The sequence below is a fragment of the Bos indicus genome, chromosome 6 (genome assembly GCF_029378745.1).
Source record: "Bos indicus isolate NIAB-ARS_2022 breed Sahiwal x Tharparkar chromosome 6, NIAB-ARS_B.indTharparkar_mat_pri_1.0, whole genome shotgun sequence".
In the NCBI taxonomy this organism is placed as follows: domain Eukaryota; kingdom Metazoa; phylum Chordata; class Mammalia; order Artiodactyla; family Bovidae; genus Bos; species Bos indicus.
Genome location: NC_091765.1, coordinates 112,960,595 through 113,104,773, shown reverse-complemented (window position 1 = coordinate 113,104,773; position 144,179 = coordinate 112,960,595). Strand labels below are relative to the sequence as shown.

Below are 144,179 nucleotides of genomic sequence, written 5' to 3'. Positions count from 1 at the left end.
ATCCAACCATCTCAACCTCTGTTCCCTTCTCCTTATGCCCTCAATTTCCCAGCATCAGGATCTTTTCTAATGAGCTGGCTCTTTGCATAAGGTAGCCAAAGTATTGGAGCTTCAGCTTCAGCATCAGTCCTTCCAATGAATATTCAGGATTTATTTCCTTTAGGATTGACTGGTTTGATCTCCTTTCAGTCCAAGGGACTCTCGAGTTCTCTCCAACACCACAGTTCAAAACATCAATTCTTCGGCACTCAGCCTTCTTTATGGTCCAACTCTCAAATCCATACATGACTACTGGAAAAATCATAGCTTTGATAATATGGACCTTTGTGGGCAAAGGAATGTCTCTGCTTTTTAATATGTTGTTTAGGTTTGTCATAGCTTTCCTTCCCAGGAGTAAGCGTCTTTTTATTTCATAGCTGCAGTCACCATCTGCAGTGATTTTGGATCCCAAGAAAATAAAGTCTGTCACTGTTTCTACTGTTTCCCCATCTATCTGCCATGAAATGATGGGATCAGATGCCATGATCTCAGTTTTCTGAATGCTGAGTTTAAGCCAGCTTTTTCACTCTCCTCTTTCAGCTTCATCAAGAGGCTCTTTAGTTCCTCTTTGCTTTCTGCCATAAGGGTGGTGTCATCTGCGTATCTGAGGTTATTGATATTTCTCCCAGAAATCTTGATTCCATCTTGTGCTTCATCCAGCCCAGCATTTCACATGATGTACTCTTCATTTAAGGTAAATAAGCAGGGTGACAATACATAGCCTTGATGTACTCCTTTCCCAATTTGGAACCATGTCCAGTTCTAACTGTTGTTTCCTGACCTGCATACAGATTTCTCGGGAGGCAAGTAAGGTGGTCTGGTAATCCCATCTCTTTAAGTATTTTCCAGTTTGTTGTGATTTACTTAGTCATAGGCTTTAGCATAGTCCATGAAGCAGAAGTAGATGTTTTTCTGGAATTCTCTTGCTTTTTCTATGATCCAATGGATGTTGGCAATTACATAGATACTGCATCATACTACAATATTAATTCTATTCTATGTATATGCATGTGTTACAAAGTCGGGGGCTTCCCTGGTGGTTCAGTGATAAAGAACCTGCCTGCCAATGCAGGAGGCTCAGGTTCCAATCCCTAGGTCAGGAAGATCCCCTGAAGGAGAAAATGGCAACCCACTCCAGTATTTGTGTCTGGGAAATCCCATGGAAAAAGGAGCCTGGTGGGCTACAATCCATGAGGTGGCAAGAGAACTGGAAGCAATTTAGAGACTAAACAACAACAGTTACAATTGCTTTAAGACTTTTTCTAAAGAAACCACAACCAATCTTCCTCATGATCTATGCCATTTAGGAACGCATGTATGATCTGGTGGTAAATCTATGTCACTGGCACTACAGAGAATGCATCTGAGTTCAGAAAAATGCTGTGAAAAAATTGCCACTTGGCTTCACGTAACTTACTGAATATCTGGCAGTTGTTTTAAAAAAGTTTCTGAATTGAGCCGTCTAGGGACTTACGGAGTGATTCTAAACCAAAATAAGAGAAAACAGTGTAGAGAAGCAGAAGTGTGGGAAATTATCTACTCATTTTCAGTTTTCCTTCTGAATTAGCCCACAGCTCATTGGGCCTGTTGTCACCAGGCGTTATAAACCTTCAATATGTGGTTAAGGTGTTTTTTTTTTTTTTTTTTTTTCCCTCAGAGAAATGTGGGGAGAGTTAAGGAGAACTGGCGAGTCAAGACTTTAAACATTCTGATCAGGTTTCCTCCAGGGTCTAGCTGCTGAAAGAATGTCTTATGGAAAAATTTCCACTCTCTCGGTGGGGAGCATTTTGCATGAACCGACTCCCAGGAGAAAATGTTATTCCATAGAACAAAGCCCAGGCAGTGACTTATATTAAACTGACCGGGGTGGGGGAGGGGAAGCCTTGACCTGGAGGGAGTGGAATGGAAGGGACACAATTTACTTTCTAAAAACTGACTATGGCTCCCTGGGAAATGAAAAAACCTCTGAAGTCTCTGTGTTTCCCTGGGATGCTTTTATATAAAAAGTATTTGCAATGTGTCATAAGGATTTTCTAGGATGAAATGAAGATTCTTAGTCAAGGGAAGAAAAACCAAGACTGTCTTGTAAAAAAGAGTAACGGAACTGTTTTTCTCATCTAGTTATAATATCAACCGTAATTGATAGGCTGGACATGGCTAATTTCATCATGCTATTTATTGCTCGCCACTAGAAACAAGACTTAAAAACGATGCTGACTTTAAAGGGGAGCCGTTTCTTGCTTGGATTTGCATGATTTCAATATAACACAACCTAAAATGGATTCTTTTCACATTTGCTGAAACAACTTGAATCTCAAACGCCTTTCTTTTCCACCAAAGTTAGAGACGCACAGACCATCACTGCCCTGATGTCTCCTATTGTTGAGAGGCAGCTTTCTCGATGAAATGATACAGCTCTGCCATTCGATCCTTTTAATTATCTTTTTTATTACTGCAACATGTACGGGGTCCTAAACTTCCGAGGATTTATTGATAAGGGCATCTTCCACTTGTACTGTCTCATTTTCTTGCTGTTTTTGTAATGGTTTCCAACTAATAAAATGTTATCTCATTCATTTTGTTTATGTATAATAAATCAGAAGCTCTTCCTCTTCTTCTGCTATGCAGATATGGGTGTGTGCGAGCAGGGGAGATTGTCTCCATGTGTTAAACCGATGACGTCTTTTGCATACAAATAGAAATTAGTACAAGAGCATTTCATTAAGGAGAGTATCGCTGTTTTTGTATGACCTAGGGAAAATTAATAGTCTAAATACAAGGTCATGTGACTTGGGGTTTTTGCCTCTTTCCAGCAACTGAAGCTGTGAAAAGATGTCTGGAATGAAGCCTAGATTTCTTCTCTGTTCCTGTGAGCCATATTTTTTGACGAAGGAAATAGATATGATGAAGAAAAAAAAAACCAGTGCGTGTAGATTTTAGGCAGCTTTAAATCCTTGGCTGTTGTATTCATTCAACAGATATTTATTAAACCCACAGAATGTATCAGACGCGTGTGTTAGGTGCCAGTGAACAAGAGACACGGTCTCTGCCCCCACAGAGCTTATATTTTTATGGGGCCATAGATCCCACGAAAATGATTGCATCACTGGATATGTAATTTGAACAGTGATAAGGGTTGGGGAGGAAATGCCTGGGAGCTGAGACAGTATATCACATTAGGATTCATTCACTGTTCATTTTATTTTTAAAAAATTAAAAAAAAATTATTGAGGTATAATTGATCTATAATCTTTATCTTTTTTTTTTTTTTTTTTTAGAGTCACACTACCTGCTTTCCGAACACTGGCTCTGTTTCTCCTCCCGGGGGTGGGGGTAGGGTCGGGGATGGGATCTGGGAGGCTCCAGGACCGGGATGGAGGAGGATCTGTGCGTACCCTTCATAGCGCCCCCGATGGAGATACTGGAGAACTGCAGCTCTGGCCGCAGGTTGGCTGGTGGAGCGAGATGGAAGGTGCAGAGAAACCGGTTCCTGCCTGAGTCGCCATTCTTACTAGCTTTCCAGGCACAGGATGGGACAGGCAAAAAGCAAGGGAGTGGATTAGCAAAGCCACACCCTTGGAGAAGAGTGAATAGTTCTAAGAGGCGAGGACCTAGGACAGAGAGTGGCTGGAGGTGAGCCTGGAAAGGCACGTCAAAGGCGAATGGTGATGGCCTTTGTATCGCCAAGGCATTTGGACTTTGTTCGGCGAGCTGTGGGGAGCTGTCCGAGAAAAGGAGGAGACACAGTGGACACAGTCAGTTGCCTGCGGAGCATCCACCCTGCCCATTACCCCTTCCTGAGTGTCCACCAGTTTACTTTCAGGGGAAGTCGAACCTACCTCCAGATGCAGGGCTTTTCGCTGTTAAGGTTACCTGCCACCCCCTTATACTTCCTCAGACCTGGTTTGACCTGCAACTTTGACTGGAGCCAATCAACTTACATCTTCACATTGGTGGCAGGGCTCCATTAGGAATGGGCAGGACCAATAATAGGCGTCCCTGGTGGCTCAGATATTAAAGAATCTGCCTGCAATGACGGAGGCCCAGATAGGATCCCTGGGTCAGGAAGAGCCCCCAGAGTAGGGCATGGCAGCCCACTCCAGTAATCTTGCCTGGAGAATTCCCTGAACAGAGGAGACTGGTGGGCTACATTCCATGGGGTCGCAAAGAGTCGGACATGACTGAGGGGCTAACATTTTCATTTTCTTTGACCAGTTCCTGCAGATGCTAAGAGGGGGTCCATGGCAGGAGGAGGCGGAGATTCTGGGAAAGACATTATGTCTCTCTTAAGACACAGAGGTATCGAAAGGGATGACCTCTCTTCCCTAGGGAAGCCGTGAGGTGCAAATGTGAAGCCCTGATTGCTGTACCCTGCATGATCTCCAGAGGGAAGTCAACCTTGAGTTGAACCCCCACCATAAGTAAGGCGCAGGCTGCAGAATTTGTATTCTGCCTCTGCCTCCTCACCTGCCTGTGATCCTTGGCAAAGACCCAGGGTAAGCTGCAGCATCCACAGTGGAGATCTTTATCCTACTTCCCTCTTGAGGGCTTGACAGAGTGCTTGGCTCGTGGTAAGGGCTTAATGAATACTAGTTATTTTTATCCATCTATTAAATATTTACTGAGAGCTCTCTAGGGGCCAAGCACTGTGAGGCACTGAGAGATAAGTTGAGCAAGAAAGACCCAGTCTTTGCCCTTGAGGAATTTTTATCACGTGACTTAGCTAGTATTTGTCTCTTGCAAGTATTTTATTACCCTCCATATTGTAGTTAGAGGTGGACATGGGCTTTGCTACATGAAATGTACCCTCTGATGCCTACGATAATGGTTTATATGTAGTGAGAACTCAAGGTGGCCCTGATCCAGGTCCCTTGCAATGGTCACAGAGAAGCAGAATGGTGTGGTAGTGAGGGGCGTGTGAACAGACTGCCGCTGAATTCTGGCTCTGGTGTTGACAACCTGTGTGACCCTGAATGGATGACTCATTCCTTGCCCTAACCATGAGGATGCTAATATTTGTCTCATTAAGGTTGTTATGTAAATGTGATAAGGAGGGTTATATCTAGTACCTAGTGCATTTTTTGCTTGTGTGCATGCTCAGCTATGTCTGACTCTTTGTCTGGAAGAAAGCAGCTGCTCAATAAATTATAGTTATTGGTTATTGGGATATTTCACTGACAGGAAATTCATTTTTTATTCTTTCTGGGCATTTGATTTTAGCAGATGCTATGGGCTATAGTCATTTAGGCTGCCCAGCTTCTGAACACTTTCTTGTTGGAGCAGAAGCCCAAAGACAGGCAGATGTTTTCTATCCTAATTGGCTAATTGGTAGAGACTGGACCAAGATATAAGTGTGACTAGTCAGAAACTGCTGGACTTTTATTTTGGAGGAGATGACAGAAGAGACAAGAACAGTTAGACTTTAGTAATGGCAGCTATGCTAGACTCAGGAGGTTGATGCAAAGGTGCACATCCAGGGCAACTAAGTCTAGCAGCGTGGGGGGTTGGGGGCACGTGGTTTGTGGTGATGGGACAGGATCCTGGTTATTCTTAGTCCCCATCAGTATCTCCTGTGCCTTTTTTTCCAACATGTATATCCAGTCCTTGAATATCTCAATGCCCTCCTATAAATTCCCTTCCTGTTTACATTGACTGGAGCTGATTTCTGTTGTCTGCAACCAATGACCACATAGAACAACAAATGTTAGCATTTTTAAATAAGAAATTTAAGTTTTATATTTTTATGGCATTGGCGGAATACTTCATGAACTATTGAAGGTTGTTTGTGTTATTAAAAAGTACACTTGGAAAAAAAATCAATATGAAATCTTGTGTCTTACTCTTCCTAACCATTAAAAGCCAGATACCCAGCCATGAGGCTACCATAAAAAACAGCTTTTTATATTGCTTGAGCTTGGCTAAAATCCAGACATGATACTACTCACATAATGTTATTTTCAGTGTGTCATTTTATTTCATGGCAATCTTTACTGTATATGTAACTCAAGAAAATGTTTGACTATAAGCCAGTCCATGAGGCCAAATCGAAAATCTGTCCCAACTTTTCACTTTAGCTTGCCTTGGGAATACAGTCTTGGTCATAGGTACTGTCTTAATCTTAGAGAAGGGGATCTTTTTATTGACAATATTTAGATGACTTGTAGTTAAAACTTTATTTTCCATCTGGAAGATAGTCCAGGATAACCCCAGAGTCTGGAGGCTTCCTGGTTCGTTCTTATACTTCTGCTTTCAGATGAGACTGGAAACTTTCCTTGCTCATGGTGTCTTAGTGTGCCAGCCTATATACACAGCAGGATAGACACAGTGATGGAATGTTAGAGCTCACTCAGTCTGGAGAAGGCAGAGAGCCTTTCCCATGCACACTAACTTTTTAAAGATTTTATTTTTAATTGAAGGATAATTGATTTACAATATTGTGTTGGTTTCTGCCATGAAAGTGAAAGTTGCTCAGTTGTGTCCAGCTCCTTGCGACCCCATGGACTATACAGTCCGTAGAATTCTCCAGGCCAGAATATTGGAGTGGGTAGCTGTTCCCTTCTCCAGCAGATCTTCCCGACCCAGGGATTGAACCCAGGTCTCCCACATTGCAGGCGGATTCTTTACCAGCTGAGCCACCAGGGGAGCCCAGGCACCAACATGAAGCAGCCATAAGTACCCATCTGTCCCCCTCTTGAACTTCTCTCCCACTTCCCACCCCACTTCACCCCTCTAGGTCATTACGGAGCTTTGTTTTGAGTTCTCTGAGTCATACAGCAAATTCCCACTGGCTATCTATTTCACATATGGTAGTGTATATGTTCGGAGAAGGCAATGGCAACCCACTCCAGTACTCTTGCCTGGAAAATCCCATGGACGGAGGAACCTGGTAGGCTGCAGTCCATGGGGTCTCGAAGAGTCAGACACGACTGAGAGACTTCACTTTCACTTTTCACTTTCATAAATTGGAGAAGGAAATGGCAACCCACTCCAGTGTTCTTGCCTGGAGAATCCCAGGGATGGTGGAGCCCGATGGGCTGCCGTCTATGGGGTCGCACAGAGTTGGACACGACTGAATGGATTTAGCAGCAGCAGCAGCAGTGTACATGTTTCCATGCTATGCTCTCCACTCCCTTTCTTTCCTCCCTGCTTCCCCGTGTCTGTAAGTCTGTTCTCTGTCTGCATCTCCATTGCTGCCCTGCAAATAAGTTCATCGATGCCATCTTTCTAGATTCCAAATGTGCATTAATAGACAGGATTTGCTTGTCTCTTTCTGACTTACTTCACGCTGTATAATAGGCTCTAGGTTTAACTAATGGGTGAGGCTGCATGGAGTGCTGTTGAGAATATTTATGAAACTGCATCCAAGTTCCATGGGAAAGAATGCTGTGACCAATGAGTAATGTGTGTCATAGGAGTTGAAGTGGGGATCGGTGGCCCACGTGCCAATTATTTGCCCAATCCCTTCATCTCACTGAGGAAGGAAGACAAAAGCCCAGGAAGCGGAGGAGGTTCTCCATGGCTTATTAGCTTGGGGTGCTCCTTTTCTCAGATAAAAGCCTCATTTGCTCAGTGATTCTTTGTAGAACATGATTTCAAGTTCCCTGACCTCACCTTCTCCGCATACACCCTGCTTTGCTGTCAGAGGACAGCCTGCGATCCTGAAAGATGTCAAAGATGTGGCGTCAAGACACACCTGGATTTGAATCCCAGCTTGTCTGCTCCTTAACATCCTCTGAAACATTGCTTCTCCAGATTAAAACAAGATCAATGCTTATTCCACTACCTTTGAGTTCTAAAGATTCATTTCCTCATTTCTCGAATATCTCTGGTAAACTTGCTATGTGTAAGGCATCGGGAATAGAATAGTGAACAAAACAGGCAAATATCTTGGCCCCCATGGAACTTTCTAATGTACTGGATGAGATTTTGTGTGTGTGTGTGTGTGCACACGTGTGCGTACAAGTGTCTGATATGTAGTCATACCTAATAATCAGTACTTTCCTTCTACGTCTTACTGGCCCTTGACTATCTACTGCTCTGGAGTGGACTGAGGAGGCCAGAGCAGCTGAACCATCTTCATCAGGGACATGATCTAAACTTAGTCAAGAGCAGCCTCAGTTTCAGAAGAGCTTGGGGGGCATTTTTCCTCTGCTCTGGGCATCCTACCACCTTGATTGGGGTATCACTGGCATCCAGGGATGGCCACAAACCACTGCTGCCCTCTCTTCAAATGATGAATCTCGGCAAAGTCCTCTACTGCAATGATCGGGCATGGATTTATTTTTCTCCTTTTTCTAATATTCATTTTTATTTTATTTTATTTGACTGTGCCTGGTCTTACTTGTGTCACACAGGATCTATGATCTTCACTGTGGCACACAGGATCTAGTTCCCAGACCAGGGATCTAACTTGGGCTCCCTGCACTGGGAGAGCATGGATTCTTAGCCACCGAACCACCAGGGATGTCCTGGGCATGGGTTTCTTTGTCTCTCCTTTTCCTAATTCTCCCCCTCTTCACCTCCTTCCCCTCAACACAGCAAGGAAGGGATGAAACTCATGATGGATAAAGCTCATCAGCTCTTTGAAAACCTCTCCTTCTCTCTTTTTTCTTATTTGCAGGAAGAAGGACTCCAGCTGCCCACCTCTCCTGCTTGAGCTCTAAAGGGATTCCATTGGGAGCAAAGGGCAGGGCAGCACCTCCCTCCCTCACCAGCCCATCTTGAAGCTGCAATGTGCATGTATGCTCAGTTGTGTCTCTTTGCAACCCCATGGACATAGCATACCAGGCTCCTGTTTCCATGGGATTCTCCAGGCAAGAATACTGGAGTGGCTTGCCAAACCCTTATCCAAGGGACTGTGCATATCTCCTTCCAATCCTGTCCAGCAAACTTGGGAATATCAAAGGTAGCCAAACATCAAGAAAATCTAGGTAGTTTCAGTTCTTGTTGGGAAATACGAACCTAAATACAATAAATTAAACTGACAAAAGGTCTCAGTGGATGATTCCTAGAGTCTAGAAAAATATATACATACAGAAACAGTTCAGGTAATATGACCCAGAATAGATGTGTCTCCTTCTCTTCTGTATTTGACTGTTTCCCCCAGGTGGCCCCTGCTCTCAAGTGGTGAAGAGCTAGACGCCAGAGGAAATTTTTGGCCCCGTCTCTTTCCTGCTGGTTTTGGGTGTGCCGTGGAAACAGTGCCTGTGCAAAATTGTGTCGTGTTCCGTTACCTGTGGTGGACAGCCCAAGAGAAGCCAGTTGGAAATTAGATTTCTGTTCACCAACCGTACAGATTTTTTTTCTTCCTCCAGTGCAAAGATAATGATGCTCTTGGTAGAGGGAAGTTTCCTGGAAACAAGAATTTGGGGGCAGGCGTGACGTCTGAGAGCAGCTTCCACAGTTGGTTTTCTCTTCTCAGTTGTGAAAGCAAAGAAAGCAGCAGGGCAGATACCTTTCACACCCACGATGTCTTGCGTGTGTGAAGACTTTATAAGCTTTCCATATGTTTCACTGCCATCAGCTTATTTTGAACCGTGTAATGGCCTTTGGATGCAAGTGGGCAGACACTATTTTCCCGACCCCGGAATCTGAGAAAATCAAGAGACAGCAGAGCAAAGTACAGTGTTCATTCTCATGGAGTAAGATAGAGCAGGGCCAGGACTGGAACTCACAGCTCTTGCACTTAGAGCAGGTCTCGTGTGATCTTTTTCTGCTGCCACTGGCTGCACAGGTTCAGGACTGCGAGGCTCCAAACTTCTTGACTGAGCTGTTGGTCTTAGCCTTGGGTGGTTTGCCATCCAGTCAAAGGCCTGAAAATTGGAAAGAGTTGCCAGTACTTTAAGCTGGACTAAACATGAACTTCTCTCCATCCAGCCAAGCCCCCACAAATAAAAGAGGTAATCTGGACTTTAAGTCACACACTGATCACAGGGTCGTAAGACCTGGGTCTTCCATTCACTAACTTGTCAAAGTTCCAGTTCTATTATGTATGAAGTAGGGACAAGAACTGTTTGCTTCATGGGGCTGTCCCGATAACTAAGGGAGAAAATTAATGTGAAAATGCTTTGCAAAGGATAAAGTGCTGCATGAATGTAATTTATTCATGTATTACATAGCCATTACTGTGAGCCAAGCCCTGTTTCAAAATCTTTACAAATATTAGCTCAAGTAATCTTCACACTAACCCTATGAGGTAAGTTTTATCATAATAATAATCCTCATTTTACAGATGTGGAATCTGCTTGTCCAAGTCATACATTTGGCAAAGGTAGAGCTGGGACATGACCCAGGCAATTGGCAGCAGACCCAAGTCTCCATGTTTGTCATGACCCCTGCCTGCGATGATTAATATCATGATTACAGATGCAGCTAGACTGGTGTTAGCTATGAAAGGCACAGACAGATACCACTTTTTTCTCTTTTAAAAGCCTGTGAAAATTAAATTAGCAAAGAACAAAGAGAGGAATCCTGAAGATAAAAGCAGAAATGAATACATTAGAAAAGAAAAAATGCAGAAATGATAGATACTTCAAGAACTGGTTTTTTTGGGGGAAAAAAAAACACATAAAAGAAGGAAACTTCTTGAAGTCTAATGAAGAAAAAGAATAAGTAAAAGCACAATGACAAACACGAGGAATGATCAAAGATAGGATCACAGATAGGGAGAAGGCAGTATATGTATGAGTATATCATCTGCAATTCTATAGCAAAGCGTGTGACAACAATGTTCCTAGATCAACTTCTTAAGTTAATTTTGGCAATTTAGATCAATCGATCTAAGAATTGTTTTTTTCACATTTTCTTGGAATAGAACATCCAGTATAATCCTTAATGATAAAACTTAAAGGGATTCTCATGAACATGAATATTTTCATTACCCTCACTATATTTCAATTTTGATTTGGCAATAAGGAAAAGAAATAAAACAGAATTTTCAGAAGAGATAAAAATGTTTGGATGCCATTCTTAATAATGTAAGAATCACAGCCTAAGAACCGAATTTTAATAGGAATTCGGCAAGGTGGTATGTTATGTCATTGCTGTTCAGTCGCTCAGTCATGTCCAACTCTGTGACCCCATGGACTGCAGCACGCCAGGCTTCCCTGTCCTTCACCATTGCTCAGAGCTTGCTCAAACTCATGTCCATTGAATTGCTGATCCCATCCAGCCATCTTGTCCTCTGTTGTCCCCTTCTCCTCCTACCTTCAATCTTTCCTAACATCATGGTCTTTTCCAATGAGTCAGTTCTTCACTTCAGGTGGCCAAAATATTGGAGTTTCAGCTTCAGCATCAGTCCTTCCAATGAATATTCAGGATTGATTTCCTTTAGGATTGACTTGTTTGCTCTCCTTGCGGTCCAAGGGCCTCTCAAGAGTCTTCTCCGACACCAGGGTTCAAAAGCATCAATTCTTTGGTGCTCAGCCTTCTTTATGGTCCACTCTCACATTCATACATGACTACTAGAAAAACCATAGCTTTGACTAGAAGGACCTTTGTCAGCAAAGTAAATATCCAAAGTTTAAGTTTCTTGCATACTGTTGTTTAGTTGCTAAGTCGTGTCTGCCTCTTTGTGACCCCATGAACTGCAGCTCCTGCAGGTTCCTCTGTCCATGGAATTTCCCAGGCACGAATACTGGAAACCCCAGTGGAGTGGGTTGCCATTTCATTCTCCAGGGGATTGAACCCGGGTCTCCTGCAATGCAGGCGGATTTTTTACCACTGAGCCACCTGGGAAACCAGCAACAAATAATTGTAAATGACACAGAAAAAGCAGCCCATTAATATCAGCCCAAATTTTAGAACAGTTATGAATAAGAATGAAATAAAGAAGATGTGTGCACTACAAGACTAACCTATCAAAGACGCTAACACTTTCCTCCATCGTGGTGGCCATGGAGAGTCTGCTCTCGGCGCTCCCTCTGCCCCTTAGAACTCGATGCCTGTATGTGCCACGCCTCCGGCTGGATAACTATCCGCCCAGTGGAGGCCACGCCCCGGGCTGCTCCAAGCAAACGAGCGAGCCGGACGGGGTGTCTATCCCCTTGAAAACAGCTCAAGGCTAATTCTGCCAGACGCTGGTGGCTTCTAAAGCTCAGTCCTTGCACTGAGGCTCCCTATCAGCTCGACTGAGACTTTCTGAAAGCTCCCCGGCACTCAGAGGGTCTTTTTACTCATTTCCTCCTCCCTCTCTGTTCCTTCTTCTCTTTTTTTTTAAATGGGTATCAGATTTTCATTGTTGTCTGAAGCTGTTTCTGCCTTTTCCAGCTACTTCATTCTTCACGGGCTCACCTCTACCTCCCCAATCTCTTAACCTTGATTCTCTTAGCATCTGCTTCAAAGAAAAGCTAAATGAACCATCGACAATAATATTTCATATTTCCTTTTTCAACTTTATTTTTTTCTCTTTAATTCTTCAGTTCAGTTCAGTTCAGTCGCTCATTCGTGTCCAACTCTTTGCGACCCCATGAATCGCAGCACGCCAGGCCTCCCTGTCCATCACCAACTCCCGGAGTTCACTCAGACTCACGACCATGGAGTCGGTGATGCCATCCGACCATCTCATCCTCTGTCGTACCCTTCTCCTCCTGCCCCCAATCCATCCCAGCATCAGAGTCTTTTCCAATGAGTCAGCTCTTCGCATGAGGTGGCCAAAGTACTGGAGTTTCAGCTTCAGCATCTTTAATTCTTACTACTATTTAATAAGCTCTATTGTACTTGTTCATCTTGTTTATTTTTCTCCTTAGAATATAAGCTCCCTGAGAACAAGGAATTCCGTTTTTTGTTCTTTATTATATCCTCAATATCTAGAAGGATTATTGGCTCATAGAAAATAATAAATACTTCTAAGTGAATTAATGAAGGAAAGACATAAAATAAGACTTGAATTCTATTACTTGGAAAAATGAAAATCCTAATGGAATTTAAAAATTCAATTTGAAAAATAAATACTAAAAATAAGCAAGAAAATGTCTCAAAGAATAGCAGAATATTACATTTATACGTTACATCAATATGATATAAGATATTGAAGGGTATAAAGATACAATAATAAAGGCACCCTGATACCAATTTTGACATTGACAGACTGGTCACTAAGATAGAAGTCCAGTCTCAAAAATTCTTCAGAACTTGGTGTATGGATAAACGTGGCATTTAAAACTTGTATGGAAAGGAAGGATTTTTCAATAAACAGTGTTAGAAAAACCAGCCATCTGGAGAAAAAATAGATCTGAACTTTATTCCATATTCAACTTATATACCATATGGATCAGAGATTTAAATATAAAAACAAAATCATAAAGTACTAGAAAAAAATGTGACTATTTATATTTGGGAGATAAAGAAGATATTTATAACATGCTACTAGAGGCAAAACCTTAAAGAAAAACAGTAATAAATCTAATAACCTGAAAAACAACACAATCAACACATCTGTATATTAAAAAACATAAATAACAGTAGAATTTTTCCAACCAAATTAGTGGTTGGAAAATGTGTACAGACCGCATGTGGCAAAGGTTAATTTTTAATGAATGTATCATTGTTTCACTAATATCTATAATTATATACTTAACAAGTGGGAAGATAACAAGAAATCAGTAAGAAAATTATTTTTAAAAAGTTCACAAAGAGAAAATACAAATAACCTATGCAATTATGAAAATGTATGTAACTCATTGAATTGCGATCAGAAACCATAGGGCACCATTTTCATCTTTAAAAGAAAGATGACTAGATAGATAGAATATTTATGTCAAATAAATAAGCCATCTACTCTTTATGCCATTGATGATTCTGCCAATAGTCTTTTTTTAATAGGATGACTTGGCACTCTATTTTTAAAAACCATGTGGTCTTCCTTGGTGGCTCGGGTGGTAAATAACCTCCCTGCAATGCAGGAGACCTGGGTTCGATCGATCCCTGAGTCAGGAAGGTCCCCTGGAGAAGGGAATAGCAACCCTCTCCAGTATTCTTGCCTGGAGAATCCCCATGGACAGGGGAGCGTGGTGGGCTACAGTCCATGGGGGGATCACAAAGAGTCAGACAGAGCTGAGTGACTAACACTTTCACTTTCATGGTTATGTTTTCTGAACTATGGCTTTCTTTTCTATAGTTGCAACATAAGGAAATGATCATAAATATAAGCAAAATATGACTAAAAATGTGTTCCTTACAAAATTGGTTATAATTTGGAAATAATTTAAATATTCAACTATAAGTGTCTAGTTGAATTAATCATGATAAAATATAATTCCACCTTTTAAGGATCTTTTAGTATAATGTTTAATGTCAGGACACTGCTAAAGATTGTTTTGGTGGGGATAAACTCAATTATGCTGCAGTAACAACCCCTAAGTTTTTAATGTCTTACAACAAAGACCATATTGAGCTGGTCGCTCTCAAGGGAAGCTCTTCTCCATGTGTTGACTTAGCATTTCAGGATATTTCTGCCTCCAGGTGGCACGTGAAGCTTCAGCTTTCATTTCGTTTGCCAAAGTCAATGGCTGCATCCTATGTCAAAGGACAGAGAAGGAAGTCATCTAGAGAGTCAGAAAGTAGAGGATAACTGGATATTGATGAGTACTAGAATTGCTTACCATAAAGATGTATTGTTGAGAGTCTAAAATGACAATACAGTTTGTAAAAATTGGGTATTTGTATGTGAATGTGTAGATAGACGTGTATGTCTATACAGATAGATATGGATAGATAGACAGATATATAGATAGATAGAGACAAATGCAAATGTGCATCTATGGAGTCCACAGGGAATCTCTCAGCGTGGCAAGACTATGAATAATTTAAATTTGCCTGCTTTTCCTTATCTGTATTTTCTGAATTTTCTACAATGAGTAAATGTTATTCCAACAGCATCAAGCATTGACCTTGAAAAGAAAAAGCATCAAAGAACTTGTTGGATATATTTTCTTTCCCTCAGTAAATGTACACAATGCTCTATGGATGGAAGCTCAGATATTACAGGTCTTTGAGAGAGTCGAGTTCTTTAAATTTTACCCTCTGCCATTTTTGCCTATCCCTCTCTTTCTGTACTGCTTTGCTTGGGTCCTTAAGCAGAAGAAATTGTTAAGCTTCGGTTGGAGATGATTGTCTTTAATTTCCATCCCATTCCAATAAGATGGTGCTCCACTGGTGAGATGGAACCGTGATGACGGTAGCCTCACTCCTCTTAAGGAGACACACGGAAAGAACAGATGGAGTTAAGTGTACTCTTATGGCATGTGTGTAATTGCCACTAAAGACACTGAAGATAATGACCTTTTCTCTTTTATTCTCAGCCACTGAGTGTTATTACAGGGGAAAAAAGAAAAAAAAAAAGAAAGACAAGGAAGAACTGTGTGCATCTGGACGATCATAGCTCCTGACCTCATTGTGCTTAGCAGGGATTGAACCTGCGTCTCCTGCCATCTCCTGCCTTGGCATGTGGATTCTTTACTACCGTGCCACCTCTTCCCCCCTTAGAATTCAAATGTCTGCATTTCGTGAAGGTGAAAACCCTGACTGACTTAGATCCACCTGCAGTGTAGGAGACTCAGACTGGATCCCTAGCTCGGGAAGATCCCCTGAAGAAGGTAACGGCAACCCACTTCAGTATTTTTGCTTGGGAAATTTCATGGATGGAGGAGCCTAGTAGGCTACAATTCACAGGGTCGCCAAGAGTCAGACGTGACTGAATACACAGCAATGGCAAAAGAAATGGCCCTAGGACTCTAGCTGAGCAGGGCCCCTTCAGAGGCTGCTGGTCATTTCTCTGAGCTTCCAGAACTGCTCTGCGGGCTGTAAGGGTGGTGCCTATCGTAAAACATTAAGAATAACTTGTTGAATCTGCCTTTGACGACAGGGTCTTCAGCATGCTTCCAGACCAGCCTACACACAGGACTGCTTATGTGTGTAAAGCGAACTCCTCACAGAGATATATTTGGACTTTCACACATTCTGATAAGATCCTCGCTCTCTTTTGGATTTGGGGTTCCAGAAGGAGGAATTTTTGGTATACAAGCTTGCATTTCAGTTGCTCCTGGAGAATGTTGCTAATCTGTCTATTTTGAATCCTGACTTTATGAACTTTTCTTTGGAATTTTTAAAGTAAACAGATCCTATTCAATTTACCCAAGCAATGCCTCTGCTGTCAGCCCTTCAATCCAAGCTAACTATTTACATTCATCGATAAGGAGGTCATGGAGGAACAGAACTCATCTCGAACTCCGGTGCACATAAAGAGATTTCCTAAAAGGATATACACAGTTTTTATTGTTTGTTGTTTAGTCGCTAAGGCGTGTCTGATTCTTTTACCACCCCATGGACTTTGGCCTGCCAGGCACCTCTGTCCATGGGATTTCCCAGGCAAGAATATTGGAGTGAGTAGCCATTCCCCTTCACCTGGAGATCTTCCTGACCCAGGGATCGAACCCACATCTTCTGCATTGGCAGGCAGGTTTTTTGTCACTGAACCTCCAGAGAAGCCTGGATATACACAGAGACACCCAAAATGTGTGTTCCAGTTCTGGAAGAGAGTCGGAATGGTGTTTCTAGACTCAGAGGACTTTGGCCTCAGTGGCTAATAAGCCAAAGCTTTGGGGCAGTGTAATGAATACAGTTGTGTCAGCTGATACTCCCAGTGGAGGATGGGAGGCACCTGAAATTGTGGATTTCTGTGTAGTGAGTGTGTTATGCAAACTGAAATGGACTGGAATGGGTGAATTTAATTCAGATGACCATTATATCTACTACTGCGGGCAGGAATCCCTCAGAAGAAATGGAGTGGCCATTATGGTCAACAAAAGAGTCCAAAATGCAGTACTTGGATGCAATCTCAAAAACGACAGAATCATCTCTGTTTGTTTCCAAGGCAAACCATTCAATATCACAGTAATCCAAGTCTATGCCCCAACCAGTAACACTGAAGAAGCTGAAGTTGAACGGTTCTATGAAGACCTACAAGACCTTTTAGAACTAACACCCAAAAAAGATGTCCTTTTCATTATAGGGGACTGGAATGCAAAAGTAGGAAGTCAAGAAACATCTGGCTAACAGGCAAATTTGGCCTTGGAATATGGAATGAAGCAGGGCAAAGACTAATAGAGTTTTGCCAAGAAAATGCACTGGTCATAACAAACACCATCTTCCAACAACACAAGAGAAGACTCTACACATGGACATCACCAGATGGTCAACACCGAAATCAGACTGATTATATTCTTTGCAGCCAAAGATGGAGAAGCTCTATACAGTGAGCAAAAACAAGACCAGGATCTGACTGTGGCTCAGATCATGAGCTCCTTATTGCCAAATTCAGACTTAAATTGAAGAAAGTAGGGAAAACCACTAGACCATTCAAGTATGACCTAAATCAAATCCCTTATGATTATACAGTGGAAGTGAGAAATAGATTTAAGGGCCTAGATCTGATAGATAGAGTGCCTGATGAATTATGGAATGAGGTTCATGACATTGTACAGGAGACAGGGATCAAGACCATTCCCATAGAAAAGAAATGCAAAAAAGCAAAATGGCTGTCTGGGGAGGCCTTATAAATAGCTGTGAAAGAAGAGAAGCGAAAAGCAAAGGAGAAAAGCAAAGATATAAACATCTGAATGCAGAGTTCCAAAGAATAGCAAGAAGAGATAAGAAAGCCTTCTTCAGCGATCAATGCAAAGAAATAGAGGAAAACAACAGAATGGGAAAGACTAGGGATCACTTCAAGAAAATCAGAGATACCAAAGGAACATTTCATGCAAAGATGAGCTCGATAAAGGACAGAAATGGTATGGACCTAACAGAATCAGAAGATATTAAGAAGAGATGGCAAGAATACACAGAAGAACTGTACAAAAAAGATCTTCACGACCCAGATAATCATGATGGTGTGATCAGTGACCTAGAGCCAGACATCCTGGAATGTGAAGTCAAGTGGGCCTTAGAAAGCATCACTACGAACAAAGCTAGTGGAGGTGATGGAATTCCAGTCGAGCTGTTTCAAATCCTGAAAGATGATGCTGTCAAAGTGCTGCACTCAATATGCCAGCAAATTTGGAAAACTCAGCAGTGGCCACAGGACTGGAAAAGGTCAGTTTTCATTCCAATTCAAAAGATTGCTCAAACTACCGCACAATGGCACTCATCTCACATGCTAGTAAAGTAATGCTCAAAATTCTCCAAGCCAGGCTTCAGCAATATGTGAATCGTGAACTTCCTGATGTTCAAGCTGGTTTTAGAAAAGACAGAGGAACCAGAGATCAAATTGCCAATATCCGCTGGATCATGGAAAAAGCAAGAGAGTTCCATAAAAACATCTATTTCTGCTTTATTGACTGTGCCAAAGCCTTTGACTGTGTGGATCATAATAAACTGTGGAAAATTCTTCAAGAGATGGGAATACCAGATCACCTGATCTGCCTCTTGAGAAATCTGTATGCAGGTCAGGAAGCAACAGTTAGAATTGGACATGGAACAACAGACTGGTTCCAAATAGGAAAAGGAGTTCGTCAAGGCTGTATATTGTCACTCAGTTTATTTAACTTCTATGCAGAGTACATCATGAGAAATGCTGGACTGGAAGAAACACAAACTGGAATCAAGATTTCCAGGAGAAATATCAATAATGTCAGATATGCAGATGACACCACCCTTATGGCAGAAAGTGAAGAGGGACTAAAAAGCCTCTTGATGAAAGTCAAAGTGGAGAGGAAAAAGGTGGCTTAAAGCTCAACATTCAGAAAACGAAGATGATGGCATCCGGTCCCACCACTTCATGGGAAATAGATGTGGAAACAGTGGAAACAGTGTCAGACTTTATTTTTCTGGGCTCCAAAATCACTACAGATGGTGACTGCAGCCATGAAATTAAAAGATGCTTACTCCTTGGAAGGAAAGTTATGACTAACCTAGATAGCATATTGAAAAGCAGAAACATTACTTTGCCAACAAAGGTTCGTCTAGTCAAGGCTATGGTTTTTCCTGTGGTCATGTATGGATGCGAGAGTTGGACTGTGAAGAAGGCTGAGTGCCGAAGAATTGATGCTTTTGAACTGTGGTGTTGGAGAAGACTCTTGAGAGTCCCTTGGACTGCAAGGAGATCCAACCAGTCCATTCTGAAGGAGATCAGCCCTGGGATTTCTTTGGAAGAATGATGCTAAAGCTGAAACTCCAGTACTTTGGCCACCTCATGCGAAGAGTTGACTCATTGGAAAAGACTCTGATGCTGGGAGGGACTGGGGGCAGGAGGAGAAGGGGACGACAGAGGATGAGATGGCTGGATGGCATCACTGACTCGATGGACGTCAGTCTCAGTGAACTCAGGGAGTTGGTGATGGTAGGGAGACCTGGTGTGCTGCGATTCATGGTGTCGCAGAGAGTCGGACACGACTGAGCGACTGATCTGATCTGATCTGAGAGGTTCTTGTGGAAGGGATACCAGTGGCCACCAATGTTCAGTCCTAGCTCACTCCTGGTGTACGGACTACTGTCCTCAGCTCCTTTGCAACTAAGTGAGGCCATGTGATGTGGTCTCTGTGGATGGAAGTCAAGTGTCACTTCTTGGTGGAGGTAATAAAAGGACCAGGTGTCATTACCCAGTTTTGCGCTTCCCTACTGAATTACCCAAGGGGGTTGCACAGAATGCTAGCATTTCAACAGCCTGGAATTTGAGGTCATCCAGTGGAGAATGGTTGCCCTAAAAAAGATACCTGGGCCAGAGGCTGAATTTTTTTTTTTTAATCAGTGAGAAATGCAGCTTTGTGGTCTCTGTCCACTCAGATTTTGGGATTGTTACTGCAGCAAAGCTAATGACCTGGATATACTCCTTCTGATCCATGGGAATATCATAGGAATCACAGAGAGTGAGGTCCTGCGTGGGCGTGAGGTACAGGCCAGGGATCTTTGTGTTTTACATTTTCATTTATTTACTTTTGGCCTCACTGGGTCCGCACTGCTGTGTGGGCTTTCTCGAGCTGTGGCACGGGGAAGCTGCTCTTTAGTTGTGGCTCTCATTGCAGTGGCTTCTCTCTGTGTGGAGCATGGCCTGTCGCGCACGCAGGCTTCAGTAGCTGTGGAGTGTGGGTTTAGCAGTTGTGGCTCCCAGGCTCTAGAGCACAGGCTCAGTAGTTGAGGCACACGGGCTTAATTGCTCCACGGCATGTGGGACGTTCCTGGATCAAGGATCGAACCCATATCTCCTGCATCAGCAGGCAGATACCTTACCGCTGAGCCACCAGGGAAGTCCCAGCAAGTCATCTTTGAAGCTCTGTCACCACGCTTTCTAAGGCTCGGCACTGAATAATCAGCTAAAGATCCACGCTATCTCCTCCAGGAAGGACATCTGAGAGGGGCCGGGCTCCTTGGTGGTGGCCTGGAGCCGTCTCCTCCGCTTCCTCCCCTGCCTTCTCACAGAACAGGAAAAGCTTGTTTCATCTTATTAGATTTCAGAGACATGGACAGTACAACATTCCCGATTCAAAACTGTCAGCTAAAAAGAGAGGACTGAACTCCTGGGTTAGTAATTTGAAAAGATATTAAGTGAAAAGAGAAGAAAATAGTTGCAAGGCCAAGGGAAAGATTCTCCAACCAGGAAGGCCTCCGTGTTTCTCACCCATTAGCCTTATTAAAAAAGAAATTGATTATGCCTCAGTACTCTCCTTGACAAGGTCACTGATGTGACTGGTTTGAATGGAACCGGCTCGGGGTTTTTCTCTGAGCAAAGAGCAAAAGGCAGATGGGGATTTTTTTTTTTTTTTCATTTGGATATGAAAATCATGTAAAACCTTGATATGTGAATGGACAAAGGAAACATGAAAAATTCACATCCGAGGAAATTTAAATCATAAACATGCTAGAGCAGGTTCATCTTGCCTCGCGTAGGCCACCCAGCAGTAGATATGGGATGGTTAAACTGTCAGCCCCTAAGCTGTGCAGGTGGGGAGGGTTTTTAATAAAGTTTCTGGGGAAATGCCCCTGGGATCCCCATTCCTACCCAGTTCAGCTTCATCTATGACTTCCCTCTCCTGCCTTCCTCCTTTGAAGCTAGGATCACCTTCTCTGGCAAGCCCCTCTGTTTCGAACCAGCTTGTCCTTGGAGCTCTCCTTTCGTTGCAAGTAAACTACGGTAGTGCCAGCTCTCTCCTGGGGCCACATTCCATATTCTAAGCATTCCCTTTTCATTTAATTGCCACCACCACCTACTCTATAAGTCTCCTCCTCCTCTTCCTCTAAACCCTCTTCCTCATCTTCGTCTTCTGTAAGTTAGAAACCGAGGCATAGAGAGCAAGCCATTTGCCCAAATTTATAAAACTGGGAAATGCTTGAGCTGGGATTGGAAATCAGGCAGGTTTTCCCAGGCAGAAAGAATCTGCCTGCCAATGCAGGAGACGCGAGAGATGTGGGTTCGATCCTTGGGTCGGGATGACCCCCTGGATTAGGAAATGACAACCCACTCTAGTATTCTTATCTCGGAATCCCATGGACAGAGGAGCCCAGTGGGCTGCAGTCCATGGGGTTGCAAAGAGTCAGACATGACTGAGCACACACCCACAGCAAAAGCAAGGCTGACTGTGCCGCCCACACTGTACTTCCCTATTTTTAGCCTTTTCCTAGAAATCTCTCTCTTCCTTCTTACACTAGTTCTTCTTTCTCCACTTGCCACAGGACACCTATCTTGTGAGGCTGAATTGTTATCTCCCCAGGACCATGATTTGGTGGTCAAATTAACAGGAAAACATTACAACAAAAGATGTTTTGACTTTTTTCCTGAATATTTTAGTTCGAGCATGCTTCTCCTAGAAGGTCAATCATGCAATATATCTCATACTTATTGGATCATGAGCTCTTTCATTTATTTGGTTGTACGTCTCTAACACCTGCAGGATCTTCTGCTGTGCAGGGCGGGACTAAGGACCCCAAGGTACCCCATAGCAGATGGACCCGAGAGGACACGTACTTCCTCTTTGACTGGAGGCTGAGTTATGTCCCACACCTCGTGCCTCGTGGGGGCACAGGTTTGGGGGAAGTTCTCCTTGCTGCTTCCAGACCACTACTCTTTGATCTGCATGGAAATAAAAGCCTCTTCCTTTGAAGCGAATGGCATCCATCCACACCGCTCTCCACCACTCCTCATTGCCTTTGTTCGCTTCACTTCTGACCTCTTTTCTTCTTCATGGAGACTTTGGCAATTACATAGCCACTTTCTTCTCCACCCTAATTCCTCCAATTGTCTTGGGCAACATCGTTGTAGATGAGCCACCCAACAACAGCCAGACAATGGGGCTCCTTTTTCTCAGAGACTCTCCATGACCTTGCTTTATTGCCAGGAGTCCTACACTGATAAAAATGTAAATTCTGGCAGCCCACAATGACCAAAATTCCCCCTCCTTCCACTTACTCCCTTCTTCGCAATGCTTCTTGTTCTTCCCACCATGACACTCACAACCTCCCTTTGTCACATGGTCCATCACCCCTCCTCCCAATGTTCCCTCTCGTTCCCCTCGGTTTAGATCACGTGGTTCACAACTGCAGCTCCACCGCTGGGATCTTCAATTTTCTTTATCTCTTTTGTTAGACCTTTGGAGTTCTGCTTGGTCATTCTTTCAGTCCTGGTACTAAAGGTCTTCTTCTCAGTTTAGCAAAGTTTGCTGCTCAGAAGGACAAAGGAAGATGATACTTATTACTCTTTCTGTCCAAAGTGGGATACTCTGCTCCTTTTCTTCCAATCTATTCTAGTCACAGTAGTTATGGCTAGCTTTCCCTCCTCTTCTATATCCTCCCAAGGTTATCAGAGATCATCACCAATGGTTGTACCTTCTGATGCCAGCAGTTTTTGGCATGAATGTTTATAATAAACTTCTTTCTGTAATCGGAATATCACAGGTTAGCACTGTCTGACTCTCTGCCTTCTTCAACAAGGCTTCATATTTTCAACATGACTTTTCATTACAGTTGGCAATGGGTTGAGCTTGTCCCTTCCGCAAGCATCTATATTGCAGAATAATCTCTGTTCCTAACACCTTTTGTTGCAAGCCAATTTAGGCCAAATTAGATTTCTTCTAATTTAATTAAAATCCCTGCTGTTCAGGAGACATTTTGTGATGTGCACCCAACCTACACAGCAGAAATCCATGTGTGTGAGTGTGTGTATGGGGGCGGGGCGGGGGGGGGTGGCGATGCTCTTGTGGGTTACAGCTTCTGGGTGCTTCCACTTAACAAAAATCACACAGGATCCTCCCAGACTTGGTATCCAAACACAGGAATACCTTGATAGCTCTTTATTTTAGAATTTTACAAAGATGATAAAAAGAATACTTGAATAGGACTAATCCTTTATTATGGAAAAAGAACCAAATACAGATGATACAACAGGCATGAGTACCAGGATGCTCTGATATCAATACATGGGTCCTCCTTTGTAATGCTCTATGAGGAAGCCTGATCCAACTGGATCAATGAAGCATCTCTTGTACTGGACTCGCTTGGATTCCTTTCTCTGCTTTTCTGTCTCCTCTGGTTGATTCCTCCTGTGTGTGTCCTATATAATCTTGTCCCCATGATTTTGTTCTCAGCCATTACTTCTGTGATTCATTGCTGTTCACTTTAAGCAAAGTCTTTTTCCATTTATTTTAATTTTAGTTTTGTTTGCCTTTGACATGCTCTCTAGAATTTTGGGTGCCTGCTCTTTCTCTAACTCCAAAGAAGGATTTTGTTGGCTTGCTTGGTGCTGCAACCCTCTCTGTAACCTGAGTCTTGGGTCCTACCCAAGTTCACTCTCCTGGGGGCTTCCAGAGGGTGGGCATTTATTCTCATTGGCTGGGTAAGAGAGTTGTTTGAGATGGGAGCTTAGAATAGACCCTTGAATTGTTCAGAGCCAGGAGAGACACTTGCTGAGCATAGCACTGCTCTGAATACTGTTGATATTCTGCTTGCATCCGTCTCCAGTATCTGCATCTCTGTCCCTGGGAACTTTGCCTGTCTTACTCCAACTGCAAAGTCAGGGTGAGAGGTAAGCATGAAATGTCCAGAAATTAACAACCTCCAAGTTATCCCCACAAGTCAATGACACTTGTGTTTGTAGTATAAATACCCCAGCTTCCTCTCCCCTTGAGCTAGATTGTGTGTGTGGTGCATGCATGGCTCCTCTTTTCTGACTTTGCAATCCCATGGACCGTAGCCTGCTAGGCTCCTCTGTTCATTGGATTTCCCAGGCAGGAATACTGGAGTGGGTTGCCAGTTCCTCCTCCAGAGGATCTTCCCAGCCTAGGAATCAAACCCACATCTACTGAGTCTTCTACACTGAGAGCGGATTATTACCACTGAGCCATCGGCGAAGCCAGGTACTTGTGAGGAGTATGTTTTGCATCATTTCTCAGAGTTTCTCCTGAGATGAAGCTCCAGGCACCCTCCAGGGTAGCTGGCTTAACTGCCTGCTCTCTGTTGACCATCTTCTCTTCTCTCTGTTATTTCCCCTGGGCCCCTACTGGGATGCCCAGCACACCCCAAATAAGCTATCTCACTCAAATGCTTGTCTCGGGGTCTTTTTCTGAAATATCCAAAATTGTAACAAGAATTACACGTCTTTAGAGCAGCAGCAACTTTGGGGGCCTTGTATTTAACCACTTAATATCCTCTATTGTGAGATACACTGGCAAAGGATTTTGAATTTCACTATTTTCCCCAATGTTTTTTTATTATGATGAAACAGACATAACATAAAATGTACAATCCTAACATTTTAGGTGTACAGAACAGTGGTATTAAGTACATTCATATTATGGTGCAGCTATCACCACATCTATCTCCAGAACTCCTTTCCTCATAAAACTGAAAGTCTGTGCCCATTACACAATAACTCCCTATAACCATGTCCTCACCCCCTGGAAACCAATATTCTACATTTTTTCATCACCCCCTTCCCTCATGCTCTAGCCTCTGGTAACCAACATTCTACTTTATGTTACTATGAGTTCAGCTTTTTAAAAAAATTCCACATGTAAGTGAGATCATAGACGTCAAAGATTTAAGTTTTCTGCCAAATAGCCCAAGAACCTTTCTACCTAAGGAAGGCTTCTATTTCTCTAGGGGGGTCTCAGAGTCTGCTCACCCCTCTTAAGTGGGTTTCCCAGGCTATGAAATACACAGCCATTCCTGGAATAACAAATAGTGGGTTTAATTCTTAGGAGGAAAAGGGAATCAAGAAGATTATATCCAATGATTCTGAAATTATTAAAGGAGAGTAGTGGTGTGAAATGTTTGAAATGTGGTTGATTAATGCATTATAGATTTAAAACAATTCTGTTGAATTATATTCTGAGCAGCCTAAAAGTAAATGTATTCAGTATAATGAGAGCAGCTTAGTGGTCCGGAAGAAGGTATTCAAATGCTTCCTGTTAATGGGGAAATTCTTCAAATGTAATCTATTCATGCATTCATTCATTTATCTATTCTGCCAAAAATATTATCAGGCACATCCGATGAAAAGCATTAAGAAGAGGAAACATAGAAATGAAATTCAAGATTCTCTCCCCTCAAGAAGCTCAGCATCAAATGTAACGCACACAAGAAAGCAATTGCAGTTGGGAATAGAAAGATGTAGGAGGAAAGCAAAGACAGATCAGGGATTCCTCCCCAGATTGGGTATTTAGGTGGGGTTTCCTTGAACTGTGACATCCCAGCTGACGCTTGAAGGATGCATGTGAGACAGCAGATTGATGAGAAAGAAAAGACACTCCAGAAAGAAGTATCATCAAAAGGACAATCCTGCTTGGTGCCTTCTTGTAGGGACTTCAAGGACTTAGTTAAGGCTGGATCCTGTGGTATAAAGATGGTACCACATGAAAAAGGTAAGGTTGGAGAACAGGCCAAATGGGTTTGGATGAGCTGCCCACCTGTTTGTATTTAAATCGCTTAATAAGAATTCAAGAGAGAAGCGATGCAAAGTTCTAAGCATGGGAATAAGATAAAGGTTTTTTAATCTTTAATTTTTTATCAAAGTATAGTTGATTTACAATGTCATGTAAGCTTCCGGCGTACAGCACAGCAGTTCAGTTACAGTCAGTCCACTACATGTGAACCTTCAAGCTGTGAACTTTCGAAGGGGAGAACGTGGGTTTGCACATCCAGTCACGTGTTAGCTCACATGTCTGATGTACCCTGTCATGTCTATGCATCCTCTACAAGTGGGTGTGTTTTGTACTTTACTTTTGTGTGAAAAATATTATAAACCTATTATAGTACAGTACTATATAGCTGATAGTGTGGGTTAGATACCTAGGTTAGCTGTTGGAATTACGAACAAAATGGACTTATAAACATGCTTTCTGAATGGGATTCCTTTGTATGTAACAGTCTTACTATATAATATACATGTATATATATATAACTGAATACATATGTAAAACCAAATATATATATAGCTTAATTATTCTTTTTCAAATTCATTTCCTTATAAGTTATTACATAATATTGAGTATAAATAAAGTTCCATGAAGCTATCTTAAGCTGCAGTGTGACAGTTTGTATTTCTTAAGGATGAATACATTGACAAAGGAAAAATGTCTTCTCTCTATGGAGAAGAGCTCAGATTTTCCACATGCTATAAAGCCTGTTGCTGCAGAGAAAAGCAAAGCATTATCTTCAACCACCTCTATCTTTCTTCTTCCACTCTAGCTCCTTTAATCTTGGTTTTCTCAAGAAGACTGCATGTGCTATTCCTTCTTTATGAGATATTCCTCCTTCAGATCCTGGCATGGCAAGCATTTTCCATGTATGCAAATCTCCTTTTAGCAAGCCCGGGCTTCCCCTGTGGTTCAGTTGGTAAAGAATCCACCTAAATTGTGGGAGACCTGGGTTGTGAAGATCCTCTGGAGAAGGGATAGGCTACCCACTCCAGAATTCTTGGGCTTCCCTTATGGCTCAGCTGGTAAATAATCTGTCTGCAATATGGGATACCTGGGTTTGATCCCTGGGTTGGGAAGATTCCCTGGAGGAGGAAAAGGCTGCCCACTCCAGCATTCTGGCCTGGAGATTTCCATGGACTGTATAGACCGTGGGGTCGCAAAGAGTCTGACACAACTGAGCAACTCACTTTTACTTTGCTCAGTCAGCACCCTCCTCCCCGGCTATCCATCCCCTTGTCCTGCTTCCTTTCCTCCACTGCCCTTACCTCCACCTCCACCTGATGTTGTTCATCTGTCTAGTTACCAGTTGGTCTTCCACCTTCCCCACTAGGATGGGAGCTCCATGTAGGTGCACAGGAGTTTAGTGTTTTTCATCACTTTACCTTCAGAACCTCTCACAGTGCTTGATACTTCTTAGTATCAGTTGAATAAATAAGTGAATAAAACCCAAGTTCTCCTCAAGCCAGAGACAAATAACTGACTAAATGGACCTGAAAAGTCTAGCAGAACATGCTGTTATAATTTCACAACTGTTAGTAGGACTAAGCTGGCTTGATACTGTTACAGTCACACACACTCAAAAAAATCACTAGCAATTTCCATAATAAACCCATTTTTCAGACATGTGCCCTTTGCTTGGTCTTGTGGGCTGGTTACAATAGGCATAATTAAAGCAATAAATAAAAATGTCACCAACCACACGGGACCTGGAGTCCATTCCTCAGGGGATTCTGTGGGTTTTGACCCCTGTTTCACTAAATATAGACTTCAGTAGAGGAAGGAAAGGGCTCATAAATAAGGATGGAACGGGCATGTGTCCACTGGCTGCCGTCCTCCATAATTCAAGGCCACAGCTTGTTTGAGGTCCGGGTTCTTCTACTCCAGGCCCCTGAAAACCATGTCCGCAGTCATTGTTTCTAGAGACCAGAGCTACGTCTAACTTGTCTCTTTTGTATGGTTCACTCATAGCCATAGAACTGGTTCATCTCTTGAATTCTGATGCAACAGCGGGTTTTGGTAAACAGTTTTCCACAGAGATTTTGCATTTCTGCACAGCTTGCAAACAGAGGTAGTAACAATCATCTGTTCTGAGCTCTTTTTCTGAGAAAATTTGGGTAACAAAAGACCTTGGAAGAGAAAGACAGCATCACCCCTTGGAGCAAAGTTAGGTTTGTTTGCACTCAATTACAGAAAGGATAGGGCTTCCTAATTGTATGGTTCTTCTTCTAGAGTACAGCCCACCATGATTTCACATGTTACCTGCTCCCCTTCATACCTCTCTGGGGCAACTGGAGCTCGGAGAACTGGTGCAGTAAAATCCTGCTACTCTGGCCATTGCTCTTGCTGTTTGCATCCCAAACCCAGAAGTCTCCTATCTTCTGCCAGCATCCACGAAACAGTGGCAGGTTACCTTATTGACTTGCAAAGAGTATAAAATCTCACACCTTTACAGTCTTGACAGTTGATACTTGGCACATTCTTGTTGACTAAGCAGGACCTGTAATGATGATATTTACAAAAGCTGGTAATCAGGATGAAGTACCAGAAAACCACCTTTCATGAAAAGCACTTGAATGGGCCCAGAGTTCAGCCCAGAGAACAAAAGGCCAAGAACGGGCATGAAGATGGTCTTATACTCTGTGAAGAGCAATGGGAAAGAAAGAAATCTCTTTGGCTGGACTGTTACAGAAGACTCAGTTCAAATCAATATAGGGAAGGTACATTGAAGCAAATTTCAGCCACTGAGTAAGGAGACGCACTCTTGCCTGCAAGGAGCTACAACTAATGCACAAGAATGAATTGGATTTAATTATAATGGCTCAGAGCTGGAATTGCTGTTGTTTAGTTGCTGTTTCTTTTTCTTTTGCAACCACATGGTCTGTAGCCCACCAGGCTCCTCTGTCCATGGGATTCTCCAGGCACTAATACTAGTGTGGGTTGCTGTGCCCTTCTCCAGGGGATCTTCCTGATTCAGGACTTGAACTCACATCTCCTGCACTGGCAGGTGGATTCTTTACCACTGTGCCACCAGGGAAGCCCAGACTCTAATGAGGCATGCTCAAAAATGCAATGGGTTTCTTTAATGGGTCCTGTGCTCATAGAAATGGAAGGTTTTAAACACATCTCTGGGACCATCTTCTAATGGAAGAACCCTCTCTTCCATTAGATGACAGATGACTTCAGATGGCATCTTAGGTTTCTTGAACAAGCTCTGATTGTTGAAATTCTTGGTTCTTTTCCTGCTCATGAATGCTTTCTAGACCACAGACCCAGAGAAGTTAGATTGCAATATTCTGTGTGAACGTGCCTGGAGCTTGAAGCCATAATATAGACTTTCCCTCCATACTGTTCTGACATCTCATAAAAGTAGAACTCCACTGTAGAAAGGAACAATAAACAGAGATAGGAAACCTGGATCGGTTGCCAAGTCATACTGTTGACGTCGGCCTGAGCTCATTCACCCACTGGGCAGTTATCTAGCATCCACTGCATCCTAACCTTGCACTGGGTATAGAGACAACAAAACACAGCTCCTTGTCCTCGACGATTTCAGATCTAGGTGGGGACACAGATAAGTAAATGGACAACTAGAGTATATTTTCCTGAGTGCTAAGACAGGGGTAAATCCAGACTCCTGTAGGAGCAGAGACAGGGAGCACAGGAGACAGACTTCAGGAGAAAAAGAGGGTTCTGAACAGTTTCCAAGGAGAGACTGTGAGTGAGCTGAATTTTGGATGACAAAAAGGGATTGAGCAAATTCAAGGATGAGGTTGAGGTGTAACCTCCATAAGAAAGGCAGGTTATGGGAGTCTCTAGAAGACAGACAATTCTGTTTCACCAACAAATTGATTTCAAGGGAAGGAGAAAAAAGAAGAGACAATGAAGTATTAGAAAATTGCAATTTTATGTGGGTATTATTTGGATCTTGAGTTAAACTTTAAAAAACAAATTCATGAGACCATTAAAAAAAAAGAAAAGAAAAGCAGGTTGTAAGGCACAGTAGAAGGTGTGAAACATCCTGGTGAGTTCAAGAAACGACAGTAGTATGGTCTATCCAAAGCCAGGGGCACGTGAACAAGTGAGCAGGCTGGAGAATAAAGCAAGGGCCAGATCACAAAAGTCCTCGTGGGACAGACATAAGTCATGACACCTAGTCACAGCTAGACTGTCCCTCCACAAAGATGACTCTGCCTGCAATGAGCAGAGGAGGGAAGGACCTGGTGTTGGGAGAGAAACCATGAGGAGGTGGTTCCCCAGAGACATGTTGAACTTGAACAACTGTGATGAGCTGCCCTCTCAATTACAGGCACAGAGACCTCCTGGGTTTGCCTTCGACATTCCTTATGTGCCATGAGTAGTTCTAAACCCTCAATCTTGGACTCTGCACCCTGCTCAGGTCCGGACTCCAAGACAAAACAGGCAGGGCTGGTCTATCACCTGCAATAGGTAAATCATGCTGGGAGGGCAAGGGCCATCCCCACCCATCCTCATTCAGTTCAGTTCAGTTCAGTCACTCAGTCATGTCCGACTCTTTGTGACCCCATGAATCACAGCATGCCAGGCCTCCCTGTCCATCACCAACTCCCGGAGTTCACTCAAACTCAAGTCCATCGACTCAGTGATGCCATCCAGCCATCTCATCTTCTGTCATCCCCTCCTCCTCGTGCCCCCAATCCCTCCCAGCATCAGGGTCTTTTCCAATGAGTCAACTCTTCGCATGAGGTGGCCAAAGTATTGGAGTTTCAGCTTTAGCATCAGTCCTTCCAATGAACACCCAGGACTGATCTCCTTTAGGATGGACTGGTTGGATCTCCTTGCAGTCCAAGGGACTCTCAAGAGTCTTCTCCAACACCACAGTTCAAAAGCATCATTTCTTCGGCGCTCAGCCTTCTTCACAGTCCAACTCTCACACCCATACATGACCACTGGAAAAAACCATAGCCTTGACTAGACAGACCTTTGTTGGCAAAGTAATACCTCTGCTTTTCAATATCCATCCTCATTACTCTGGGCTTTTCCAGTTGCTCTAAAGGCATTATGGGCGCTGGATGCATCCTTCAATGTCTATGCAGAACATTGCTAGACCCTGCGAGAGGGAAAGGGCTTGGTTGCTAGGAAACCGATGACCCATTATTAACCACACCTACAGGGCAGCTCCAGCTGAAGTCCTTTCTCTTTAAAAAGGAATGTCTAATTCCTCCCTTCAGTTGCCATTGCCTACATATTAATTTCCTTTTGGGGTTCAACAGCCATCTGGCCCATTAACAAAGGGTTTCTAACTGATTATGCAAAGTGTTCAGAGCTAAAACCTGGCCAGATGGGAGTCTTTCTTTTCTGCACTCCTCCTTTGAAATCAGGGAAAAAAAATTAGGCAGTTTTTTTTTTTTTAATTTCTTTCTTTGGGGTTAAGAATAAATGACATTGTGACAGTACCGTTTAAAGTTTTTACCTGCATTTCTTTTCCTAAGTGATTTCTGCTGAATATCCATCACTCCAAGCAAAGAACTGGGCTCATTATGGAGGCGGATAAGAGGGAGACATGGACATTTCCTCCCGATAAGTCATGATCTTCCGGAGAGAGAAGGTGCCAGGCAGGAAATGTGAGTCAGGCGGTGCTGACTCTAACGCTGTGACCAAGCCCTGGCATCACTGCACAGTGCCCGGTCCTTGGTGGGCACTAAATACAGATTTGGAGCAGAAAATAAATCTCAAATCAGAACTGACAATGCCTACTCCCCCTCAGCACACGCTATGGGTTCCAAACAAAATGAACAAAAAGTCAAAGAGTTCCACCACAGTCCAACAACGTCAGCCCCAGAAAGAAACAGGTGCTCCTAAGGGCAGCCACATGCAGGGAGCACAGCGGTGACTGCCTGACCCGGCTCTCACCCCAAGAGTGTAGCCAGGAGGTCAGCTAATCTCTCTAAGGGCTCTGGCCTGCATTGTGTCCCCTCCTCCTCCAACTGATGTGCAAAGCTCTAACCCCCAGTACCTCGGGATGTGACCTTATTTCAAGATCGTATCTTAAAAGAAGTGATTAAGTTAAAATTACAGTATTAGGGTGAGGCCATAATTCAGTCTCATTGTTGTTGTTTGATTAGTTGTGTCCAACTCTTTGCAAGCCCATGGACCGCAGCACGCCAGGCTTCCCTGTCCTTCACCATCTCCCAGAGTTTGCCCAGATTCATGTCCATTGAGTCAGTGATGCCATCCCACCATCTCATCCTCTGTCACCCTCTTCTCCTCCTGCCCTCAGTCTCTCCCAGCATCAGGGTCTTTTCCAAAGAGTTGGTGGTTCAAATCTGGTAGCTGAAGTATTGGAGCTTCAGCGTCAGTCCTTCCAATGAATATTCAGAGTTGGTTTCCTGTAGAATGGACTGGTTTGATCTCCTTGCTGTCCAAGGGACTCTCAAGAGTCTTCATCAGCACCACCATTCAAAATCATCAATTTTGTGTGACCTTCATAAGAGGAGGAAGATACCCCAGGAAAGCTTGTGCACAGGGAAAAGACACAGCAGGAAAACAGCCTTCTGCAAGTCAATGAGAGAAGCTTCACATGACACTAACCCTGCTGGTACTTCGATCTTGGACTTCTAGCCTCCAGAATGGTGAGAAAATAAACATTTGCTGTTTATGCCACCTATTCTGTGGCTATAGCCATACTGTACTGTGCTATTATGGCAGCCCCAGCAAACGAGTATAACAATTACTACACAGACAATGCAAATCTAGGGAGATGCAAGCTGAATATTCTCCTTTCCCTCTTCTAATTGAGAATGAATGGTGGAAACTTTTAAGGAAAGATGATGCTGTGAAAGTGCTGCACTCAATATGCCAGCAAATTTGGAAAACTCAGCAGTGGCCACAGGACTGGAAAAGGTCAGTTTTCATTCCAATCCCAAAGAAAGGCAATGCCAAAGAATGCTCAAACGACCACACAATTGCACTCATCTCACACCCTAGTAAAGTAATGCTCAAAATTCTCAAAGCCAGGCTTCAGCAATATGTGAACCGTGAACTTCCTGATGTGCAAGCTGGTTTTAGAAAAGGCAGAGGAACCAGAGATCAAATTGCCAACATCTGCTGGATCATGGAAAAAGCAAGAGAGTTCCAGAAAAACATCTATTTCTGCTTTATTGACTATGCCAAAGCCTTTGACTGTGTGGATCACAATAAACTGTGGAGAATTCTGAAAGAGATGGGAATACCAGACCACCTGATCTGCCTCATGAGAAATTTGTATGCAGATCAGGAAGCAACAGTTAGAACTGGACATGGAACAACAGACTGGTTCCAAATAGGAAAAGGAGTTTGTCAAGGCTGTATATTGTCACCCTGTTTATTTAACTTATATGCAGAGTACATCATGAGAAACGCTGGACTGGAAGAAACACAAACTGGAATCAAGATTGCCAGGAGAAATATCAATAACCTCAGATATGCAGATGACACCACCCTTATGGCAGAAAGTGAAGAGGAACTAAAAAGCCTCTTGATGAAAGTGAAAGTGGAGAGTAAAAAAGTTGGCTTAGAGCTCAACATTCAGAAAACAAAGATCATGGCATCCGGTCCCATCATTTCATGGGAAATAGATGGGGAAACAGTGGAAACAGTGTCAGACTTTATTTTTCTGGGCTCCAAAATCACTACAGATGGTGACTGCAACCATGAAATTAAAAGACACTTACTCCTTGGAAGGAAAGTTATGACCAACCTAGATAGCATATTCAAAAGCAGAAACATTACTTTGCCAACAAAGGTTTGTCTAGTCAAGGCTATGGTTTTTCCTGTGGTCATGTATGGATATGAGAGTTGGACTGTGAAGAAGGCTGAGCACCGAAGAATTGATGCTTTTGAACTGTGGTGTTGGAGAAGACTCTTGAGAGTCCCTTGGACTGCAAGGAGATCCAACCAGTCCATTCTGAAGGAGGTCAGTCCTGGGATTTCTTTGGAAGGAGTGATGCTAAAGCTGAAACTCCAGTACTTTGGCCACCTCATGCGAAGAGTTGACTCATTGGAAAAGACTCTGATGCTGGGAGGGATTGGGGGCAAGAGGAGAAGGGGACGACAGAGGATGAGATGGCTGGATGGCATCACTGACTCGATGGACGTGAGTCTGAGTGAACTCCGGGAATTGGTGATGGACAGGGAGGCCTGGCATGCTGTGATTCATGGGGTGGCAAAGAGTCGGACATGACTGAGTGACTGATCTGATCTGAGTGAGACACAGAAATAAAGGCATTAGAAGCCGATCTGCTCTGATGAAATACAGCTCCAGGGCTGACTCAAGAATGAAGCTAAAGGTATGTCTTTCCCAATATAGAATAGCTCACTTTCATCCACCTTCCAAGTAAGTGGGCACCAGAAGAGGATGTTCAGCACAAGCTCAGAAGTGGGAGCAACTGCTCCAGGTTCTGACAGATTCTGTCTGACTGACAGAAATTTCCACACTAGTTGGCTGATCTCCTTTCCTCTGTATCCCTTCCCCTTCTCCTTGCCCATCACCATCCTCAACCTCAGGTTCCTGAAAGTGAAAGTCACTCAGTCATGTCCGACTCTTTGCAACCCGATGGACTGTAGTCCACGGGACTCTCCAGGCCAGAATACGGGAGTGGGTAGCCTTTCCCTTCTCCAGGGGATCTTTCCAACCCAGGGATTGAACCCAGGTCTCCCTCATTGCAGGTGAATTCTTTACTAGCTGAGTTACAAGGAAAACCCAAGAATACTGGAATAGGCAGCCTGTCTCTCCTCTAACGGATCTTCCCAACCCAGAAATTGAACCTGGGTCTCCTGCATTTGCAGGCAGATTCTTTACCAACTGAGCTATAAGGGAAGCCTGAAAAGATACACCAAAAGGAAACTCAAGAGCTATTCTCAAAGGATGCCTTTGAGGAAGAAAATGAAAAGTCACTAGTAAAATACCAGAGCAAAAGAAGTTCTGTCCAGAGCCATTTTGTTTAAAAAAAAATTTTTTTTTTTCTGTCAATGCAGGAGACATAGGAGACTTGGGTTCAATCTCTGGGTTGGGAAGATCCCCTGGAGGAGGGCACAGCAACCCACTCTAGTATTATTGCTTGGAGAAATCCCATGGACAGAGGAGCCTGGTGGACACCAGTGCATGGAGTCACAAAGAGTCAGACATGACTGAAGCGACCTAGCAGGCACATAGCAACTATACTGAGGTCGCCCAGTCGTGTCTGACTCTTCGTGACCCCATGGACTGTAGCCTACCAGGCTCCTCTGACCATGGGATTTTCCAGGCAACAGTACTGGAGTGGATTGCCATTTCCTTCTCCAACTATATGAACCACATAAAAAAGCAGAAAGAAAAATGCATGCAAAGGGTAACTGAGAACCCAGTCTCGAAGAAAACATAACCCAAGAAACAGAAGGCAATTGCCCACCAGTGTTCCTAGTTATTGAGGAGTCTAATGAGAGTGCGAATTCAATACAAACAAGTGTTCAAAGATGACATAATAAAGCAATAGAACATGATGAAAAGGGATGTTGTGGCCTCAAGGAAGAAAAATAGTCAAATAAAATATACTTTCATTACAGAACCAAAAAAAATAAAATTAAAAAAGGAAGAAAGGGAACAGACATCGTTGAAAATTCAATTACCGAAAATGTGAAAAGACTTAAAACTAACACAAGGAAGGCAGATTAAAAAGAGCAAAAAAAAAAAAAAAAAAAATCAGATAGCTGCTAACAGATAGGGAGAGTGAAAAGGATAAATCCAATGTTCATTCATATTCACTTTACAAACATGGAGCCTGTCCATGTGGACAGTCTCTGTCTTCAACGCATCTACAAACAATAAACAAACAAGTCAACGTGTCAGATGGTGATAGATGCTAAAGAAAGGCAGAAAACAAGGCACAAGGGATGGAGGGTGTGGTGGTGGAGGTGTCGCTATTATGCACAGATGATCAGAGAAGACCCCTGGGGTAAGCTGACTCTGCAGGTGAGGCCTGACTGAAGGCAGGAGCCAGTCCAGAGTTCTGGGGGCAGAGAACACGAGGGTAAAGACCACAGGGTGGTTGAGAATGTGCCCAATCAGTTCGGAAGCACAAGATGGCCTCTGCGACTGCAATGGACTCATCGATGGGGGTGATGCTAGGACATGAGGCTGGAGAAGAGGTAGGAGCCAGGTATGTATTGCTTTGTTGGCCATCATGGGTATTTGCGTACAGAATCCATAGATGGGTTTGAGCGGAGGAAAACAGCATCACTCTGACTGATGTGTTGCAAACAGATTGTTGTGGAGCAAGGGTAGAAGCAGGACACCAGTTCAGTGGTGACCACCAGATCTGCAGCAAAAGGTAATGGGTTAGACCTGGGTAAAGGGAGGCTTGTAGGAGGTGGTCAGAATCTAATATATTGAAGGAGAAGATAACAGGATTTGCAGAAGGATCAGATATGGGGAAGTTCCATTCTGCAAGAGAGGAACCAAGGGTAACTCCAAGACTTTTGACTTGAACCTCTGGAAGGATAAATTTCCCATTTATGAGACTGGGGAAACTGTGGCAGGAGCAGGCTTGCAATGGGAACTCGAATTTGATTTTGGGTGTCTCTTAATTCAAGGGGACATACAAGCAGGTGGTTGGATATCTAATTCTGGAATGCCAAGGAGAGGTCTGGCTTTAAATATATGAATGTGTGAGTTGTCTGTACGTAGTTCTTGAGGTGGAACACACACCAAATAGAACAGAAAAAATATTCAAGGACATAATTTTAAAAATCCATGACTCTGCAGATTAAGAGAACTTGCTCTGTTTCAAGGAAATTTGATGCAGGACATTTAAGCACAGAGTGTGCAATTGCAGAGACATATCCTGATTCAGTTGCTGAGATTCAAGGATAAAGAGTGAGCTTTTCGGGCACCCAGGAAGGAGAAGGAAGTCCCAGAGGAAGGAGACAGAGGCTAATCACAGCATTATTCAATAGTCAAAGGTAACAGACCAGTGTCTGTATTTTCTGGAGGCAAGTGTGGTCAAGAATACCAGGCATAACCAAGACATGGCTCAAGGACAGGGCAACAGTAGTTATTCTTAGCTAACTCACACAGCTCAGGAAATATTGCACCCCTGAGTTCTTACTGGAAAAAAAATTACTTAAAAATGAAATCAAGTCACTTAAGAGATGAATCAAAGTATATAGAACTCAGGAATGGAGGATGTGGTAACAGTGAGCATTGAGTCCAGTTATATATAGACCTGATACTAAATAGTGAGGAAATGATTCTTACAAAGCAGAATGCAAATACTACAAACATTGACAGTGTGAAAACGAGCATCTAACTAACAAAAATCAGGAGGTGGTAGGAGAGATGGTGGGAGGAAGCCTGTGAGTGCTAATGGCTTCATCATTTATGTGAATCAATCAATGCTGCTGAAAATTGCAACTTGTTGTTTAAAATCACCTAATGTCTCTAATTATGATTTTCATAATTTTAATTCTTAATACTAGAGTATTTTAAAATATCTATTATGGTAAAGATTCAAGACTAGCAAATCCTTCCATTTTGTTTTCATTTCTTTATTTTGGTAAATTTGAAAAAAAAAAACAAGTACTTTGAATGAAAAATGGTACTTTATAGTATATTTTTAGGAAAACATCTTATCGTTCTATCATCTATTTATATTTCTATATAGAAAAAATATAGAATTACATTCACCTAAAAATACTGATGGTTAGTTTTGAGTGGGCTAATTTGATGTGACATTTTGTTTTGTGTACTTTTCTATATTGCTTGAATTCACAATAAGCATATATATTTTTTTCAAAAGCATACTATATTTCTTTTTAAAAAAAGTCACCATGAGAAATGGCTTGCAAGAAGCTACAGCAAGCCAGAAAAATGACGATGGGAGGCTTTCTTGGGGGAGGGGCTTGAAACAGAACATTTACCAACCGGAAAGAGCTGGTTTGACTAAGGAAAAGAAAATGTTTAAAGCTGTGGAATCATACAGAAAAGGCGCAGACACAGGTATTTTTTTATTCAGGGAATAATAAAGGCTTCCTTACATTCATTGCATGCTGTGTGTTAGAACACAAATACTGGTCTCCTGCAAGGTGAAGGTTATTATCCCCATGTGTGGTAAAGGGTTAACTCAGCAGACTCAGGATGCTCAAGTCCTGCACCTACCAAAGAGAGGAACAACCCTTCACCTGCTTCCGGAACATAATGTCTGAATCCTTGGACTATCCTACCTAGTAAGAGTGACTTTGTGTACCTGACCATGACTCACACCAGCTCATTTAGACAGCTTATGTTAATGGTGTGACACGTGATGGACCCCAGCTTTCGTTCTCCAGGACCTATTCTGTATGAGTACAACCTCTGGGGAGCCTGAGGGCCTGGTGAAGGTCAGTCATGTGGGTGCACCATGACAAATATTAGCCTACGTGATGGAACACCAATAAAAACCCTGGACGCCAAGACTCAGGTGAATTTCTCTGGTTAGCAATAGTTTGTCCCTGTGGTCACATATCATTGCTGGGATAGTTAAGTGCTGCTTGCATGACCCCACTGCTTCCACTTTTTCCCCTTCTATTTGCCATGAAGTGATGGAACTGGTTGCCATGTAGGGATGTGAGAGTTGGACCATCAAGAAGGCTAAGTGCTGCAGATTGATGCTTTTAAAATATTGTTCTGGAGAAGACTCTTGAGAGTCCCTTGGACTACAAGGAGATCAAACCAATCAATCAATTCTAAAGGAAATCAACCCTGAATATTCATTGGAAGGACTGTTGCTGAATGTGAGGAGCTGAGTCTTTGGAAAAGACCCTGATGCTGAGAAGGATTGTAAGCAGGAGGAGAATAGGGGACAGAGGATGAGATGGTTGGATGGTATCACTGACTCAATGGACATAAGTTTGAGCAAACTCCTGGAGATGGTGAAAGACAGAGGAGCCTAGCATTGTGCAGTTCATGGGGTCACAAAGAGTCAGACACGACTTAGCAACTAAACACCATAAATATGATGCCACTGCTGGGAGGGCAATAGGAACCTGTCATTGTCTCTCCTGGATTTTGTCCTAAGTACCTTTTTCCTTTGGAGACTTTAATCTGTATCCTTTCACTTGAATAAACCATAACCACAAGTATAACAGCTTTCCTGGGTTCCGTGAGTGCTTTTGGTGAACCATCAAACCTGAGGGTCATTTGTGGATTTCAATAGGACCCCACTTTACAGATGAGCAACTGAAATTCAGAAGATTTTATGTGACTTACACACTTACACAGCCAGTAATCCAAAGAGCTGAGATTTAAGCCCAGGTCTTCCTGGCTATAAAGCCTTACTTTTCTCCCTGCAACAGAAGTTTTCAAGCCATTTTTCTTTTTAGCACTTTTTAATACTTTGGGAGATATATAATGAAAATTTAACAGAACCCTCAATATGCAAATCAACTACTAAAAATAGGGTAACTTCACTGAAGTGTGGGTGGAAGGTTTTGGATTGTTTCATCTGGTCCCACACACCCAAGCCCCTGAGGCATCTGATGCTAAGCTAGACCTCTGGGGATAAGGCTATATACCTTCACCAAGCACATTTGTTGCTTTAAGACTGACTGCCCACCTTACCCTTCTCTACCCACCTGACTTCTCTATGGTCATCTCAGGCTTCATGTCTTCCTAAAAATTTCTCCTTATCCCTTAGGTCATAGTTCAGTGGCTTAGGATGACTACCTGCTCTGGTTTGCCTGAATCCATCTTGGTTTTAGCTATGCATGACCTAACCATCGTGAATGTTGATAATCTCCTTCAGTCTTCTGCTGCGGTGCCCCTCAAACTTGACTGTAGACATAAATCACCTGAATCTTATTAAAATGCAGACTCTGATTCATTAGGTCTGATGGGACCTGAGAGTCTGCATTTCTAACAAGCTCCCAGGTGCTAGTGCTGCTGGTGGTGACCCCTCTGGAGCCAGGACCACCCTTTGAGTGGCAGAGGATGGGAGCATGCTTTGTTTTCTGGATCTCAGTAATTTTTGCAATGGATGGTCATTTCCTGTTTGTTGGTTTTCTCCACTAACCTGCAAGTTCTCCAACAATAGGAACCATGTTCCAAGTCCGTGTATTCCCAGTCCTTGGAGGGTGTACAGCACAGAGTCTGTGCACAAAAGGATTCCTCTTGAATGCACAAAGAGTGGAATTCCTGGAGAGGGTCCCAGGATTCATGCCTGAGGGCCAGCCAGAATCTAGTAACCAAAGTCTTGTGTGGGGCCATGAAGGAACTTGATGGACCCTAGGAATGGGGATTCTCTAGCCTGCTATCTGCCCAGTCTCCTCACACTGAGTTATACCTTGAAAGATATCATGGGTGAGGGTGACCTGAGTCTAGAAACAGGAGTACACATGTCTGAGATAGGATGAGTTAACTTCATTCAAATGCTCCACTAAAGTGGATGCTCCACAAAAGTGCCCTCTGATTGTGTCATTATTAAGTACACTGGGGTGCAAACTGCTTTCTCAAGAGCAGTCTTCACACTCTGAGATGCTGCTTCATGGAAGGTAAATAGAGCCTGGGCTACTTTGACTCTGGTTTTGTGAGACAGCCTATTGACAGAGGAGGGAAAGGGTCCGAGAAGTTGAGCAACTTGCCTAAGACCATGGAAAATGAGCTGCTCCAAGTGGATACACTTTACTGATTCCTTGTCTAGAGCTCTTTCAACTGTAACACGTGGAATCCCAGGGTAAAAATTCATTGGGAGTGTGCCTGCCGGGGGGATGCATGATCGTGCCCCCATGGCAGCATATTCAGGGAATCTGTGAAATGGCATCGTTCCACTCACAAACAGAGCTATCAACAGTTTTAAAAATTCAACTACATAGATTCCTGAAAGAAATGGCCGTTTGGCCAATGACCTCTGAATTGAGCTCTGAAATGACTCTGTAGGGGGCATTGCCTGGAGCCAGCAGGACTGCAGCCTGACATAATTCCTCATCTGTTCAAGGGATAAAGGGAAAAGCAAAGTTGCCCCTTATCTGGGAATCCCCCTTATTTGGAGGATTTTGACTAGACCTTGATGTTAATTAAATTGTTTCTCAAGCTTAATGTATTATATGTAATGTTTGCTTTTTAATGACCACCAGATGGTTTTTCAATGCTAATGAGTCGGGTATAATGACTCCCAGATTCCTAGTAGAAGCTATAGAAGTCAGCATGCCATCAGCTAAATGGATGCCCTGGGCAGACTGAGCACACCCCCAGGGCCACTGCCAGTCCAGCACTTGGGCAGTAGTGGGAAAGGGGATTTGCCACACTGGTGACATCACATCAGGCTCACAGCAATAAGGGAGTGCCCAAATGACGCTGACCTCAACGCTAGCACACAGTAGGTACTACATGGAACATGCTCGAAGAATAAAGTGCATCATAGTTGGGCTGGATCTCAAGAGTCCAGAGTTGCCCACCTTTCATCAGTAGGATAAGAAGTTTGTGGAAGCTTCCTGTTGCGAGGGGCTGGCTGTGGGGGAGTCTGGGTCTTGCTTTGATGGGTGGGGCCAAGCTTAGTAAATCATTAATCCAATTTTCTGCTGATGAATTGGGCTCTGTTCCGTCCTTGTAGTTTGTCCTGAGGCCAAACTATGGTAGGGATAATGGCAACAATGGTGACCTCCTTCAAAAAGACTTATGCCAGCATGCTGCAGCTCCTAGGAATGTTGTATTCAGTGCCCCTGACCCCACAGCAGGCCACTGTAAATCCACACCTCCCCTGGAGACTTCTGGACACTCACAGGCAAGTTGGGCTCAGTCTCTTGTGGGGTCACTTCTCCTTTCTCCTGGGTCCTGGTGTGCACAAGATTTTGTTTGTGCCCTCCAAGAGTCTGTTTCCTCAGTCCTGTGGAAGTTCTGTAATCAAGGCCTTCAAAGTCAAATTCCCTGGGGGTTCTCAGTTCCTTTGCTGGATCCCCAGGTTGGGAAATCTGTCGTGGGCCCTAGAAGTTTTGCAACAGTGCGAGAACTTCTTTTACATAATTGTTCTCCAGTTTGTGGGTCACCTGGTCGGAGGCTCTGCGGTGGAGCTAAGAAGTCCTCCTCCAAGAGTGCTTATGCCACATGCTGCACCTCCCAGGTCTGTGGCAGCCAGAGCCCCTGTCCCCATGGCAGACCACTGCTGACCTGTGCCACCACAGGAGACACTCAAATACTCAAAGGCAGGTCTGGCTCAGTCTCTTGTGGGGTCTCTGGGCCCTGGTACTCACAAGGTTTTGTTTGTGCCCTCTGAGCACCTCTGGTGAATATGGGTTTTGATTCTAAATGTGATTTTGCCCCTCCTACCGTCTTGTTAGAGCTTCTCCTTTGACCTTGAATATCTTTTTTTGGTGGGATCCAACATTCTCTTGTTGATGGTTGTTTAGCAGCGAGTCGTAATTTTGGAGTTCTTGCTGGAAAAGATGAGCACACATCCTTCTACTCTACCATATTATGGCAGGATCACTTCATGGCAAATAGATGAAGAAACAATGGAAACAGTGACAGACTTTCATTTTTTGGGGCTCCAAAATCACTGCAGATGGCGACTGCAGCCATGAAATTAAAAGACGTTTGCTCCTTGGAAGAAAAGCTATGACAAACATAGACAGCATACTAAAAAGCAGAGACGTTACTTTGCTGACAAAGGTCTATCTAGTCAAAGCTTTGGTTTTTCCAGTAGTCATATATGAATGTGAGAGCTGGACCATAAAAATAGCTGAGCACTGAAGAACTGATGCTTTTGAACTGTGGTGTTGGAGAAGACTCTTGAGAATCCCATGGACTGCAAGGAGGTCCAACCAGTCAATCCTAAAAGAAATCAGTCCTGAATATTCATTGGAAGGACTGATGCTGAAGCTTCAACACTTTGGCCTCCTGATATGAAGAACTGACTCATCAGAAAAGACCTTAATGCTGGGAAAGATCAAGGGCAGGAGGAAAAGGGGACAACAGAGGATGAAATAGTTGGATGGCATCACCGACTCAGTGGACATGGGTTTAAGCAAGCTGTGGGAGTTGGTGATGAACAGGGAAGCCTGGTGTGCTGCAGTCCATGGGGTCACAAAGAATAGGACATGACTGAGCAACTGAACTGAACTGAATCAGTATGATAATTGTCCTTGATTATTTAAAAAATACCTTTTTAAAAAACTTTATTATTAAAATCATGAAAAGCTTATTATTAATATCTCTCCAGAAAAATTAGGAAGTATAGATAAGGAAGAAGAAAATGAGGAAGGAAGAAAGAAATGAAACAAACAAAAACACAACAGATAAATAAAGAAAAAGGAAAAAAAATAGGTTCATTTGCCTAAATCTGGTTTGGCTAAAATACATTTGCTCATGAGTTATGTGTCAGTTCATGTGTTTGTCTAAAATTCAACATCTTTTGCATCTTTTTGGATCTTACTCTTTGTCTTTCCATCTTTTTGTTATTTAAGTATTTTTAATAAAAAGTTACTTCTAACTTCAGAGAAATCTTGATTTATTTTAGAGTATCTAATTAGAGTTTATCAAAATCACAGTTTTATAAATAATGAAAAGCATCTGAAAGAGGGATAATTTTAGCAAACTACTTGTAGATATTTAGAGCACTTATCTAGGAAAATTGGTTTTAGATGAAGTGGCTCTTACCAAGCTCTTTACCTGTGAGTGACCAATCTCCACATTGGTCTGTGGCCAATTGTTTTGACATGAGTTCACTCATCACTGTAGCATAAAATAGACACACACACACACACACAAACACATACATGTACATATTCCATTAGATATATTAAATGTATCTTACAGGCATATTTTATATCACTATACTTAGAATGAGATTTTAATTTAAAACCTACTCAATGAAAACTGTATGTCACTAGAAATTTTAGTATAGCATCACTTTAAATTCCTGAGTACTATTGAGAATTGGACTATAAAGAAGGCTGAGAGCCAAAGAACTGATGCTTTCAAATTGTGGTGCTAGAGAAGACTCTTGAGAATCCCTTGGACAGCAAGGAGATCAAACCAGTCAACCCTAAAGGAAATCAATCCTGAATATTCATTGGTAGGACTGATGCTGAAGCTCTAATATTTTGGCCAACTCATTTGAACAGCCAGCTCATTGGAAAAGACCCTGATGCTGGGAAAGATTGAGGGCAGGATGAGAAGAGGGTGATAGAGGATAAGATGGTTGGATGGCATCATGGAATCAATGGACATGAGTTTGAGCAAACTCCAGAAAGTAGTGAAGGACAGGGCCCCTGGTGTTTCAGTCCATGGGGTCACAAAGAGTTGGACGTAACTTAGTAACTGAACAGCAACAGCAACTATTGGGTTGACCAAAAAGTTTGTTTAGTTTTTCCATAAGATGTTATAGGAAAATCCCAAACAAACTTTTTGCCAACCCTATATTTGTGTCTGCTGTGAAGTTAACATTGGACATGGCAGTTATTTCCACTATTCATCTATTAAAAATGATATATTCTATTGCTGGCTTTCCTTTTTGCCCTTAGCAATAGAGTATCTCAAGCATCTTTTCATGACCTTATGTATAGAGGATTCTTTTGGACAGTTACTTAGTTTATGAGAAGATGCTGCATAATTTCTTAAAACTATTCCTTATTCATTAGGTCTAAACTTCTGTGGATATGCACTGCATTTCCTCCTATTTAATCCCTAGAGGTGGTATGAATGTTTTTTTAAAGTTTTCGATCACACGTATTCCCAAATTTCCCTCTAGAAAGGAGATGGCAATTTATATTTCCACTAGTGGGATTTAATAATAGCGATTTCCCTACAACTGTTCACAACACTAGGTTGTTCTTTCCGCTCCCTCACTTTAATTCCAAATATAATGCATGCTCATATTAAAAACAAACACACGAAGCAACCCAATAGTACCAATTTATAACGAGCAAAGGTGGTACTATCGGTAAAGAACCTGCTTGTCAGTGCAGGAGACTTAAGAGACACAGGTTCAATCCCTGGGTGGAAAAGATCCCCTGGAGGAGGGCATGGAAACCCACTCCAGTTTTCTTGCCTGGAGAATTCCATGGGCACAGGAGACCAGCAGGCTACAGTCCGTAGGGTTGCACAGAGTCGGACGTGACTCAAGTGACTTAGCACACACACAAAACGGGCAAAGGCCCTTTCTTTCACTTTATTTTTCCTCCTGACTCCTGTATTCAATTTCCATACCAAGAAGGACCTCTGTTAAAGTTTGTTTGTGGACTTTCTTCCAGAACATGCACTTATGCATTTAAATTGCATGCACTTGTTCCTAAGTGGAACCCACTCTATTCCCTGCATTCCTTTTTCACCTAATATATTTCAAACATCCGCCCATGACAGCCCCTGTAGACGATTCTTTTCAACAATCACACAGTAGAACTCTACAGAATGCATGTGTCACTATCTTTGAAAACTATTCTTAATTAATGAACATTGTGGTTCCATATACATAGTTACTATTTCTAATGTTAAGCAAATTGGCCAACTTGATTAACAGGAATATTTTGGTTTCTTTTCTCTTAATACCCATTTCCCTGATGTCTAATTTCCATGTTTCATCTACTTAGCGACCGTGTGTATTTCTCTTGAAAAACTGGTAGGTTGAATTTTGAAGCAGAGACTCCTAATACATTAAGTCCCCTACATAAAAACAAATTCTATTCCAAGAGTGCATTTGTAAATCCAATTTGTTTGTTAAGTTCAACAAACAAATGTTAGCCTAGGTATCCAACTAACACAATCAGCTATATAGTACTGTACTATAATAGGTTTAAAATACTTTTTGCACAAAAAGCACATAACAAAGAAAAAAAAATTTTTTTTTCAGTCTTATAGTATAGTACTTTGGAAAATACAGTAGTGCCAGCTACATCACCGCTGCTGTTACAGTTGCTTCTGGACACGCTGGGCTTGAAATAAAGACTTGGTACTTCTGTACTCTACATGTCCGGTATGGTCAGGCACACGACCACTGGCAGAGGATGCACACAGGTGGCAGTGCATGTCAGACGCGTGACCTAGCCGACACGATTGGACACGCGAGCACAACTTTGCGTCTTTGAAAGTTCCCAACTTGAAGGCTTGTATGCAGGGCACATACTGTGATGTGCCATGCTACACTTGCTAAGTGGGGCTGAGGGGCTGCTTCTTTTGGAGTAAATGTGAACGGAGAAAATGTGTATCATTCCTAGGTTGAGGCAGTTAAGAGTAGCGGTGTCCCACAGTGGGAAACGCTCCGGCTCAGAGGTTAAAGCGTCTGCCTGCAATGCAGGAGACCGGGCTTCGATTCCTGGGTCGGGAACATCTCCTGGAGAAGGAAATGGCAACCCACTCCAATATTCTTGCCTGGAGAATCCCATGGAAGGAGGAGCCTGGTGGGCTGCAGTCCATGGGGTGGCGAAGAGTCGGACACGACTGAGCGAGTTCACTTTCACTTTCACAGTGGGAAAAGGAGATGTGGTGAACTGAGACAGGGGCATTGACATACATACACCATCATGTGTGTAGAACAGATAGCCAGTAGGAAGATGATACATGACACATGGGGCCCAGCCTGGTGCTCTGTGACAACCTAGAGGGGTGGGGTGGGTAGGGTGGGGGAGGGAAGGGAGGAGATATACATAGAATGATGACCGGATTCGCATTGTTGGATGGCAAAAACCAACACAGCACTATAAAGCAATGATCCTCCAATTACAAATATGAAAAAAAGGAGTAGGGCTGTCCCAGAATCCAGTGAAGCCGCAGTTGGAAGGGGCTTGGGTCCCTGAAGACCCTATGGACCAGAGCATCCCATAGACTCCCACGCTGGCCTGGACGAGATGCGAGGAATAAGTGAGCTCAGTGCTAAGCCGCTGAGATTGGGCTCGTTTACTACGGGAATCAGCATTACTTACTGTGAAAACCATATGTGAGCTCTTTTTTATCTTCAGAAATGATCCCCGGCCCTTGAATAACAGTGGTTTTATTTTTAGTGTTTAGGAATAAACATGTTCGAATTCAAGCGGCTCGGGGCATTTTTACTGCTGTCCCTGCTGGGAACATTCCTCCCACACAGCTGGCGGATGCCTTCTCATCTCTCAGCCTCAGCTTGATTATCGCCACCTCGGAGGGGCCGTCCCTGATCACCGGTTCAAGACAGTAGCCTCCCCACGCCTTAGTCTTTCTCCCTGAGAGATGGCTGTTTTCCTAGCACTCCCAGCGCTGTTCCTTTCTACTTGCCGTATGTATTTGTATTTGTCTCCTGTTCTCTGTGGGAAGTCCATGAAGGAAGCTACTGGGCACAGAGCACTTAGTAGAGGGTGTGAGTTACAGTGGACATTCAGTAAATGTTTGTTGAGAAATGCATGCTGTTCTCCATACTCTCTTCATACATTTAAGTGGTGCAGATGAACCTATTTGGAAAGCAGAAATAGAGACACAGAGGTAGAAGACGGGGAAGCAGGGGTGGAAGGAAGTGGCAGACTGGGACTGACATATATGCACACTAGGTATAAAATACATAACGAATGAGAACCTACTGTACAGAGTGGGGGCTCTACTCTGTGCTCCGTGGTGACCTAAATGGGACAGAAATCCAGAAAGGAGGGAATAGACAGATACGCATAGCTGATTCACAGCTTTGCAGCAGAAACCATTACTAACACAGCACTGGAAAGCAGCCATGCTGTGTGCTTGAATGCTCAGTGGTGTCTGACACTCTGCAACCCCATGAACTATACCCTGCCGGGCTCCTCTGTCCATGGAATTTTCCAGGCAAGAGTACTGGAGTGGTTTGCAGTTTTATACTCTAGTGGGTCATTCCAACCCAGAGATGAAACCTACATCTATATCTCCTGCGTTGGCAGGTGGATTCTTTACCACTGCACTACTTGGGAAGCCCTATACTCCAATAATTAAAAAAATAAACAGCACTTCATATAAGCATAATGGTGCTTCCTGGATGGTGCCAGTGATGAAGAACCTTCCTGCCACTGTAGGAGACATGAGAGATGCAGGTTTAATCCCTGGGTCAGAAAGATCACCTGGAGGAGAAAATGGAAACCCACTCCATTATCCATGCCTGGATAATCCCATGGACAGAATACAGTCCATGGGGTCACAAAGAGTCAAGAACAACTGAAGTAATTTAGCATGCAGGCATAGGCTTAAGTCCCCAAATGGCTGGATTTATTGATTTCTTATAGTAATTCTGTCACTTCTAGGAATTTGGGGTCCATGCTTCAAGTCCTTGCTATGATCAGAAAAATTCATTTAGCAAAGAGCAAAACTGAGACACAGAGAGAAGTGACTTGTCCAAGGTCACCAAGAGAGTGATTGCTTAGCCATGACCAGACTCTGGTTCTTCTAAAACCTACAGCAGTACAGAGCAGTGACTAAAACTGGCTGTGAGACACTTTACTTCACATCCCACCTCCCCCGCCCCACCCCCCTGCCCCAGCTCTCTCAATTACTTGTCTTATGGTCCTTGATAACTTGTCTAAGACCTTTCCCTTTGTACAAAAGGGACAATAATACCCTGGTGTCAGTGGGGTTTAAATAGGTCATGTATGTGAGGTTATTATCATGGTGAAAGCATTCCTTTCTAAAGAGGTGCTCAATAAATGATGATGATCATAATTTGTATTTAGGGGACTTTGCTCATCATTTATGTGGTCAAAGCTATGGCTTTTCCAGTAGTCATGTATGATGTAAGAGTTGGACCATAAAGAAGGCTGAGCCCTAAAGAATTGATACTTTTGATCTGTAGTGCTGGAGAAGACTCTTGAGAGTCCCTTGGACTGCAAGGAGATCAAACCTATCAATCCTAAAGGAAATCAGTGCTGAATATTCATTGGAAGGACTGGTGCTGAAGCTGAAGTTCTGATACTTTGGCCATCTGATATAAAGAGTCAACTCATGAGAAAAGACCCTGATGCTGGGAAAGACTGAAGTCAGGAGGAAAAGGGGACAATAGAGGATGAGATGGTTGGATGGCATCACTGACTCATGGGACATGAGTGTGAGCAAAGTCTGAGAGGTGGTGAAGGACAGGGAAGCCTGGCATGCTGCAGTCTATGGGGTCACAAAGAGTCAGAGACAACTCAATACTTAACAACAACAATTCTTCAGCCAATTTGTTTCCTCATTTATTTATTGACCCACTTTTGTTTCATTGTCAGATTCTTACTGGATATTGGGACGCCAAATACATGTAAGACGTTATCACTGCCTTTGAGAGCATCAAGGTCTGATGACCCGAGGAAGATTAACAAGCACATGGCTTGATAATGCAGGTTGATGTCACACACAGGTACATTCAAGGCAGTGCTGGGCTCTGTGAAGGTGGGTCTGTAGTGCAGAGAGTACTTTCCTTCGTTTCTGTTTCTAGACAGTGGGTGCCATATCTCTACAAATGCATCATTTTCTAGGTGAGTAATGTAAGAAACAAGAGCCCATCAAAGATGTGACAGTGTGATATTTGGAAGCGACATGAAAGTTTGAAGACTCTGATGCCTCTTTACAGACACACATGAATATACACTCTTTTTATATCACTGCCGCAGCAAGGGGTTCACCAACTTAAGCACGCATCAGAATCACCTAGAAGCCTCACTGGACACAAACCCAAGAATTTCTGACTCAGTGGGATGGGGGTGCAGTTCAAGAATTTGCATTTCTCAAAAATTCCCAGATTATGCTGATGTTGCTTGTCAGGAAAGCACCACTTTGAGAACCACTGGTCCGCTGTTAACACAATGACTCTCATCCTGGCTGTTCGGTGGAATCATCTGGGAAGCAAACAAGCAAAAATGATATAGCAATGCCAGAACCTGACCTCCCAAATATTTTGTTTCAGTAGATCTAAGACGGAGCCTGGATATGGGAATTTTTATCTTTTAAAATTTTTATCTGTTTGGATGCTCGGGGCTGGTGCACTGGGATGACCCAGAGGGATGGTATGGGGAGGGAGGTGGGAGGGGGGTTCAGGATGGGGAACACGTGTACACCCACGGTGGATTCATGTTGATGATTGGCAAAACCAATATATTAAAATAAATAAATAAAAATAAAAATTGTAAACAGATTAATAAATTTTTTAAAAGGTTTTTTTAATGTGGACTATTTTTAAGTCTTTATTAAGTTTGTTACAATATTTCTTCTGCTTAATGTTTTGGTTTTTTGGCTGTAAAGCATGTGGGATCTCAGCTTCCCAAATAGATATCAAATCCACACCCTTTGCATTGGAAGGTTAAGTCTTGACCACTGGACCACCAGGGAAGTCCCAGATGTGGGTAGTTTTTAAAAGCTTTCTAGGTGATCCTAACATCAGGACTGAATATTATTGTTCTACAAACTGGCTGGGCTTCTTTCAGGGAACACAAGCAAGGCAAGATTGGAGCCACCCATAATATTTTATCTATTCAACTCTTATCAGTTGATTAGTTCACCCAAGCTTCCATTCTCTTTCATGCTTCTGGTCAATATGTGCAAAAAATAATACATTTCTGTAAAGTCAAGCTTTATCATCTCAAGCAAATCCTATCTTTTTGTCACATCTCAGGAGAAGGAAACAGTGTGCTTGGATGAATCTGACAGGGCAGAGACATTGCACTGCAGTGTGGTATCAGGGTCCTAGGACCTTAATTTCTCCTTAAAAAGATCAGGATTTGTTCTACAAGCTGGATTGTGGTGAAAAGTGAGTTGCCGGCAACTAGGCACTGCCTGATTCTTTCTTTTTTCTCCTAAACAAAAAGCGCAGAAATGCCAAAGTTGCCCTTTGTGAAATTCCCGGATTCTACAAGTTTCTAATTATAACTGTAGATACTGGGGTCTAAGCTCCCATCACGTGTTGACCCCATCACAAAACCTCACCACTTTTAATAAGATATTTTCACTCTTTTCTCACAGATGAAAAACTGAGACTCAAAGAAATTAACTATTTTCTAGAGTAGTGGTGGTGGAGCTGAGATTCCTTCATGTTGCCCATCAGTGCTTCTACTTGATTTTTGGTCCAACATCCTTTAGCCCCTCCTAAGTCCCGTCACAGTTAGGATAGTTGGAAATTCCAGGCTGCATTCAAGGCTCACTGTGATTCGGGGCCAAGAATTTAATGGGATATTTGTCAGTTTGGTTATAATTTTCTCTTAGTATGTTTGGCTCTCTGAGTGCAAGCTTAAAGTAGGCAAAACATTGAGTACAACCAGCACTGAGGTTCTGCTAGGCTTAAGACAATGGAAGGAGAGTAGGTAAGGGAGTAGAGGGGCTATACAAGGAGGATAACCTAATGATGGGCTTTGATATCCAGCCTGGAAAGCCAATGTGTGAGCATGAAGGAGAATAACAAGGAGATGGGATCAATGAATTGGAGGTTTCCATGGGGTTGAAGAGCTGTTCCTTTTTATGGCTGAGTAATATTCCATCATATATATATATGTATCTCCATTATATATTCCAGTAACATTCCATTTTATATATATATCTCACATTCTTTATCCGTTAGAGACACAGACATAGAGAATGTATGTGCAGCCACAGGGGGAAGGGGAGGGTGGGATGAACTGGGAGATTGGGTTTGACATAAGTACAGCACCATATGTAAAATAGATAGCTAGTGGGAAGGCGCTGCATAGCACATCAGCTCAGTGCTCTGTGATGACCTAGATAGGTGGGAAGAGGTAGGATGGGAGCAATGTCCAAGAGGAGAGGACTTGTGTATACATATCTCTGATTTATTTTGTTGTACAGCAGAAACTATCATGACATTGTAAAGCAACTACACTCAATTTTAAGGAAAAAAAAAGAGTTGGAGTTGGAGAAGTAGAGAGAATGAACTGGAAAGTTAGACACAAATGAGAATGGGATAGAACATGGTGATTTTGGAGGGTGTACAATTCCTGATAAGGACAAGGTCTAGGAGAGTAAAACCAATGGCAGGAGGCATTCAGTTCAGTTCAGTTCAGTCACTCAGTCGTGTCTGACTCTTTGCGACCCCATGAATCTCAGCACACCAGTCCTCCCTGTCCATCACCAATTCCCGGAGTTCACCCAGACTCACATCCATCGAGTCAGCGATGCCATCCAGCCATCTCATCCTCTGTCGTCCCCTTCTCCTCCTGCCCCCAATCCCTCCCGGCATCAGAGTCTTTTCCAATGAGCCAACTCTTCGCATGAGGTGGCCAAAGGACTGGAGTTTCAGCTTTAGCAACATTCCTTCCAAAGAAATCCCAGGGCTGATCTCCTTCAGAATGGACTGGTTGGATCTCTTTGCAGTCCAAGGGACTCTCAAGAGTCTTCTCCAACACCACAGTTCAAAAGCATCAATTCTTTGGCGCTCAGCCTTCTTCACAGTCCAACTCTCACATCCATACATGACCACAGGAAAAACCATAGCCTTGACTAGATGAACCTTTGTTGGCAAAGTAATGTCTCTGCTTTTGAATATGCTATCTAGGTTGGTCATAACTTTTCTTCCAAGGAGTAAGCGTCTTTTAATTTCATGGCTGCAGTCAACATCTGCAGTGATTTGGGAGCCCAGAAAAATAAAGTCTGCCACTGTTTCCACTGTTTCCCCATCTATTTCCCATGAAGTGATGGGACCAGATGCCATGATCTTCGTTTTCTGAATGTTGAGCTTTAAGCCAACTTTTTCACTCTCCACTTTCACTTTCATCAAGAGGCTTTTTAGTTCCTCTTCACTTTTTGCCATAAGGGTTGGGCAATTGATCATTCAAGGGGAGTAAGTCAAAGAATTCAGTAGCCATCCCACGAAAGACTCTTTTGGAATGACAGTTCACAAACTGCTTGCATCACCATCACCTGGAAGTCTCCCCCACACCCTGGGTCCTCCCCACATCTGTCGCAGTCCAAGAATCTGCACTCCAAACATGTTCCCGTGAGATCCTCCTGCTGCTGTTTTGGGACCACACTTGGAGAATTATTGATCTACAAGGATATTGAAATCATGGAGGATCATGTCAGGAGTAGAATCTTAACTATCAGGAAATCAATTAAAGGGCCCTTGCCAGAATACATCTTATCACCAATTAGAGAAACATATGGTCTAGAGCAATGAGCCTGAAATTTCATTGTGCATCACAATTATCTGGGTAGCTTGTGAAAAATATGAAGTCCTGAAGAATCCCAGAGATTCTGAATCCATAAATTTACTGTGAGATTCAGAAATATGTATTTTAAGAAATGTCAGAAGGGTTTCCAAATCAAGTGGTCAAAGGGCCACACTTCAGAAACACTGATGCAGAGTTAACTTTGCAGTTCAGCTTTGTCCCTTGGGGTAATTTATCAACTCCTTTGAGGTGTAGATTTCTTGTCTGTCAAATGGAAATAACTAATTTGCCCACAGTGCTCTTTTGAGGGTTAAATGGAATAAATGTGAAAGATTTTTTAAAACATTAATCTCTATCAACTGTTTAATCCTTTAATAATATAAAGAATATTTTGTTGGAAGAACTTTCTCTATCTGGTGCATTAGTTTTAAAGGGAAGAGGGATGAGAAGAAAAAAGAATGAATAGCTGCTGTAAGTGCAGTAACTATAGTAGGCATTTTACTTCTGTTTTTAAGTTTTGTTCTCACCGCAAACAAGAATCAGGTAAGGAAACTCCTGGAGTTTACAATGGGAGTAATCAATCAGAATGTTCTTCCTTTTTGATTTTTAACCAGTTGAGAATAAACACTGAAACCACATGAGGATCAAATGCTTAATGATAAAAATCAGACTAGAAGCAGAGATGAATTTCCTACTTCCCACTACTATCTCTCTTTCTCTTTCACACACACACACACACACCCCTTGCGCCAATTATTAGTGCTTCCTTGATGACTCAGATGGTAAAGAATCTGCCTGCAATGCAGGAAACCCAAGTTCAATCCCTGGGTCAGGAAAATCCCCTGGAGAAGAGAATGGATACCACTCCAGTATTCTTTCCTGGAAAATTCCATGGACAGAGGAGCCTGGTGGGCTACAGTTCATGGGGTCACAGAGTCAGACACGACTGAGCAATTGCTTTCACTTTTCACTTTCAGAGATAAACTTCCTATTTCACCCTGCCTGCTCTCTCTCTCTCTAACACACACCCCTTATGCCAGTTATATGCTATTGTCTCTTGGCTCCAGATCTACTCTTTAATACCCAGCCCTTTGGTGCTGGGGCTGGGACTCTGCGTTTCTACTTTATCAGCTGCTCCCCATTAGGATCTGCCAATAGAGGGCACTAGAAAGAGAGAGTAGGAGGCAGGAAGGAAAAGGAAGCTCCCATCTGTTGGCTTCCTGCCTTCTTCCTATTCCTGTGAGCATCCCCCAGCCTCACTTCTTTATTCCAACAGCGGTGGTTGGAATAAACGGTGGGGTCTTCCTACAGCAGCAGTTGAATCTAGTTTGCAGCTTTTTTTTAGCGCTTTCCAAAGCAGCCTTATGACAGTCCCCAACCCCCACCCCTCACACACCAGTCCCCAAAACCACTAGCCTAGCAGATCCCTCCCCAGTGGTCTGGGTCCTGGCTCCACGAGCCCTCCTCCTCCAAGCTTCTAAGTTTAATAATTCCAACCTCTTCCTGCTGTTCCCCCAGCCCTATGGGTGGTAGCTGCTTCTGGCAGTTACTATCTCTGTGATACTCTTGAGTTCTCTTTTATCCTTTCAGTTTCCTAGGTAACAAGTTTATACCTAGTTAACAATTCTTTATATTAAATTCCCTCTTTTCAAATAACTGGTGTGATTTCTGTCCCCTGAATGCACTTTGATCAACACACACACACACACACACGCACCAGGCAGAGCAGATAAACATATGCAGAACTCCTCCCTCCACTCCCCAAGTCCAGAGTCGAAACCTGCTCCAGAGAGCTTGCCACATGGAGGAATATGTGCACGGGTAGGTTTATTCCTTATTCCAAACGGGAAGTGAGAGCCAGAGAGGAATAGAACCACACACTTCCAGTTCCCTGGTGAGGACACTGCTGATGGTTTAAGTCACCCTTTCCCTGGTGGGTTTTCTCAACACTGAAGTCTTCACTCAGTAACACCCTTACCCCAGCCTGTCATTCACTTCTTCTCTGTGAAGATGCAGTTGGCATAGAAATCGTCTCCTCAGCAAAGACTTACTAGGTTACATCACTACCTCAAACATATAGGTAAGTGACCAGCTCAGGTTCTAGTCTGTCTGATGCCAAGTCCTAATTTCCTGCTTACATCATGTGACATTTCTCCCCAGCTTAAGTTCCATGGCTGGGGCCAGGGGCCAGATGTCAGCCCACATTTCAGAGGCATCGTTTCATCCTTTAGGAAGAAGAGACTGATCTGTGACCTGGAGAAGAACTGGATTGCCTTGAGCATCACCCACCCCAGACAGAAATACCTCCTTTCCCAGCGTTCCCATTTTAGCAATGGCCAAGCTTTTCAAAACCAACTTACTTCTGATTGCTCAGTATTGGGGCTTGGGGGTAGGATTTACAGGTCATTGAGGTTTTCATCCTTTCCTTTCTCCTCCCCACCTCCCAGCTCTTTCCTACATAGACTGCATGACGACAGGGCTCAATATGTCCCTTCAGGGTTGTTGCTGTTCAGTGGCTAGGTCATGTCCAACTCTTTGTGACTCCATGTACTACAGCTGAAGAATTAATGCTTTTGAACTGTGGTGTTGGAGAAGACTCTTGAGAGTCCCTTGGATTACAAGAAGATCCAACCAGTCCATCCTAAAGGAAATCAGTCCTGAATATTCATTGGAAGGACTGATGTTGAAGCTGAAACTCCAATACTTTGGCTACCTGATTAGAACAGCCGACTCATTGGAAAAGACCCTGACGCTGGGAAATATTGAGGGCAGGAGGAGAAGGAGACGACAGAGGATGAGATGGTTGGATGGCACCACTGACATGATGGACATGAGTTTGAGTGGCTCTGGGAGTTGGTGATGGACAGGGAAGTCTGGCGTGCTGCAGTCCATGGGGTCGCAAAGAGTCAGACATGACTGAGCAACTGAACTGAACTGAACTGAACTGTACTACAACACGCCAGGCTTCCCTGTCCTTCACTATCTCCCAGAGCTTGCTCAAATTCATGTCCACCGCATCAGTGATACCATCCAACAGTCTCATTCTCTGTTGTCCCCTTCTCCTGTCCTCAATCTTTCCCAGCATCGGGATCTTTTCCAATGAGCTGGCTGTTCTAATCAGGTGGCCAAAATATTGGAGCTTAAGCTTAAGCATCAGAGAAGGCAATGGCACCCCACTCCAGTACTCTTTCCTGGAAAATCCCATGGACAGAGGAGCCTGGTGGGCTGCAGTCCGTGGGGTATCAGAGTCGTACACGACTAAGCGACTTCACTTTCACTTTTTACTTCCGTGCATTGGAAAAGGAAGTGGCAACCCACTCCATTGTTCTTGCCTGGAGAATCCCAGGGACGGGGGAGCCTGGTGGGCTGCCGTCTATGGGGTCACACAGAGTCGGACACGACTGAAGTGACTCAGCAGCAGCAGTAAGTTTAAGCATCAGCCCATCCAATGAATATTCAGAGTTGATTTCCTTTAGAATTGACTGATTTGATCTCCTGGCAGTCCAAGGGACTCTCAAGTGTCTTCTCCAGCACCACAGTTTGAAAGCATCAGTTCTTCAGTGCTCAACCTTCTTTATGGGCCAACTCTCACATCCATACATGACTACTGGAAAAACCATAGCTTTGACTATATGGATCATTGTTGGCAAAGTGATGTCTCTGCTTTTGAATATACTGTCTAGGTTTGCCACAGCTTTTCTTCCAAGGAGCAAGAGTCTTTTAATTTGGTGACTGCAATCACCATCTGCAGTGATTTTGGAGTCCCTTCAGGGTTGATTTGTATTTTTCCCGTTTCTGTAGATTTTTTTGCCATACTTTCAGCCAGTCTGATGGAGCTTGGCATCTCTTAGAATCTTCTGTTCACGTGTCTTCTGCGTCTCAGGAGAATGAATGTCCTGGGAGCAAGGACTGCATTCTATTCATCTGTGTGTGTCTCTGCCTCAGAAGTTTTATCCATGGTTGAAACTCACGGGGCTGGGAATTTAAAAAGAAACAGAATATATCTTTATTTTCACTTATCTCTGACAGAAATTCAGGATGTCCTTCAATTGTGAATGTGGACATGGGCCACAATAGAATCATATAATAGTAACTGTGACTTTGCCACAGTTAGAAACCCCAGAGTGTGTTTTTATATCATATTACAGGTTATTGCAGACATCTCAGAATACCCTGGGCTCATCACTGCTCTGAAACTATGGGAGCTATTCAATTGCTATTTATGCTGCAAGATGGTGTTAGGATGTTTAAATAAAGAAACATATATATTACTTGTGTTGAATTTTTTTTAAGTGTTTTGAAAACTGTATTTCAATATAATTGGTTTCTTTTGTAACCCTCTATTTTATTTTATGAATTTAAATACATTATTCTAAACAAGGAATCCATAATGTGACCAAACCAAGAAAAGAATCCTTGTCTTGGTGTCTAACTCTGTGTCTTGTTCTGTTTGGTGAATGAAGTATATAGTGAATGAGAGAATTAGGCTAAATAATTTTTCTTTCAACAAAGACTATTTGATCTGAATTAGTATGTAATATTGGTGTTACAGATATAATTGGGAAAATCAATCCTTTAAAATTCATAGCCCTCACTGTATATTAAAACAAATTCAAGTGAATTAAAGAGTTAAATATATATTATGAATTAAATTAATTTGATTCATTTACTCTTCAGTTCATTTTTTGGATGTCTGCTACATGCCAGACACAGTTCTAAGCAATAAGATACAATAATAAATAGAAACTAATTCTTGGTCACAGTTGGTACTGGAACAACTGCACTTCCATACGATTTACCCCAATCCATGTCTTGTACCACATATAATAATTAACCCCTAATGGATGACACTCATAAAATTAGATCTTAATTCTACACACTTTTAAAAGCAATCATGGAAGAAAATCAGTGTAACTTTAAATTACAAAACAATCCACTAAAAATTTTATAACTTGGCTTCATCAAAATTAAAAAACTTCCATTCTTTGGCAGACACCATGAAGAGAACAAAAGAAATCACAGAGAGGATATTTGCAAATCTGATATCTGATAAAAGACATATCCAGAATAAAGAACTCTGAAAACTCATAAAAATAAGGAAATAAGCACCCAATAAAAGTTGGCAATTAATTAAACAGACATCTCACCAAGGAACACACATGGATAGGAAATACATTCATAAAGAGATGCTCAGCACAATTTGTCATTGTGTTGCTGTTGTTCAGTCACTAAGTCATGTCCAGCTCTTTGCAACCCCATGGATACAGCATGCCATGCTCTTCTGTCCTTCACTTTCCCACAGAGTTTGCTTAAATTCATGTCCATTGAGTCAGTGATGCCATCCAACCATCTCATCCTCTGCTGACTCCTTCCTTGGCCTTCAGTCTTTCTCAGCATCAGGGTCTTTTCTAATAAGTCAACTATTTGCAAGACGTGGCCAAAGTAGTGGAGCTTCAGTTTCAGCATCAGTCCTTTCAATGTATATTCAGGGTTGATTTCCTCTAGCATTGACTGGTTGGATCTCCTGGCTGTCCAAGGGAGCCTCAAGAGGCTGCTCAAGCAGCGCAGTTCAAAAGCATCAATTTGGCATCAGGGAAATGAAAACCAAAACCGGAGCAAGACGCCACCATTTTCCTATTCTGATGACAAACGAAACAAAACACTGAATATCGACAACGGTGATCACCCAGCGCTGGGGACTGGGTGATGGGCGAGCAACGGGAACTCGCATACATGCTCCTGAGAATGTAAAACGGTCCAGTAATTCTGGAAAACAATTGGGCGCTTATATAATTAAGCATGCACTTACCGTATGATTTAGCAATCTCACTCCTTGGCATTTATCTAAGAGAAATGAAAGCTTATGCTTACCAATCAGTGTGTGTACAAATATTCACAGCAGCAGGCCCAGTGAAAAACAGCACAAACGCCCTTAAACTAATGAACGAATAAACAAACTATGGTAAACCTACACAATGTCATAATTATTAGCATTTAAAAGACCATATTACCTACACATGCAACATCATGGATGACTCTTCATTGTACTCTGTTAAATAAAACAAGCTGTAAAGGCTATAGGCTGTGCAATTCCTTTCGTATGACATTTCTGGAAAAAGTAAAACTAGGGATACAGAAAACAGACCAGTGATTGCCAGGGCCTGGAGTGGGGAGAGGAGCTGGCTACAAAGGGCACAAGGAATTTTGGGAGGGACTGTTTTATATCTTGAGAGTGGTAGTGGGTACATGACCAGGTGTTCATCAAAACTTACAGAACTCTACACTTAAAAAAGGCAGATTTTACTATATGCAAATTACACTTTAACAAAAATGAAAAAACAGGCAAAAAACTAAACAAGTTTCCAGCTTTTGTGGGGAAAGATGGATTAAAAATCACACATACCAGGGCTCCTCTGGTGGCTCAGTGGTGAAGAATTCACCTGCCCATGCGGGAGACATGGGTTTGATCCCTGGTCCGGGAAGATCATACATGCCACGGAGCAACTATCAAGCCTGTGCTCTAGAGCCAAGGAGCCACTACTGAAGGTCAGTCAGTTCAGGTCAGTTCAGTCGCTCAGTCGTGTCCGACTCTTTGCGACCCCATAAATCGAAACACGCCAGGCCTCCCTGTCCATCACCAACTCCCGGAGTTCACTCAGACTCACGTCAATCGAGTCAGGGATGCCATCCAGCCATCTCATCCTCTGTCGTCCCCTTCTCCTCCTGCCCCCAATCCCTCCCAGCATCAGAGTCTTTTCCAATGACTCAACTCTTCCCATGATGTGGCCAAAGTACTGAAGTTTCAGCTTCAGCATCATTCCTTCCCAAGAAATCCCAGGGTTGATCTCCTTCAGAATGGACTGGTTGGATCTCCTTGCAGTCCAAGGGACTCTCAAGAGTCTTCTCTAACACCACAGTTCAAAAGCATCTTCAGCGCTCAGCCTTCTTCACAGCCCAATTCTCACATCCATACATGACCGCAGGAAAAACCATAGCCTTGACTAGATGAACCTTTGTTGGCAAAGTAATGTCTCTGCTTTTCAATATGCTATCTAGGTTGGTCATAAGTTTCTTTCCAAGGAGTAAGCATCTTTTAATTTCATGGCTGCAATCACCATCTCCAGTGATTTTGGAGCCCCCCAAAATAAAGTCTGACACTGTTTCCACTGTTTCCCCATTTATTTCCCATGAAGTGGTGGGACCGGATGCCATGATCTTTGTTTTCTGAATGTTGGGCTTTAAGCCAACTTTTTCACTCTCCACTTTCACTTTCATCTAGAGGCTTTTTAGTTCCTCTTCACTTTCTGCCATAAGGGTGGTGTCATCTGTATATCTGAGGTGATTGATATTTCTCCCAGCAATCTTGATTCCAGCTTGTGTTTCTTCCAGTCCAGCGTTTCTCATGAGGTACTCTGCATAGAAGTTAAATAAGCAGGGTGACAATATACAGCCTTGCTATGATATGCTATGCTAAGTCACGTCAGTTGTGTCCTACTCTCTGTGACCCCATAGATGGCAGCCCACCAGGCTCCCCCGTCCCTGGGATTCTCCAGGCAAAAACACCGGAGTGGGTTGCCATTTCCTTCTCCAATGCATGAAAGTGAAAAGAGAAAGTGAAGTCGCTCAGTCGTGTCCAACTCTTAGCGACCCCATGGACTGCAGCCTACCAGGCTCCTCCATCCATGGGATTTTCCAGGCAAGAGTACTAGAGTGGGGTGCCATTGCCATCTCCTGGATACAGGCTTGACAAACTCCTTTTCCTATTTGTAACCAGTCTGTTGTTCCATGTCCAGTTCTAATTGTTGCTTCCTGACCTGCATACAGATTTCTCAAGAGGCAGGTCAGGTGGTCTGGTATTCCCATCTCCTTCAGAATTTTCCACAGTTTATTGTGATCCACACAGTCAAAGGCTTTGGCATAGTCAATAAAGCAGAAATAGATGTTTTTCTGGAACTCTCTTGCTTTTTCCATGATCCAGTGGATGTTGGCAATTTGATCTCTGGTTCCTCTGCCTCTTCTAAAACCAGCTTGAACATCAGGAAGTTCACGGTTCACATATTGCTGAAGCCTGGCTTGGAGAATTTTGAGCATTACTTTACTAGCGTGTGAGATGAGTGCAAAGGTACCTCACCCTGAAGCCTGTGCTCTGCAACAAGAGAAGCCAGCGTGATGAGAAGCTCGTGCACTGCAGTTGGAGAAAAGACCCCAGTCACCATGGCTAGAGAAAAGCCCAGGCAGCAATGAAGACCCAGCACAGCCAGAGATAAATAATAAAAAAAAATGAAATTTTAAAATTACACAAGCCGATAGAAGTCAGTTGATGAGGAAGACTGTGAAGAACAGAGGACCAGAAAGAGGTTAGGAATGCGGTGGGTGTGTTTAAGTTTCCAAAGGCCAATCAGGGGTGCCCTCTCTGCTCTTGTGAGTTTAGGACAGAGACTGGAAGAGAGTTCATCGCATTTCTAAAATTGCAGAACGAGGAAAGTGAATCTTTATGAAATCTCTGCAGGGGTGATGCTTTTCTAAACTCTGATGGCAGAAACAGATAAGTAGACATTCCTTTGTGGTGTTTAAAAAATTCTGAAAAACCCAGCCCCTTAAAACATTGTAGAAGATTACATGCAAGGCAATGGGTGCTGGGGTGTATGCCTTTGTGTGTGACTTAGAAGCTCACCTGAGAGGGGGTCTTAGGAAGAACATGAGAAAGAGGGAAGGAGGGGGCACTGCAGAGAAAGAAGAGCATCATGATGGGATCTTTGGGAGGTCCCCTCCTGCACCCCATTTCAGAGCCCTGATCACCAGCCCCAGGGCCAGCTGTCACAGCCCCCACACCCTCCTGTCTCTGATTGGAGTCTGGGAGGTTAAATGAGTCATTTCTCTTTGCAGGTGCTGTGATCAGGTGCTCTTGTTCTATATATAAAACTCCGGTGCTCCTGTGCAGATATCCAGAAAGCTCGATTAATCCCAAACATCCTTTCCCACAGAGATGTCCCAAAATAAAATCTTCAGCACATGTAGAGTGGCTTAACTGTTTCCTTGATTGAATGACTGAATTTAAGTTTATGAAGGGTTTTTTGTGAGGAGGATACTGAATTTTATTCCCCAAGTTCACAGGCAGCTGAGGAAGAAGACAGGTGCTCACGTTTAAGCTGGGGAGTTTGTGGCTGGACAAAAAGAAGAACTTAACCCACTGAGGACTGAAATGGAAGAACCGGCTGCATGGAGCAGTTAGGGAAGTTCCATCTACAGATGCACAAGGAGAAAAGAGATGTGTTATCTGTCTCATTGACACTTGTCGATAGAGCAGAAAATATACTCTATCATATTCATCTTGAAGTCTAGATATCTAGCTTAGTGCCTGATACATGGTAGACAAGCCTGCCTGAAAAACATATTTAAAAAAGGGACTAGGGGAATGAACTGGTGAAATGGTGCCAGTGATGCAGCAGATACGGGCAATAATAAGATGAGAGGATTCTCTGAAGCATCTGCCTCAGTGCTCTAGGGCCACAGTAACACCGCATAACAAACAATTCCAAAGCCTTAGGGAGGGTAGGGCGGTACACATTTAATTCTGCTTATGATGAGTTTGAGCAAATTCCAGGAGATAGTGAAGGACAGGGAAGCCGGCATGTTACAGTTTATGGGGTCACAAAGAGTCGGACACGACTTCGAGACGGAACAACAACAATGAATTAATGCATTAGCTGAGTGGTACGACTGGTTCTGCCTTGGACCTTCCTGTCTCTGCTGGGACAACCTTTGCTCTGTAAAGTCAGCCAATCCGCCATCCTCCATGCTTGTGTTCATGGTGGACTCAAGGGCGCAAGAGAGCAGAAGTAAGAACCCATTTCTTCTGCCACATTCCTGACCAAAGAAGTAGAAATCTAGTCCAGATTTAGGGTGTTTGGAAATAGACAGGACTTCTTAGTGGGAAAGTTATATTGCAAACCTTGGATGGTGGGGGGGAGGCTTAAAAAAATGCGGACTTTTTTGCAGTCATACTTAGCACCTCCTATCTAGTCATTGTCTTCTTTAAAACAAAAAAAAAGGTAAAATTTAAAATGCTACCATAACAAATTTTAAAAGTAATAGGGCATATATAAATATGTAACTACATTGAGTTAAAAAGAAAAATTGATGTAGGAGGTGGTATAGACTGTGCCTTAAAAGATAAATGTGTTTGGCAAAGTTGAGATGAGTCAGAGACATAGCCGACAGAGGAATAAGCAGGAACGTAGGCGCAAAGGTAGGAGGGAACATGAGGTACTTGGAGGTGGAGAGAAATAGGGTTCAGAGCAACAGCATATAGGGCATCAATGGTGGGAAGAGGAGCTAGTTAGTATCAGGCTGTACTATGCAGATATCTGGCTTATTTACATTTACTTGCTTACAGGTCATCTTTCCTACTGGAGTGTAAGCTCCATGAAAGCAGAAATTTGGATTTCCCCAGCTTAGAGCTCTGTCCAGCACATAGCAGGGCTCAGAAAGTACTCGTTGATTGAATGGATGGAGAAGAGCCTTGTCAGCCTTGTGGGGGGAGTTGGACTCTACCCCAGGAGTAGTGGGAAGGGATCAATTTTTGATAAGCAGTGAAGACTGTGAGAAGATTTGAGTTTCAGGAGGACAGTCTGATGCTAGAAGAAATGAAGACGGATGGAGTTTGGAGTTTGGAGCATGGAGTCATGGTGACGTTGCTGGAGGCAAGGGCAGCAGGAAACTGGGTCAGAGTTTCACAAAAGAAAGGGCTGCAGACAGATCCCAGCTTTCCGGTGTGGGCCTAACAGCTGAAGGGATAGCATGAAAGTGAAGGTGTTAGCCACTCAGTTGTGCCTGACTCTTTGCACTCCCATGGACTATAGGTCTCCAGGCTCCTCTGTCCATGGCATTCACTAGATAAGAATACTAGCTGGGTAACCATTCCTTTCTCCAGGGGATCTTCCTGATTCAGGGATGGAATCCAGGTTTCCTGCATTGCAGGTGGATTCTTTACCTCCTGAGCAGCCATTGCTGATCTACTCAAGATTTTATGAGAAACTCAGTGAGAGCTGTTGATTTTTTCCCTTTGTTAAATACTTATCGTTCAATGTTCAGTTTTCATCTGGTATGATCTGGAAACTGCTGCAATACATGATTTTTATTCCTCAATCTGCAGAGATTTTGATGTGTGTGTGTGTATTTTCTGTGTTAATGGTGAGCCTTATAAGCTGAATGCATGGGTATTAGAGTGTTGAAGTCAAAATGATTGCATTCACGTCCTGGCTTTTCTACATGTTAGCTGTGTGACTAATGTGCTTTACCTCCAGCTTCTTCTTCCTCATTTATGAAACAGGGCTAATTGAACACATCCTGTCGACTTCAGAGGCTCATTAAAATAATCACATGGGATCCTGTAGGGAAAACACCCAGTATTTATTAAATACCAGTTACTCTGCTAAGCACTTGACAAGCATGTTCTAATTTAATCCCTATAACTGTCTAATTTAATCCCTATAACTAGAGTGCTATTATTATAGTACTATCCCCAATCTACAGATTACATGACTGAGGCTGAGATCCGTTAAACTTAGTTCTGTTTCGTACACTGTAATGTGCTATTTAAAAATGTTACTATGACTGCTACCTTTTGCTTTAGGAAGAAAACATAATGAATTTTCCACATGCAGATCCCACTTCTGAGGTATGAGTGACTGTGCAAATAGCTGAACAAAATAAAACAAATAACAAAGTCAGGATAAGTCCATTATCAGGTCTTGGAGCAAGAGAAAGAGTGAAACGGGAGGAGTTCAGCAAAGACATCTGTTCACAGCTGCTGCAACGGAGACGATTACTTGCAGAGAGACAGATCATGGCCCTGGATTGCTTACCCATCACCTGCAACCTTGGGGCAGCCAGGCTGGGCTGGAATGTGATCTGTAGCTTCTCTCTATCCCTCCTTGAAATTGCTGCCAGGAGAGCCTGGAAGCCCCTGGAGCATAAAGAGGGGAATCCTGCTCTCTGTGTTCTCCCTCTAATGATACATGATCCCACAAGGATCTTACGTCAAGCCCCAGAGAGAATGATAAGGACTCATACTGTCTTCCTTGTGTATTAGTTATAGTTCTCAAAGAAACAGAACCAATAAGATGAATGAAAAGTAAAACTGTTCATGGCTCAGTCATGTCCAACTCTTTGGGACGCTATGGACTGTAGCCCGCCAGGCTCCTCTGTCCTGGGAATTCTCCAGGCAAGAATACTGGAGTGGGTTGCCATTTTCTTCTCCAAGGGATCTTCCTGACCCATGAATAGAACATGTGTCTCCTGCATTGCACACAGATTCTTTACCATCTAAGTCACCAGGGAACCCATATGATATAAACAGCTAGAGAGAGAGAGATTGATTTTAAGGATTTCAGTTCAGTTCAGTTCAGTTCAGTCGCTCAGTAGTGTCCGACTCTTTGCAACCCCGTGAATTGCAGCACACCAGGCCTCCCTGTCCATCACCAACTCCCGGAGTTCACTGAGACTCACGTCCATCGAGTCAGTGATGCTGTCCAGCCATCTCATCCTCTGTCGTCCCCTTCTCCTCCTGCCCCCAATCCCTCCCAGCATCAGAGTCTTTTCCAATGAGTCAACTCTTCGCATGAGGTGGCCAAAGTACTGGAGTTTCAGCTTTAGCATCATTCCTTCCAAACAAATCCCAGGGCTGATCTCCTTCAGAATGGACTGGTTGGATGTCCTTGCAGTCCAAGGGACTCTCAAGAGTCTTCTCCAACACCACAGTTCAAAAGCATCAGTTCTTCGGCGCTCAGCTTTCTTCACAGTCCAACTCTCACATCCATACATGACCACAGGAAAAACCATAGCCTTGACTAGACAGACCTTTATTGGCAAAGTAATGTCTCTGCTTTTCAATATGCTATCTAGGGTCATAACTTTCCTTCCAAGGAGTAAGTGTCTTTTAATTTCATGGCTGCAGTCACCATCTGCAGTGATTTTGGAGCCCCCAAAAATAAAGTCTGGCACTGTTTCCACTGTTTCCCCATCTATTTCCCATGAAGTGATGGGACCAGATGCCATGATCTTTGTTTTCTGAATGTTGAATTTTAAGCCAACTTTTTTACTCTCCTCTTTCACCTTCATCAAGAGGCTCTTTAGCTCCTCTGCACTTTCTGCCATAAGGGTGGTGTCATCTGCATATCTGAGGTTATTTAAGGAATTAGCTCATGTGATTATGGAGATTAGCAAGTCCCACATCTGGAGGGTGAGCCATCAGGCTGAAGACCCAGGGAGCTTCCAGTGCTACAGTTCAAGTCTGATGGATGCTGCTGGTGGAATTTCCTCTAGCTCAAGGAAGGTGAGTCTTTCTATTTAGGCCTTCAACTGAGCAGATGAGGCTCACCCACATTGTGGAGGACCATCTGGTTTACCCACTGATTTAAATGTTAACTCATTCAAAAAACATCCTCATAGAAACAACCAGAATAATATTTGACCAAATATCTGGACACTAAGGGCCAGTCAAGCTGACATGTAAAATGAACCATCACACCCGGCTTTCAACCGGAATCCACAGTTGCCACAGCGCAGTTGCTGAAAGACCGTTAGGTGTCAGGCTTCTGACTGGGTCAGAGCAGGACTCATGGGTGGGAATGTCAACAACAGTCAATCGGCTCTCTAGAGGCTTCTCACCCTAGATCCTGGTCGGGGTGGACCTTGGTTAGGGCCATGCAGAGTCCTGGCCTAGGTGACAACAAGGCTTCACATCAACTGGCTCTCTGACTTGAGTCTCCCTGCCCAAGCCCGTTTATTCCTCCTTCACATCCTGCTGGAAATTTTGGGCTAAAAGGTGAGTCTTCCATGTACATGTCATGTTACTACCCTTCATGAGGACCCGGTACACGCTACAAAGGCTACCCTAGCCCCACATCCCTCTCCAGCCTCCTCTCTGCCCTCATCCCCACCAGGCACCCTAGGAAATCCTGATGCATGGTGGCACCTGGCTGTTGTTCTTGCTGTTTCCTCTGCTGAGACGGGCTTTGGTTGCTTGGCAAGAACCTCCCCCAGTTCAGGGCTCACCCTAAGTGTTCTTTATTTCAAAATCTTCTCAAATTTCTCCAGTCACCTTCCTCTGAACATACAATGGACTAGCTTTCTCCATTTTTTTTAACTTTTAATTTTCTATTGGGGTATAGAAAAGCAGAGATATTACTTTGCCAACAAAGGTCCGTCTAGTCAAAGCTATGATTTTTGCAGTAGTCATGTGTGGATATGAAAGTTGGACTCTAAAGAAAGCTGAGTGCTGAAGAATTGACACTTTTGAACTGTGGTGTTGGAGAAGACTCTTGAGAATCCCTTGGACTGCAAGGAGATCCAACCAGTCCATCCTAAAGGAGATCAGTCCTGAATATTCATTGGAAGGACTGATGCTGAAGCTAAAACTCCAATAATTGGCCACCTGATGTGAAGAACTGACTCACTGGAAAAGACCCTGATGCTGGGAAAGATTGAAGGCAGGAGGATAAGGGGATGACAGAGGATGAGATGGTTGGATGGCATCACCGACTCGATGGACGTGAATTTGAGCAAGCTCTAGGAGTTGGTGATAGACAGGGAAGCCTATTGTGCTGCAGTCTATGGGGTCTCAAAGAGTCCGACACGACTGAGCAATTGAACTGAACTGAACTGATAGCCAATTAGCAATATTGTGATAGTTTCAGGTGGACAGCAGAGGAGCTCAGCCATACATATACATGTATCCATTCTCCTCCAAGCTTCCTTCCCATCCAGGCTGCCACACAGCATCGAACAGAGTTCCCTGTACCACACAGTCGGTCCTTGTTGGTTATCCATTTTAAATAGCAGTGTGTACACGTCGATCCCAAGCTCCCTCCCGTTTATAGAATCCATGACACTGTACAGCATTTACACATTTGTTGTTGCGTCTGTCCTACCTGCTGACTGAGAATTACACTTGTCACCGAAATGGTGCTCAGTATTTATATACTAAATGCAGAATGAAAGGATGGGCAGGAATGAATGGCGTCCAGGGTTACTGCACTTAAGGCAATAGCGCTGGGAGCTGAACTTGCATTTCTTTAACTGCAGAACCTTCAAACAATCCCTCCACAAGGATCGTCTGAAGATGGTGCTGGGATGGCTATATCTGAATCTCCAGGGCAGGTGTTTGGTAAAAATACAGGTTCCCAGGAGCCTCCCACATCCAATAAATTGGACCACTTGGAGGACTGAGTTAGAAGGCAAAGAAAAGGTGTTAGAATGCCTGCTTGTTTGTTTGTTTTTATAATCCCTCTCGGACTTGTCCCTCTAGGAATTTGTCCTCGGAAATAACGCACAGATGCACATGGACTAGGTCCATAGACACTCTTGCAATTTTATTTAAGATAAAAAAAAATTAGAAGTAACCTACATTTTCATTGAAAAAGGGGGAATGGTGGCCAAATTAATTATGTTATATATGTATATGTGTATATATATCCTCTGGAATACCAGGGAGCCATCACAAGAGAATGAGTACAATGAACCTCCTTAAAAGGATCTCTGAGACACATTTAACTGAAAAAGGCAGGTCAGGGAGGAAACATGTGTTACAATCTTTTTTCTCTTAAAACTAAAAAAAAAAAAAGTCTGACACATAGGTAGCTCTTATTCACTTTTGTAAGTGCATAAATACATTAGTAAAAGTGTGGGAAAATATACACCATCTTGTTAACAGTGATTTCCTCTGTAACTTGAAGATAAAATGATTTAAAGTCAAAATCAGAATGAAAAGCTTCCCAGGCATGAGGGAATATTTTGGAGTGACAGAAATGCCACACTTGGATTGTATGTACAAATTTACTAAAAATTATAGAATTGTGCTCTTAACAGGAGTACATTTTATGATATGTAAATTATACCACAATAAAAGTTGTTTTAAAAACAAGTTTCCCAGGTGATTTTGATGTGCATTTAATTTGGGGAAGCCCCAGCTATAAAATGCCTTTTCTTTTTCCTGAACCCTATCTTCCTTTCTTATATGAATATGTTTACCTTTCCTTGGGAAGGGTGATAATAAAATCAAGAACACAATAAAAATCAAAACATCATAAATACTGCCACAGAATTTCTGCCACTTTGCATATTTGAGGAATAGTGAAGTGAAAGCCCACTAGAATTAGAATCCCTGAGAGAATTCCTACTCTTCTCAAATTCAAGTTCAACAGAAGGTCTGACCGTGAACTTGACCACTGAAGTCTATGGCTAATCACCGCTCTTGAAAAAACCGTGCCCACAGGGCTGCATTTTGAAACATGGGACTTAATAATACTCACCTCAGAAGGCTGTGTAAGGTGAAATGAAAGAACTTTGCATTTGATAGGAATCTACTGTACTCTGTATACCTGGCCTGCCCTGGTTCCCAGTCAAGAAAGCTGACGTGTGGCTGATTCATGTTGACATGTGGGAAAAAAAAAAAAAAATCCCAATATAGTAAAGTAATTATCCTCCAAGTAAAATAAATACATTCATTTTTAAAAAAAGAAAGCCGATACTGGGATTTTCAACTCCAGACCCCAGTGTCTGGATCAGGGTGAGATTTGGCACATTAGTAGTTGATGTAGAATTGGCAAGCGCCTGGGTGGGGGGCTTCCCAGGTGGCCCTGGTGGTAAAGAATCTCCCTGCCAATGCAGGAGACTCAAGAGACTCGGTTTGATCCCTGGGTTGGGAAGATCCCCTGGAGGAGGGCGTGGCAACCCATTCCAGTGTTCTTGCCTGGAGAATCCCCATGGACAGGGGAGCCTGGCAGGCTGCAGTCCATGGGGTTGTAAAGGGTCAAACACGACTGAGCACACACAGCAGCAGCAAGAGCCTGGGTGAGTAAGATTTAACTGCCAAGACCCATGCTGACTCAATGAACTAGTAAAACCTTCTTTCTAGTAGTGTCTTCTTTCTGGGGACCTAACTACGGAGAGAAGCGATTCATCGCCCTCACAGTGGAGCACAAGACCGGGGAAGGGTGGACCAGCCTTTCAGCCATGTTCCTGCCATCAGTTGGCCCAGGGGAGCATTTCCCATTGTTGAGCAGTGTTCCAGCCTCCACATGGCCTGGCTGAGCACCTCATCCCTGTTCTTCATTTCCTGTGTACTTCATGAGAAGCTCCTCTTTCTGGAAACCTAATGAGACTCTGCACCTTGCAGGCAAGGTGGCCTCAGTCACCCAGCCCAAGAAATGGCCCATGACGTGTGTCTGTGCTTGCTGATGTCCAACTCTTTGCAACCCTATGGACTGTAGCCTGCCAGGCTCCTCTGTCCATGGGATTGCCAAGGCAAGAATATGGAAGTGGGTTGCCATTTCCTTCTCCAGGGGATCTTCCCCACCCACGGATTGAATCTGCATCTCTTGCCTCTGCTGCATAGGCAGGCAGGTTCCTTACCAACTGTGCCACCTGGGAAGCCCACGTGCCCAGGAAGGGTGCTCACTAACGCTGGCACTCTATCACTCACGCTGCCCTCTCTGTGCACCAGGCTGTTTCACACACGCCACACACATCAACTCCTTGACTCCTCCCTGCCCATCTGAAGTGGGTGCAATTTTATCATCATTCCTATTTCAGAGATAAGGAAACTGAGACATCATTAGGTGGCTTACACAGTTAAGAGATGGGGCTGGGGTTAGAACGCCTCCCTTCACCACCATTTTTTGCCATGCCATTTTGCTCTCCATCAACAATAGTTCCCTTTTCCCTTCTAGTTTTACTTTATAACACAATCCTTAAGAGTCTTATGAGGTCAAACTAGGTCACTGCTTCATCTTTCTATTTACCTTCAAGCCCAATGACTCCAGAACCTTCACCATCGCAGATTCTGCCTTTTTTCTGCTCTCTCTTTCCCCTTGATATTTGCATAACAGAACAGCTCACATTTTTGGTGCTTTAACTCAAGGGAGCTAAATGTGCTCAGCAGTACAAAGAGGCATAAAATAGAAGGGAAAGTATAGACAGAGGATAACTTCAGTATCTGACCTATTTTCTTTTTGGTGTTGGAGACAGGTATTCCTTTCAAAGTACAAAGTGTAACTTGAGGGACCATGGAAACTTTAATCACTCTGGTACAATTTTTCTTCCAGTAGAAAATGTTTTCTTTACCTTGAACATGAACTTTTAATTTTTTTTTAATGTAAATGTCCTTGAAAAAGAAATGCACGTGACAATGTGAAAGAGTTTGTTTTTGGCACAAGGACCTTGGTATCTGGTCTCCGTTCTGCCATTTTCTGGCTGAGTGGCTTTGGGTTTGTCTTATGAATTCTCTGAGCTTCTGATTCTTCATCTGTAAGATGCTTTCCTTGTGGGACTGAGAGAATGAGGCTCCAGGAGCATGATATTCCACCCACAGGATTGGACACCACGAGATGGAGTCTTTTATTGCAAGCAGGAGTCATCCTATGTTCCTGGGCTTTATTTTTACACCTAACTATACCTTACCATCAGAAGCCAAGAAAACTCTATTTGGGAGAGTAGGGGGAAATTTCACATTCTTTGGAGGATTGTTTACCAGGATTAAATAACAGTGAGGTAAAATAACTTTGGCAATCTAAGTTGCTCGTAAATGTAATGGATTATGAGTTTAATACTAATCCTTCATTCCAAAGATAGTTTTGAGCAGAACACATGCCCAAGTCAGGGAAGGCATTATGTCTGGTATGGTTGATATTTTATTGTAGGGTTGGATGTGACAGTGGTAAGAAATGCTGGGACTTCCCTGGTGGCCCAGTGGTTAAGACTCCACATTTCCACTGCAGGGAGCACAGATTGATACCTGGTTGGGGAACTAAGATCCTGCATGTCCTGTGGCCAAAAAAAGAAAGCAAAAAAAAATTTCTTTAACTGAATACAAATGAAAATACAACATGTCAACTTGACTTTTTTCATTAAAAAATAAAAAGAAATGCTAAAGACTCAAAAGAAAAAGTGAGGGTCATCACAGGCAGATGAGGGAAGCTAGAGATACAGAGGAAAATGGACGGTAGACAAAGGTGGTTGAGAGTAGACAAGTGTAGTTGGAAGCAGACAAAGAGAGACAATGGTTGTTGTTGTTTTTACTTGCTCAGTCATGTCCGACTCTTTGTGACCCCATGGACTGTAGCCCACCAGGCTCCTCTGTCTATGGGATCTAGTCAAAAATACTGAAATGGGTTGCCATGCCCTCCTCCAGGGGACCTTCCCAACCCAGAGATCGAACCCCCATCTTCTGCATAGGCAGGTAGGTTCTTTACCACCAAGACACCTGGAAGTCTAGACAAAGCTAGTGAAGGGTAACTAGGGATAGATGAACATCGTGGGGCTTCCCCGGTGGCTCAGTGGGTAAAGAATCCACCTGTAATGCAGGAGGCATAGGAGACACCGGTTCGATCCCTAAATTGGGAAAACCCCCTGGAGGAGGGTGTGACAACTCACCCCAGAATTTTTGCCAGGAGAATCCCATGGACAGAGGAACCTGGTGGGCTACAGCCCATTGGATCACAAAGAGTCGAACGTGACTGAAGCGACTGAGCCACACATGCACAAGCATCAAGTGAGGGAGCATTTGGAATTAAACCAGGAGCGTTAGGTGGACTGGGGAGGAAATAGAGAATTGCGTCATTGAGGTCATGACCTCAGTGGAGTAATGGGAGGTTAAGAGACCAGAGGACTAGCATGTGGCTGGTGCTGTAGACTGAATGATTATGTCTATAGCTGATGATTATATCTATTATGTCTATACAACCCCAGATTCTTGTGTTGAAACCTAACCCCCAGTGGGATAGTATTTGGAGGTGGGGCCTTTGGGAAGTGAGTCAGTCATGAGGGTGGAGTCCTCACGATTCTGATGAGTATCCATCTCTCGTCCCTCACCTCTTCCACCACGTGAAGGATGCAGCAAGAGAACAGGCGCCTAGGAACCAGGAAGCGGGCTCTCACCAGACCCCAGGTCTGAGGCGTCTTGATCTTGGATTTCCCAGCCTCCAGAATGGGGGGAAGTAAATGTCATTGGAGCCACCCCCTCTGTGATATTCTGTCATGGCAGCCCAGACAGACCAGCGCCCCAGGGACCTGCACCCAAGAGCAAGGAGATTGCAAAAGCCAGAATCTATTTCTAAGCAATGTTGTATCACGTTGCTACACTTTAAGCACCAAAAAGGCAGCTGTTTTTTTCTTTTTTCCTTTAATTTAAATATTTCATGCTGTTATTGATTGACCTACCTCTTGTCTGGGCTCTAAGAGGGAGGCAGATATGATTTGTCTATAAACAGCTATCTGAGCTTCTGGAATGATGAACTGACAGCTCCCTGCAGATGAGCCGACAGACAGGGCATGGTTATGGCTGCTTCGCCTTTTATTTTTTAAGTTTTATTGTTTAAAACATTTTTATTAGCATATAATTGCTTTACAATGTTGTGTTAGTTTCTGCTGTGGAGAAAAGTGGATCAGCTAGATGTATACATATATCCGCTCTTCTGGGGACTCTTCTCCACTGTAGTTTATCACAGGGTATTGAGGAGAGCTCCCTGTGCTATGCAGTGCGTTCTCACTAATCATCTATTTTATACATTCGCTAAGTCACTTCAGTCGTGTCCCACTGTTTGCAACCCTATGGGCTCTAGCCTGCCAGGCTTCTCTGTCCATGGGATTCTCCAGGAAAAAATACTGGAGTGGGTTGCCATGCCCTCCTCCAAGGGATCCTCCTGACTTCCAGGGATCAAACCTACAGCTCTTGCATCTCCTGCATTGGCAGGCAGGTTCTTTACCACTAGCACCACCTGGGAAGCTATTATTTTATACACAGTGGTGTGTTAATACATATGTCAGTCTCAATCTCCGAATTCATCCCACCTCTGCTTTCTCACCCTGGAGTCCATAGGTTTGTTCTCTACATCTACATCTTTATTTCTGCTTTGCAAATGTGTTCCTCTGTATCATTTTTCTAGATTCCAGATATAGGCATTAGTATATTTGCTTTTCTCTGACTTACTTCCCTCCGTGTGACACTCTCTAGGTCCATCCACATCTCTGCAAATGGTACAATTTAGTTCTTTTTTATGGCCGAGTAATACTTCATTATATATATGTGCCATATCTTCTTTACCCATTCCTCTGTTGATGGACATTTAGGTTGCTTCCAAGTCCTGGCTATTCTAAATAGTGCTGCAATGAACATTGAGGTGCACATGCCTTTTGGGATTATGGTTTTCTCTGGGTATATGCCCAGGAGTGGTATTGTTGAATCATACCTTAGTTCTAACTTTAGTTTTTTAAGGAACCTCCATACTGTTCTGCGTAGAGACTGCATCAATTTACATTCCTACCAACAATGTAAGAGGGCTCCCTGAAGGGGATCTACAACAGAAGACATCTCCCCGATCCTGAGGAGCCTCGGGCAGTGCAAAACCATATCTGAGAGAATAAGGCCGGGGGAGAAGGCTTCCTCTCTCTGCAAGTGTCTCGGCACTTCTGCCATGTACCTAGAGTAGCCAATTTCCCACAAAAATTTAGAACAAATCATCTTAGAAGGGTTAATTTCCTGGAATTCTTGCTAAATTCTTGTTGTTGTTCAGTTGCTAAGTCATGTCCGACTCTTTGCAACCCCATGGACTGCCACACACCAGGCTCCTCTCTCCTTCACTATCCCAGAATTTTCTCAAATTCATGTCCATTGAATCTCTGATGCCATCTCATCCTCTCTCACCCCTTTTTCCTCCTGCCCTCAATCTTTCAGAATCAGTCCTTCCAATGAATATTCAGGGTTGATTATCTTTAGGATTGACTGGTTTGATCTCCTTGCTGCCCAAGAGACTCTCAAGAGTCTTCTCCAGCACCACCGTTCAAAAGCACCAAGATTCATGCTAAAATTAAGTCTCAAAAGCACCTTTAATAAAAGCATAGATCTGATGACAGCACGGCCTGCTCTGAAACCTTCCTGGGCATCCCTCTGCCCATAAATAAAGTCAAATTCCCTAAAATAGTGTGACCTGACCCCAGACCACTTCTTTTGGTTTCTCTGCCACTCTTCACATCTCAGACTCCTAACCTGATTCCTGACTCCGTCACCATTTCCCAAACAGTCTGTGCGATTTCCCGCCCCATGCACTTGTTCCCTCCTGAAGGACCATCCTCCCAGCTCTGGTGGATTTTAAAGCTGTCCTTTGATATATCCTTCACAGGACAGTGCCCCCCAACCCAGGGACTGCCAGTCTGTAGTGATCTGATGCCTTCACATCTGCCTGGGCTCACACAGTTTTACTGATGAGTCTTTATAAAGGCAGGTGAGTATTTGAGTTTTATACTAATTTACAACTTAAATGTTCCTACTTTGAATAGAAAGCATTTTGAAATGACCACTGTAGATTTTTTCTGTCAACACAGAAACCCATCTCCCTGCTGCAAAAGCGCATTGCCCTTGTTGAGTTCCTGTGGTGGTTCTAATCTTAACGAGTACTGAGAGCATCATTATTTGATGGCCCTGCTCCTGTTTTTCACAGATATTCCTGACCATTTCCCTCAAAGCAGCCTGCTTGCTGACTCACTGAGAAGCATGCTCAAGATGGAAGGACTCCTCCTTTTCCCACATGCCTCACCTTTCCTGGATTTTATTGCAGTTTCTGAGGAGGAGCCATAAATCTATGTCCTTCAGTTTGAAGAGGTGCACAAGGAATTCAGCAGCTTGATAAGGGAGGCTAGAGAAAGGGTTTCTGAGGCAGAAAAAAATGAGGTGCACAGGCAAAGAATCAAGAGGCATCCACAGGGCTGATGCTTTGCATGTTGGATTCCTGCAGCATTTTTAGACCCAGTGGTTCCATTTAGGAGACAGGAGAGAGAAGCATCTTCCTGGAATGCAGAAATACCACACGGCCATATATTTCTTATTCCAGGATAGAAGGGCAGGCAGGCTCTGCAAACGACCTGATTTCTGCTGGTTAAGCAATAGAGATAAAGGCAACAGCTGCCTCTCCCGGCTCGGATGCGCTGGGACTCAGCTCCACGACTCAACTTCCAGAACTGGATACGTCTCTGCGTTTCCAGGGACTACCCCCCAACTTTGTTCTAGACTTCCCCTCAGCTTGTGTCTCTTTGGTAATGCTTTGTGACCCCCGCCTGGGGGTATTCCGTTGGACTGATACACAGCAGTATTGCAGTTGAACCGGAATCTTTGTTCAGAGGTATATCATGTTTCCATGCCAACGAACTCCAAGCGGCAACCAGTGTTTCTCCCTTACTCCCTCTCTGCCTCCTTCAACCCCTCCCTCCTTTCCTTCCTTCTCTCTTTTCCTCCTTTCCTTTCTTCTTGCTTTCACCTTCTTTCTTTCTTTCTTTTTCTTTCCTTCTAAATGCTTCATGCAGCATTCAACTTTGCATGTGTGGGCGTGTTCTCAGTTCAGTTAAATTCAGTCACTCAGTCATGTCTGACTCTTTGTGACCCCATGGACTGTAGCCCACCAGGCTCCTCTGTCCCTGGGATTTTCCCAGGCAAGAACACTGGAATGGGTTACCGTTTCCTTCTCCATGGGATCTTCCCAATCGAGGGATGAAGCTAGCATCTCCTGCACTGGCAGTCGGGGTCTTTATCACTGAGCCACCTGGAAAATCCCACTCAATTTTGTAGGTGAAGGTAAAATGCAATTGCCAGAGGAAAGAGGAGAGAACAGATGTAAAGAGTCAAGAAGACAGTCTGTGTTCTTAAAGCAACTAGAATCCAGGCAGGTGGATTTATGCCAGATAAGTGAACTAACTTTCATGATTGGACATGTGAACGCATGTTTGCATCTTTGAAAATTTGAAACTTGAAGCTTCATACGCAGGAGACTTACTGTAGAAAAAGTGCTTCTCTACAGTTGATTAGTTCCAGCAAAACGTGCCGGGAATGAATCTGGTTAACAGAGCTTGTGGTGTTAGCTTAGGTGTGCATATCAGTCAGTTCAGTTCAGTCACTCAGTCGTGTCCGACTCTTTGTGACCCCATGAATCACAGCACCCCAGGCCTCCCTGTCCATTACCAACTCCCGGAGTTCACTCAGACTCATGTCCATCAAGTCAGTGATGCCATCCAACCATCTCATCCTCTGTCGTCACCTTCTCTTCCTGCCCCCTAATCCCTCCCAGCATCAGAGTCTTTTCCAATGAGTCAACTCTTCGCATGAGGTGATCAAAGTACTGGAGTTTCAGCTTTAGCATCATTTCTTCCAAAGAAATCCCAGGGCTGATCTCCTTCAGAATGGACTAGTTGGATCGCCTTGCAGCCCAAGGGACTCTCAAGAGTCTTCTCCAACACCACAGTTCAAAAGCACCAATTCTTTGGCACTCAGTTTTCTGTATATACCTTGGAAGAAAAGCTATGACAAATCCTAGACAGTGTATTAACAAGCAGATATCACTTTGCCGACAAAGGTCCTTATAGTCAAAGCTATGGTTTTTCCACTACTCGTGGACAGATGTGAGTTGGACCATAAAGAAGGCTGAGCTCTGAAGAATTGATGGTTTCCCACTGTGGTGTTGGAGAAGACTCTTGAGAGTCCTTTGGACAGCAAGGACATCCAACTTGTCAATCCTAAAGGAAATCAGTCCTGAATATTCATTGGAAGGGCTGGTGCTGAAGCTGAAATGCCAGTACTTTGGCCACCTGATGCAAAGAGCTGACTCACTGGGAAAGACTCCATTGCTGGGAAGATTGAAGGCAAGAAAAGGGGGAAACAGAGGATGAGAAGGTTGGAAAGCATCACTGACTAAATGGACATAAGTTTGAGTAAACATTGGGATATGATGAAGGAGAGGGAAGCCTGGCGTACTGCAGTCCATGGGGTCACAAAAAGTCAGACATCACTTAGCAACTGAGCAACAACAATGTACCAGTCACTCTGACCATCGAGGTAAGACACTCTTATTGTCCACACCTGAGACTTGTATCTGGCTGGAGGACAAGGAGTAGGGTCAGACTCATTTTCATTCAAGGATTAAAGTGGGAGAAGGGTGGTTTGGGGGGTTCTGATAGGAGAGGAAATGCAGAAGAATATCAAGCAGCAAAAATCGGAGTGGTACTCACCATGGTACCTTTTCTTCCCTCCCCACAATCACCAGTGTGGGAACAGTTGAATCTTGATTTGCTCAGGCCATCAAAGAAAGAGGGGGGTTAAAAGAACCATCAATCTACCCAGTAGGATTTGGCTCCTCTTTTATAGTTGAGGGCAACTAATGAACTTCAAAGTGGCATTTCTTTGCATGTGGCCAGTTATAAGTGGCCGGCAGTTAAGCCCAAATGCTGTAATGACTAACTCAGAAAGTCCATTTTGAAACTCTCTGGTTCATTCCTTCCCAAAGATATTTATGAGCACTTAGAACAGCTGCTTCCGGGCACTGGGAGAAAACATCACCATCTTGCAATGTTATGACTTTAATACCAATAAATGGGAAGGAAGCATAAATGATAATAATCTGGGGAAAGCATCCTCTTCTCATTTCCTGCCTGCTTGCCAAGTGTGCTGTTTTGATAGGAAGCAGGGGAAGCATATTCAAATCTGTCCCTTGTCTCCATCAACGCCATCCTTGCTGTGGTTTCATCCTCACCGTCTCTTTCTTGGACCACTCCTCTGTCTCCCGACCCAGAGTCCCACCTCTCCTCTCCCCTGGTCACAGGTCATCCTCTGCTCTGCTGCTCTTGAGATCTGCAAAGCTCAGCACCATCCACAATGTCCTCAAAGTTCTCTCCTGCCTCTCTAATAACTCCCATGGCTAACTCTCTAGAACAATACTCCTCACACCTCCATCACGTGCCTCCCAGCTTTATGATTTTTTGCTGAATTTTTGTGTCATCTTCACAATGCTTTTCTTAATATTTTCTTTAAGTTCACGTACTAATTTTTATTTCAACTTACCCTTGTCCTGAGCAATAATCTTCTTTAAATTTCCATTTTCATGTTTGTGTGTGTGTTTTGTTTTTATTAAATACAAAGAAAAGTCAGAATAAGTAAAAGAGTGATTTTTAAGAATTTTTTCTAAAATGACCTGGTATGCCAACAAAGCTGTGTGTGTCCCCCTTTGGGAACACTAGCCCTTGGGATTAAATCCAAACATAATGTGGCTTCTGATTCTTCTTAATCAGTCCCCAGCTACCCTTCTGGCTCTGTGTCTCTCTGGTTGGTTCTGCAGATTCTTTGAATTCTTCACATATACACATGTGCCTTTGTACCTGCTGTTCATCTGCCTGGAATGACATCTTCCCACTTCCTTCTTTACTGGACAAACCATCTTTACCCTAAGATACTCACCCTCTTGGTGAAACTCTGCAAGTTATTATTCCTCTGAACAGTTGGTCAGACTGTGAGGCAAGCATTATACTGTCTGTGGATCATATAGTGTGCACATGCTCAATCCTGTCTGACTCTTTTGGGACTTCATAGACTATAGCCCTCCAGGCTCCTCTGTCCATGGGATTCTCCAGGCAAGAATACTGGAGTGGGTTGCCATTTCCTTCTCCAGGGGATCTTCTCAACCCAGGGATCAAACCCTCATCTCCTGATGCATCTGTGCATAACTTGGCCCATTTCCTGCCCTGCTCCAACCATGGTCTCCCACCAGGTACAGGCTGTTCTGAGTCTTATCTGTACTGGAATGCCTAGCCCAAGGACCCCCTCAGACAAGATCCTCTGGACTTGCTGCAATCACGCCTGTTCCATTCCTTTGCTAATAGCAATGGAGATCATTTTGCTCTCAAGAACTACAGTAGAAAGTATTTGCAAAAGGTCCATAGTACATTTTGTGGTCAGCATCAGCCCACAGAATCACCAACTACATGAATTCTAGAAAGCAGTGCTTCTTGCTTTTCTTCTGGTCAGTTATAATAGAGCGTTACAACAGAAAATGTTCATCCGCTCATGTTCCTCTGTCTGGGAGAAACGCAAGGCTACTCCCTACAGTTTCCTATGTTCTCCTTGTAACTAATCCCATTCTCTCTCACCCAAGATAGCGAATTCCAAGTGTCAGTGAGAGGGATGTTTCCCACAAATAAAGTTGAACCTACTCTAATTCATTATTTTAAAAGAGATTCACTAGCAAATTTTAAAATTAGGTTTCAGTTAAAAAAATTTCACATATGAAACATCTAGCAATAGAGTAGGCTTTCCCCTACCAAAATACAGACTCCAAGAAAATAGGGATGATATCTGCTTTGGATTTCTCCTTGTATTTTATTTTTTAAATTTCACAAATGCATACTCAGTACCTGGGCACAGGGCCTTCAACATAGTAGATACATGGCACACGTCCTAAAGGAATTGTTGCACCTATATGCTCCTGACCGTGTGAGCTGCATAGCCCACTGGGCTTGTGGGGGTGACCAGGGAAGGTGGAGGCCGGTGGGCAACAGGGGAAGAAGACACACGCACAAAGTGCACAAGCATCATCTAGAGCCTGGAAGAGGCACCGCACTCCTGTGTGACTGCATCTCCAATGTCTCCACGTGAGCCTCAGCACTCTGACCCCATGGATTTTCACCATCAATAAACAGTAACAAAATAACTTTTCTTTTGTGAGGTGGTGTGAGATGATAATGCTATGCTGCTTCTGCTGCTGCTGCTAAATCGCTTCAGTTGTGTCCGACTCTGTGCGACCCCTTAGATGGCAGCCCACCAGGCTTCCCCGTCCCTGGGATTCTCCAGGCAAGGACACTGGAGTGGGTTGCCATTTCCTTCTCCAATGCATGAAAGTGAAAAGTGAAAGTGAAGTTGTTTTAGTCGTGTCTGACCCTCAGCGACCCCATGGACTATAGCCTACCAGGCTCCTCCATCCATGGGATTTTCCAGGCAAGAGTACTGGAGTGGGGTGCCATTGCCTTCTCTGTGGTAATGCTATATATGATGTTAAATCCCCTTAATGTATATGATTCTTTGAATATGGGTCCACGTGGTGATTATCTTTGCATGGGATAAATTATGGCTATATTTTATGGGCTTCTTTTTGTTTACATTTCTGTAGTAAACAAGAGTTGCTTTAAGGATCTTTTTTTCTCCTTATGGTCAAAAGTTTCCCTTTCCTTCTCTTACAAAAAAGAAGGCTATTCAATTTGGAAATTTTGGGCTTCCTGGTTCTAAATACATCTTTGCCTCCCTCCTCCAAAAAAAATTTCAGTCCCAAGAATCCTGGAGCTTCATTTTTCACAACCTCAGCCCCATACTCCTCTTTACTTCCCTCTGCATCCCACACCACATAGCTGATGCCAACAATAGATGGGGCGGAGGCGGGGAGAGACGGTAGATGGTGGTGGTTGGGGGGAGCTTTGAAACACCATCCTGAGCAGACAATGAGAGTTAAGAGTTTGTGATCCCTTAGCCATGAGATGATGTGCTTGAAAAAAATAAAGTTACAGTTTTATTAAGATGTAACTCACTTACCTTTCAAGTCACTCATTTAAAGTGTACAAGTCAATAGTTTTTAGTATATTTACAAAGTTGCACCCTCACCACCACCACCAATTTTAGGATATTTTCATCACACCAGAAAGAACTCCATAACCATTAGCAATCATTCCCCATTTTACCCCAACTCCCCAGTCCTAGGTCACCAAGAATCTATGTTCTGTCTCTAAATATATTTGCCTATTCCAAACATTTCATATCAGTGGAATCATAGAATATGTGGCCTTTTGTGGCTGACTTCTCTCACCACACATGTTTTTAAGGCTCATTCTCACTATAACACATGTTGGTATTTTATTTCTTTTATTTTTTAGTAATATTACTTGCATGGATATATTGCATTGCATTTATCCAATCATCTTTTGATGCATAGCTGTTTCCACACTTGGCTCTTGTCAATAACATGATGAACATCTGTGTGCAAGCTTTTGTGTGGCCATAGGTTAGCATTTCTCTTGGATATATACCTAGGAGTGGCATCACTGGGCCAGGTGATAACTCTCTGTGTGACACTTTTGGAAACTGCCTGAGGGACATCTCAGCTGAGAGAGTGGGAGAGTGGGAAAGGCCTGCTTAAAGATCCTTGCTCACTGAAATCTGGGGTGAGATGAGGTCCCTAGAAGTGAGTGCAGACCTGGCCTTGTGAGGCCTCCAGAGCTGCAAATTGCCCCAGAGGACTTGTCACCACTAAAGTCTGCATCTTGAGAAAGCCCTTGAAAAAAAGTCAACATCCATTTATGATAAAAAAAAAAAAAAATCCAGAAAGCAGGCACAGAAGGAACATATCTCAACATAATAAAAGCCATATATGATAAACCCACAGCAAACATTATCCTCAATGGTGAAAAATTGAAAGCATTTCCCTTAAAGTCAGGAACAAGACAAGGATGCCCACTCTCACCACTACTATTCAACACAGTTTTGGAAGTTTTAGCCATAGCAATCAGAGAAGAAAAAGAAATAAAAGGAATCCAGATTGGAAAAGAAGAAGTAAAACTCTCACTGTTTGCAGATGACATGATCCTCTACGTAGAAAACCCTAGAGACTCCACCAGAAAATTATTAAAGCTAATCAATGAATATAGTAAAGTTGCAGGATATAAAATTAACACACAGAAATCCCTTGCATTCCTATATACTAGCAATGAGAAAACACTGAAATTAAGGAAACAATTCCATTCACCACTGCAATGAAAAGAGTAAAATACTTAGGAATAAATCTACCTAAAGAAACAAAAGACCTATGTATAGAAAACTATAAAACATAGATGAAAGAAATCAAAGAGGACACTAATAGATGGAGAAATATATCATGTTCATGGATTGGAAGAATCAATATAGTGAAAATGAGTATACTACCCAAAGCAATCTATAAATTCGATGCAATCCCTATCAAGCTACCAACGGTATTTTTCAGAGAACTAGAATGAATAATTTCACAATTTGTATGGAAATACAAAAAACCTTGAATAGCCAAAGCAATCTTGAGAAAGAAGACTGAAACTAGAGGAATCAACCTGCCTGACTTCAGCCTATACTACAAAGCTACAGTCATCAAGACAGTATGGTACTGGCACAAAGACAGAAATATAGATCAATGGAACAAAATAGAAAGCTCAGAGATAAATCCTCACACATATGGACACCTTACCTTTGACAAAGAGGCAAGAATATACAATGGAGAAAAGACAATCTCTTTAACAAGTGGTACTGGGAAAATTGGTCAACCACTTGTAAAAGAATGAAACCAGAACACTTTCTAACACCATACACAAAAATAAACTCAAAATGGATTCAAGATCTAAATGTAAGACCAGAAACTGTAAAACTCCTAGAGGAAAACATAGGCAAAACACTCTCCATCATAAATCATAGCAGGATCCTCTATGGCCCACCTTCCAGAGTAATGGAAATAAAAGCAAAAATAAACAAATGGGACCTAATTAAACTTAAAAGCTTTTGCACAAAGAAGGAAACTATAAGCAAGGTAAAAAAACAATCTTCAGAATGGGAGAAAATAATAGCAAATGAAGCAACTGACAAAGAATTAATCTCAAAAATATACAAGCAACTCCTGCAGCTCAATTCCAGAAAAATAAACTACCCAATCAAAAAATGGGCCAAAGAACTAAACATACATTTCTCCAAAGAAGACATATAGATGGGTAACAAACACACAAAAAGATGCTCAATTATCAGAGAAATGCAAATCAAAACCACAGTGAGGTACCATCTCACACCAGTCAGAATGGCTGCTATTAAAAAGTCAACAAACAATAAATGCTGGAGAGGCTGCAGAGAAAAAAGAACCCTCTTACACTGTTGGTGGAAATCCAGACTAGTACAGCCACTATGGAGAACTGTGGAGATTCCTTAAAAAACTGGAAATAGAACTGCCATATGACCCAGCAATCCCACTGCTGGGCATACACACTGAGGAAACCAGAAATGAAAGAGACACGTGTACCCCAATGTTCACTGCAGCACTGTTTATAATAGCCAGGACATGGAAGCAACCCAGATGTCGATAAGCAGACAAATGGATAAGAAAGCTGTGGTACATATACACAATGGAATATTACTCAGCTATTAAAAAGAATACATTTGAATCAGTTCTAATGAGGTGGATGAAACTGGAGCCTGTTACACAGAGTGAAGTAAGTCAGAAAGAAAAACACCAATACAGTATATTAACACATATATATGGGATTTAGAAAGATGGCAATGATGACCCTATATGTGAGACAGAAAAAGAGACATAGATGTAAAGAACAGTCTTTTGGACTCTGTGGGAGAAGGTGAGGGTGGGACGATTTGAGAGAATAGTATTGAAACATGTATATTATCATAGATGAAATAGATTGCCAGTCCAGGTTCAATGCATGAGACAGGGTGCTCAGGGCTGGTGCACTGGGATGACCCTGAGGGATGGGATGGGGAGGGAGGTGGAAGTGGGGTTCAGAATGGGGAACACATGTACACCCATGGCTGATTCATGTCAATATACGGCAAAACCACCACAATATTGTGGAGTAATTAGCCTCCAATTAAAATAAATACATTTAAAAAAATAAATAAAATCTGCATCTTGCCTTCAATAAGTCAGGTCCTTAATGGCTTCTGAGTCAAAAATTTGAGACTCCCCAGAGAAAAGTGAAAGTGAAAGTGAAAATGAAGTCACTCAGTCGTGTCCGACTCTTTCGACCCCATGGACTGTAGCCTACCAGGCTCCTCAGTCCATGGAATTTTCCAGGCAAGAGTACTGGAGTGGGTTGCCATTTCCTTCTCCAGGGGATCTTCCCAAATGAGGGATCGAACCCAGGTCTCCTGCACTGCAGGCAGACACTTTACCGTCTGAGCCACCAGGGAAGCCCCAGAGAAAACACATCCTACAGTCAAAACCCACGACACATCACGAAAGTGAAAGTGACAGCTGCTCAGGCGTATCTGACTTTTTCGACCCCATGGACTGTAGTCCGCCAGGCTCCTCTGTCCATGGAATTCTCCAGACAAGAATACTGGAGTGGGGTGCCATTTTTTTCTCCAGGGGGTCTTTCTGACCCAGGGATCAAACTCAGGTCTCCTGATCTTCAGGCAGATTCTTTACTAACTGAGCCACCAGGGAAACCCTATGACACACCACAAAGAGTATTATGTTCCACAAGAAAACAATCCGTGCAAGGTAGAAGACTTTGTGCTAGAACATTCAGGTCCTTCCCCAGCTGATCCAGACCTGTGTTCAGGCTGACTTCATGGACTGTCCAGACTGTGAATTCCATGTCTAACTCTAGAGCAATATTCCTGTCACCCCCATCCTGTGCCTCCCAACATTATGATTTTTGGCTATATTTTTGTATCATCTTCATAATGCTCTTCTTAGTATTTTTTTTTTTTTTTACATTCACTTGCTTTTTAAAATTTAAACTGACTCTTGTCCTAAGCAATAATCTTCATTAAATTTCCATTTCCATGTGCTGGGTTTGTTTGCTTGTTTGTTTGTTCATTTGTTTTCCTTAAATATGAAGGAAAATTAGAATAAGTAAATACTGATTTTTCAAAAGTTTTTAAAGATCCAACCAGTCCATTCTGAAGGCGATCAGCCCTGGGATTTCTTTGGAAGGAATGATGCTAAAGCTGAGATTCCAGTACTTTGGCCACCTCATGCTAAGAGTTGACTCATTGGAAAAGACTGATGCTGGGAAAGATTGGGGGCAGGAGGAGGAGGGGATGACAGAGGATGAGATGGTTGGATGGCATCACTGACTCAACGGACATGAGTTTGAGTAAACTCTGGGAGTTGATGATGGACAAGGAGGCCTGGTGTGCTGTGATTCATGGGATCGCAAAGAGTCAGACACGACTGAGTGACTGAACTGAACTGAACTGAACTGGTGTGCCAACAAGAATACATGCGCTCTCCTATGGGAACACTGATCCTCAGGATTAAATCCAAAAAAACTGTCTAGAAATAATCCCTGCAATGTCTCACTGACTCTCTAAATTATAATATACCCTGAGCTTGAATACCTAAACCAAACCTCCACCAGCTAAGTTTTTATAAGAATATTATTATTAAATGGTCATCAAAATCAGAAGTCCACTTATAAAGAGAAGGTCAAACTTGCAAGGAAATATAAACAAAACAAATTAAAACATCAAAACTTAATCATAATAATGTCAGGATCATTCCATCCTCGTCACTGATTTATGCTTCCTATAAACACAGATTGGTAAGTTGAAAGCTTTCATTTGGCATTTACTGTACATTTTGGAGGATTTGTAAATCTAGCTCTTTCCTGACATTATGGATGCCTGGTAGGACTTTTAAATCACTTTTCTGTTGGGGTAAATCAATTTTGTTTAAGAGATGAAGCTCAGGGGCTAAATGAAATGAAGAAGTAAAGGGATGCAAATATGTTGAGCTTTGGATGGAAGAATGTTGTGAGCAGGCCTAGTGAAAGTTACTTGCGTGCATGAGTGAAGGTTTTTTCAGACTTCTCTTTTGGTGATTACAGATTTTTTTTTTCTTGTGGACCATTGTTAAAGTCTTTAAGAAGAGATGGCAAGAATACACAGAAGAACTGTACAAAAAAGATCTTCACGACCCAGATAATCATGATGGTGTGATCAGTGACCTAGAGCCAGACATCCTGGAATGTGAAGTCAAGTGGGCCTTAGAAAGCATCACTACGAACAAAGCTAGTGGAGGTGATGGAATTCCAGTCGAGCTGTTTCAAATCCTGAAAGATGATGCTGTCAAAGTGCTGCACTCAATATGCCAGCAAATTTGGAAAACTCAGCAGTGGCCACAGGACTGGAAAAGGTCAGTTTTTATTCCAATCCCAAAGAAAGGCAATGCCAAAGAATGCTCAAACTACCGCACAATTGCACTCATCTCACACGCTAGCAAAGTAATGCTCAAAATTCTCCAAGCCAGGCTTCAGCAATACATGAACCAAGAACTTCCTGATGTTCAAGCTGGTTTTAGAAAAGGCAGAGGAACCAGAGATCAAATTGCCAACATCCTCTGGATCATGGCAAAAGCAAGAGAGTTCCAGAAAAACATCTATTTCTGCTTTATTGACTATGCCAAAGCCTTTGACTGTGTGGATCACAATAAACTGTGGAGAATTCTTCAAGAGATGGGAATACCAGACCACCTGATCTGCCTCTTGAGAAATTTGTATGCAGGTCAGGAACAACAGTTAGAACTGGACATGGAACAACAGACTGGTTCCAAATAGGAAAAGGAGTACGTCAAGGCGGTGTATTGTCACCCTGCTTATTTAACTTATATGCAGAGTACATCGTGAGAAATGCTGGACTGGAAGAAGCACGAGCTGGAATCAAGATTGCCGGGAGAAATATCAATAACCTCAGATATGCAGATGACACCACCCTTATGGCAGAAAGTGAAGAGGAACTAAAAAAGCCTCTTGATGAAAGTGAAAGTGGAGAGTGAAAAAGTTGGCTTAAAGCTCAACATTCAGAAAACGAAGATCATGGCATCTGGTCCCATCACTTCATGGCAAATAGATGGGGAAACAGTGGAAACAGTGGCAGACTTTATTTTTTTGGCTCCAAAATCACTGCAGATGGTGACTGCAGCCATGAAATTAAAAGACACTTACTCCTTGGAAGGAAAGTTATGACCAACCTAGATAGCATATTCAAAAGCAGAGACATTACTTTGCCGACAAAGGTTCATCTAGTCAAGGCTATGGTTTTTCCTGTGGTCATGTATGGATGTGAGAGTTGGACTGTGAAGAAGGCTGAGTGCCGAAGAATTGATGCTTTTGAACTGTGATATTGGAGAAGACTCTTGAGAGTCCCTTGGACTGCAAGGAGATCCAACCAGTCCATTCTGAAGGAGATCAGCCCTTGGATTTCTTTGGAAGGAATGATGCTAAAGCTGAGACTCCAGTACTTTTGCTACCTCATGCGAAGAGTTGACTCATTGGAAAAGACTCTGATTCTGGGAGGGATTGGGGGCAGGAGGAGAAGGGGATGACAGAGGATGAGATGGCTGGATGGCATCACTGACTCGATGGATGTGAGTCTGGGTAAACTCCGGGAGTTGGTAATGGACACGGAGGCCTGGCGTGCTGCGATTCATGGGGTCGCAAAGAGTCGGACACAACTGAGCAACTGAACTGAACTGATTGTTAAAGTCTTTATCTAATTTGTTACAATATTGCTTGTGTTTTATGTTTTTTGGCCATGAACCCTGTGGGATCTTACCTCCCTAACCAGGGATTGAACCCTCACCCCCCACCTGCATTGGAAGGCAAAGTCTTAGCCACTGGCCACCAAGGAAGTCCCCAGATCTTAGATTATGGGTCACAGACTGACCTCCAGGGGCCAAACTACAGTCCATAAACATGTTTTGAATAGCTTGTGAAATATGTTTGAAATTTTTGGATTACTGTGATCAATGGAAGAATTCAAGCAGAAAGGAAAGTAAAAATTCTGTTTCCTAAAAAAAGAATCAGAAGTTCCTTCCACTTGGCCTGTGAGTCTTCATGACCACAGGCAGCTGTTGTGGTGGGGCCCTGGCCTCCTTCACCTGGGCATGAGCACCCCTGCTGTAGTTCCTACTTGGCCCGCTCTGCTCAATTACATCACTTGTGTAGGTGAGCCTTTGATCTTATAAACCAATTTTAGACATTTTTGAGCATTCCAGAATTAAGGGTGTGTAAGAAAAATCATATTAGAAAGTTACTCGTTGCTTATCTGAAACTCAGATTTAACATGGTGTCACATTGGATCATTGTACTATGGTAGGCAGAATTCTGAGATGGCCCCCAGGTTTTCCAAACCCCTGATGAAGATGCTCTCCACTTAAGAGTGGGCAAGGAAATGGCAACCCACTCCAGTATTCTTGCCTGGAAAATCCCATGGACAGAGGGACCTCGCAGGCTACAGTCCACAGGGTTGCAGAGAGTTGGAGACGACTAAGCAACTGAACAACAAGACTAGATACAATGGGTTTCATCCTATGAGCAGTTTACATGACACAAGTGAAGATATTTTGCAAAAGGATTTAAAATCCCAAATGGGTCGACTTTGAATTAACCAAAAAAGAGATTGCTGTTGGTGGGTGAGACTTAAGGATGGAGTTTTTAAAAAACTTCTTGAAAAGAAAGTTGGGGTGTGAGCAATTCTTTGGCTGGTCTTGAGGAAGTAGGCTGCCATGTTGTAAGTGGGCCCGTGGATAGGCCCAGGTGACTGTGGCCTGATAGGAAGCCCCCACTGGGAAGAAACAGGGAGGGATTCGTGCAACCTCATGGAAATGACCTCGGCCACAACCAGTGAGCTGGAAAGATGGCCTGAGCCTCAGATAAAAATGAGAGAAAAACAAATGTCTTACATTAACGCATACATATGGAATCTAGAAAGATGGTGCTGATGAACCTATTTGCAAGCCAGCAGTGGAGATACAGACATAGAGAACAGATTCTGTGAACACACTGGGGAAGGAGAGGGGGGGAAGAATTGAGAGAGAAGCTTTGAAACAAATACATCACTGTGTGTACAATAGATAGCCAGTGGGAATTTGCTGTGTGATACAGGAAGCTCAACACAATGCTCTGTGACAACCTAGAGGGGTGGGGTGGGAGGTAGGAGGGGGATTCAAGGTGGGGGCACATATGTATACCTATGGCTGATTCATGCTGATGTGTGGCAGACATCAACACAATATTTTAAAGCAATTATCCTCCAATTAAAAATAAATATTTTTTTAAAAAGATAAATTTTAAAAAGTGCAGCCCTTAATTTTAGCCTTGTGAGACCCTATGCAGAGAACCCAATTGACCCCGCCCAGATTGCTGGCCCATTGCAACTGTGAGATAACAGATTCGTGGTGTTTTAAACCACAGTGCTTTTCATAATGCATTACCCAGCAATAAAAAACAAATATATAATGTCAAGTGGATAGGAACAAGAAAAAAAAAAGATTTTGACAAAGTTTTAAATTTTAATTTTAAACAGCTCAGTTTTCAATTTTACTGTTTTTATTTCTCTGTTCCTGTCCCAAAGTGGGACATTCCCAGGGGGAAGAGGAAGATTCCACTTGGTTCCCTTAATTGTCAAAAGCCCCAGCCCGGAATCCAGCACCCCCTAGCCCCCGAATTCTTGTGACACTATTTCCCAGTTGGTTGATGCCAAGACAAGAGAACACACTTTTAATGGTGAGAGGATCGTATGCTTATATGATTTCATGTGTATTTATGATTTTGCAATAAAAGGACCTTCATGAAGAAAAAAAATGCACAATCTAAGTCTCAATTTCTTTATTTTGTTAATTACAGTGATACTCTTAAACCACTAATGAGTGAAATAACAAGTTCTTTTCCTTCTTAACTAGGTGGTGCTCAAGGTTACTTTTATCCTCAGAGTTCTGTTGTGCTGACTGCCAGTGAGACCTATGCCTTTGTCTACGAGAAGGAAAATGAATGCACACATACATGTAACATGTATGCATACAATAAACATACATGCACACATACATGTGTACGTCATCAGCTCCTACATGACTCCTCTACCCTCCTCTCCCCCTCATGGACACTTCCTAATCTCTTGCACTTTCAACTTCTTATGTCACTGCCAAAACTTATTTCTCCATCTTTTCAAATTTTAATTTCTAATAGAAAAATCTAATGGTAGTAACAGGGCTTCCCAGATGGCTCAGTGGTAAAGGATGAACCTGCCAGTGCAGGAGACTCAGGTTTGATCCCTAACTCAGGGCGATCCCCTGGAGAAGGAAGTGGCAACTCACTCCAGGATCCTTGCCTGGAGAATTCCAAGCACAGAAGAGTCTGGCGAGCTACAGTCCATGGGCTCATAAAGAGTCGGATACGACTCAGCGACTGAACAACCAGTCACCACAGCAATGGGACTGACCCAAGTGTGCTTGCCGCCTAGATGACTTGGCCATGGTAATTTATTTAGAGATGGGCATTTAGTCAGACAATATTTGGGGGGATTTTATATATGGCTCCTCAAAGAAAGAGAAGGTTTGTTCCTTCTGGGCTCATTAGGAGTGAGGATGCAGTAAGTTGAAGCTGTGTACAGTCACCTTTCTGGGCCAGATGAAGGAAATCACACACAGTGGAGGAGAACAAGACAAAAAACAAAAAGACAGAGGCCAGCAGAAAAGAGGGATAAATGAAAAATGCCACCATCCGAGCCCCTGGCTTCAGCTGTGCCTTAAAGTCTCATTAACCCACGGTGACTTGGGCTGCTTTTGGACTTTGCAGTTATGGGCACCAATACATTATCTTTTGTGCTTAAATTATTCTGAAATGAGTCCTGTTTTTAACAATCAAGAGTCCTTGGATACGTTTACCTATAAAAGGAAAAAAAAAAAAAAAAAAGGGAGAGCGAGAAAATTCTTTCTCCTACACACATACCAACCTCCTTCCAGCAAACTTTAATACAAAATCACTAATAAATTAAAAAAACTGGTACTTAGTTCTATTTTGTTCCAATCATTTTGCTCAACATTCTAGATGATACAGATTTTAGTAAATAACGGTATTAGGTTGGGTTTCCTGGAGCTTGAGAGGAGAATTTCTCTGTAAGTGATTTTACTGACGGTATGCTCTCTGCAGACCACATAAGGGAGCAAGGAAAGAAGGAGAGGGAGGAAAAAGCCAAGCAAGGTCAAGTCTAGCCTCAATCTTTTCCTGGGGGGACGTTCCAGAGGGTAATTTGCACCATAGAATTTGTCCTTCTCTAAGACAATGGTCTTTTGCAGCTCCTGCATCAAAAGTCATTGGCTACTGGCTGCTGTGAGGAAGGTCTAACTCCAAAGCAGTTAAAGTTGCCCAAAGGCAACCCTTTAGAGAAAATGGCAGTGGGAGCCACAGTGCTGTCAGCAGCTGGGGCTGGGCATGACCACCCACAGGGCACCCCACCGGATCTCATGAGGCACCAACAGCATCTGCTACAAGAATGGGCCTGGCCTCCTAAAGTACCTACAATTTGGAAAATTCTAGGAAGTTTCATACAAATAATGCAGACAGATTTTTTTTTTTTTTAACAAAAAGAGGGCTTCATAGCAACAATTTGTGGGAATGCAGAAGAAGGAAGAAATGGAAAAGGAGGGACTCAAATTTTGAGTAGAACTGTGTGTAAGACACTGGGGCACACGTATCAATCAGATGCCTTATTTATTTCAGTCCTGTGCTCTTCCTGTGGAGAAGGACATGGCAACCCACTCCAGTATTCTTGCCTGGAGAACCCCATGGACAGAGGAGCCTGGAGGGCCATGGTCCATAGGGTCGCAGAGAGTGGACACGACTGAAGTGACTAAGCACATACGCACGCTCTTCCTAAGATATCCCTGTGCCTTTTATTTCTATCACACTTAAGTGTCTGTTCTTAGGAAGACTTTATTTTTTTTTTGGCTGTTCTAGCTCTTAGTTGAGACACTTGGGATCACTGATCTTCCTTGCAGCATGCGTGATCTTTAATTGTGGCATGTGGGCTCAAGTTCCCTAACCAAGGATCGGACCTGTACCCCCTGCCTTGGGAGTGCAGAGTCTTAGCTACTAGACCACTGAGGAAGTACTGAAAGATAGACTTTGATCAGAAAAGTTTTAGTGAACATGTTGAATTGGGCTTTTAAAAATAGGAAAGACTTAGATAAAGGGGATAGAAAGAAATCAATCAGTTGCTTTGTGCCATTTCTTTTTGCTGTACACCTAAAACTATTGCTAACAGCATTGTAAATCAACTATATTTCAACTAAAAGATAAATTAATTTTTAAAGAAGAAAGAAGTTGACAGGTAATGAAAGGAACTACTTAAGAGAAATTACTGACAAGCAGGATTGAAGCCAAGACAAGAAGCATGGAGTATTTGGATCATATATTTAGTAAGCAATCTTGAAATATCAGGGCATGCCAGGTGGTGCTCGTGTTAAAGAACCCTCCTGCCAGTGCTGGAGATGCTGAAGATGTGGGTTCAATCGCTGGGTTGGGAAGATCCACTGGAGAAGATCATGGCAACCCACTCCAGTAGTCTTGCCTGGAGAATCCCATGGACAGAGGAGCCTGAGGGCTACAGTCCATAGGGTTGCAGAGAGTGAGACACAACTACAGCAATTTAACATGCACACACTTGAAATGCCACCTGGGAAGCAGTTACATTTTCTTTCTTTATTCAAAAATAGAATAATTTATCTTCTGACAGCTGTGACCAGTGTGCACAAAATTGGACTGATTATAACCCTCAGCTCTGCCGCACTCTCATACTTGGTCCACGAATGGATCGTGGTTGTTTATTTATTTTCACTCTGGTACATTGTTTCTGCAGCTCCCTTTTCCTCATCATGGTTTGCACCTCCCAAGCATAGTATGATATTAGGTTCCCCAAGTAATACCTAGATATAGTGCACTAATTTTTCCTGCTGGATGAAAGTGTATTTTGTGACTATACTACAGTTTATCTATTTTCTTGGCAATGAAGTGTGGAACATTTTCAATTTTTTTGCTATTTTGAATAGTATTACTAGAAAACATTCATGCATACATCTCCTAGTACACATGTGAAAGATTTTCTCTTGGGTATATGCCAAGAAGGGAAATTGCTGATTGGTGGGGGTAAGATAAACATTTGCTTATGAAAAGAAAATGCCACATTACTTTCGAAAATTGCTATACCAGTTTTTATTCTTAACAGCTATATACAAGAATTCCCTTTGATCCACATCTCCAAAATATGGCATTGTTCAAACTTTTAAATTTTTTTTACTGTAAAATTTTCAAAAAGAATAGACCGTCAATTAATTTGGTATAAAATGATATTTTTACTTTGGTTTGCATTTTTCCAGTTACTATGAAGATTGAACATCTCTGTATTATTTTTAGCCACTTATATTTCTGCTCCTGTTTTATCCCTATTCACACTCTTTAAATCTATTTTTCATTCAGTCCTTTTTATTATAAATTTACGATGCCTTAAATATTCTTTATTCTAGTCATTTGTCAATTAATCCTATTGCAAATATATTCTTCATTTGATAATCTGTCTTTTTCAGTTCTTGAAGGTGTCTTGATAGATGATTTAAAACATCTTAAATTTCTTCCCAAATTTTCTATAATAAATATTCTTTTGTTTTAAAATTTTAAAAATAAATTAAGTCTTGGATGAAGGATTTAGTAAAGACTTCATTAAAAAAAAATCCACGTGCATATATGTATGTTTTTTGAAGAAACGTGTGCAAAAAAATTAATATCTATTTTATAAACTAAGACTATAGGTACTAAATATCTTCATGTTTTTCTACTGTTAATACCATGCAATGGAAGTTACTTTTTGAAATCAATTAAGAGATCACTGACTTTCAGAAAAGTTTAAAAATCTAACAGAGAAGCAAAAATGTGCTTTTTAAAAATAAAGCATTTTTTTTTAAAAGTTCTTTTAAAAATAAGGTGATGCCTACAGGTTCACAAAGAGAAATAAACTTCATAGTAGTAGGGCCATGGGCCATGCATTTCAAGCATATAAATTCCTTTAATTCTTTAAAATACATAACTTCAGGGGCTTCCCTGGTGTCTTAGTGCTAAAGAATTTGCCTGCCAAAGCAAGAGACACAGGTTCGATTCCTGAGCCAGGAAGATCCCACCTGCCATGGGCCAAATAAGCCTGTATACCACAACTATTGAGCCTGCGCTCGAGAGCCTGGAAGTGTCCTCTACTGAAGCCCATGCACCCTAGAGCCCGTGCTCTGGAACAAGAGAGGCCATTGCAATGAGAAGCCCAACTACCACAGCTAGAGAATAGCCCCAGCTTGTCACAACTAGAGAAAAGCCACACAGCAACAAAGACCAAGGCTAGCCAATAAGTCAATATGTTTAAATATGTAGCTCCAGAAAAACTTAACATAACCATTATCATTAATTAGAATTACCATCACTGAATCAAAGAAGCTGAAGTTCAATACCCTGGCTTTGTGATAGAACAAACACCCCTTCCTGGGCCCCACTGCAACAAGGCTGAGTTGAACTTTATCCAAGGCCGCCACCGCTACCGCCGCCAAGTCGCTTCAGTCGTGTCTGACTCTGTGCAACCCCACGGACTGCAGCCTACCAGGCTTCTCTGTCCATGGGATTCTCCAGGCAAGAACACTGGAGTGGGTTGCCATTTCCTTCTCCATATCCAAGGCCAGACACAGCTTATTATAGACCACAGCTAGCAAGTTCATTACTAAATTAATATTAAAGAAATAAGTGGACAGCAGTAGGCTTAGAATGTCTGCCTCACCATTTAGAAGGAAGATAGCTGATTAAAATTCGGTGGTATTAGGAGAGGGTGTGTCAAACACAAATTCAGCAAAAGTTGGAATATGTTGAGTTTATCATTTATGGAACTTTAAATAGCTTTCATTGATTTTGTTTGTAGAAGAGTAGTGTGCTGTGTGCTCAGTCACTCAGTCGTGTCTGACTCTTTGCAACCCCATGGACTGTAGCCTACCAGGCTCCTCTGTCCATGGAATTTCCTGGGCAAGAGTACTGGACAGGGTTGCCATTTCCTACTCCAGGGGACCTTCTCGACCTAGGGATTGAACCCATGTCTGATGCATCTCCAGTGTTAACAGGTGGAATCTTTAGCACTTTGCCAGCTTATATTGTACATTAAAAAACACAAACAAAAATTGATGAAAGGAAAAGGCTAGATAGATAGAGTTACAAATTTGATTTGAACTATCCTCTATGACAAGAGCTTTTGTTTATACAATCCACCAAAATTTCAAAATGGTTCCCACTTTTGCTCATTCGCTTGATCCCGGTGATAACCTTGTGTAGCACACAAGACACGAATCATTAGCTCCGACAAGGCAATCAAATCTCTGAATGTGCACACTCCCAAAAAATATCATGGGCAAGCGATGATGCCGGGATCAAAGCCAGACTGCTTTTTTGCCAAATTCACTAATTTTTTTTCCCTATCACAGAATAGGACCAAGGAAATATGGCCATTCGGTAATCAATGCCAGATATATCTGTTTTTCCATTTCCTAGATGCAGTTGAGAAACTAATCAGTTTTGCAAGAGAAAATGCATTCCATTATGAAGTAATTAAATCAGTTCTCTTCTTCCAGGGAAAAAAAGAAAGTGGCAGTTGGGTTACTCAAAAAAGCCACATGAGATGTGGAGGGAAACGAAAGCCAAGGAGCCAGTTGGAGAAGCCTTGAAGAGTAACGCAGGTGTCAAAACAGAGACACATCAGGGGGAAAGAATGCAAGACTCCTGCCAGGCTCTGCTTAAGAAAAGCATGCGATTACACGTGGGTCTTTTGCTAGCTGGATAAGTGGAGTCTGGGGGAAAAGGTGATGCCACCAGATTAAATCTAGGGCGTCTGGTTTCACAGAGCAGGTTTGGGATGGGGTGAAGGAGGGAGTGCAAATGGTGTGAGTAAAGACCTGTGGTTGGATGGATCCCAGGGGCTATGTAGGGGAGTGAAGAATTGCAAGCTTTAATACAGAAAGGAACAGCCTCAAAAATAGGAGGCTGGGCCTCATTGAAATAGATTTGTGTTAGATGTTTTTAATAGGGAATTTGAGTTGGAAAATAGGCAGTTAAAAGAACAAACAACAATAACAACAACACACACAAAAAAAACTGCAGAGACCTTCCTGGTGGTCCAGAGGTTAAGAATCCACCTGCCAATTCAGGAAACACAGGTTTGATCCCTGACCTGAGAAGACCCCACAGGCTGAAGAGCAACTAAGCTCATGCACCACAAGTCCTGAGCCCACAGACTCTAGAGCCTGTGCTCCTCAACAAGAGAAGCAGCTGCAATGAGATGCCCGTGCACCGCAACTGAAAAGCAGCTCCTGCTCGCCCCAAGGAGAGAAGCCCATAGGCAGCAATGAGACTCAGCAGAGCCCAAGATACATCAGGACATTTTATTTAAAAATTTGTCTTAAAAAACCTGTTACACAGGACTGGAAAAGGTCAGTTTTCATTCCAATCCCAAAGAAAGGCAATGCCAAAGAATGCTCAAACTACCGCACAATTGCACTCATCTCACACGCTAGTAAAGTAATGCTCAAAATTCTCCAAGCCAGGCTTCAGCAATACATGAACCGTGAACTTCCTGATGTTCAAGCTGGTTTTAGAAAAGGCAGAGGAATCAGAGATCAAATTGCCAACATCCTCTGGATCATGGCAAAAGCAAGAGAGTTCCAGAAAAACATCTATTTCTGCTTTATTGACTATGCCAAAGCCTTTGACTGTGTGGATCACAATAAACTGTGGAAAATTCTGAAAGAAATGGGAATACCAGACCACCTGACATGCCTCTTGAGAAACCTATATACAGATCAGGAAGCAACAGTTAGAACTAGACATGGAACAACAGACTGGTTCCCAAATAGGAAAAGGAGTACGTCAAGGCTGTATATTGTGACCCTGCTTATTTAACCTATATGCAGAGTACATCATGAGAAACGCTGGGCTGGAAGAAGCACAAGCTGGAATCAAGATCACAGGGAGAAATACCAATAACCTCCGATATGCAGATCACACCACCCTTGTGGCAGAAAATGAAGAGGACCTAAAAAGCCTCTTGATGAAAGTGAAAGAGGAAAGTGAAAAAGTTGGCTTAAAACTCAACATTCAGAAACCGAAGATCATGGCATCTGGTCCCATCACTTCATGGGAAATACATGGGGAAACAGTGGAAACAGTGGCAGACTTTATTTTTGGGGGCTCCAAAATCACTGCCGAGGGTGATTGCAGCCATGAAATTAAAAGACGCTTACTCCTTGGAAGGAAAGTTATGACCAAACTAAATAGCATATTCAAAAGCAGAGACATTACTTTGCCAACAAAGGTCTGTCTAGTCAAGGCTATGGTTTTTCCAGTGGTCATGTATGGATGTGAGAGTTGGACTGTGAAGAAAGGTGAGTGCCTTTTGATGCTTTTGAACTGTGGTGTTAGAAAAGACTCTTGAGAGTCCCTTGGACTGCAAGGAGATCCAACCAGTCCATTCTAAAGGAGATCAGTCCTGGGTGTTCTTTGGAAGGAGTGATATTAAAGCTGAAACTCTAATACTTTGGCCACCTCATGCAAAGAGTTGACTCACTGGAAAAGACTCTGATGCTTGGAGGGATTGGGGGCAGGAGGAGAAGGGGACGACAGAGGATGAGATGGCTGGATGGCATCACTGACTTGATGGACATGAGTTTGGGTGAACTCTGGGAGTTGGTGATGGACAGGGAGGCCTGGCGTGCTGCAGTTCATGGGGTCGCAAAGAGTCAGACAGGACTGAGCAACTGAACTGAACTGAACTGAATATGCCACTTTGCTAACTCAAGTCAGCTGGTATTTTTGGAAAGGGGCACATTGGGTTTGGGTCCAGATTACAGAATATCAGTCGGGAAGAAACCAAACTGCGTCAGGTTTCAAGTTTCAATCTATCAAGAGATGGGTGACCAATTTATTGACTTGAATTTCTGAGACTCTGGGAATCCCATTTCCCCCAATGCATTTCTTTTGTGTCAGAAAAAAAAGCATAATTCAATATTAAACCATGAGGACAATGATACCTTCAAGGAAATAAAATAAGACCCATTAGTTTCATACCTAGCTCAGATACAAAAAGCATCAGGGAAGAACTTTTGAACATGCAGTTTCTGTAACCCCATCTTGAAGAAACTACTGGAGTACGATTTTTAGCCAACCAAGAGATGTTAATCCACAGCAAAGAAATCCATAAAAATAAACTCATAGTATTATGCTTAGAAGTAAAATAAAGACAAAATAAAAATCAGTATAGAATATGATGCTATTAATATTAGCAGAGTACACACTATGCAAATTACAGGAGTTGGGAGAGAAGGGTGAGAAAAAATTAAGGAACTGTATGTTCATTTCCATGTTCTTTATAACCAAGAGTAAAATATGTCCTTTAAAGATGATAATTTATTAAAAGTATCTTATAATCAACTAAAATTGGAGGATGGGACAAGGGAAAATGTGGTCATGTATCAATTTTGTCACTGTTAGAATAGAAATTCAATTGATGCTGTTAAGGAGTCTCAGGGAAGTCAAACAGGGGCTCTGTATCAACCTAGACCTAGATGGGTGGGAAGGGGAGGGAGATCGGAGGGAGGGTCAGAAGGGAGGGGACATATGTACACCTACAGCTGATTCATGCTGCTGCTTGACAGAAAACAACAAAATTCTGTAAAGTGATCATATTTCAATTAAAAAATAAAAAAAAAAGGCTTATATGCATTACATTGTTATAGTTATACAGAAATTGTACTTGTGCTAGCAGAATTTACAAACCTTCTAAATGATCAAAAGAATACAACACACACAATATAGAAAATATTTTTTAAAAAATTAAAGAAAATCTATGAAAATTGAAAATGTGCCATAAAGCCAAGATTAAAACTAAACAAATGTATGTATGTACTAGTAACTACATATAGGCCAAATTCATAATTTTTTTAAACTATACACTTTTTAATGTTATTTTCAATTTACAGTTATTGCAAAATATTGGTTACAGTACATCTTATGCCTATTCCCCACTTTAGTAGTGCTAAATACTTTGGTTTTAAAAATACAATTGAATTACAAAACAAAACCCAATCATATATTGATAAAACAAACACATTTAAAACAAAGAATGGGTGAAAAGAAAAGAATTAGAAAAGTCACATCAGACAAAAACTGTTGAGAAAAATAAGAGCAGAAAGTAATTCTTCAAATACATCGGTGAACTAAGACAGAAAAGCTGAGTTTTTAAGGAAAGGGCACAATAAGTAGATAAATTTATTGGATAACTTAAAAAAGCCAGAAAGTACATTCTAATTAAACCATAAGAGGTAAATTATTACAGACAGAAAAATTATAAACTATATTGCTCAACACTGTTTAAATAAGTTGGAAAAGGTGAATAAAGTAAATGATTATCTAGAAAAACAAATCACTAAAATTGACCCCAGAAGAAATAGAAATTCTCAGAAGGCCAAATGCCATTAGATACAGACATATGTGTCTACATACACAAACACACACCCATAAGATCAGAAGTGGCTTCTGGTTTTGGGGGTCACAATAATTAAGCAATTTGGTCACTCTCTTTATAAAAATATACAAGTTTCTGAAGCAAACAAAAAGATCAGAGGAAGCATTTATTTGAAATGAAAAAAGGAAAAGTTATAAACAACAAACCCAAATATTGCAAGGCTTGGGTAAATAACATAATATTTAATTTATTTGTCTATAATACATTTTCTTCTTCAGTTCTACAGACTTTGTGATCTCTTCATATAAAAATGATTTTTGAGCACCACTCTCTACAGAAAGGCAAGAAATCAATTTGTTATTTCCTCTAGCAGTATTTATCTAAATTTGTTTTTTGTTATTGTCTCTTTCAATGTCTTTCAATTTCACAGCTCATTACTGAAAATATAAAAACATTTCAGGATGATTGGCAAATTTGGGAAAACAGCTATTAAGTTTCTTTAATATGCAAGATATGTGTTTTCAGGTATTTTAAGATTTCCTCTGCAGTGTTTAATCTTAAACACTGTTTGGATTGATGTTAGTTGTTACCTGAAAAGTGAAAGTGAAAGTTGCTCAGTTGTGTCTGACTCTTTGTGACCCCATGGACTATACAGTCCATGGAATTCTCCAGGCCAGAATACCAGAGTGGGTAGCCTTTCTCCAGGGGATCTTCCCAACTCAGGGATCAAAACCAGGTCTCCCACATTGAAGGTGGGTTCTTTACCAGCTGTGTCACCAGGGAAGCCCCAGAACAATTCAAATGCATTTTTATATTACTGTAATGTTCCACTGAGCTGCATAACTGCGTAACCGAATTACTCATAAGCTAGATGCATTGACACACTAATAAGTAAGTGTAGTCTTGTCAGTAGAATGCTTTTCTTGTTCAATTTCTTTTAGTTTTTGGTGGTAATTTGGCATGGCATTTGTCTGCAACCTCCCAGCTTTGCTAAGGTATCTTCTCACAGAAGACAAAACCAAAATGCAGATATTCTTTCTATTTTCAGTACTGCTTCTGATGTGTGTCCTACACATGAGAATCCTGGTACATTCTGTTTCTTAAAATTATTTATTTACTTGTCTGCATGGAGTTTTAGTTGCTACACAGAGGATCTTCTTTGTGTCATGAGCTCAGGACCTGCAGTCCTCTGGGCTTAGATGCTCCATGGCAAGTAGGATCTTAGCCCCCCGACCAGGGATCAAACCTGTGTCCCCTGCATTAGAAGGTGGATCTTAACTACCAGACCACCAGGGAAGTCCTTGTATGTTCTATTTTGCATACTTTGATTTTTTTTTAAGTGTAGTACTCTTATAAATGTATATGTTGCATTACTGAGTATTTTCCTCCTAGGAGAAATCTTTCATTTTGACTTGGTGCTGACTGAAAAGAAATTCTTTGCTTACAGAGGTAAATGTTTGACAGCAAACTTTCCCACAGATGAGCTACTGGCTTCATACAGTTCAAACTTTATTTCTTCTCCATACTTCCAGAACAGGGTGCCATAGGGCAAGTTCATATCTCAGGGTAATCTCTGCTGTTTTTTCACGTCGGATGCCAAGTAAGTATATCTACTGGGAAGCGGAAGGAAATTGTAAGCCGTTTCTATACACCATATCTGCTTGCTACTGTTGTTCAATCGCTCAGTCATGGTGACTTACAATGTCCTTCCACTTCCCACTAGATATACTTACCTGGCATCGAATATGAAAAAACAGCAGAGATTACCCTGAGATATGAACTTGCCCCATGGATTGCAACACGCCATGCTTCCCTGTCCTTCACCATCTCCTGGAGCTTGCTCAAACTCGTGTCCATTGAGTCAGTGATGCTATCCAACCATTGCACCCTCTGTCATCCCCTTCTTCTCCTGCCTTCAATCTTTCCCAGCATCAGGGTCTTTTCTAATGAGTCGGTTCCTCACATCAGTTGGCCAAAGTATTAGTGCTTCATCTTCAGCATCAGTCCTTCCAATGAATATTCAGGACTGAGTTCCTTTAGGATGGACTGGTTAGATCTCCTTGCAGTCCATGGGACTCTCAAGAGTCTCTCCAACACCACAGTTCAAAAGCATCAATTCTTCGATGCTCAACTTTCTTTATGGTCCAACTCTCACATCCATACATGACTACTAGAAAAACCATACCTTTGAGTTTACAGACCTTTGTAGGTAAAAGGTTTTGGCCTTTGTAGGTAAAAACGTCTTGCTTTTAAAAATGCTGTCTAGGTTTGTCATAGCTTTACTTCCAAGGAGCAAGTGTCTTTTAATTTCATGGCTGCAGTCACCATCTGCAGTAATTTTGGTACCATATGAACTAGCAAGAACAAAGCAATACACAGAGGGACTCCCCTGATGGTCCAGTGATTAAGAATTTTCCTGCCAGTGCAGGGAACACAGCCTAGATCCTTGCTCTGGGAAGATTCCACATGTCTTGGAGCAACTAAACCCCCATGTCAAAACTACTGAGTCCACATGTTGAAACTCCTGAAGCCCACATACTCTAGAGCCTGTGCTCTGCAACAATAGATGCCACCACAATGAGGAACCCATGCAGTGCAACTAGAGAAAGCCCACAGGCAGCAAACAAAGACACAATGCAGTCAAACACACACACATGTACATATAATACACAGAAGTGATTGAAGATCCATAGTGTGTGTGTGTCTGTGTGGTATTTCATTAAAAACAAACTAAATGTATACTGTCACCCTGCTTATTTAACTTAGATGCAGAGTACATCATGCTAAATGCCAGACGGATGAAACATAAGCTGGAATCAAGATTGCTGGGAGAAATACCAAGAACCTCAGATATGCTGGTGACACCACCCTTATGGCAGACCTTATGGCAGAAAGTGAAGAACTGAAGAGCCTCTTGGTGAAAGTAGAAAAGGAGAGTGAAAAAGCTGACTTAAAACTCAACATTCAGAAAACTAGGATCATGGCTTCCAGTCCCATCACTTCATGCCAAATAGATGGGAAAACAATGGAAACGGTGAGAGACTTTATTTTCCTGGGCTCCAAAATCATTGCAGAATGCAACTGAAGCCATGAAATTAAGACTTGCTCCTTTGGAGAAAAGCTATGACAAACCTAGACAGCATATTAAAAAGCAGAAACATTACTTTACTGACAAAGGTCCATCAAGTCAAAGCTATGGTTTTCCCAGTAGTTGTGTATGGATGTGAGAGTTGGACCATAAAGAAAGCTGAGTGCTGAAGAACTGATGCTTTTGAGCTGTGGTGTTGGGGAAGACTCTTGAGAGGCCCTTGGACTGCAAGGAAATCCAACCAGTCAATTGTAAAGGAAATCAGTCCTGAATATTCATTGGAAGGGCTGATGCTGAAGATGAAACTCTAATACTCTGGCCACTTGATGCAAAGAACTGACTCACTGGAAAAGACCCTAATTCTGGGAAAGATTGAAGATGGGAGAAGAAGGGGATGACAGAGGATGAGATGGTTGGATGTCATCACTGACTGGATGGACATAAGTGTGAACATGCTCTGGGAGTTGGTGATGGACAGGGAAGCCTGGCATGCTGCAGTCCATAAGGTCACACAGAGTCACACATGACTGAGCAACTGAACTGACTGAAATATATACTAATCTCTACTTTCCTGTTGAAGATTAGATTATTCAGGGGCAGATATTGGGAGGCAGTTAGGGGTGCAAGGTGTTCATTAGGGATAAACATCCAGAGTGGGGAGGAAGCAGGACAACACAGAGGCTGTGATGCTGAGAGCCTTAGAGACGGCTCAGCACTGAGCTGAGTGCCTGAGCCTCTCTATGCCTCCTCACTCAGTCACTGGAGAAGAGGGCTGTCCTAGGAGAGGAGTGATCTTGAGCAAGAAGTCTCTTTATGTCTAAAATAGACCCTGAAGGAGAAGACAGAGACTGTCTCCTGACTATGCTTTCTTGTGAGTCTTTTCCTGAAGGATGGATCTGAGTGGCACATTACTGAGGTTACCGTGTTCCCCTTAGCAAGATCCCCAAAAATGCCTGCAGCCACTCCAACATCACCTGCCAAAACCAGAAGAGTGACATAGAAATCAGCTTGGAAAGAGACATTTGAGGACTTCCCCGATGGTCCAGAGGTAAAGAATCCACCTGCCAATGCAGGGGACACGGGTTTGATCCCTGGTTCAGGAAGATCTCACATGTTACAAGGCAACTAAGCCCATGAGCCTCAGCTACTGAGCCTGCCCACTGCAACTCCTGAAGCCCACCTGCTCCGGAGGCCACGCTCTGCCCACTGCAACTCTTGAAGCCCACACGCTCCGGAGACCACGCTCTGCCCACTGCAACTCCTGAAGCCCACACGCTCCGGAGGCCACGCTCTGCAAGAGAAACCAGTGCAATGAGAAGCCTACACACTGGAACTAGAGAGTGGCCCCAATCTCTGCAGCTGGAGAAAGCCCATGTGCAGCACTGAAGACCCAGTGCAGTCAAATATATATAAATAGATAAATAAAACTAAAATGAGAAAAAGAAAGAGGCCTTCACAAAAGGCCTTAGCCAATTATGATTAAAAACACTACTTTGCACAAAAACCATATGACCAAGTAGATGGATTTCTAGGGTCTTTCAAGGGTTTTGCTAGGGTCCCACACATGCAGACTTAATAAAGGCTAATGAGGCATTATGCGTCATTAATGTACATTAAACCTATGAGCACAGTCAAAGTGCTACATCCTCCCAAACAAGCATCTTGGATGATTTCACAGGACAATGATACCATATCTACAAGGAAGAGGTTAATCCAGTCCAACCTAGTGTTCTAGAACACAGAAACATAAAACCATTTTTGAAGCTCTCTTTTCATGAGATTAACATATTTAAACCTAAACCTCACAGAAAAAGAGAAAAGAAGTAAATTGCAGAGCAAACTAATTTACATGTATTGATAACTTCTATGGACTGAATTGTATGTCCCCAAAATTCATAAGCCGAAGCCTTGGCTCCCAGTGTGATGGTATTTAGAGGTGGGAGCTTGGGGAGGTGATCAGGTTTAGATGAGGTCATAGGGATGGGTCTCTGTGATGGAATTTGTGCCCTGCAAGAAGAGAAACAAGAGAACACTCTCCTTCTCTCTCTCTCCCATGCGATACATAGGAAGAGGCAGCTGCCTACAAGTCTGGAGGAGGGCTGTCTAAAAATGAGTTAACCAGCAAGCCGATCCTGTTGGGCTTTACAGCCTCCGAAACTGTGAGTAATAAGTGTCTGTTGTTGAAGTCACCTAGTCTTTGGCATTTTCTTATAGCTGTCCAAGTTAACTAAGACAATAATGAACAGAATCCTGCAACACTTTGAAAATATAATGCACCAACTGAAGCTTAATTCCCGAATGTTGAAAGGTTAGGAAGTCTATCCATATAATTCATCATAAAGTGAAAATGAATCAGTTGTGTCTAACTCTTTGCAACCTTATGGACTGTAGCCACCCACCCACCTCAAGCTCCTCTGTCCATGGAATTCTCCAGGCAAGAACACTGGAGTGGGTTGCCATTTCCTTCTCCAGGGGATCTTCCCCACCCACGGACCGACTGCAGGTCTCCTGCATTGCAGGCAGTTTCTTCATCATCTGAGCCACCAGGGAAGCCCAATTCATCATAGGAATATATCAAAAGGGAAAATTATAGGATAATCTCTAAAGAGGCTAAAAGGATATTGAATTGCATCAATAGATGTTAAAAATAGTAGCTCATCTTAATAAAAACTTGAACAAATAGAAAAACAGAGTATGTTTGCATGATATACAGCTTTATGAATATATACTTTAAATATATCATAACCTCTAAAATAGAGATTCCCAGGTGGTGAACCCACCTGCCACTGCAAGAGATGAAAGACATGCAGGTTTGATCCCTGGGTCAGAAAGATGCCCTGGAGAAGGGAATGGCAACCCCCTCCAGTATTCCTGCCTGGAGAATCCCATGGACAGAGGAGCTACACAAACAGACAGACTGTAGTGACATATATCAGGAATCCCAGAATATAACCCTGAATACATATGAAAATTTAAAATATAGAAAAGGTAAAAACGATATCTAAAATGGATTTGGGAAAAATTGGGTATCCATCTGAAAAAAATATGTGTAACTGGCTACGGACCATACTTCATACATCAAAGTAGGGTCCATATTTTTTAAAGATTCAATACAAATTGAAACCATAAAACACTAGAAGAAAATATGAAAATTCTTTACAAATCATCTTGGATAGAGGAAGTAGTTTTTTTTTATCACAACATGAAAAACTCATAAATCTAACCACATAAATATAAAAGTAGAACCATGGAAATAAAAAATAAAGTAAAAAACAAGCTACAAAGTAGGAGCAAATGTTTGCAACTCATATTGCAGATACAGAGATCCTCGCTTTACAGAGAGCCTCTGCAAATCAATCAATGGGCTTCTCTGGTGGCACTAGAGATAAAGAGCCTGCCTGTCAACACAGGAAACATAAGAGACTTGGGTTCGATCCCTGGGTTAGAAAGATCCCCTGGAGGAGAGCATGGCAATCCACTCCAGTATTCTTGCCTGGAGAATCCCATGGACAGAGGAGCCTGGGGTGCTACAGTGCGTGGGTCGCAAAGCGTTGGACACGACTGCAGAGACTTAGCACACACACACATCAATAAGAAAAGAAAAAGTCTAAAACAAAAACAGATTTCAATAGAAGGCCACAAAATCAGAAATACAATTGGTTCTTATATGCGTAGAAAAATTCTCAGCCTAACGATAAAAGTAGTGCAAATTATATTGCAAGGTACCATTTTCTACCTACGGCACTGATAAAGTTAGGGACATTTAATTACATTCTGTGCCAGCAGGGAGTGCGGAGAAGTAGGAATTCTGACACACTGAAACCAGAATCGCACATTTTCCCTGAAGGGTGATTTGGAAATACTGATTCATTTTACAAATGTCCATCACCTTTATTCCAGGAATTTCACTTCTAGCAATTTATCCGTTTCACAAAAATCAGGTTGAACCAAATGACACTATTGCTTAGGTAAACCCAAAATGGTTCACTATCAGCAATTTCGTGCAATCCAAACCAATACCTGCAAATAGTCAAAATAATGAAGGAGAAAAGAATATACACAACAGAAATAACCTAACTGTCAGTCAGCAAGGAATTAGTTAGATCAGTTCTGGTACACCCTTTCAAGAGGAGACCAAGCAACTATTTTTTTAAATGAAGTCTTTTCATTTATACTGATATGATAATAATTTCACATTATTGTTCAGTTAGCAAAATACTATTCATAGTAGGCCGTATGAATATGAAAGGCCATATTAAAAAGAATATATTTATGCATATTTTCCTGTATATGCAAAAAGTGTCCCTGGTTTGAATGATACATAAGAAAATCATTATATTGTTGACTTTAAGGGAGGATAACTATACAAGTACGGGCAGAGATATAAAAGCATTGTGTGATTTTTGCAAACAAAAAATTTCAAAAAAGAGATAACCTATGCTCTGAACTTTGGTGACATGGAAATTTTTTTTTTTATTAAATTGATATTTATTGAGTAGTTACACTCTATGCTAGACATAGTTTAAGTTGTCAGGTGGTAGCCATGAACAAATTCGACGAATATCCTGCTTTTTTGGTGATTATATTCTGAGGTTGTTGTTGCTGTTTAATTGATAAGTTTTGTCTGACTCTTTTGCCGCCAATGGACTGTAGCCCACCAGGCACCTCTGTCCCTGGGATTTCCCAGGCAAGAATACTGGAGTGGGTTGCCATTTCCTTCTCCAGGGGATCTTCCCAACCCAGGGACTGAAGCCATGTCTCCTGCATTGGCAGGAGGATTGTTTACCGCTGAGCCACCTGGGAAACTGTACCTTCACATAGGGGGAGAGAAACAATAAATAAGTAAGTGTACACACTTTATAACCATATAGAGAGGTGATAAGTACCATTAAGTAAAGTAGAGCAAAGTTGGGGATTAGGAAGTGTGCAAAAGTGGTCAGAGAGGGTCTGTCTAGTAATGTGACATGTGAGAAAAAGTCTCCAGGAGGTAAGGAAGCCATGGAAATCTGTGGGGGTAGACATTGGCAGGCAATGATCCAAGAGCCCCGAGGCGTGAGTTGCCTGGTATATTTCAAGAACAGGGAGAATAGCGAGCCTGGAGTAGGGGGCCTGGGGGAATGAAGCAGAGGTCTTAAGGGTAGACTGTTGGTGGGCACAAATCATGTCAACCTATGAGTGCCGAGGAAGGGCATTGAATTTAACAGTCATTTACATCAGGGGCCCCCCAACCTCAGAATCTAATGCCTGATGACCTGAGGTGGGGCTGATGGAATAACAGACATAAAGTACACAATAAGTGTAACACGCTTGAATCATCCCCAAACAACCCCTGCTCCCCGCCAATCCTTGGAAAAATTGTCTTCCACAAAGCCAGTCTCTGGTGCCAAAAAGGTTGGGGACCACTGATTTACACTCCAATTTCAGCCCTTGATGAGGAAGCCCATTTGAAGGACAGCAAGGTGCAGAGAGGAGCCCAGGTACGAAGGGGAAGCAAAGCCGTGGGACAGAAGATGGGAAGAACTGGGACGGTGGACTGAGGGCCATGAGCCTCGGTGCATCTCTCAAAGAACGAGTGAAGCCCCTGATGATGGTCACCCAGGCAGCGAGAGCCTAAGTCAGGACTCAACTCAAACATCCCAGAGTGCTTCAGGTGAGCAAAGGAGGAGTTACACACCCTTGGGAAATCAGCCTCCACATAAACACTCGCTTTAATGCCATGTTTTCTAGAAAACAAACTTGCCTCCAGCAAAGAGACCCTTGATGTTGACCTCCTCTGGATAATGCTGTAGCTCCTTTGCAGACCCTGAGTCTCGCAGTTGCACAAATACTGTCCACCCTTTTGTGAATCCTCCAGTTTTATTGGATAGAGTTGTGATCTTCTCAAATGTTATCAGCACACATGCAAGTTGCCTTTCTGAAGTTTGCTGATTTAAAATCCCAAACCTATGCCTTGTTGAGCATTGAAATGTCTTATCTTCCCCATCCTGGGACTTGAGGCCCCTTCTCCCTTACAGAAAACAGGCAAAGATGGGAGAGGTCTTGGATGAACCAGTGGCCCATCGGTAAAGGATCTGCGTGCAATGCAGAAGACACAGGAGACAACAGTTTGATCCCTGGGTTGAGAAAATCCCCTGGAGGAGGAAATGGTAACCTACTCCAGTATTCTCGCCTGGCAAAACTATGGACAGAGGAGTCTGGTGGGCTATAGCCCATAGCAGGTCACAAAGAGTCAGACTCGACCAAAGCAACTGAGCACTCATTTTAGCATCATTAAGCTTTAGCATCATTCCTTCCAAAGAAATCCCAGGGCCGATCTCCTTCAGAATGGACTGGTTGGATCTCCTTGCAGGCCAAGGGAGTCTCAAGAGTTTTCTCCAACACCACAGTTCAAAAGCATCAATTCTTCGGCACTCAGCCTTCTTCACAGTCCAACTCTCACATCCATACATGACCACAGGAAAAACCATAGGATTAAACTTAAGTATAAAAGAAAACATCTGAATTTTCATATTAAAGAATCGTGCTGTGGTGAGCCCAGTCTGTAGGACCACTGGAATCCTTCCTTTTGTGATGTAGTTTTTATAAACAGCAAAGACTTCTTAGTTTAAATGGGGAGAGTTCATAAGAGCATAGATCCACTCAGCATAAGATTAAACTTCATGACAGAACTGTTCAACAATAAGACTTGGTTCTTTAACAAGTACGCTGCTGCTGCTGCTGCGTCGCTTCAGTCGTGTCCGATTCTGTGCGACCCCATAGATGGCAGCCAACCAGGCTTCCTTTCCCTGGGATTCTCCAGGCAAGAACACTGGAGTGGGTTGCCATTTCCTTCTCCAATGCATGAAAGTGAAAAGTGAAAGTGAAGTCGCTCAGTCCTGTCCGACTCTTTGAGACCCCATGAACTGCAGCCTACCAGGCTCCTCTGTCCATGGGATTTTCTAGGCAAAAGTACTGGAGTGGGGTGCCATTGCCTTCTCCGTTAACAAGTATTGAATAGTCAAAAGGGATCTGAGTGGCCATGTTCTAGAGAGGTTGAAAAAGGAATTCGTGAGTAGGTAGAACTTTGCATTAAATATCTTTCAGATCAGATCAGATCAGATCAGTTGCTCAGTCATGTCCAACTCTTTGTGACCCCATGAATCGCAGCATGCCAGGCCTCCCTGTCCATCACCAACTCCCGGAGTTCACTCAGACTCACGTCCATCGAGTCAGTGATGCCATCCAACCATCTCATCCTCTGTCGTCACCTTCTCCTCCTGCCCCCAATCCCTCCCAGCATCAGAGTCTTTTCCAATGAGTCAACTCTTCACATGAGGTGGCCAAAGTACTGGAGTTTCAGCTTTAGCATCATTCCTTCCAAAGAAATCCCAGGGCTGATCTCCTTCAGAATGAACTGGTTGGATCTCCTTGCAGTCCAAGGGACTCTCAAGAGTCTTCTCCAATACCACAGTTCAAAAGCATCAATTCTTTGGCACTCAGCCTTCTTCACAGTCCAACTCTCACATCCATACATGACCACAGGAAAAACCATAGCCTTGACTAGATGAACCTTTGTTGGCAAAGTAATGTCTCTGCTTTTGAATATGCTATCTAGGTTGGTCATAACTTTCCTTCCAAGGATTAAGCGTCTTTTAATTTCATAATAAATATCTTTAGGTCTTTCCAACTCTGAGATCCTGGGAATGTGTCATTTTGAAATTCTACCTTTGTTTCTGCAGTCTGTAGTTAAGGTTTTGTCAGATCCATCCAGATTCTACTCATGGTACCAGAAACAACTCAAAACTGCCCTCCTCACTGATGTATCTGCTGACTTAGACCCAGGTGATCTGTTCAGGCTCTCCCAAGCTAACATAACTAGAATAAGAATCAGATCACAGGGCCTTCCCTGGCGGTCCAGTGGTTAACAGTCAGTGCTACCACTGCAAGTGGGGTGGTTTCTAGCTCGGGTCAGGGGAAAAAATTTTTTTTCTTGAACTGAATAAAAATGAAAATACAACATATCATCTTAAAAGTAATTTTAAAAATACAGTTTTTGTTTTTTTTTTTTTTTAATCTGGATCACAGAGAAAGGAAGATGAAATGAGTGTCCTAGGCTGAGTTTACCAAAAATAAGCCTGGAGATAAGGAAGCATTTCTAGAAGATGCTGATGAGGCAGGGCAAAATCGGGACCAGAAATGGCAGGAAATCAAGCAAGGATACTGTTTCAGGCAGAGTCCCAGCCTCAGTTGGATCCCATAGGGGACCTCTGGAGTGTAAATTACTTTTTTAGAGTTTGCCCCAGTTTAAAGCACAGGAATTGGACGTTTTTATTCCCACACCAGCTAGTCATTGGCTGAGAGCCACACAGCAAGATATCAACACCTAGGCTCCTGAGCTTGTGGAGAAAGAGACTTCAGTCACTCAAAGGAGGACCCCCAAAGAGGAGAGTTATATATATGGATCCTCACAAGTAAAAACACTCCACAATCCTGGGGAAGGACACACAGCAAATTTAAAAGGACCCAAGTGGATCTGGGCAGAAAGCAGACAGAGCCTCCTCAAAAAGGTCACAGCAAGGAATGTGGAATCCAACTTCAAGTCCAAATCGTAAGACAGTAAAAGTAGTTAGGAGCAAATGTATCAGAAGCAAGTTTAGATTTTGGGTGCAGAAAAAATACAAGGGGTTCAGACTGTAGAAGTTAATTCTGTGATGGTGACGGAGGTTTAAATGCATGTAGTATATCAGGCAGGGTTCTCCAGAAAAGGAAATATAATATATAGCAAATATACACACAGCACACATAATATGTATTACACACATTGTTTGTACATATATTACCTATATATATCTATGCATTACATAGGTGTGTGTGTCTATATATTAAGAGATTTATTTTAAGGAATTGATTTCCATGATTGTTGGAGCTGGAAAGTCCAAAATTTACAGGGCAGGCTGGAAACATATGCAGAAAATGATGTTAGTCTGGAGGCAGAATTTCTTCATCTCTGAAGAACTTAAGTTTTTGCTTTTAAGGCCTTCAATCAATTGGCTCAAGCCTATCCACATTAGCAAGGGTATCTATTTTATTTAAGGTCTTCTGATTACAGATATTAGATATTAGCCACATCTACAAAGTATCTTCACGGCAAACATAGGTTCAGTTCAGTTCAGTTGCTCAGTCATGTCCAACTCTTTGTGACCTCATGAATCACAGCATGCCAGGCCTCCCTGTCCATCACCAACTTCCGGAGTCTACTCAAACTCATGTCCATCAAGTCGGTGATGCCATCCAGCCATCACATCCTCTGTTGTCCCCTTCTTTTCCTGCCCCCAATCCCTCCCAGCATCAGGGTCTTTTCCAGTGAGTCAACTCTTCACATGAGTTGGCCAAAGTTTTGGAGTTTCAGCTTCAGCATCAGTCCTTCCAATGAACACCCAGGACTGATCTCCTTTAGGATGGACTGGTTGGATCTCCTTGCAGTCCAAGAGACTCTCAAGAGTCTTCTCCAACACCACAGTTCAAAAGCATCAATTCTTCAGTGTTCAGCTTTCTTCACAGTCCAACTCTCACATCCATACATGACCATTGGAAAAACCATAGCCTTGACTAGTCGGACCTTTGTTGGCAAAGCAATGTCTCTGCTTTTGAATATGCTATCTAGGTTGGTCATAACTTTTCTTCCAAGGAGTAAGCATCTTTAGGGAACATCAGCCTGGGGTCCCTCCCCACCCCCAGATAACACCTGCCCAGATCTATTCCCTGTTTAGTGTGGGGAAAAAAGAGAGAGTAGACCAGAGTTCCACTCTCTTGCCTTGTTTCTGCTTTCATTTAAAGAGAAACACCATAAAGTAAGAGATTAAGTTTTTTATGACCCCTTAACAATTTCTTCTCTGTGCTAACATATTATAAATAAACAACAGTCCCTTGTTATACATGAGTTTCCCTGGTGGCTCAGAGGTTAAAGCACCTGCCTGCAATGCAGGAGACCTGGATTCAATCCCTGGGTCAGGAAGATTCCCTGGAGAAGGAAATGGCAACCCACTCCAGTATTCTTGCCTGGAGAATCCCATGGACGGAGGAGCCTGGTGGGCTACAGTCCATGGGGTCACAAAGAGACACGACTGAGCGATTTCACTTTCACCTTGTTATACACGTGGTTTATCTTCAGTTCAGTTCAGTTCAGTCGCTCAGTCATGTCTGACTCTTTGGGACCCCATGAATCGTAACACACCAGCCCTCCCTGTCCATTACCAACTCCTGGAGTTTACTCAAACTCATGTCCATAGTGTTGGTGATGCCATCCAACCATCTCATCCTCTGTCGTCCCCTTCTCCTCCTGCACCCAATCCCTCCCAGCATCAGGGTCTTTTCCAATGAGTCAACTCTTCATGTGAGGTGGCCAAAGTATTGGAGTTTCAGCTTTAGCATCAGTCCTTCCAATGAACACCCAGGACTGATCTCCTTCAGAATGAACTGGTTGGATCTCCTTGCAGTCCAAGGGACTCTCAAGAGTCTTCTCCAACACCACAGTTCAAAAGCATCAATTCTTTGGTGCTCAGCTTTCTTTACAGTCCAACTCTCACATCCATACATGACCACTGAAAAAATCATAGCCTTGACTAGACAGACCTTTGTTGGCAAAGTAGTGTCTCTGCTTTTTAATATGCTATGTAGGTTGGTCATAACTTTCCTTCCAAGGACTAAGCGTCTTTTAATTTCATGGCTGCAGTCACCATCTGCAGTGATTTTGGAGCCCCACAAAATAAAGTCTGACACTGTTTCCACTGTTTCCCCATCTATTTGCCATGAAGTGATGGGACCGGATGCCATGATCTTCATTTTCTGAATGTTGAGCTTTAAGCCAACTTTTTCACTCTCCACTTTCACTTTCATCAAGAGGCTTTTTAGTTCCTCTTCACTTTCTGCCATAAGGGTGGTGTCATCTGCATATCTGAGGTTATTGATATTTCTCCCGGCAATCTTGATTCCAGCTTGTGCTTCTTCCAGCCCAGCATTTCTCATGATGTACTCTGCATAGAAGTTAAATAAGCAGGGTGACAATATACTGTTTGGTTAAATCACTGGGTGTACTAGACTGGCCACACTGACACAGAAATCTGACCATCATAGAGAGGACTCTGTGCATCATGAACAGTCTTCCTAAAAGTTAAAGAGGGTTTGTGAATTTTAGCAGTGCAAGCTAGAAATTTGAGAAAGTGAGTGTTTTAGCCAACATTTTGGTTGCTAAACTACTCATAATCTTGTGCAAATTGAAGATTCAAATTTAGCCATCTGCTAATCCACACTTATTTTTCCAGGTGGCTCAGTGGTAAAGAATCTGCCTGCCAATGGATGAGGTGTGAGTCAATCCCTGGGTCAGAGGATCCCCTGGAGGAGGAAATGGCAACGCACTGCAGTACTCTTGCCTGGAAAATCCAGTGGACAGGGGAGCCTGGCAGGCTAATGTCTCAGTTCAGTTCAGTTGTTCAGTCGTGTCCAGCTCTTTTTGATCTCATGGACTGCACCACACCAGGCCTCCCTGCCCATCACCAACTCCCAGAGTTTATCCAAACTCATGTCCATTGAGTCAGTGATGCCATACAACCATCTCATTGTCTGTCGTCCCCTTCTCCTCCTGCCTTCAATCTTTCCCAGCATCAGAGTCTTTTCCAATGAGTCAGTTCTTAACTTCAGGTGGCCAAAGTATTGGAGTTTCAGCTTCAACATCAGTCCTTCCAATGAATATTCAGGACTGATTTCCTTTAGGATGGACTGGTTAGCTCTCTTTGCAGTCCAAGGAACTCTCAAGAGTCTTCTCCAACACTACAGTTCAAAAGCTTCAATTCTTTGATGCTCAGCTTTCTTTATGGTTCAACTCTCACATCCACACATGACTACTGGAAAAAGCATAGCTTGGACTAGATGGACCATAAAGTAATGTCTCTGCTTTTTAATATGCTGTCTAGGTTTGTCATAGCTTTTCTTCCAAGGAGAAAACGTCTTTTAATTTCATGGCTGCAGTCACCATCTGCAGTGATTTCAGAGCCCAAGAGAATTGTCTCTCAAGGAGTCTAAAAAGAATTGCACATGACTTAGCAGCTAAACAACACCTTCCACACTTGGGTTAAGAATCTTGCCATAGGGCTTGGTTTCAAGCATGGCATTGAATAAACAAACACCTGATTCCATGTTTCTATTAAGGAATTAAGAACAAATTAATTACTGAAAGCTCAGCTTTAGTGGTTTATGGAAGACCTCATAGCTATCTGGGAGTTTTCATAGTGTAACAGCATTGACGGAGTGATTCTGCTGCAAAAAAAAGACTAGTACACCATGGGAACTCATGAGTACTGTCATTCTTTTCCTGACTGTCTGGCAGGTATGATTATAGTAGCACACAGGAGTCTTCCATTTCCAGCAAATGATGGTTGTATTTGACAAGAGAAACTTAGCCCTGACTCTATTTAGGTTGATGGTCTTCAATTTTTCCCCACCTGACATCCCTGAAGGATATAACATTCTCTCATTAGCAGGAGAGGCTCTTTACAGAGTTCATGAGGGAACCATCACCCACAGCATCTCAGCATAGAGGGAAGAGGGAATTTACCTACCGCAGTCTCCCCGGTGTGTCTGCCCATTGAGAATCACTCCTACAAATCACAAAACTGTGCTTAGCAAGTTGTGCTTAGCAATATCTATACACAATAGCTATTCAGTATATGTGTCTAGTGTTAAAGAAATGATTTTTCTGTCACTTCTTAAAATGGTACTGCTGCTGCTGCTAAGTCGCTTCAGTCGTGTCTGACTCTGTGTGACCCCATAGACGGCAGCCCACTAGGCTCCCCCAACCCTGGGATTCTCCAGGCAAGAACACTGGAGTGGGTTGCCATTTCCTTCTCCAATGCATGAAAGTGAAAAGTGAAAATGAAGTCGCTCAGTCCTGCCCGACTCTTAGCGACCCCATGGACTGCAGCCTACCAGGCTCCTCGGTCCATGGGATTTTCCAGGCAAGAGTACCGGAGTGGGGTGCCATTGCCTTCTCCGTAAAATGGTACTGCAGACTGTATTTAGGACTATCATGATAGTTGTAGTGACTACTTCAGCAGGGTTGTAGTAGGTATGAGAGATCAGGTTCAAATTCATATGCAATAAGGAAAAAAAAGGGGGGTGGTATTTAGAGCCAAGGAGCAGGATTTGGGTGAATGGGTAGAAAGTTACCAAGAGGAAACATGAGGAGCAGGGAGAAGCTTGCTAAACCAACTCAAGATGATTCTAGGTGAAAGCAGACCAGGGTGATCAGACCTCATGGGGAGATGGTAGAAAATGTCAACATTTGACTAGGCATTGACGCTGACCAGATATCAAGTATGTATTTGTTATTCCCAAATTCCTAGTATATCTCTCCCCCCTCCCCGACTCCCCTCTTTGGAAATCATATTTGTTTTCTATGTCTGTGATCCCTATGTCTTATTAAAATCATACTTTATTAGGAGAATTCCCCAGGCTTTGCAACTCCATGCCATTTCACAAGGGCTCAATAAATGGTAGCTATCATCATTATAGTGCAGATATTCAGGATAAGGTGCTACATTTTGGAAAAAATCCAAAGTAAGTGAAGTACAAGAAGGGCCGTATTATAAGCTGGCCTGACCCATTAAGAGTGGTCTCCCAGACAGCGATGGAAGAGGCCTGGAGAGGCACTCCCTTGCAAAAGTTACCTGTTAGAAATGCCCCCCAGTCTTTAGGTGTGAGTGCTACATTCATGCATTTATGACGGTTCATTTTATTCAGCTTTCACACCTCCACAAACTTCATTCAATGTCATCTTCCAACAGGACTCCTTTGAAAGCGGGAAGAGGGTACATTAAACAAATAAGAATTCCTAATTTTTTCCAGCCATTAGACATTAATTTATCAGTGCTCTTGTACATAATTAATGGTCTCTCACAGCTTGTGACAGCTGGTTTGTTACAGCCAAAACCAACCTTACTAAGTTAAGATTTGGAGGTGTGCCACCAGAGGCTAGTTAAACCTGTCACTAACTCCTCATTTAATATTTTAATAGGCTTTTCTGGCACAGGAGCCATTTGCCTGGACTCGCTTTCCTCTCAGTGAAAAAACATGCGAGTTCAGCTTCATCACTCTGCATGTCCTCATCTTGTCTCAAACGCTCAGAGGACGGGGTTTGAAAGGTCACATCAACACAGAAGAGAAGTTTATGTAAAAGCTCAAATAAAAACACAATGAAAGTGCACAGAGAACCACATCCAGCACTGGCAGCTCGTAAAACAAAACCATGTTGTTAACATGACCAAACATCAACAAGTTCTATTCCCCAAACATGCCAAAGGGTCAAGGATTAGAAATAACGGGTAAGGGTATGGTTGTTTGTATGGACAGCAGGGTTAATCTGGTCTCCTCTGAGAGAAGAATGCTGATGTATTGAGTCCCTACTATACATTGCATCCGTATCAATGATCTCATTTGTTTCTGGCAAAAAACTGTTTGCTGGGCAAAGTTGTGAGTACTGGCTCCCCAGGAAAAGGAGAAACAGAGCCGATGACTGACAGGTCACACAGCACGGGCAGGGAGAGCCAGACTTTGAACTCAAGTGCCTCATTCCAAGGACTCTGGGTCTTCTTCACGCTATGGAAGTGGGTTATTCAGTCTACACAAGGAGATTTGAATCCAAGAGGTCTTTTATGTTTACATTAATGGCTGCAATTCTAGCTTCAACACCAATTCTACATACGAATGAGTTCCATTCCAAGAGTGTGCTTCTAAGTCCAATTTGCAAGTCCAGCAGAGGAGCCTAGTAGGCTACAGTCCATGGGATCACAAAGAGTCAGACATGACTGAGCAACTGAGTACACACACACCAACAAAGTTAGCCGAGGTACCCCCAACTCAATCAGCTACGTACCTTTGCTTTTATGGTTGCTTCCAGATGTCCTGGGCTTGCAATAAAGAGATTGTACTCTATACAGTACTGAACAATAAAGTAAAAACACACAACTGCTTGCAGAGGATATATGCTTGTGACAGCATATGCCAGACGCATGAACTAACTTATATGATTGGAGATGCAAACACATGTTCACATCTTTGAAAGTCTACAACCTGAAGGTTATATGTACGGGACTTGCTGTATTTGCTGGGGATAGCATCAGATTCCCTCCTCCAGTGGATCATGTTTTGTCAGAACTCTCTGCTATGACCTGTCCATCCGGGATGGCTCTTATCTTCACTGAGTTATGCAAGCCCCTTCACCATGACAAGGCAGTGATCCAATGGAAACCACCCCAGTATATTTGCCGTGAGAACTTCATGAACTGTATAAAAAGCCAGAAAGATATGACAACGAAAGATGAGTCCCCCAGGTCTGAAGGTGTCCAATATACTAACAAGAACTTGGGCAAACTCTGGGGGATGGTGAGGAACAGGGTCACCTGGGGCGCTGCAGTTCATGGGGTTCAAAGAGTCAGGCATGACTGGGCGACTGAACAGCAACAGCAGGAGTCACAGGATCAATCAGATTCCACAGGTTAAGGCCTCTGTCCCATAATTCTGCACCCACTTCAGGCCAATCACAAGTCCAGTTGTTACTTGTACTTCTGGCCAACTGGGTACAAATAGAGGCTTCTGTGACCTTCTTCTTGGGTTTGATTAATTTTGTTGGGCAGCTCCTAGAATTCAGGAAACTGGTTATGTGAATCTGTAGCTGGATGAAAAGATTCCTAGGGCAAAGACTCAAAGATTTCAAATGTAGGAGTTTCTGTCTCCATGGATTTAGGGCCCCAGTCTGTCAACACAGTGATAGATATATTCTGCTTCACCAATCTGGAGGTCTCTGAACCATGACCTCTTGGGGTCTTATAGAGGCTTCTTTACTTAGGCATGATTGATTAAATCTTTGGCCTGTGGTGATAGAACTCAACCTCCAGCCTCACCTCCCTGGAGGTCTAAGGTAGGGCTTGAAAGTTCAAATTTATTCACCAAGGTTTTTGTACCCCTTGGTACAAAACTCAGCAGTGGCCCCAGGACTGGAAAAGATCAGTTTTCATTCCAATCCCAAAGAAAGGCAATGCCAAAGAATTCTCAAACTACCGCACAATTGTACTCATCTCACACACTAGTAAAATAATGCTCGGAATTCTCCAAGCCAGGCTTCAACAGTATCTGAACTTCCAGATGCTCAAGCTGGATTTAGAAAAGGTAGAGGAACCAGAGATCAAATTGCCAACATCCACTGTATCAGCAAAAAAGCAAGAGAATACAAGAAAAACATCTACTTCTGCTTTATTGACTATGTCAAAGCCTTTGACTTTGTGGATCACCACAAACTGTGGAAAATTCTGAAAGAGTTGGGAATACCATACCACCTGAACTACCTCTTGAGAAATCTGTATGCAGGTCAGGAAACAACAGTTAGAATTTGACATGGAACAGACTGGTTCCAAATAGGGAGAGGAGTACATCAAGGCTGTGTATTGTCACCCTGCTTATTTAACCTATATGCAGAGTACATCATGAGCAACACTGGGCTGGATGAAGCACAAGCTGGAGTCAGGATTTCCAGGAGAAATATCAGTAACCTCAGATATGCAGATGACACCACCCTTATGGCAGAAAGCAAAGAACTAAAAAGCCTATTGATGAAAGTGAAAGAGGAGAGTGAAAAAGTTGGCTTAAAGCTCAACATTCAGAATACTAAGATTGTGGCATCCGGTCCCATCACTTCATGGGAAATAGATGGGGAAACGGTGGAAACAGTGTCAGACTTTATTTTTTTGGGCTCCAAAATCACTGCAGATAGTGACTGCAGCCATGAAATTAAAAGACGCTTGATCCTTGGAAGAAGAGTTGTAACTAACCTAGACAGCATATTAAAAAACAGAGACATTACTTTGCCAACAAAGGTCCGACTAGTCAAGGCTATGGTTTTTCCAGTGGTCATGTATGGATGTGAGAATTGGACTGTGAAGAAAGCTGAGCACTGAAGAATTGATGCTTTTGAACTGTGGTGTTGGAGAAGACTCTTGAGAGTCCCTTGGACTGCAAGGAGATCCAACCAGTTCATCCTAAAGAAATCAGTCCTGAATATTCACTGGAAGGACTGAACTGATGCTGAAGCTGAAACTCCAATACTTTGGCCACCTGATGAGAAGAACTGATTCATTAGAAAAGATCCTGATCCTGGGAAAGATTGAAGGCGGGAGGAGAAGGGGATGACAGAGGGTGAGATGGTTGGATGGCATCACTGATGGGATGGTCATGAGTTTGAGTAAACTCTGGGAGTTGGTGATGGACAAGGAGGCCTGGTGTGCTGCAGTCCATGTGGTCACAAAGAGCGGGACGTGACTGAGCGACTGAATTGAACTGAAACTGAATGTGTACCCCTGGAAACCAGCCCTCATAGTTACCTTGGGAATTTCCCAAAGGCATCTCATTAACATAACAAAAGAGTTTTATTGCCCAATTCACTTAGAAAATTCCTTTTAATTCCACTGCTGCCTTCATGAAGTTTTCTTTGTGGTTGGGGTGATTAGTCTACTCAGAGCAAAAGGTCAACAGGAGACAGGGGACTAGATTCCCACCTGTGGAACTTTGGAGTGAGGGGTCCTGATTGACAAGGAAGTGTTTGACAGACTGTTGAGATCCTAGTGTCTCTGTTGTAGCCATGTGTTCCCAGAAACAAACTCACTCAGAAGGACAGTGCAGATGGTGGAGTGCAGCTTATTACACCGGCGGCCCAAGGCAGAGTCTCCTCTTAGCCAAGGACCCCAACCAGTTTCTGTGAAAACCTTATATACCCTAAGTGTACATGCCCAAACCCACCTCCCCAAGTTCCCTGACAATCCAAGTTAACTCGTGATTCATATGCCTTAAGCCTAGGTAGTTAACAGCGGACAGTTATCAATAGGCCTGTGGTCATACCCCAATAAGCATAATAGAATGTAGGATTCTATTGGATTAGACAGACAATTAGGGTGTTTTTTTAGTGGAGAGCCATGGGGCTCTTCCTTCCAGGGGCCTGGTTTTCCAGTTAGTATGTCATTTCCGTAGATCCTGGGCATAGAGCTCAAAGTCCACAGTCCAGCCCAAGATGGAGTCCTGCTTTCAAGACAGAACCTGTTCTGTTTCCTCCTTCATCTTCTGAGCAGCTCTGGCCTCAATGGGATTTGAATTTGGGTCAGCCTCTGTGTGAATCAGGGAAGAGGCAACTTTCCTGGATGGATGAACAACAAAACATGCTTCTTTTTCTAGATAGATGTCAACCTCAGTCAGGTTGTACAGTGTGGAGGGATATTTGGGTCCTGTTTAATTTCTTTTTTTTTTTTTAATCTTTTTTTAAAAATTTTATTTTATTTTTAAACTTTACAATATTGTATTGGTTTTGCCAAATATTGAAATGAATCCGCCACAGGTATACACGTGTTCCCCATCCTGAACCCTCCTCCCTCTTCCCTCCCCATACCATCCCTCTGGGTCGTCCCAGTGCACCAGCCCCAAGCATCCAGTATCGTACATTGAACCTGGACTGGCGACTCGTTTCATACATGATATTATACATGTTTCAATGTCGTTCTCCCAAATCTTCCCACCCTCTCCCTCTCCTGCAGAGTCCATAAGACTGATCTATACATCAGTGTCTCTTTTGCTACAGAGACATATTTGGGCAGTGCGAAAACTTGATTGCTGTTCATGTCAACCCAGCCTGGACAGGAATAGGAAAAAAAAGTAGAATCCTTCTGTATTATGAAGACTATAGTAATAATAATAACAGTTTTTAATGAGCATCAAAAGAGACTGATAATATAATATGTGCATGCTCAGTCTCTCAGTTGTGTCCAACTCTTTGCAACCCCACAGACTGAAGCCTGCCAGGCTCCTCCATCCATGGGATTCTCCAGGCAAGAATACTGGATGGGTTGCCATTTCCTCTTCCAGGGGATCTTCCTGACCCAGGAATTGAACCCCCATCTCTTACATCTCCTGCATTAGCAGGTGGGTTTTTTACCTAATATAATACTATGATTGATAGTTCTTAGCACATACTAAGTATTCAATCAGAGCTTGTTAGCTGAATAAATCCCAAACCTGGTCAGTTTGGCGTTTCCTTCTTTATCATACATACAAGACCCCTAGAGACAAGTTTTAATTTTTATGTCTGTAACTACTCAGAGTTCACTCTTGAGAGTACAGAGGTTTTCCTTGCAGCTTGAAAGTCCATCCGTGGCACTTAACTTTTCTTTATTATGTATTGGTCCATTATCTAATTCTTTTTTGTACTAGTCTTACAATTTTATAAACCTGTGGCCATTTAGATTCAGAAGCCCATGTACAACACCCGTCGAGTTTGAGTCTCTCCTCAAGCTTCTCTCTCAGGAGATAAGAAAAGAATATGTAATGGTGTGATGTTGCTAGAAAAGCATCTGCCTTTTCGAATGCCTAATATCTAGGTATCTAAGCACGTTTGTCTTCACAAGCCATTAGTGATGACTTTGCTTTCCATTGTGTCATCCGCCTCCTAAGTGGTCCTGGCTCCACTTCAAGCCAGGAATCTGCACGTGCTTACTTTCTACCTGTGCATCCAGGGAGCTTTATCAGATCTTCTCCCTACACTACATCATCCTTAGTTCTCACTTAAGCCGTTGAAATAGTCTCCTAAAAGATCTTTTGCTACCAAATCATATTTCTCTAATCTATTTTCCCAACTGCCAGAAGGAAGTTTCTTAAATTAAAATCTTATAAAATTATTCAATGTCTCTCCATTGCCTTAGGGAGACCAAAACACTCTTTACCTAATAAAGTACTTGCAGGTCTCTCCAGGGTCTGGCCCCGGTTTAGCTCCTTGACCTCATCACTACCTGCTTCCCCTGGAGAATCTACACTAACCCCGATGAATATATAGTTTTCTATATTGTTTCAGACCTCTGTGTCTTGGCTGATTCAAAAATATTATCACTCCTTCTCCTGCTTAAATGATGATCTACTCGTGCTTCAAGGTAAGAAGCAAATGCTTCTCTCCTGGTGATGATTGATTTACTTCTGCCACCGAACTTAGTTTCTCCCTCTTGCTGTCTGTTGAAGATTGCATTCGACTCCGGGGTTGCAGTTATGCATTTACACGGTTTTCTGTCCTGTTATCCATCCTAAGGGTTTGTGGAGACCAGAAGGGTGCAGAATATTTACAGCTTATCCCTCCAGATCTATTCCCCATGCTTTTCCACCCTGACCTCTGTCCAGGACTGTGTATGAACTACATCTGCAAGATCTCTTGTCCTAAGCATCATGGTAGTTTCAGCCAATGGGAGAAAGTGGTAAAAGAGCTGAGGGAGAAAGCAGAGTGAGATGGGGGGTTAGCTCCCCACCCAGGCTATACATTGGCTGTATCTGCATTCCCCTCCCAGAGACCAGAGGGCTTCCCTGGTGGCTCAGATGGTAAAGAATCTGCCTGCAATGCAGGAGACCTGGGTCTGATTCCTGGATCAGGAAGATCTCCTGGAGAACAAACCTAAACAGTGTATTAAAAAGCAAAGACATCATTTTGTCAACAAAGTTCTGTATAGTCAAGTCTATGGTTTTTCCAGTAGTCATGTATGGATGTGAGAGTTGGACCATGAAGAAGGCAGAGCACTGAAGAATTGATGCTTTTGAACAACAGTGCTGGAGAAGACTCTTGAGAGTCCCTTGGACTGCAAGGGGAACAAACCGTCAACCCTAAAGGAAATCAACCCTGAATATTCACTGGAAGGCCTGATGTTGAAGCTGAAGCTCTAATACTTTGGTCACCTCATGTGAAGAGCTGACTCACTGGAAAAGCTTCTAATGCTGGGAAGGGTGGAGAAGGGCAGGAGGAGAAGAGGGTAATAGCTGGATGCATCACAGATTCAATGGACATGAGCTTGAGAGAACTCCGAGAGATGGTAAGGGACAGGGAGGCCAGGCTTGCTGCAGTCCCTGGGGTCTCAAAGAGTCAGACAGGACTTGGCGACAGAATAACAACAGCAACAAATGGCTGATTCATGCTAATGTGTGGCAGAAACCAACACAGTATTGTAGCACAATTATCCTTCAATTAAAAATATATAATTGAAATGTAAAAAAACAAAAAAACAAAACAAAAAAAACAACGGAGCCATAAGTAGTAGCTGACACCAAGAAGCTCAGAAGCCAACCCAACAATGCAATGAACGGCAGTCATCACTGATTAAGTGGCCACTGGCCACCAGACATTCCTTTACTTCGTCTGTGTGATTTAATTCTCATCATGGTTCTGGGAGGTGGGTGTTACCATCCCCGTTTGAAAGGCTGAAGGTCAGAGAAGTTGCATTACCTGCCCAAATCATGCAGCTTGAGAGCTGGGATGCAAAGTCTTGCTTATTTGAGTGCAAACTCGTGCTTGGGATCCAAAAATATGCTAGGGAACCAGAGTAGAAGCAAGTGGACCCCAAGTCCTCTCTGGGAGCAGGGTAGCACAGCAGTTGTACAGGGCTGGAGTGAGTGGCCACCGGGTATAAAGGTCCATGCTGCGGGCAGGTACAGGACAAGGCTGCCTTTTTATGCAGGCTCCTTTAGCCCACCATGAAAGGCAAATCCCTAAGGCTTGATTTTGTCTGTCAGCATTTCTCATTCTGCCCACGCAACATTTCTTTCGAGTCTGGAGGGAAACCAGTGTTGGTTTCTACAATCAAGTTTCTCCCGTTACCCAGAATAGCCAACCTGGCTGGGTGTGCTTCCTCTGCCGTATTTCAGAGCTTTTGTGCTCCCCCTTGCCGGGCCTCTTTCCCTTCCCTCTGTACGGTTGAATTCCCTGATGGTAATCATAATTATAAGCATATGTTGTTGCTCTCAGCTACCACTGGACTTGCAAGCTTTAGTTTTAAAGGCAAAAAAAAAAAAAAAAGTCATTTTAGGAATACATTTTCTGTCAAGGGGCAGTTTCTGCGGACAGAAAAGTGATTGTCAAATGCATTCTTGGAGCAGATTTGCATACTAAGCAGGAGTTGGAACCAGGTAGCCATGTCAGACAATTACTGCATCAGCAGAACAGTGTTTTATAGCTTCATGTGCTGGTCACAGGATTTGAATCTCAGGGACTTGTTGGCTTAAAAATGCTAATGGGGAATTGAAAACTCCAACAAGCATCTCAACAATCTTTGCAAATCGAGCCAGGAATTATTTAAAAAGTCAGGCATTTTTGTAAACAGTGTTGATCTGTTTCACTCATGGCAGCCCCCCTTTTACAAATTCCTCTCTCCTGCAATTGAGAAGCACGCATTCAGAGGCAAGCTGTCCAGGTCTCGGTGTGGTTGACCCCAGGCATCTGTGTAGGGATGAAGCAGAATGAAGTGGGTGGGAGATGAGATGGTATGCATGTCTGTTTAGTGTGTGTGTGTTGAATGTGGTCAGCCTACCATCCCTTCTAAGGTCCCCCCACCATCGCAGAGGAAGAGTAGAGACTGCTGTTGCTATTTAGTCCCTAAGTTATGCCCGACTGTTTGCAGCCTCAGGGACTGCAGCATGCCAGGCTCCCCTGTCCTCCACTATCTCCCGGAGTTTGCTCAAATTCATGTCCATTGTCTTGGTGATGCCATCTAACCATCTTATCTTCTGTCACCACCTTCTCCTTTTGCCTTCAAGCTCTTCCAGCATCAGAGTCTTTTCCAATGAGTTGGCCCTTCTCATCAGGTAGCTAAAGTATTGGTGCTTTAGCTTCAGCATCAGCACTTCCAAAGAATATTCTGGGCTGATTTCCTTTAGGGTTGACTGGTTTGATCTCCTTGCAGTTCAAGGGACTCTCAAGAGTATTCTCTAGCACCAAAATTTGAAAACATCAATTCTTCAGCACTCAGCTCTTTATTGCCCAACTTTCACATAATCCCAAATCTGCTTCCCTTGATTTGCCATTAAGAAGAACCCGAGAGATTAGGAAGGTTGAAGAGCAGAAACCATGATTCCCTTGGGGCAGTTTAAGTAGATGTCCTTTGGAAGATGAAATTTGCAGAAGTCTTCCTACAAATTCTTGAGAGCCACCTGCTTCTGTGCTTCACACCAAAGATGTCAGCAGCAGCTTCTTGTGACTATCAGTGGTGGCTGCTCTGTCCTTCACTTCCCAGCTCTTCCAGTGGTTGTAAAACCTCCTAATTCCAATACCTGGAATCCGTAGAGTAGCTCCTGGTTTACTGAATGAAGCTTGGTTTTTACAGGATGTTTTTCAGAAAAGTATACCTCTTCATGAATCATCAACCTTCCAGTGTCTTCTTTCAATCACTTTGAACAGAATCATAGCTTGTCAACCCTCAGAGAGACCTTTGAGATCACATAGGCTGAGTTCCTCAAAATTTGATTTCATCAACAAAATTTTTAAAGTTTGTGGAACTGATGTGGAAGTTGCAATTTTCATTTCGCTAAAAATACATTGATGTTTTTCAAGTTATTGACCACGGTCATTCTTAAAAGAAGGGTGTGTTTATCATCCTTTCCAACAAAGCACAGTATAACATCAGTGATAGGGACAAAACTTCTATATAAATAACTGTAGCTTTAGGAAAAGTGTGTTACAACTTTCCTTCACTCTGTGGCAGGCAATTCTAAGCCGATGTCTTCATTTTAGAGATAAGAAAACAGAAGCCCAGATAAGTTAAGTGCTTCTTTATCAGAGAGCATACTCACAGCAGAGTTGAGACCAGGATCCAGAGCTCCTCATTTAGGAACTAGGGTTTCACACCCTAAGCGCTATTGACATTTTGTGCTGAATAATTGCTTGCTCTTGTGGAAGACTCTTGAGAGTCCCTTGGACAGCAAGGAGATCCAACCAGTCCATCCTAAAGGAAGTCAGTCTTGAATATTCATTGGAAGGACTGATGATCAAGCTGAAACTTCAATACTTTGGCCACCTAATGTGAAGAACTGACTCATTTGAAAAGACCCTGATGCTGGGAAAGACTGAAGGCAGGAGGAGAAGGGGATGACAGAGGATGAGATGGTTGTATGGCATCACCGACTCAATGGACACGAATTTGAGTAAGCTCTGGGAGCTGGTGAAGGACAGGGAGGCCTGGTTTGCTGCAGTCCATGGGGTCGCAAAGTGTCGGACATGACAGAGTGACTGAACTGAACTGCTTGCTGTGTGTAGGGAGGGGGTGAGGCTGTCCTATGCATTGTAAGCTGCTTAGCAGGATCTTTGTGATCAACCCTCTAGATGCCATAGTGTCCCCCAGTGGTGACAACTAACATCTCCAGGCATGCCAAATGTCCCCTGATTGAGAACTACTGCTCTAATGTAAGATACTTATACCACCCTATCTTATTCTTTCTCTTCGCCAGTCCCTTCCTATCTGCAGATCATGAGAGGTCTCACTTCTGTACCTATCGAGAAAATGGTTCCATGGAAACACTGAACAGATGAAGGAACTGTAGCTCAGAGTAGTGAAAAGACTTGCTGAGGCTCATACAAAGGATGCTGGCAGTTAAGTAGGATCTTCCAGTCCTTCCTTCTCCCACTGAGTCCCTGGCCTGGTAGCCGATCCACACGGTGTGTGGGGGCACTGGTTGATGGCAGGCACCCAGCGAGACTCATTTGGTTGGTTTGGTGTCCGCACATGTATAAAACCATATTATAAATATTGTTATCCCCTTATTCAAATAAGAGCAGGTCTTCATTCAGTGTTGAGAGGGGACTGGGAGAGATACAAAATGTTTCTCCAAGATAGAGTTGTTGATTTCAGTACTGAAAAGCAGATGGTGCAAAACAGCTCCAAAGCTGTTGAAAATATGTGTCCGGTCAAAGGGCTCACTAAAGGCTCAGCATACAGCTGCGAGAGAAGGCGGAGGGAAGCAAGAGGAGGCTCCACAACCTCCCCCTCACCCTCAGAAGATGAATGCCATTTTTCTGGGGATGTGGAGGGAGGCTGAGGGGGTCAGAAGAGCCCTCTCCTTTAGGTTTGTTCAGGGCTTCTAGACAGCAGCTGAGAACAGGCACACTGGAAAGGAATTTAGGAGGGGCAGGATTCTTGTGAAAAAAGAAAAAAAAGCTGAGTACTCCTGAGGACTCTGGGAACGCCTCTCATGAAGGATGCTGCTGACAGCGGCATGTGGCCCTGAGTCGGCACGGCAGTTTCAACATCACCAACCAGACGCAGAAATAGATTACCACCCCGTCAGCATGTGGTTCCTATTCTCCCCTCTCAGCAGGCCCATCCAGCCAAGGCTGTAGATTTGGGGTTGAATGAAGACGTTTGGAAGCAGTAGATTCCTGCAGAAGAAGATCTTAAGAAAAGGAGGGCTTCTTTCACAGACTGATGAGATGTCAAAGTAGGGAAGGACTTCAGAGGTCATGGAGTTCAGGGTCTGCTCACAGATTGAACCCGGAATGGTGGTGCTGGATGATTTCCTAGAGCATGGCCTTGAAGGTGGTCTTGGGCATAGAGGAAAGTGGTGCTGTGATGGATTAGGAATGTCTGCCCAAGGATCAGGAGTAGGAAATGGTGTTGTGATGGATTAGCAACGTCTGGCCAGGAGAAGGAAATGATGGTGTGGATCAGGTAGACCATTTGTCCTCCCTAATGGTTCAACCAACACATTTTACAAGTGAGTGAACTGAGACCCAAGAAGAGAAGTGACATTTCCAAGAGGCTGATTCAAGGAACAGTGACAGAACAGGTCTTAACATTTTGATTAGTTTGCTACTCTCATCCTGAGCTCATTCATTTATTTATTCATTTAACAGATATTTGTTGGGTGTCTACTTTGTGACAGATGTTCTTATATCTTAGCACTTAGTCTTTAATGGAGCTATGGGCTTAGCTACTCATCTTTTGCAAGGCATCAATGTCTTTGGTTAAGTCCTGAGACAAATTTGTTTTAATATCCTGGACAGTGGCATCCTGTGCTCGCCCTGTAGCAAGAATTATCTTAGACACTTTGTGAGTCTGAAATAACATATGGACTCTGAAGAAAACATCATGGGCATCATGGACTCTGAAGAAAAACTTCCTGGGTCCTAATCTTGCCTTTGACTTACTTGCTGCTGTTGCTAAGTCGCTTCAGTCATGTCTGACTCTGTGCGACCCCATAGACGGCAGCCCACCAGGCTCCCCTGTCCCTGGGATTCTCCAAGCAAGAACACTGGAGTGGATTGCCATTTCCTTCTCCAATGCATGAAAGTGAAAAGTGAAAGTGAAGTGGATCAGTCGTGTCCAACTCTTCGAGACCCCATGGACTGCAGCCTACCAGGCTCCTCTATCCATGGGATTTTCCAGGCAAGAGTACTGGAGTGGGGTGCCACTGCCTTCTCCTTGAATTACTTAGATATAAGCAAATTATTGTCCATTTTCTCATCTGTAAAATGAGGATAACAGTACTGGTATTTAGCTCCTAATGTTGTAAGAATTCAATGAGTTAATCCATACAAAGCACGTAAAACAGTGTCTGGCATATAATACGTGCTTCATAAACATAAGTTGGTATCATTTTTAAATGCAATCTTCACCACAACCTATGAGTGAAATATTATTAACATCCCACATTATGAAACACATTGTCTGGGTTTGGATCAAGTTTCTGCCACTGGTTGGCTATGTGATCTTGGACCTAAAATGAATTAGTAACAAAAAAGTAAAATACTGTACCAAAGTGCTTGTCGTTGATCTTTAGTTGCTAAGTTGTGTCCAACTCTTTGCAACCACATGGACTGTAACCCATCAAGCTGCTCTGTCCATGAGATTTTCCAGGCAAGAATACTGGAGTGGGTTGTCATTTTCTTCTTCAGGGGATCTTCTTAGACCAGCAATTGAACCCACATGTCCTGCATTGGTAGGTGGGTTCTTTACCACTGAGCCACCAGGGAAGCCCACCAAAGTGCTTAGAACGGAGTAATTATCAACGAGTGTTTCCTATCACCACCACCATCACCAACACCATCATCACCATTGCCATCACTATCATGTACAAGGGCTAAGAATGATACAGAAGAGTTAAAAACATGAAAATCTACATATATTTGTTTGGGTCTATACAGCTAATGGATATTCCTCTTTTGTATCCATACGTGCAGTCATTTATTTGGCCTCGGCTGATATGTCTCAGTGTCAGATTTTATTTTTCTGGGCTCCAAAATCATTACAGATGGTGACTGCAGCCATGAAATTAAAAGACGCTTACTCCTTGGAAGGAAAGTTATGACCAACCTAGATAGCATATTCAAAAGCAGAGACATTGCTTTGCCAACAAAGGTTCTTCTAGTCAAGGCTATGGTTTTTCCTGTGGTCATGTATGGATGTGAGAGTTGGACTGTGAAGAAGGCTGAGTGCTGAAGAATTGATGCTTTAGAACTGTGGTGTTGGAGAAGACTCTTGAGAATCCCTTGGACTGCAAGGAGATCCAACCAGTCCATTCTGAAGGAGATCAGCCCTGGGATTTCTTTGGAAGGAATGATGCTAAAGCTGAAACTGCAGTACTTTGGCTACATCATGCGAAGAGTTGACTCATTGGAAAAGACTCTGATTCTGGGAGGGATTGGGGGCAGGAGGAGAAGGGGACAACAGAGGATGAGATGGCTGGATGGCATCACTGACTCGATGGACATGAGTCTGGGTGAACTCCGGGAGTTGGTGATGGACAGGGAGGCCTGGCGTGCTGGGATTCATGGGGTCGCAAGGAGTCAGACATGACTGAGTGACTGATCTGATCTGATATGTCTCAAACCACTTTTTTTTCAGCATTATCATAATCAAACTCCTGATTTTACCCCCTCCCTTTCCTTTCTGTTTCTCCCTTATCTCAGGGGATGGTACTGCCTCAAGAAGTGCCATGTCACCATGCTTTCAAGGCAGTCTGACAGCTCACTCTGGGGATCTGAGTCCTCGTCCATATTTGTTCCCTCTTTCTTGAGACCCCCACCCCCACCAGGGTTCACTGCATTGCTTCGTCTCTATCAGCATCACCTCTCACTGGACACTTGCAGTAGATTTCCCTAGAGCCTTCACCCTCTGCTTTGATCCTCTCCAGCACTCTCCCCATACTTCAGCCAAAGACATTCGTGTAAGATGCAGGTTGATCATCTTACACCCTTCTTTTCTGCTCACCCCTTCCTAAGCATACACTTAATGCCTAAACAGGGTTGTTGTGGGAAAGGTCACAGTCCTCAACATGGCACTCAGCAGTGTCACCAGGGTCCAGGCTCTTTTTCATCTTTCCAGTTGGCCAAACCCAGTGTGTCGGCAAGGCCTCCTCTTATGAAGACATGGAAAATGGCTGTAGCGATTCACACACCCAAATCTCCAACAAGGAGGAGAATGTTCTCTTTGTGTTGCCCCGGGGACCTGGGTCACATGGTAACTCTGAAACTAGTCTTTTGGGAGAGAGAGTACACTGGTTGTGTAAGATCAGTCATAAGTCATCCCGAGGAACAGATTGCCAACTCATGTCTGAAGTGATGCGAGTTCTCAGAGCAAGGAAGAATGAGGCAGTGGGTGCAAGTAGACAGATAATTCACTGTGTTGAGTGAGGTATGGAGACAGCATGGTGGAGGTGAGGGTGGGGGACCCAAGGAGCCAGAACTAGATGGCCATCCTTCGCTAGTGAAGTGGCTCAGTCTCTAACTGCTTCTAACGGGGCGTTTGTCCAGATGGGGCAAATCCCTTCTTGAGAGCAACATGGGGTAAATCATAGAGCAAAAACCCAGTGTTCTTGTAACCATCGATTATTAAATCTGAAGAATTGTAAGGACTCTTACGTTTTAAAATAAAGCTTTTTTTTCTGAAATCTTTTATATACATAAGGACCTGTGTTTGCATATAAATTTTCTAGAAATCTATACAATGGTGAGCAATGGTTGCCGCTGAGAAGAACTGGGAGACTGGGGGTAAGATACAGGTCGTTATCCATGCATGTCCCTCTGTATGTTTCAGTTCTGAGTGTGTGATTGCCATATTTTTTCAGTTACAAAGAGGTTTATTTAAAAAAAAAACATATTCAAGTAATTATCTCCCATTATAAAATTTTCTCTAGCAAGATATCCTCAATGCAGAAAATTTAGATGATATTTTTAAGTAGCTATTGCCAAATAATAAGCATTCATTTATTATTTTATTTAATCCTCACAACAACCCTGCTTATAACCCTGTATTATTTCTATTTTATAGATCATAAACTGAAGCCCAATGAGATTAACATCTCCCTCCATATCACACATATAACTTGTAGACCTGGGCTTAAATCCATATTCAACAATATTAGTTGCCTCTTAGTAGGTGGCGGTGGAAAGAAAAGCAGAGGAGAGATACAGTCAATGCTTATTCTTTGCTGAAGTAATGTTCTATGAAGTTGCCATTAACACCCAAATTGGTGAGTACTGAACCATTGCTCCTGGAGGAAGCATAAAGTTAGTGTCCTGTGAGGCTCAGTCTGCATTGTTTTGTCAGTTAATCATCATATGGCTTTGTTTTATCTGCATTTTTGTTTAAAAACACCTGATTTAATGTATTTGTTGATTCTTTACCACTAGACTCAGACCACAGCAAATGAACGAAGCTCATTCTAACATATATTTCCTCCATAAGGCATACTGCGCCTTCCTGAACTTAAGAGTACTACATCTCACTTCAACACTATGCTCCAGGGGCCATTCAAACACAAATCACCAAGAACAAGCACAAAAATGTGGAAAACATTGCACTAAATGGGCCTGAAAAAGGACATTTGTTTATGATATGGAGACTAAGACAGGAAGACAGCCCTGCCTCCTTGGACCTCAGCTGGAAATGTGCACACCAGGTGATTCAAAATTTCCTACATTGCAAAAATCCATGAATGACTGGGGAAGTGCCACCAGTGTTGATTTTGAAGCTACAGACACATTTTAGAAAGTAAGCAAATTCTCAGACACATTTAGGTCAATTATCTTTCAGAATTTCTGAAGTGGAAAAGACAACTGACACTCCCTCCTAACCACTTACGTCAAATGCAGCCTCTCCATTTGGTGGAAGCCACTGGAATAATGGCTTCTATCCAATTCTGAACACAATTCAAACTTGATGCAGCACTTATCAGCTCTTGATCCATTATCTGTACAATGATATGTCTCTTGCACTAGAATCTAATCTCTATGAGGACAGGCTCTTTATTTTGTCCAGTCCCATATTCCCATGGCTTCTAAGAGTGCTTGTCTCAGAATAGGCCCTCAGTAATTTCATTGATTATGATAAATCCTTTGACTGTGTGGATTACAACTGTGAAAAATTCTTAAAGAGATGGGAATACCAGACCACCTTACCTGCCTCCTGAGAAAACTGTTTGAAGGCCAAGAAGCAACAGTTGGAACTGGACATGGAAAAATGGACTGGTTTCAAATTGGGAAAGAAGTATGTCAAGGCTGTATTCTTCACCCTGCTTGTTTAACTTATATGCAGAGTACATCATGAGAAATGCTGGGCTGGATGAAGCACAAGTTGGAATCAAGATTGCTGGGAGAAATATCAGTAACTTCAAATACACAGATGACACCACCCTTTTGGCAAGAAGAACTAAAGAACCTCTTGATGAAGGTGAAAGAGGAGAGTGAAAAACCTGGCTTAAAACTCAACATTCAAAAAACTAAGATCATAGCATACAGTCCCATCACTTCATGGTAAATAGATGGGGAAACAATGGAAACAGTGACAGACTTTATTTTCTTGGGCTCCAAATATCATTTTAGATGGTGACTGCAGTCATGAAATTAAAAGACACTTGCTTCTAGGAAGAAAACTATGACATATCTAGACAGTATATTAAAAAGCAGAGACATTACTTTGCCTACAAAGGCCCATCTAGTCAAAGCTATGGTTTTTCCAGCAGTCATGTATGGATGTGAGAGTTGGACCATAAAGAAGGCTGAATGCCAAAGAATTGATAATTTTTAACTGTGGTATTAGAGAAGACTTGTGGTGTTAGAGAAGACTCTTGACTCCCTTGGACTGCAAGGAGATCAAAACAGTCCATCCTAAAGGAAATCAGTCCTGAATAATCATTAGAAGGACTGATGCTGAAGCTGAAGTTCCAATACGTTGGCCACCTGATGTGAAGAGCTGACTCATTGGAAAGGGCCCTGATGCTGGAAAAGATTGAAGGCAGGAGGAGAAGGGGCTTACAGAGGATGAAATGGTTGGATGGCATTACTGACTCAATGGAACTGAGTTTGAGTAAACTCAGGAAGTTAGTGATGGATAGGGAAGCCTGGTGTGCTGCAGTCCATGGGGTTGCAAAGAGTCGGCCATGACTAAGCAACTGAACAACAATTTTTGCTGAATGAATGATAAATGAATGATTCTTATATACTTGGCATTGAATGCAATGGAGCCCCATTGCCTTATTGAAACTGCTCAAACATGTATGATGTCTTGAAGGCAATTCAATGGTGCTGCCAGAATTCTTGGCTTATCACTATGTGTATAAAACATTCCCACCCACCGCTGTGAAGAAAATCCAGCACAGGCTGTGTTTCTGAGACTCTGGTGAAAATATGTAAAGGTTAAGCTCACTGCTAAAACCATTGACATTTGAACAGCCTCAAAGAGAAAGCAAAGTGGTTGTGAGAAACATTCATGTGAGGTTTTATGATGGAAGTGTGAGCGCCCACAGTAATGACTCTTAGAGAACCCTGTAGACTTGCTGGGGATTCGGATGAGGGGCGGTGGTGGAAATGCTGTTCATTACAATAACAACACGCAGATGCTGGGGTCCTTTTAACTGAAGGTCGGTGGAGTGAAGCAAAGAGAGGGTCAAGTTTAATTACCAATGCACCATAAACAATGTTCTTTGCTGGGTAAGCTCTCTTTGCACGGAGGCACAGTTATAGCTTCTTGTCTTTACTTGGCTTCAAGAACACACTCACACCATATCATTCTACAAGGAGGCTTCTCAGACTCCCCGGGTTGGAACCTTTTGTCCCCACAGCCTGCTGATGTTGAGGCATGCCTTACACAGATCGACTGTAGCTCACTGCATCTGCTTGTGCAGGGGCCCCATCCCCCACTGCGTTTTAAGTTTCCACCTACTTCCCAACAGCACCTTCTTCCTCGATATCCCCAAGTTCAGTCTTGCCCCTTTCTCATCCATCTTCAAAGATCAGAGTGGTCTTCCCTGGAAAGCAGATCCGACCGTGTCATTTCTGTGTTTGTAACCCATCTAGTGCTCCCTGCTGATCCTTTGGGCAAAATCCCAGCTCCACCCGACTTGGCTCCCCACTCCTAGGTCCCCAGAGCAAGCGACACTGGACATGAGACGACACTGTTGGGCCTGGTCGATGGATGGACGGGGTTCGTTACAGTATTCGTTCTCCTTTTATGTATGTTCAAAATCTTCAAAAAGAAGAAGAAAGCTTCCCCGAGGTAGCTGGGTTCTTAGCTGAAACTTGAGTTTGAGGTCTCCTGGGTCAAACAGGTTGGAGGCCCTGTGGCCTGAGGGAACAGCATTTACAAAGCCCTAAAGGTTACCCTGAAACTTTGTATGTGTTCATACACTTGCTGGAGCCCTGCTCCGAAAGGCATTTATGGCTCCCTTGTCAGACCCAGCTGTGACGGTGTGCACCTTTCATGCCTTCTCAAATTCATCAACTTGATTACCTTCATTTATCTGATTCAGAAGGTGCTATGCTGTGCTTAGTTGCTCAATTGTGTCCAACCCTTTGAGACCCCATGGACTGCAGCCTGCCAGGCTCCTCTGTCCATGAGGATTCTCCAGTCAAGAGTACTAGAATGGGTTGCTGTTCCCTCCTCCAGGGGATCTTCCCAACCCAGGGATTGAACCCACATTGCAGGCAGATTCTTTTACCGACTGAGCCACCAGGGAAACCCAATTCAGAGCGTATCAACATTATATTTTGATACATGTTACAAAGACAGAAGGTTCTCTTGAGAGACACCAGCCTGTTGGGGGTCACAGAGGGCTGTGGTGGCTGGAGTGTGACATGGGAATTCTGGGAGCTGCATGTGGAGAAGGAATGGGCTGGGAGGTCTATGGTGAGCATTTGATGACTATTTGATGACTGAGTGAACAAGTGTAAAGATGGGAGAAGAAATGCACGTGACATCAGAGTTCAGTGAGGTAGAAGATGCTCAAACTGTTCAGTTCAGTTCAGTCGCTCAGTCATGTCCGACTCTTTGTGACCCCATGAACTGCAGCACGCCAGGTTTCCCTGTCTGTCACCAGCTCCTGGAGTCCACCAAAACTCATGTCCATTGAGTCAGTGCTACCATCCAACCATCTCATCCTCTGTCATCCCCTTCTCCTCCTGCCCTCAATCTTTCCCAGCATCAGGGTCTTTTCCAGTGAGTCAGCTCTTCACATCAGGTGGACAAAGTATTGGAGTTTCAGCTTCAACATCAGTACTACCAATGAATACCCAGGACTGATCTCCCTTAGGATGGACTGGTTGGATCTCCTTGCAGTCCAAGGGACTCTCAAGAGTCTTCTCCAACACCACAGTTCAAAAGCATCAATTCTTCGGCACTCAGCTTTCTTCACAGTCCAACTCTCACATCCATACATGACCACAGGAAAAACCCTAGCCTTAACTAGATGGATTGTTGACAAAGTAATGTCTCTGCTTTTTAATATGCTGTCTAGGTTGGTCATAACCTTCCTTCCAAGGAGTAAGTGTCTTTTAATTTCATGGCTGCAATCACCATCTGCAGTGATTTTGGAGCCCAGAAAGATAAAGTCAGCCACTGTTTCCACTGTTTCCCCATCTTAGAGATGACCATTAGGGTGTATCTGGCAGGAGTGATGAGGACAGTATGCTCAGAGAGGGTCACATTTGTTGGGTATCCTGTGATGTGCTGGGTGCAATCCTGAGGCCTTGACTTGAGTCTGTTCTTTCAATTTTAAGCTTAAGAAGAAGTGTTCAGTGGGCACCAGCATTGTAAATAATGCTTTGTGGAGCACCTGGAAACTCAGATGGTCTTAAAGCATTAATTTCCATGAATGAATGAATAGGGAGAGCATGTATAAACATCTGGTCTTCGCTCTCTGATTTAACCCTAACTTGACTTATCTCAAACTGAGTTCCCTCAGCCTATGTGAATGGTCAGGTTGTAGTGATTATTCCTGTTGCTCTAATAGTTCTGTTGATGATTTTTCAGTTGAAACATCCAGGGAGGAATTGGATTCCATGGCAAAATGTGAATCAATGGAAGATAAAATTTTCCAGAAGCTTAAAACTCAAATAATACTGGAACCAGTACAGGTAAGATAGAATTCACATCCCTCCTTACTGTGTTCTTTTCAGATCAAGTTTTGCAAATATGATCCCTGCAAAGAAACTCTTTATAATAAGCTGTTCTATTCCTTAGGAGCCTCTAAAAGCAGGCTCCTGTTTTCTTGTCATAGGAGTTCTTCACACAGATGGCTTATGTAGGAATGAGCTTCTGCAATGCTGATCTATTTAGTAGCGATTTAAGCTAAAGGTTATACCATTTATCATATAGGATTTGTTTTCTAAAGGAAGGATCAGAGATGGGAGAAGAAAAAACTGTTGCCTGTGATATGCTGAGTTTGGAAAATAATAGCAAGAAAGAAAGAAAGCAAGAAAGTGGAGGAGGGAGGAAGAAGGAAGGAAGAAAGAGGGGGAGGAGGAAGAAAGAAAAAAGGTAATTTGCCTGTTTTCCAGCAGGAACCTTTAGTGTATGAGACCACATGACAGGTTAACACAGACACTGGTTTTCTGAAAACAGGATGGGATTTGGCATCTCAAAGACTCAGGTCTGAATCCTGGTTCCATGAGTTTGTAAGGAGCTTCTGAGGTAATCTCACCTACAGTGTGTGAAAAAATTAGAGGGTGGCTGTGAAGTTGAAATGAGATTGTAGGCACATAGTAAGTATTCACCAGATGTGAAGAGCTGACTCACTGGAGAAGCCCCTGACGCTGGGAAAGATCAAAGGCGGGAGGAGAAGGGGAGGACAGAGGATCAGGTGGCTGGATGGCATCACCAGTTCAGTGGACATGAGTTTGAGTAAACTCCGGGAGTTGGTGATGGGCAGGGAGACCTGGCATGCTGCGGTCCATGGGGTCGCAGAGTTGAACACGACTGAGCAACTGAACAGAACTGAACTGAGTAAGTATTCAGCAAATGTTTTCTTTCTCCATATTCTGTTCTTCCATTCACATGATTCCCCCTAATGTGCCTCACAGGAATATGTAAATCACTAAGGAAAATTCAGCTGAATTCCCACCAAATAGTCACTGAATCAAATAAACATCCCAGGGCTTATAGGAAGAACAGATCTAGGTCTTAAATGTTAGAAGGTGGTTTTTAGCAATGCATGTGGTAAAATACAGGAAACCCATCAGCTGTTACTAAAAGCTTATCATAATTACCTGTGTTTGCAATACTTATCTAAACCCCATGTTTCACTTGGCATGTCTTAAAACTTATAAAATAACCTTCCTCATATCTGTGCGAAGGTCAACACTGACTGTGATTGTGCTTTAGATACAGAACATGATAATGTGGATGCTCTGTGTCTGAGCACTGACCCCTGCCTCCCAGAGCTCTGCTGCCCTCTGGCCGCTGGTTGACTTTGGCCAACGGAGGGGCTGGGTAGGGTGGAAGTCTACAGGAAACAGAGTTCAAGGCATGGCCTCCCATCTCCTCCCTGTTGCAGCGCCCGAGTTCCGGCTACGGCTTGGTCCCTGAAAAGCATCTCCTGGTGGGTGACCATCCTCGCAGCCCCGGTCTCACTGTTTCCTCCCCTGGGAGTGGTCCTGGCCTCATCTGGCTCCTGGTGCTTGCAGTCCACCGGCGTCACTGATCCCTTAACCCTGCTCTGTGAGTGGACCTTTGTCTGCACTTGTCAGGACCCTGATGGATGCACCACCTCCCCTGACGCTAAGGCCCCTCACCTCATGTCTCTAACTCTCAAGATGCTCCCTCCTTGCTCACCAGAAGGTACTTTGCTGCAGGCTTTGGAAGCTACTGTGGCTACAGGAGATCCCACACTGTCCCTTGATTTCTTGTCATCTTTCTCGCGGTCTGTGACCACTTCCCAGGTCTCTGATGATTTGTCTGGTCCCTCTTGTCTCAACTCAGGCTGTCCCCTCCTCCAGAGCATCCTCCCTGACACCCCAGGGAGGGCCAGGAGTCCCCACTGTCACTCCCGCAGCAGCTGGCCCTCCTGACTCCCTCAGTAATCATGGTGACCTCTGGACAGGAAGAAGAACTCTTATGTCTCTGCATCCTTGTCACCAACTATAGGGACAGGTCTATACCAGAGGCTTAATAAACGTCTTTTGAATCACAAATAATGGTGCTGACAAGCTTTGCACACAATGGGTCCCTTCTAGGCACATCCAGAAAGACAGCAAGAGAAGCCAATAGCAGTCTTTGAAGAATAAACAAACACTATTTTCTGCCTGAAATCTTTGAGCAGAGTCACATTTTCCAGGCACCAAGAGTAAAGAGTTAGAGGGTAGTCTGTGCCCCAATCTGAAAAGATGCAGCTGTCAGCTTCTCCTAGCTGCCAGTTGCAAACCTCAGCTTTGGTCTTTAAAGACGCTGTAGTTAGAAAAGAAAAATAAAATTGGTCCATTTCCTCTCTTCACCTATTCTCCTAACTGCTTTTCAGTGAAAATGATTTACCCATGCGAAATTTTTTGCCAGGGAACCTAAAACCATCACAGATCTATTCAATTTAAAAATATTTCTAGTCTTCTTATGGGACACACACTCTGGGCAATCCCAACACAGCAAAGTGGGGATCGAGAGAGTGGTGACAATTTCTGCAAAAACCAAAATGAAAAAGCAACAACAAACCGCTTTAAAATAAATTCTATCCGGACACAGCATTAGAACTCTTTGTTCTTATCATTTTAGCCAAAAGAACAACAAAAAAGGTGCTCACTTCAGCAGCACATGTCCTAAAAGTGGAACAGGACAGGGAAGATTAGTGTGGCCTGTGCGCAAGGATGACATGCAGCCTCGTGAAGCATTCCATATATTTTTTTGGTTACAGGGGAGAAGGATGGGGAGAAAGGATAGTTAGGGGGTTTGGGATGGACATGTACACACTGCTATATTTAAAATGATAACCAGCAAGGAGCTAGTGTATAGCACAGGGAACCGCTCGGTGCTACACGGCAGCCTAGATGAAGGGGAGTTTGGGAGAGAATGGATGCATGTGTGTGTGTGGCTGAATCACTTGGCTGCACACCTGAAACTATCACATTGTTAATCAGCTTTACTCCGATATGAAATGAGAGTTGTTTTTTTTTTAAAGGCACTTACTGATGCCCTCATTTGACATACAGATTTTTCCCAGCCATACTTCATTTGAACTTAAATCTCATTTTCCTCTCTCTGTGCTGACAGTAGGAAAGAGGAGCTGGTTAGCCTGATCCATACCTGGCCAGGTGCAGTCGAGGGTGAATTCATCAGATGTGTTCGCTCTCAAAGCACTCTTGCAGTATAACGGAAAGTGTTAGTCTGAACCATTTCCTCAGGGATGCTGAGGCCATATGAGATTTTCAAGTCTTTCTCCTAAGAGCTTTTATACAGACAACATAAAGTTTTATATTAAAAATACCTAGGCTCCCTTCTATTTCCCCAAGAAGTGGAAGAAGCCCATTCCTCAGGCTGACAAATACCCGAAAGACAACTTCCTCAATACTCAAGTTTAAAGAATTATGTCCCAATGGATTAAAAATCAAAGCCTCAGACCTCTCTAGCCTTTGCAGCTATTTCTTTCTTTGCTTCTAACCTGACCTTGCACCTGAAGCTTTCTCTGAGCTTGGAGCAACCTCCCCCGACCCCTCATCGCCCTGGCATCCCTAACACTTTGCCCTGGAGCATTGGTTTGGTCATTAATCAGCAATCATCTTCTGACAATACTGCCAATCACTATTTAGATCTGGGCTATTATTTCTCTTCCTTTTGGCCATTTCTTGTTTTCATGTCTCTGAGCATGCAGCTACTTCCACCTGCAGCATTCTTCTTTCCTTTTCTCTGCAAACTTCAACTCAACCTCCAAAACCTACCCTAAATCTTACCTCTTCTATTGAGACCTCACCATTTTCCTCTCTACAGAATTAGGCAGCTTCTTACTCTAGATTCTGGAAGATTTTTTCTTCTCTTCATCCTTTGAACATATTTGCCACAGCAAAATTATAAACTCTATGCTTGCTCAGTTGCTCAGTCCTGTCTGACTCTGTGACCCCATGGACTGTAACCTGCCAGCCTCCTCTGTCCATGGAATTATCCCAGCAAGAATATTGGAGTGTGTTGCCATTTCCTCCTCCAATAAACCCTATGGGACGAGGGCAAAAGAACTGTGGAAATACATGAGGATTTGTAACCCCAGCAGTCATCAAATTGCAGGGACAAGTACCTCACATCATCTCTGCATGCTGGGCCCTGTGTCACTGTTACTTGAGTCTCTCTGAACAGAAACTCCTTCAAAGCAGACATTGTATTTCATCTTTTCATTCCCAGAACCAATTACAATAACAGGCACAAAATAGATGTTCAATAAATACTAAATGGATGTGTAAAGGAATGAATGAATGCAGTTCTGTCTCAGAAAGAATAGTGCTCTATTCCTTGACAGTTCTCGCATTTTAGTGAAACATAAGTGGGGATATTTATAGGTCTCAAAGGAGAGTAATGAATGATAGACATTAAAAAGACTAGATTTGTTGAATCTAGAAAAATGGTACAGATTTGCAAGTAAAAGTAGAGACACAAACATACAGAACAAACCTAAGGACACCAAGGGGTGGAAATTGGGGGAGTGGATTGAATTGGGAGATTGGAATTGACATGCAAAATACTACATATAAAATAGATAGGGACTCTACCCAATGCCTTGTAGTGACCTAAATGGGAAGGAAATCCCAAAAGAGAGTGTATATATGTACATGTATAACTGATTCATTTTGCTGTACAGCAGAAAATAACATAATATTGTAAAGCAACTATAATCCAATAAAAAGTTATAATAAAAGAGTAAATCCATTAATAGAAAAGGAAGATTAATCACAAAAAAATAGGAGAGAGATGAGCTTACACACAGGATTCTGAAACCCATAGCCTGGATTAGAGCAGTACGTGAGCTCCTTTCTAATTGTGTAACTTGGTGTTGGAGAAGATTCTTGAGAGTCCCTTGGATGGTAAGGAGATCAACCCAGTCAATCCTAAAGAAAATTAACCCTGAATATTTATTGGAAAGACTGATCCTGAAGCTGAATACTTTGGCCACCTGCTGTGAAGATAAGACTCATTGGAAAAGACCCTGATGCTAGAAAAGACCCTGGGCTTCACAGGTGGCTCAGTGCTGAAGAATCTGCCTGCCAGAGCAGGAGACACAGAAGGCGTGGGTCCAATCCCTGGGTCAGGAAGATTCCCCTGGAGAAGGCAATGGCAACCCACTCCAGTACTCTTGCCTGGAAAATCACATGGACAGAGAAGTCTGGTGGGCTGCAGTCCATGAGGTCGTGAAGAGTCAGACATGACTGAGCGACTTCACTTTCAATTTTCACTTTCCACTTTCATGCATTGGAGAAGGAAATGGCAACCCACTCAGTGTTCTTGCCTAGAGAATCCCAGGGACAACGGAGCCTGGTAGGCTGCCATCTATGGGGTCACACAGAGTCGGACACTACTGACGCAACTTAGCAGCAGCAGCAGGAAATCCTGTGGACTAGGAGCCTGACAAGCTACAGTCCATGGAGTTGCAAAGAGTCGGACACGACTGGGAGAGCATACACACATACAAGTGTGTGTATGTGTGTGCATGTACTTGTGCTAATGCTGGGAAAGATTGAGGTCAGGAGGAGAAGGGTGTGGCAGAGGACGAGATGGTTGGATGGCATCACTGACTCAATGGACGTGAGTTTGAACAAACTCAGGGAGATGGTGAAGGACAGGGAAGCCTGTAGTCCATGGAGTCGCAAACAGTCAGACACAACTTAGCAACTGAACAGTAACTATATAAGAAATTGCTTCTGAGAATTCTTTGTTAATTCATTTAAAAATAATAGTAAATCATGGAAACGTTTTTAAGAAAGACAGCTATATTTTGGAAAAGAAAATGATCATGAGGAGAGCATGTTGTTTTACATTCTGAACATCTCTTTAGTGCCTGGTTTAACAGAAGCCAACTTGATTGTTCTATTTACTTCTGTGATCCATTGTGACTTTACATGTCACATTGTCTCTGGGAAACTCCACTTCACACTCACAAGAGAAAGAGAGTGAAAAGGCAAATACCATGTTAGTGTCACGATAAAAAGCACTGGGACCTTGCAGATCCACTGAAGTGTCTTGGGAGACCCAGAGGTCGCTCATCATGTATTGGGAATTGGTGATCTAGACTAAGACACATCCCATGATATTGTTCGTTTTGTATCTTTGTCTCCTGTATGACTATGAGCTCCTACAGGGCCAGAACTCTAACTCAGTTCCCTTTCCCTGGAGGCGAACGCTCCATCAGGTCCTTGGTGCTGGTGCTGGTGCTTTAGTCCCTCAGTCACGTCTGACTCTTGCGACCCCATGGACCGTAGCCCATCAGGCCCCTCTGTCCATGGGATTCTCCAGGCAAGGACACTGGAGTGGGTTGCCATTTCCTTCTCCAGGGGATCTTCCCGACCCAGGCATCGAGCCCAGGTCTCCTGCATTGCAGGCAGATTCTTTACCTAAGTTGTACAATAAATAAAAGAGCCTCCTAAATGTTTTCTTTAGAACTTAGAAATGTGATCTTTTCTTTTATCTACTTTGTTTCACTTTTTCTATTGTGCTCCCATTTATTTAGTTAATGATTTCCAATTTCTTCATCTCTTCTTTCTTTGATGTTCTTTTTAAAATCTTTATCAAGTGTAGTAGAAAAGCTTTTGTATACATACATATATATGCATAATATATATATATTTTAGAAAACTTGTGAATTTTTGCTAACTAAAAAATGTATGACATTTTGATTCCACTTGTTTAACATAGTATGAATAGAATGCTAGATTTCTAATTAAAAAAATAGATATGCACCAAACATCAAAGGTTTACTGTATAGCACAGGGACCTATAGTCAATATCTTGTAATAACCTATAATGGAAAATAGTATCAAAAATAATATGTGTGTATATGTATAGCTGAATCCCCTTGCTGCACACCTAGAACACTGTAAATCAACTATACTTCAATAAAAAAATATATATATATATATATAGAAAGGAAGCAAAAGAAAAGAACTTAGAAATGC

The 144,179-nt window shown here is 42.9% G+C and overlaps 1 non-coding gene across 1 annotated transcript; it reads left to right on the top strand.

The window, feature by feature from the left end:
- Window positions 1-139,823: 139,823 nt before the first annotated feature.
- LOC139183770 (U6 spliceosomal RNA) lies at window positions 139,824-139,930 on the top strand. The gene has a single exon (XR_011567387.1). It is a non-coding gene; the product is annotated as a U6 spliceosomal RNA (small nuclear RNA).
- Window positions 139,931-144,179: the final 4,249 nt, after the last annotated feature.